This window comes from Nematostella vectensis, chromosome 11, assembly GCF_932526225.1.
Source record: "Nematostella vectensis chromosome 11, jaNemVect1.1, whole genome shotgun sequence".
NCBI classification, from domain to species: domain Eukaryota; kingdom Metazoa; phylum Cnidaria; class Anthozoa; order Actiniaria; family Edwardsiidae; genus Nematostella; species Nematostella vectensis.
In genome coordinates this window covers 7,157,329-7,301,115 of record NC_064044.1, presented here as the reverse complement: position 1 = coordinate 7,301,115, position 143,787 = coordinate 7,157,329, and the positions used below count along the sequence as shown (strand labels likewise).

Sequence of the window (143,787 nt, the reverse complement as noted above, 5' to 3'; positions counted from 1 at the left end):
ACAGCATTTAGTTCAATACTCTTTTCCTTTAACTGTTGCACGCGCACTTCAAGTTGCGCCTCGCGCTCGAGTTTCTTGCGGCGACATTTCGACGCGGCAACTCTATTTTTTTGTTTTTTGCGCTCGCGTTTAACAATCTCTTGAAGTTCTAAGTCTATTGGTGGAAGCGGAAGCCCACCCAACCCCGAATTATGCGGAGGCGCTGCTTGCTCCTCGTATTTAAATGTTACCTCGCTTGTCATATGATCGCTAAACGAACTACTACTGTGTTCAGCCATTTCCTGGTGTAAGTCCTGATGCATCGACACAGTCCCAATACTTCCCGAGTAATGCATGGATTCCAAGTCACACGTGCTCTCCTGGGGAGCGTGCTGATAGCTGTGAATACTATAAGTGTCTTGCGAAGGGGCGCTTTCATGGTTTACTTTAACAGCCACAGACTGCTCACTGGAACTGTTGTTCTGTGTATCGTGTATGTGTTGCAGAGCCTCCGCAAATCCCTGCACGTAAACCTCCCTCTGCCGCGCTACAGTGTTTCCTTCTTTAAGTACGCGAGTTGGCGTAGGGGTCTTGTTTTGTATACTTTGTAGAATCCTGTCAAACTCCGGCGACACTAAACTAAATAACGGAAACTCGGGAGACGGCAGCTGTATAGGGTTCCCTTTCGGCGTCAAGCCAGTATTATTCCCGATAAACTTTTCAAGGTCAGGGGTAACGATTTTGAAAGTCCCTAAGTCGGGAGAATTTGAGAACAAGTTTCTACTAGCGCTGGGTCTGAAGTTCTCCTGACCTGTCATTCCTGGAGGACGGAGGTTCAGTCGCATGGAGTTCTTGTCATATTTGTTGTGGTGACCGACCATGTGGGAATTCTGCTCATAGAATAGCACTTCCATGTTATCGTAATTCCCATACAAATGGTGGTCCCCCATTTTAGTCCTATTGCCCTGTCCTTCCCGAGTTTCTGTTTTTAAATGGAGGAATTTTCCGAGGCACTGAAGCCGCTAGCAACACCTGCAATTTTTCGAAATGAAGTCACCCCGTGCATAAACACATTACATCACCTGGTAAGCCGCTTATTGGCTGATACCCCGGAGTGCTTGGCCAATCCAAGACATTTCCGAGAAAACGACATTCTATGAAAAACCACCTCGTAGAAAAACGCGCGAAAACTTCCAAGTCTTTGGCTTATTTCTCTGTTTTCCCTGTATATTATTTTTCCCAATTTATCCCGGGAATTCAAAATAAGTGTTCCGACAAAGCAAAATAATCAAACCACCATGAGAACACCTGCGTTTTTCGTGTTAGTTGCAAATGTTTTTCACGGGTCGCTGGTTCGTGAAATGCCCTGAATTCCACCTGTTAAGATCAAAGTCAATAACTCTAAGGATCACGAAACTGGATGGAAAAAGACGGCAACAATCTGAGTGTTAGCTACTAGAATTGTTTTGGTTAGATATCGGCAAAGAGAAACAGAAATGAAAAGACTAATTTTTATCTCGGTGTCAACTTTTATAAGCAAAAAACAAACAACTCAGTTATAGTAGTATTTATCTTTTTTTAGCTTTATCTATTAAGCGGCCACCCACGAAGACGGTCGCTTTATAGAGGTTCCAATGGTATCGAAAGGTACCGGTGGCACATGGAACATATCAAGAAAATTTAGCCAAAAGTTGTCGTTTTTCCCAGACGCAGTCACTTCTATATAAGGAAACTAATATATTCCTTATTTGGAAAAACTGCATGAGATTCTTGTCATTTTTAAGGTTGCCGTACCGCAGGTGCTTCGCAAACTTTATGAATTGTATTCAGAAGAGAAAAACAGTGACTTGACCATTTTTAGTGAATGGAGAAAGCATCTGAAAAGAAACTAAAATTCCTCGGTACCAGACCCCTAAAACGACAACGGTTTCTTCTTATGTTGTCTGCCAAAAGAAAAATTTCTTAAACGGCCTCTGTAACGGTTTTGAGTCCGTAAGCCGCTTTCCGTTTTTCGCTACGGGATATCAATTAACATACGCATTTCAATTATTTTGTTTGAAATTATTTTTAATTATTTTGTTTAACTCGTTCGGTCAATTCCTTATTAGGACATTGCATACCATATTTGGAAGCCAGCTTCAATCCTTTTTTTTTTGTAGGCTTAGAACTATGTGTTTTGAAAACTGAGACCCGTAACTATATAGCTGTCCATGGAATCTCAAGAGATGCGCAGTTTTGACTGTGAGGGTAAAACAGGGTTCCGCCTAGGATATAGACTTGGATTTTTATATCTTTATTTTATGCACGAGACAATTTCCTTTAGCCCCTCTCCTCCAATATCTAATGATGATCCCTCGACGGAAAAACCTGGAAAACGTGCAATTCCAGGCCTCCCAAGAAACCGCGAAAAGGTCTTATCTCCCACCCTCCTTCTCCCCGGACTAGAAGCACCAATAGCGCTAAAACGGGGACCAAAAGGGGACTTGCGCTAAAGGCTGGTTCTCACTAGGACGCAAAAGTGCAAACGGAAGCGCAAGCGCAAGAAAATCAAGCGATGAAAATCAAACGATGTTGCGCGCGCTTCCAAAATGCCACAGACAAGTGATAGGATTTCAATGAAAGATTGGACTACTGAAAAGTAGGACCCGACTCCGAGATCGATGGGATTCTGATTTTCAACCTTGAACCTTTGTTCGCAAAGCCTTTAAGCGGGCATACAAAGTCAAACAAATACGAGAAATAAGAGAAAAATAAACACTCAGAAACTTAGTCGATAAGGAATGCGGAAGTTTTTTTCTGAGCATCTGAAAGAAAAGCGTTAATGTTTATAGAAGACCGTTATGAGAGAATAGTGAGCTATATTTTAACCCGTTGTCGAACTTGAGGCAAAATGTTAGTGTAAAAAAATTCGATTAACATGTTTTCCCTAGGAAAAAATAACCAAACGGGTTCCCTGGTTACTGAGAAACGAGCGAATGTCGTAACGCGTCAATATGAATCAGCCAATCACGTGCCGTGCATAAAATGCCCATCAAAAGCAGAAAGCCATCTCGGGATTAGTCAAACAAAGCAAACGAAGCAAAAACGAGATGAAGAACATGTCACTCTTTGTGTCAACTTTGTCTGTAAGCTCTCACATTCCAAGCGAATGTCGTAACGCGCAGAAAGCCATCTCGCAGTCGACCCTTTACTCACACTGACCTCCGGGATTTAGACCGTTTGGGTGCGCCAGTTGGAAACGAAGCAAAGCTTTCTCTACGTTTAATTCTTTCATTTTAAACCATAAAGGTAAGCTCAAGTATTTCCAAATGAACTCTGAAAGCGAGTATTGAGCTTTAGGGACAATTCATGACAAGACGCAAATAGACTGTAAGTTCAAGTTTTCCACCAGGGGCTCCGGAGTAGCGCGTTTGTATGTCAACAAGAGAGAATAAGATACGCACGCCATGTCGATTCCCACCACGTCTGCGCGTGAGGATTTTTACTCACCATACCCCCTCGCTTTAAGGAGGTGTTACACTGGATAACATGCAGGAAAAACCTTTCGCGTAGAAAGTTTTTGACCGTGTAACATATCGCACAATACGATGTTGAGGAAGGAATCCAAGAAAAAGCCGTTTATTTCATAAACTATCCGTGTAGCGAGGGAATGCATTTTTGTGACGATCACAGCCAGCAAGCCGAAGTATATGAGCTTCTATAATAGTGAGAAAATAAAGAGATATTACTGTACTTCTTTGTTTCTGTTTAAAGACGTTTATATAACTAATGTACATATACATGTCTACATGCAAGCTGGAGTCGGGATTTGAATCAAACGCGGTTTCACTGCCATGGATTTATCGCTCGTCGCTATTTTTCTCTCTTTTTGACTTGATTTCGCCGCTCAAACAAACAAAACAGTCAAACTATTCAGGGATTTAGCTTTCTGTGAGTATATTTGCTAATCTTGCTTACTCAAGTTGGATTTGTTTTCTTCGCGATAATTTACAGGACGCGACCCGCGGGGGGGGTAGGATAAATAAATAGACATGTTTATTATCAATATCAATATTCTTTATTAACAGCTTAATAATCAGTTTACAGCAATGCTGCCCGCAAATAGCTAAAGCTCATCGAGGCGGGCAGCGAAAAGGTGACAATACTTATGAATACGAAGAGCTATTTACAAATAATAATAATAATAATATAATGATATATGAAATATAATGGTATGCAAATATAGTCTTATATATACGGGGTGTGAAGGGAGTTATGGAAAAGTCAAATCTTGGAAATTTTAGATAATATGTTTGTCGTATCAATATGAATATCCTTAACTCTCAGTATTTATAATAATAATGATTGTATATATTTATTAAAATTTGGTTTAGAAAGATCACGCATGTCAGGTGGAATAATGTTCAAGAGATTGGCTCCAAATTTGCCGAACGATTTTATTTCTTGACTTAGTCTTGATTGTACTATAAAGTAGTTACCGAAAGTTATTGAAAACCTTTAGCAGTTCATTTACAATAAACCGAATAAGAAGCATCAGTCAGAAACACAAACTACTATTTATAAATTTGGAAGTACAGAAATCGCTTAGTCTGTTTGTGCGAGGCCTTGGGGTAAGAGCATTGGTACTCCCTGACCTGAGAGAATACCCATGATGGTGGATACCGTGCGCGCTAAGGACGGATTTCAAGGGCTCTGACTCGCGCGTGGACGGAGGAAACTTGTGACACGCCTCTCCACACCGTGTGTAGAGGTTCTGCAAGCCGGTTACTTCCAGAGAGTCTTGATAACTCAAGCCAGGGAGTATGATGCGAAGGGTTCTACGTTGTACACCCTCAATGACATGCTCAATGTAGTCCGATAGGGCTGACCACACGGGCGAGGCGGTATTTCTAAAATTGACCTTATTAGCGAGATGTATAAATACGAAGACAATATAAAAGGAGCATATATCCAGGAGCTCCAAAAGGGGGGGGGGGGCAAAGCAAGGGTTCCAAGAAAGGTAGGTGGGAATTCAATGTTCTTCCGTGTATTTCCTTATATTACTTGTTTTTTCAGCAAAAAAAAAACTGAAAATAGGGGGGCCGGGGCCCGCTAGGCTCACCCCTAAACCCGCCTCTGAGTGGTGGGGCGGTGGTTTAGTCCCTCTCTTATCTTATGCTCTCTTGCACCGCGCACCTCGAGCTTTGTTTGCATACGGGAAATCAACTTGCCTTATTATGTGTTTTATTATTACTACACGTTTTCTTTGGGTTACATAAACTACTAAACTGCTCTTGTAGTCTTCAATCGGTGGAGTTCTGTAAAGGCCCCGAAATGATCTCAGGACCCGTAATGAGTGCTGAGAGTCCCAGGAGTGCTCGTAATGAACCTTGTGGAATTACCAGAATGGACAAAGCGAAAGAGAAAGGAAACATGTTTTAAAGTATCAAAATAAACGAACAAAACAAAGGCCATGATACTCAGGCAATATACACTACTCAACCACTCGCCTCGATGACAGAGTGTCAGTCAATGTCAATGACGTTATAGGTCACTTGGTTTAAGAAATTGCTTTGTCTGAAATTGCTCTTAGATTATAATAAAACTTCCTGCAACATTGTCTGAATTGTGTCTTTTCAGATGAACCAGATTGTCATAGCTTGCCTTGTCTTCCTAGCTGGAGGTATGCAAGTTTGTCTATTTTCCCTCATGGCCTTATAACAAGGCTTGGCTTTCCATTGTTGATAAGGGAACTCATTACTGGGGGGGGGGGGGGGGGGGGGGCTCCCATAAATTACAAATAGTCTAGCTCACAACGAGTTTCATTCTCATCCCAAAAAGGTTAAATTTTGCATCTTTTTACCCATTATATTACTAAAGTACCATACTCAAGCATATTCTTGTTATCCTAACTTTGGAAGTCCCCTGGAACTATTTAAATCATATATTTTTTGTCACTAGTTGCTCTGGTACACTCAGAAAATACAACGACTGCAGTGCCCACAGATATTTTGGAGAACAAGACTCTATGTAAGTGAAGGCTTAATCTTTGCCTTTCAATACCATGATTCCTGGTAATCTGGTTAGAAGTGTGAAAAATGCAATAATTAACTATTTTAATGCTGTAAACTTATGAATACTCAATTCAGAAAAACGGGCGGCAGGCAATGCTAGTAAGTATTACAGCTTTGCAGACCCACCGATAGATCAGGCCCGTACGCAGGATTTTTCTTTTGGGAAGGGGGGTGCGGAATCCGAAAAAGTGGACCTGATTTTTCCGGGGTGGGGGGGGGGGGGGGGAGTTTTCTGATAAAAATCTGACCACCCTCGAAAGAACAAAGAGGGATGTTTTATGCCTTTGCAGTATCTCCACGGGACGTTTATTGTCGGGTTTGGCTAAATACCCGAGTGATCTAGCGTATGCTTTATAGTTTGTCTACAATTAGCACGCCTATTGAGAACCGAAAGTGGACCTTCGGCCGTTGTGAGGGGGGGGGGGGGAGTGGGCGTTTGCACCCCATGCACCCCCTCTGGGTACGGGCCTGTAGATGCAGTTTTTCTACACTGAAACATGATAGGACAGTGGAATTTAAAATAACAATACTTAGTGAAACAATTAAAACGTGTATATTTTCCCCAAGAAAAGGTAATTAATAATGCCTCTGTTAATCCTCAGCAATGGCTCCCAGCACTGCTGCACCAGCAACAGGTAAGTTGACATAAGTAAGAAAGTAGAGATCTTACTATTGCTCTGCCCTATACCATACCCCAATAACAGACTGAGAAACAGTAAAACCCCTCAAGTTTAATATGTTTGGAGTAAAGCCTTTAGAATTGTGATCAGCCCAATTACAGGCTGTTTATTCCCTTGAGATTTTCTTTCTGAGTCTTTTTATCCATCTTGATCTGGCTTCTCATAATATATTGCATTTTTAAGTCCCTTACCTGAACCATGGCTTCAGGTAAGGGACTTAAATATCAAATGACAACCAACATCAACAACATCAGGTTATTTGACATAAGTAAGAAAGTAAGCACAATTTATATCAGATCCTACTATGCCTCTATCATAGTTGTCAACTTCGCTGCAGAAAAAATCTTGAGAAAATCCAGTGAATGTATCAGAAGTACCAAGATTGCTAATGCGGGAGAATACAGTATATATTGATTTTTTAGAAAATTTGCCTTGAGAAATCTAAAGGCACTATTATCCTAGAAAGGTGATTAACAATAATTAACTTTTTTTTATAGAGACTTTATTTAATGGTGATTAAAAACACATGAATGTTGTAAACTTATGAATACTCAATTCAGGAAACTAATTCTTTTTTATTATTATTTTTGCAGCTGCAAGCAATATGAGTAAGTATCACAGCTTTGCAGACCCACCGATAGATGCAGTTTTTCTACACTGAAACATAATAGGACAGTTGAATCTGAAATTACAATATTTTGTCAAACAATATTGTTTATTATAATTAATATTTCTCCCCCAAAGAAAGGTGATTAACAATGCCTCTGTTAATCCTCAGCAATGGCTCCCACCACTTATGCACCAGCAACAGGTAAGTTGAAATAAGTAAAAAAAGTAAGCAAAATTTATATCAGATCTTACTATGGCTCGGCCTTTTACCATACCCCAATAGCAGACTGAGAAATACAGTAAAACCCCTCAAGTTCCATAGCCTTTAGAATTGTGATCAGCCCAATTATAGGCTGTTTTACTCCCTTGAGCTTTTTAGAGTTGCTATCCATCTTGATCTGGCTTCTCATAGTCTATTGTATATTTTTATTTTATCAGGTCCTGCTGCAACGACCATGGCTGCAGGTAAGAGGCCTTAACCAAGACAAGGAAATTTTGAGCTTGTTAAAAAATTGAACTGCCACGAAATTGGTCAAAACTGACTACAGATATAGAAAGAATAACTACTAAAGATCAGTTTGAAAAAGGGTGGTTGATGAGATTGACAGCTGAAGGTGTTAATTAAATTAAATAGCATGTTTCCCTTTTTAACTATATTTGCATTTTTTTACACACGCTTTTAATAATATTAAGAATTGTTTTAGCAATATTCGATCACAATGATAAAACAAAGAATCTAGCAGGAGTTTTTTTTTTAAACATTTTTTTGGTGAAAATAGAGCAATTTAAAAAAATTAAAATATCAGAGAGAAAAATCATGCGTTTGTATTATAGAATTTCGGGAAAAAAACTCCCGCTTGTTTCTTTCTTATTAGCTCTACGACACACATGGCAAGTTTTATCGCAAAGCCATTTTTCTTCTTGGAGCAGAATGTGTTTTACCTTTCCTGTATAGAAAATAATATCTGCCAAAAAGAGTTATCATCGCTCCATGAAACAGGGTTTCGAAACTGATCAAATACTTTATTTATCCTGAAGATATACACTGAAAATATAGTTAGAATCCCCATAATTCAATATTTCCTGAATAAGCTTGTTTTTTGCACACAATTCCACTAAAACCCGAGCAAAACTACTTGTAGCATCACCTCCAGTTTATTTTTTTTTAAATGCTGCTGACTTTAGCTCCAAAAGTTGCTTCTAGCCCTCCCCAGAGTGCTTTTTACATATGGTACCTATCCCTGCCCACCCACCCCCCTCCCCTCAGCCAATCCTCAGTTTGCAACTAGACTGTTAGATAATTGACCAGAAGTAAAACTGCTGACAATGCCTCTTAAAATATTTTTTTACAATTTTACACTCCTTTCTTTTTCAACATTGAAAAAATATCTTTTTTATATAGCTTCTGCCACCGCCCCAATGGCCCTCTTTGTTTTGGCTTGTGCTCTCCTTGGGTAAGTATTCAACAATTTATTCCCAAAGCTTTATAGGGGTATATATGTCATGAGAGAGCTGGGGCAGGCACGCATGGCTCTAAGGTAAATGTTCAAAGTTTAGCTTTTCTCTCGGAAATTCTTCTCAGAAATTAAATGTCTCTTATGTTCTCGAACTTTTGCAATGATGATTTGACTGTTTTACCTATAGCCCCACCACCATGCACTTGTTTTAGTCCTGATATAACATATCGAACATGGTTTACTATCTATTGGATACATACTTGTAAATCTGCGGATTTAGGCTCTTATACATTTTGTGTAAAAATTTTGGGGAGGGGGTTAGGGTATGAAATCAAGAATTGGAAGCAGGATGCTCAGGAATAGACATTGTATGTAAATAGTCTAAGATTTGGTTGATTTTCGTCAATAAGAAATGGCCAGTTTTTCATGGTTGAGAACATATCTGCTACATCTTGCCACCGCGTACCGATCGCCTGGCTCGTGGATTTATCTGTATCGTGCCCTCCCCCCCCCCAATAATTCGAGGCCTGCTACGGCTATGAAAGGGAATAGCCATATGTATGATTCCAGGGAGTATGCATCTCTCTGGATACAGAAACATTAGGAAAACAATAGGGGGCAAAGCCACGCCCCTACTGGTTTTTTCTTTATTATATTTGAAAATATTGGGGGGAGCACATGCCCCCAGTGCCCCACCCCCTGCTACGGCCCTGCCTTTACCCCTGTTCTTATAACTAAATGTGTTTCTTTTTTTTTTTTTCTATTGCAGATTGGAGTAACTATTAGTGTAATGTTGAGATGTAATAATCCTGTAAAAACCACCTTACAGGCCTACATAGCTTATATATTATACAGATAGCTTGTTTCTTGCCATTATCATGAGTGTACAAATTTTTAGAACGATGAGTGTACAATTTTTTAGAATGTGGAAGTTTTTAAAAGGTTGGGTTGTACAAAACTACCCCTTGTAACTCTAGTAAGTGACAGTTAAGCAGACTACTGGCGATTCGGACTTCAAAAAATAGCACATCACGGAATCCCAGTGGCCCCAATTACATCAAACATCGAAAGTCGTCTTATGCCTATAACTTGAGCACGAAAGCCCCAGAAAGATCGAAGTTTGTTTGCAGCAGTCTTTTTTCTCTCGTTTTATTTTACGTTGATATTTTACTTTGAAGCTTGATGTTAAACATCAGTCAAACCGGCTAGAAATACGGGACATTACAAAAAGGTAGCAAGACGACTGTAGACAGAAACCGATCCGCGAACGCGCGTTTAAATCCACAGGACCCTCGTTGTCTAAACCGGTCCATGTCCGCGAATGCTGATTATCTTGTGTGCAAGGGAAGTAGGAGCAAATTTGCACAAAAATGGAAAAAATACAACTAGAAGTTGAAGTGCTCGAGCTGAATGATTGGCTTTACAAAAATAATATTACTTGATCTCCTTTTTTAAAAGCAAGGGTAAAATCTCTATACTTATAGATTTGCCTGGGGCAGTTGACACTTGGGGCAGTTGTCTTGGCTGAGCACTAACCCTTTATTTTATGATTTCTCTGTTTGTTTTATAAGTTTCTAGAGGAACAAAAATAAATCTCTTCTATTATCGCTTCTATTATTTTATTACACAAAAGAAATTATTTCATTAAAGCCATTGTCGTCTGTACAAAAGGGAAAAAGTGAACTCTGATGACAGTCAATCTGAAATCACAGGGGCGGATACAGAGGGGGGGGGGGGTGGATTGGGTGGATATCCTTGCCCCACCCCCTTTTTAGTAAAAAAATGAAAATTCACTTTGTTTAAAGAAAATAAATGTTTGAGGGACGGGAGGTACTGTCCATATGCCTTCGCCTGCTTGAATTTGCGGACGAGACAAATCCAGTTTAGCATGAAGTATTTTTAGATCTATGTGACCTACCAAGACCAACTGGATCAGTTATAAGCCGTCTATCCGGTCATTATCCACCCCTATTTTGAAATCCTGGATACCAGATCCGCCCCTGAATCATGCACGCTTTTATGACTTTCAAATGCTCTTATCAACAGCACCTCATGCACGAAGCCAGACAATAAGCATGAAAGGAGATGTGCAGTCATAGATATTGTGGAAAAAAAGTTTATTTAAAAAAAGAGACTGCTTTTTGGTGGTTGAGTGGTGGTTGTAATGGTCGTGCTCACCCCTAGCTGGATGCCTGTACATACCCAGCTATTTTGGCCTAGAAATAGTTATTGAAATAGTTATAGAAATAGTTATTGAAACGGGACTGTGGCTGCCACCACAATGAGTTTTTATTGTTATTTTTATTTAAAAAAAAAAATAAGCATCGGGCATGGAAAACATAGCTAGAGAGGGCAAATGATGGTTAATGAGAGCTGCGTATGTAAGCAAACGTACGTTTGTACTTGAAAGATGCGATATGCACTTCAAGCCTTCTATAGCAATCTGACATGAAGTGCACTTCTAAGTCAGGTCAGAGGAAGCCGGGATTTTTTTTAGGATTTTTAGAGAGAGATGTTTTTAGAAAATTTAAGATTTTTAAGTCTTTCATTGCCATAACGCCCTGAGACGCCTGTAAAATTTATGCCCAACTCCAAAACGTCAGAAATGCAAACTAAACATCACCAGACCCGGATACTCATAGATTCCTCCAAGGCATAGACGACCTTCAAAAGCGCATCCAAGCAATGTAATAGAATTGACTCTTTTGACAAAATATGAACCTTGGTTTCTGACCAATTCATTAACAAATGCTTAAACTCAGAGACATTTCTTACCAAAAAAGACAAAAAATTCCGAACTACAAATAAATAGAGACAAGCAAACACAGATCAAGTCACAAATAGATACCTTTATTGCGCTCCGTCAGGTCCCATTTCACAGCAATCAGTCACAATAATCAATGCTAGAACCTCCATTAGAAGCGAGTCACCATGTTTAGCCTATTCTGCATGCCTGCACTGCATCATGGGAGTCATAACAGTCTCTTTGCCCTAAAGCCAAACAAATCATTTCCAGGTCCAAGGAACCCAGAATAAGCCTGAAAACAATTTTTGAATAAGGTTGGGTAGCAAAGATGGCCCACATTGGAGAGTATAAGGCCATTCACTAGAAAATTCCTTTCTCACTTCGTGAAGCCCAGACAAGGAATTATCTCATTGAATCAACCTCAGCGTGCAAACATCCATAAGCACAGCATTCATTATGCCCAAATAGACTTTATGATAGGATTTCGATGAAAGATTGGACTACTGAAAAGTCGGACCCGAATCCGAGATCGATGGGGTTCTGATTTTCAAACTTGAACCTTTGTTCGCAAAGCCTTTGAGCGGGCTTACAAAGTCAAACAAATACGAGAAATAAGAGAAAAATAAACACTCAGAAACTTAGTCGATAAGGAATGCGGAAGTAATTTTAGTTGGAAATATGTTTTTTTCAGAGCATCTAAAAGAAAAGCGTTAATGTTTATAGAAGACCGTTATGAGAGAATAGTGAGCTATATTTTAACCCGTCGTCGAACTTGAGGCAAAAAGATTCGATTAACATGTTTTCCCTAGGAAAAAAATAACCACAAACGGGTTCCCTGGTTACTGAGAAACGAGCACATTCCAAGCGAATGTCGTAACGCGTCAATATGAATCAGCCAATCACGTGCCGTGCATGAAATGCCCATCAAAAGCAGAAAGCCATCTCGCAGTCGCAGACCCCTAACTCACACCGACCTCCGGGATTAGACAGTTCGGTGCGCCTGTTAAAAACGAAGCAAAGCTTTCACTACGTTTAATTCTTTCATTTTAAACCATAAAGGTAAGCTCAAGTATTTCCAAATGAACTCTGAAAGCGAGTATTGAGCTTTAGGGACAATTCATGACAAGACGCAAATAGACTGTAAGTTCCCGTTTTCCACCAGGGGCTCCGGAGTAGCGCGTTTGTATGTCAACAAGAGAGAATAAGATACGCACGCCATGTCGATTCCCACCACGTCTGCGCGTGAGGATTTTTACTCACCATTCCCCCTCGCTTTAAGGAGGTGTTACACTGGATAACATGCAGGAAAAACCTTTCGCGTAGAAAGTTTTTGACCGTGTAACATATCGCACAACACAACTTTCCGCGCATCATTTCACTCGTCAACATCGTTGCGTGTTTTTGAACCCGCTTCAAAAACATGCAACACAAAATGACGAATATCTGGAAAGTTATGTCGTGTAACTTGTTTGCCAACATGTCACAATGGATACAATACGATGTATCGCGAAAAGTTTTTGTTGCATGTTATCCCGTGTAACACCACCTTTAGCCTCCGTAGCAAGCCAAAAGGGCTGGGAAAGAATAGAAACGGAGACAAGGTGCGCGCTAGGGAGAGCGCAGGACCCTTCATTGTCCCAAGCCCTTTTCGCTAGCTACGCAGGCTACCGCACTTGCATATTGTTGCCGCTGTTTTGTAACTTGCAACAGAAGAGAACACCCTATTTGCACTAATACCATCGAAAATTTCCTTCTAGCATTAAAGACTCGCTAGATTTCGAAAACGTGTGTAAAAAAAATGCGAACAAGAAGATACTTCATTCAAAATCAAGAGCGAAAAACCCCGCTCTACAAACACCGCTTCCGTTTCAACTTGCTGCTTCGTTGTTTTTCAGCATCCATTATCTTCTTAGGGTCAAACGAAATCTGTTAGTTAGATACGATGTTGAGGAAGGAATCCAAGAAAAAGCCGTTTATTTCATAAACTATCCGTGTAGCGAGGGAATGCATTTTTGTGACGATCACAGCCAGCAAGCCGAAGTATATGAGCTTCTATAATAGTGAGAAAATAAAGAGATATTACTGTACTTCTTTGTTTCTGTTTAAAGACGTTTATATAACTAATGTACATATACATGTCTACATGCAAGCTGGAGTCGGGATTTGAATCAAACGCGGTTTCACTGCCATGGATTTATCGCTCGTCGCTATTTTTCTCTCTTTTTGACTTGATTTCGCCGCTCAAACAAACAAAACAGTCAAACTATTCAGGAATTTAGCTTTCTGTGAGTATATTTGCTAATCTTGCTTACTCAAGTTGGATTTGTTTTCTTCGCGATAATTTACATGACGCGACCCGCGGGGGGAGTAGGATAAATAAATAGACATGTTTATTATCAATATCAATATTTTTTATTAACAGCTTAATAATCAGTTTACAGCAATGCTGCCCGCAAATAGCTAAAGCTCATCGAGGCGGGCAGCGAAAAGGTGACAATACTTATGAATACGAAGAGCTATTTACAAATAATAATAATAATAATATAATGATATATGAAATATAATGGTATGCAAATATAGTCTTATATATACGGGGTGTGAAGGGAGTTATGGAAAAGTCAAATCTTGGAAATTTTAGATAATATGTCTGTCGTATAAATATGAATATCCTTAACTCTCAGTATTTATAATAATAATGATTGTATATATTTATTAAAATTTGGTTTAGAAAGATCACGCATGTCAGGTGGAATAATGTTCAAGAGATTGGCTCCAAATTTGCCGAACGATTTTATTTCTTGACTTAGTCTTGATTGTACTATAAAGTAGTTACCGAAAGTTATTGAAAACCTTTAGCAGTTCATTTACAATAAACTGAATAAGAAGCATCAGTCAGAAACACAAACTACTATTTATAAATTTGGAAGTACAGAAATCGCTTAGTCTGTTTGTACGAGGCCTTGGAGTAAGAGCATTGGTACTCCCTGACCTGAGAGAATACCCATGATGGTGGATACCATGCGCGCTAAGGACGGATTTCAAGAGCTCTGACTCGCGCGCGGACAAAAGAAACTTGTGACACGCCTCTCCACACCGTGTGGAAAGGTTCTGCAAGCCAGTTACTTCCAGAGAGTCTTGATAACTCAAGCCAGGGAGTATGATGCGAAGGGTTCTACGTTGTACACCCTCAATGACATGCTCAATGTAGTCCGGTAGGGCTGACCATACGGGCGAGGCGGTATTTCGAAAATTGACCTTATTAGCGAGATGTATAAATACGAAGACAATATAAAAGGAGCATATATCCAGGAGCTCCAAAAGGGGAGGGGGGGGAAGCAAGGGTTCCAAGAAAGGTAGGTGGGAATTCAATGTTCTTCCGTGTATTTCCTTATATTACTTGTTTTTTCAGCAAAAAAAAACTGAAAATAGGGGGGCCGGGGCCCGCTAGGCTCACCCCTAAACCCGCCTCTGAGCATATCAATATTTGGGTGACCTTCAAACCCGCTCGGTCAATCTCTGGGAGGCCTGGGTCTAAGGGCTTTTCAAGATTAGTGAGATACAAATTTGACCAAGCTGTCAGGTTTTTTGACAAATTCTTGCCGCGAGTCTCAAATTGACAGGAATCAGCATTTTTCACCATATTTTCTGTAGATCAGGGAGCGGGAAAACTTTAGCTTTTCTAAATATGGGCATCAATGACCATATAAGGCAATGCAAACGAAGGACACTATCCTTAAGGAATATGTTTGATATGTGGTGGGGCGGTGGTTGAATCCCTCTCATATCTTATGCTCTCTTGCACCGCGCACCTCGAGCTTTGTTTGCATACGGGAAATCAACTTGCCTTATTATGTGTTTTATTATTACTACACGTTTTCTTCGGGTTACATAAACTACTAAACTGCTCTTGTAGTCTTCAATCGATGGAGTTCTGTAAAGGCCCCGAAATGATCTCAGGACCCGTAATGAGTGCTGAGAGTCCCAGGAGTGCTCGTAATGAACCTCGTGGAATTACCAGAATGGACAAAGGGAAAGAGAAAGGAAACATGTTTTAAAGTGTCAAAATAAACGAACAAAACAAAGGCCATGATACTCAGGCAATATACACTACTAAACCACTCGCCTCGATGACAGAGTGTCAGTCAATGTCAATGACGTTATAGGTCACTTGGTTTAAGAAATTGCTTTGTCTGAAATTGCTCTTAGATTACAATAAAACTTCCTGCAACATTGTCTGAATTGTGTCTTTTCAGATGAACCAGATTGTCATAGCTTGCCTTGTCTTCCTAGCTGGAGGTATGCAAGTTTGTCTATTTTCCCTCATGGCCTTATAACAAGGCTTGGCTTTCCATTGTTGATAAGGGAACTCATTACTGGGGGGGGGGGGGCTCCCATAAATTACAAATAGTCTAGCTCACAACGAGTTTCATTCTCATCCCCAAAAGGTTAAATTTTGCATCTTTTTACCCATTATATTACTAAAGTACCATATTCGAGCATATCCTTGTTATTCTGAAGTCCCCTGGAACTATTAAAATCATATATTTTTGTCACTAGTTGCTCTGGTACACCCAGAAAAGCCAACAGCACCTGCGATGACCACACCTGCTTCGGGCAACATGACTACTCAACGTAAGTGAACGCTTAATCTTTGCCTTTGCCTTATTACTAAAGTACCATACTCTAGCATATTCTTGTTATCCTAACTTTGGAAGTCCCCTGAAACTATTTAAATCATATATTTTTTGTCACTAGTTGCTCTGGCACACTCAGAAAATGCAACGACTGCAGTGCCCACAGATCCTTTGGAGAACAAGACTCTACGTAAGTGAACGCTTAATCTTTGCCTTTCAATACCATGATTCCTGGTAATCTGGTTAGAAGTGTGAAAAATGCATAATTAACTATTTTTTATAGAAACTTTATTTAATGGTGATTTAAAACACATAAATGCTGTAAACTCATGAATACTCAATTCAGGAAAACTAATGGAGCAACTGCAGAATACCCGTCCAAAAAGAGTTAACAATGAGACTTCACACCTCTATTTCTATAGAACGAAGCAGTAAATACAAGTAAAATGCAAATAAGTGGACGGGTATTCTGCATTTTAGCCAAACTAATTCTTTTTTTTATTATTTTTGCAGCCGTAGCCAATATGAGTAAGTATCACAGCTTTGCAGACCCACCGATAGATGCAGTTTTTCTACACTGAAACATAATAGGACAGTTGAATCTGAAATTACAATACTTGGTCAAACAATATCGTTTATTATGATTTATATTTTTCCCCCAAAGAAAGGTGATTAACAATGCCTCTGTTAATCCTCAGCAACGGCTGCCGGCACTGTTGCACCAACAACAGGTAAGTTAAAATTTATATCAGAAATTTATATCAGATCCTACTATTCCTCCACCATAGCTGTAAACTTCGCTGAGAAAATACAGTGAACGTATCAGAAGTACCCAGATTGCTAATGCGGGAGAATACAGTAAATGTAAGGATTTTTAAGAAAATTACGCTAGAGAAAACTAAAGGCACTACTACCTACTAAGCCTCCACCCTATACCATAGCCCTATAGCAGACTGAGAAATACAGTAAAACCCCTCAAGATCGATATGTTTGGAGTTAAGCCTTTAGAATTGTGATGAACCCAGTTTAAGGCATACTCGAGGATTCAGCGTACTTTGCGGGCGCTCCCAAAAGTTTTAGGCTGTTTGATTTATTTAAGTTTTTTTTATTTGTGTCAGAGTCACTATCCATCTTGATTTAGCTTCTTATTTTAAATTGCAAAAAAAATATTTTATCAAGAATGCCAACTGCATCGAACGCTAATGGTTTAGGCAGCAGATTCCCTACTGAGAAAGCGAATGCGTTATATCAAGAGAGCATATATCTCTATATATCTCCTCCAGTTGAAATTCCTGCCTCAAAAATATGTTTCCGAAGGCTAGAAATCTGGAAGTAAATCAAAACAACCACCGAAATTTGACAAAATTTTTAGTCTTGGAAGAGCAAAGGACTGGGGAGAGCTTTCAATTCCGACAACGGACCCAGGCCCTTACCCAGGATTTTTCTTAGGGGGGGAGGGTTCGAAATCCGAAAAAATGGACCTAGTCATTCCCCTCGGGGAGGGGAGACACAAAAAGCTATTTTATATACCTTTGCAGTATCTCCACAGAAAGTTTATTGTCGGATTTGGCTGCGAGAGTGATCAAGCTTAATATGCTTTATAGTTTTGTCTACAAATAGCACGTCTATTGATAACCGAAAGCGGACCGTTGTGGTGGGCTGGGGCGTTCACACCCCTTGCACCCCCCTGGGTACGGGCCAGGTAGCTGTTCCTTCTCAAGCCTTGAGGCTATGTCCATCATGAATCACTACCCATCTTGATTTAGCTTCTCATTGTATATCGTATAACATGCATAATTTTATTCTATCAGGAAAGTCAGCCGCAACGACCACTACTTGTGAAGGCAAGGGACTCGTATAACTTGAATTGGACCTTAATATGCTTTTTTATATGCTTTTTTTTTAACGTTCGAATTATTATTTGTTTAAAGCTTCTGCCACCCCAATGGCCCTCTTTGTTCTGGCTTGTGCTCTCCTTGGGTAAGTATTCAACAATTTATTCCCAAAGCTTTATAGGGGTATATATGTCATGAGAGAGCTGGGGCAGGCACGCATGGCTCTAAGGTAAATGTTCAAAGTTTAGCTTTTCTCTCGGAAATTCTTCTCAGAAATTAAATGTCTCTTATCTGCTTATGTTCTCGAACTTTTGCAATGATGATTTGACTGTTTTACCTATAGCCCCACCACCATGCACTTGCCTTAGTCCTGATATAACATATCGAACATGGTTTACTATCTATTGGATACATTCTTGTAAATCTGCGGATTAGGCTCTTATACATTTTGTGTAAAAATTTTGGGGAGGGGGGGGGTTAGGGTATGAAATCGAGAATTGGAAGCAGGATGCTCAGGAATAGACATTGTATGTAAATAGTCTAAGGTTTGGTTGATTTTTGTCAATAAGAAATGGCCAGTTTTTCATGGTTGAGAACATATCTGCTACATCTTGCCACCGCGTACCGATCGCCTGGCTCGTGGATTTATCTGTATCGTGCCCTCCTAACCCCCCCCCCCCCCCCCCCCCAATAATTCGAGGCCTGCTATGGCTATGAAAGGGAATAGCCATATGTATGATTCCAGGGAGTATGCATCTCTCTGGATACAGAAACATTAGGAAAACAATAGGGGGCAAAGCCACGCCCCTACTGGTTTTTTCTTTATTATATTTGAAAATATTGGGGGGGCACGTGCCCCCAGTGCCCCACCCCCTGCTACGGCCCTGCCTTTACCCCTGTTCTTATAACTAAATGTGTTTCTTCTTTTTTTCTATTGCAGATTGGAGTAACTATTAGTGTAATGTTGAGATGTAATAATCCTGTATAAACCAACTTACAGGCCTACATAGCTTATATATTATACAGATAGCTTGTTTCTTGCCATTATCGTGAGTGTACAAATTTTTAGAACGATGAGTGTACAATTTTTTAGAATGTGGAAGTTTTTAGAAGGTTGGGTTGTACAAAACCACCCCTTGTAACTCTAGTAAGTGACAGTTAAGCAGACTACTGGCGATTCGGACTTCAACAAATAGCACATCACGAAATCCCAGTGGCCCCAATTCTATCAAACATCGAAAGTCGTCTTATGCCTATAACTTGAGCACGAAAGCGAAGACCCAGAAAGATCGGAGTTTGTTTGCAGCAGTCTTTTTTCTCTCGTTTTATTTTACGTTGATATTTTACGTTGAAGCTTGAAGTTAAATATCCGTCAAACCGGCTAGAAATACGTACAAAAAGGTAGCAAGACGACTGTAGACAAAAACCGATCCGCGAACGCGCGTTTAAAATCCACAGGACCCCCGTTTTTTAAACCGGTCCATGTCCGCGAAGGCTGATTATCTTGTGTGCAAGGGAAGTAGGAGCAAATTTGCACAAAAATGGAAAAAAAAATACAACTAGAAGTTGAAGTGCTCGAGCTGAATGATTGGCTTTCCAAAAATAATATTACTTGGTCTACTTTTTTAAAAGCAAGGGTAAAATCTCTATACTTATAGATTTGCCTGGGGCAGTTGACACTCGGGGCAGATGTCTTGGCTGAACACTAACCCTTTATTTTATGATTTCTCTGTTTGTTTTATAAGTTTCTAAAGGAACAAAAATAAATCTCTTCTATTATCGCTTCTATTATTTTATTACACAAAAGAAATTATTTCATTGAAGCCATTGTCGTCTGTAACAAAAGGGAAAAGGTGAACTCTGATGACAGTCAATCTGAAATCACAGGGGCGGATACAGAGGAAGGGGGGGGTGGATTGGGTGGATATCCTTGCCCCACCCCCTTTCTAGAAAAATAAATGAAAAGTCACTTTGTTTAAAGAAAATAAATGTTTGAGGGACGGGAGGTACTGTCCATATGCCTTCGCCTGCTTGAATTTGCGGACGAGACAAATCCAATTTAGCATGAAGTATTTTTAGATCTATGTGACCTACCAAGACCAACTGGATCAGTTATAAGCCGTCTATCCGGTCATTATCCACCCCTATTTTGATACCACATCCGTCCCTGAATCATGCACGCTTTCATGACTTTCAAATGCTCTTATCAACAGCACCTCATGCATGAAGCCAGACAATAAGCATAAGATGTGCAGCATAAGATGTGCAGTCATAGATATTGTGGAAAAAAAGTTTATTTAAAAAAGAGACTGCTTTTTGGTGGTTGAGTGGTGGTTGTAATGGTCGTGCTCACCTCTAGCTGGATGCCTGTACATACCCAGCTATTTTGGCCTAAGTGGTGACCATAGAAATAGTTATTGAAACGGGACTGTGGCTGCCACCACAATGAGTTTTTATTGTTATTTTTATTTCTAAAAAAATAAGAATCGAGCATGGGAAACATAGCTAAAGAGGGCAAATGATGGTTAATGAGAGCTGCGTGTAAGCAAACGTACGTGTGTACTTGAAAGATGCGATATGCACTTCAAGCCTTCTATTGCAATCTGACATGAAGTGCACTTCTAAGTCATGTCAGAGGAAGCCGGGATTTTTTAGGATTTTTAGAGAAAAGTGTTTTTAGAAAATTTAAGATTTTTAAGTCTTTCATTGCCATAACGCCCTGAGACGCCTGTAAAATTTATGCCCAACTCCAAAACGTCAGAAAAGCAAACTTAACATCACCAGACCCGGATACTCATAGATTCCTCCAAGGCATAGACGACCTTCAAAAGCGCATCCAAGCAATGTAATAGAATTGACTCTTTTGACAAAATATCAATTGTTCATTTCTGACCAATTCATTAACAAATGCTTAAGGGGGTATGATACCCAAGACAACAAAAATTTTAAGCAAAAGACTTAGAAAGACTTAGCAGTTTTATTATTTCACATATCATTAACCTAATTGAGACTAATCATTCGATACCAATTTTGGCAGTTACTGTTGCTATGGTAACCAAGCCACCCCCAAAATACATGATTTTAATGCTCTTACGGTAACAGCTCTAGCTCTGAAACTATAATTGGAACACAAACCAAACTAAGGATATTCATTGCTAATACCTCAAACTATGAAATGAACCTAAAATTGCTATATAGTTGACATAAATGGAAAATTACCAAAAAAGTGTTTTTTTCAGAAAGGGTTTAATTTTATTTAAAGATTTCAATTTTTCATCGTTCTCTGGTGCGACGAGCACTGCCATTTCTGTGATTGTGTTGGATTAAATTTGCCACCCAGAAAGGTCACGTGATCTCTTAGCGCAAGTCCCCTATCAGCCTATGACGGAATGTTCAACATTTTTTCACTTTGCAAATCGTAATCGTACCCGTACCCTGAACTCGTACCCTGAACTCTTACTCTGAACCCAACCTTAACTTTATCTCCGGCACTTTGCAGAACAACAACGTATCAAACGTATCGTATCAAACCATGGAATCTTATGTAACTTAACTCAGTTCAATAAGGTCTCTGGCCTAGCCACATTGAAATATTTCCTGAAGAAACACGATCGAGCCTTACCTGTCAACTCGCCCTGCACATGGAGCATCCAGGGACTGTCTGCCACCACAATTAGTTTTCATTGCGATTTCTCAAATTTGTATCGATCTCAAAATTATCTCGCTGAGAGGCGATATTTTCATTCATAAGGTTTTTGATACTGCTAACTAACTAACTAACTGACTGACTGACTGACTGACTGACTGACTGACTGACTGACTGACTGACTGACTGACTGACTGACTGACTGACTGACTGACTGACTGACTGACTGACTGACTGACTGACTGACTCGGACTGACTGATGGCTGACTGACTGACTAACAATAGTGTAAGAAATAACATACCAAGGTTTATGTTTTGTTTTTGTTAAATATTTTTATTAAACGAGCTCTTCAAAGCTGGAACTGTGTTTGTATCACTAAGGTGCAGGATGTCATTATCAATTGGATTGTCATGGTAGTTGATCCCCACCCCCCCCCCCAAAAAAGGAATCTCAAATCTCAAATTATCACTATCATGATTCTCATTAATAAGAGAAGCAGGTAGATTGAAAAATCTAAATATCACTATCAATAAATAGAAATTAGCAGGATAAAGTGATATTCCAAAATAGCAAGTTATCATGGTATCAATATCATATCATTTTATTATTATTATCAATGTTTAACAAAATAACATAAACAGTAAGCGAATGATATATCATGATAATATTATTTTTTGTTTTACTTGACCAACAGCACACTAAGATTGATAGTATGATATATCATGATAATATCATTTTTTTGTTTTACTTGACCAACGACACACTAGGATTGATAGTATGATATATCATGATAATATCATGTTTTGTTTTACTTGAACAACGACACACTAAGATTGATATTATGATATATCATGATAATATCATTTTTTCTTTTACTTGATCGACGACACACTAAGATTGATAGTATGATATATCATGATAATATCATTTTTTGTTTTACTTGACCAACGGCACACTAAGATTGATAGTATCATGATAATATCATTTTTTGTGTTTACGTGACAAACGGCAGACTAAAAGTGATAAATTGGAAAACGCATCCTTTTTATAACGGCGATTTTTGTAGGATTGTGCAGTGGTCAGGAACCGTGACCAGTCACGTGTAAGGGATTACATAACCGGGAGCCGGAGTGCTATGTATATATGCGATAAGAGTAGGATAATAAAGCGTATGATCTACGAATATTGCCGTCGTTTAAAGCATTCGACCCAGAACATTACAATTTTCGTGTGCATTGGATAATAATAAAAAGCTTCATCCTGGTAGTGTTTTTTTAACTTTACGGTTCACATCATTTTTCTCCTTTTTAGCTCTTTCTCAAGATCTCTGTTGAAGCTGTTGTTGACAAACCAAAATAAAATGTTACGCTTGTATTGGGTCATTTTTCTAGTGACCTCGAAGTAATTGTTCAGACGACGAAAGCCCTGTTCGCACGACTCAGTGTTGACACCTCGAATCTTGGAAAATTTTTGTCCGTACCATGGCAGTTATGATACTTTAGTTCAATAAGAACACTTATTTCAACAGTTTATCCTAAAAATAAATAGCTTTTCTTATACATACATAGCTTCGTTCTACTCATCACCAGTCAGAATTGTATAATAGTAATATTTATTTTAGAATGTTTTCATTTATATATATTATTAGCTTCGTTCTACTTATGTTTTTTTAATACTTGACACTCAAATAAGAAATAAATGTTACTATCATTAAATATTCTGATAATATCATGTAATATCACTATATCATGGGCCTTAGAAGAAATTGTGCCTCATTAAATATTCTGATAATATCATGATATACCACTATATCATGGGACTTGGAAGAAAATGCACCTCATTAAATATTCTGATAATATCATGATATATTACTATATCATGGGCCTTGGAAGAAATTGTGCCTCATTAAATATTCTGATAATATCATGATATATAACTATATCATGGCCTTAGAAGAAATTGTGCCTCATTAAATATTTTGATAATATCATGGTATATCACTATATCATGGGCCTTGGAAGAAATTGTGCCTCATTAAATATTCTGATAATATCATGATATATCACTATATCATGGGCCTTGGAAGAAATTGTGCCTCATTAAATATTCTGATAATATCATGATATATCACTATATCATGGGCCTTGGAAGAAATTGTGCCTCATTAAATATTCTGATAATATCATGATATCACTATATCATGGGCCTTGGAAGAAATTGTGCCTCATTAAATATTCTGATAATATCATGATATATCACTATATCATGGCCTTAGAGAAAAATGTACCTCATTAAATATTCTGATATATCATGATATATCACTATATCATTGGCCTTGGAAGAAATTGTGCCACATTAAATATTCTGATAATATCATGATATATCACTATATCATGGGCCTTGGAAGAAATTGTGCCTCATTAAATATTCTGATAATATCATGATATATCACTATATCATGGCCTTAGAGAAAAATGTACCTCATTAAATATTCTGATAATATCATGACATATCACTATATCATGGGCCTTGGAAGAAATTGTGCCTTATTAAATATTCTGATAATATCATGATACACAAATGCTTATATGATAAAAACCCTTTGGAGAATATCAAAATATCAACCCCCATCAGGCTCTTGATAAATCATGATATTTAGGGCCTTAAATACAAGAAACATATAAGAACAATCATGATATATCACATTTAATGATTAGTCTTGATAGTAGTGATATACACAGTCCTGCGCCTCTCTCGTTTGTATCAACACCCATGACGTGTCCTGGACTCAAAGTCCGGATCTGGTAAGAAATTGTAAGAACCATGTAAAAGTATTCTAACATAAAAGGCAACCTCAATATGGATATTTGTGTCTTCTTTGTAATTCTATTCTATTTAATTAAAAAATATATACTTGTTATTTATGATCTGTTATGAATACTTTGTTCAAATTTGACTTTCCAAAAAAAATAGAGGATAGAGAGCATGTGTATTATAGTGACTATCCACTGTCGTTTCTAATGTGACCTCTTGGCTGAGCAGAAGCTATAATACGTTTTATAATCATTACAAAAAAGGCAAGAAAGGTATAAAAGCATGCATATAATGTAAGACTTGGCACTATTATAGTAATGCACTTTAAGTCCTTGTTAAAACTTTCAGAATAGCTCTTGTGGGGAAGATTATGCTGCCACTCAAACAGTCTGATATTTACCTGTAATAATAACAGTCAAAAAGCTTTTTTTTTTTACTTTTGTTTACTGTAAAATAAGTTAGTTTACACAACTATATTATATTTATCATTTTTTTCATAATTATTATTGAAGTTGTTCATATTAGCTGCAAACATGCTACTCTTACTATTAAATATTAACTGCAGGTATTGGCCTGCCAAAATATAGTTTATTAGAAAGCACCTCTGAATGGTGTCAACCTTTTTCTTTTAAAGTCTGTATTCGTCTCTAACTGTCGACACAGTTCACAAGATCCAGCAGGATAGAAGTTGTCAAGTGGTTTTCTTTCTGGGCTTATTTGGCCCATTTTGCGTACATTCATTTTGGCATGGTGTTAACAACTTCTAAGAATCTGACATTTTTTTGGTGCAAGGCCAGATTTTTCTCTTCACGGACTGCAGGGCACCAACAAATCAAAGCTTGTAAATCCTGGTTATCAAAGTCATATAGTATGAAATATGTCCAAGCTTTTGACTTATTTGCCTTGATTCTCAACATCTTATCAAACCAGGAAATAATAGCCACAAACTGGGTATTTTGAAGCTAATTCAAGGGAGTTGGTTGCTACATAAGATGAATAAGTTAACCTAATGTTGTTATGGGAGGGCTTTTCAGAGCTCTTGGTCAAATGTTATTTGACCCATTCAAACCAAAATGGAATGTTAGAGCAGCTATTACTTTCTAGGCATGTGCACTAAAAAAATTGTACAATTTATATTGTAACTTTATTAGCCCCATCCACATTGATCATGACATTTCTACATACTTCCTCTGAATATTTTTTTTTGTAAATCCTTTAGGTTGATTAGTGTACCAGGCTTGGCCATATGAGATGCTTTCACCACTTCCAAATCTTAGGACACTAAAAATGGACTCCAGAGTCCTGCCACTGACACGAAATGAATGGACTGATGAAATTATCACCATAATCATCACACAATTGGCACAATGATAAAGAACCATTAACAGCAAACTAAAGGAAACCAAGGATCACAACCCATAGAAGACCCAATGTCTATATACAAAAAAAAAAGCTTATGTCAGTCTGAGAAATTTGAAAAGGGGTCCAGCACCAGGTGGTCAATGGACAAGGAGTCCATTTCCCCAAGTGATCCACAATATTTCAAGAGCCTGAAACTGTTTGAGTGACAGAATCATCTTTCCATCAATAATTTTTTTTGAAAGTTTTACAAGGGCCATTACTATAATGATGGCAAGTCTTATTAAAAGCCAGGATGACAGATATGCATGCTTTTATACACTCCTGGCCTTTTTTGCAATGATTTTAAATCTTATCATGATTTTTAAATAAAAATAACAAGAAAAAACTAACGTGTGGGGCCCCTGTGTTCCGGGCCCCTTAACTTTTCACGGTCCACTCCATATCTCGTCTTTTTGATGAGCGGAATTGCACTTCATAACTGTCGACTTCATATAACAATGCTTGTTCAAAGCCTAAACTTGGCTAAGCACGGCCCTGCCAAATGACGCATTGTGTACCGGCTTGTAATAAAACTTACGAAACATAGTATCGGTGGACCAGTCAGCCATTTTTATAATGTCGGTAACAGACAGGCCTGCTCTGGCTGCCGTAGATGAAGCAGCGCCTCTTGTAGAGTGAGCCTTAAATGTGTTTGAGTCGATACCAGCATCGGAAAGGATGCCTTTCAACCAGTGGGCTAGGGTTGCAGAGGTCACCGGTTTGTGAGGTCTAATGTTGGCTAAAAACAGCTTGTTGGGGTAGAGCGGGGTCAACTGGTCTGAGCTCAGTTGTTCGATGCTCATAGTCTCTTAGACATTCACAGGGGCAAAAGAGCTTATCCTGTGAGAAACTGCAGTGAAGAGACCTTTAAACTGTTACCCTCACGAACTGACTTAGTAAGTTCGGGGAGGTTAAAGGAGACTCGTTCCGGATGATGTTTCCTGAATCGGAGATCATGTGCTACTAATTCTGATCCACGCTCTGCAGAGGTGAGAGCTAGCAGTAATACTAGCTTAACAGACAGTTGTTTAAGGGACAATGATGCATTGTGTCCTAACGATTTTACATACATGTGTGCCTGATAGACGTCCCAGGATGCGGTATATCTCGGAAGGGGTGGTTTCCTTTGAAATATACCTTTCATCACTTGGCACACTAAGGGGTGTTGGCCAACACATAGGCCATCCACCTTAGGAAGGATCCCTGAAATAGCTGATATATAAACGTTAATGGTGCGATACTCTCTTCCATTGTCATATTGTGCAGCTAAAAAATTCACAATGTCTTGGATAGAGGCAGAAAGGGGATTAATTTGTTGTTTAACACACCAGCTATCCCATTTGCGCCAGGCGAAGGATTTTAAGGTTTGGCTGCGCCAGGCGGACAAGAGCAACTGTTGAGCCTAGCCTGAAACCCCGCTCGAAGCATATCGTTCCCTGAGACAAGCCAGCCTGCTAGTTGAAGGCGAGGAAGGGGATGTGGGTTCCCCTCCCTGTACAGCAGTTGTGGGTTGACTGGGAGCAGGCGAGGGAAGTCTATGCTGAGTTCTAATAGCATGGGATACCACGGCTGGGTTTCCCATACTGGTGTCAGCAAGCACAGACACTGGACTCTCTGTTCCAATACTTGTGCCAGGCACCGACCTACTAGATTGAATAGTGGGAATGCATAACTCCTCATCTGGGACCAGTCCAGAGTGAAGGCATCCGTTGCTTCCGCCTCTGGGTCTGGTCTCCAGCTCACAAACCTTGGGAGTTGGTTCATGAGACGGGTTGCAAAGAGGTCGACCTGAAGCGGTCCCCATAACAAGTTTAGGAGTGAAAAGATTTCTGGGTCTAGTTTCCAATCGGAAGAGTCCCTGTCTACCCTGGACTCTGTGTCTGCGGCCACATTGTGAGCGCCTGGAATGTGTTGAGCACTTATACTGATTTGTCTTTCGAGACACCACTGCCATATGGCGTAAACTAGACTGGCCAGGACAGGGGAGTGTCCCCCCATCTTGTTTATGTATGCAATGGCTGTGGTATTGTCCATTAGCAGTTTTATTCGGACAGATGTCTTGTCCTTGCAGAAGGATTTTATTGCAAACCCTCCTGCTATCAATTCTAAGCAGTTGATGTGGTGGAAACGTTCTTGGTTTGACCACAGACCCCCTGTTCGGACGCCATTGCAGGAGGCCCCCCATCCCAAGGTTGACGCTATGACAAGATCGTTTTGACGTTTTAACAGGGACTTTCCGTTCCAGGCTGCCAAATGGTCCCTCCACCATGTCAGCTCCTCTTGAGCTGCATGGTCTAGGGTCAACATGGTCTCGTAATCCAAACTTTTCTTTAGAGCTATTAAGTGTTTCGCTTTCTGCAAGAACTGGTAGTGCAGGGGGGCTGGGAAAACTGCCTGAATGGATGCCGACAATTTTCCCAGAAACAAACAAGACAAATCCCGAACTGACACCCTTGGATTTTCTAGCATATTTTGGCATTCCCGTTTTATGCCTCTGATCTTGTCGGTCAAAAGATCGCATCTTTCGCAGGGGATCTTTTAACATTGTCACCCCTTCCATCTTGAAATGTTGGTATTCTAGGAAATGATTGAGACCCTTGAGGTTTATCACAGGTCTGAAACCCCCTCCTTTTTTGGGTACAGTGAATAAGGGGCTTACGAACTGGTTTTCGAAAGGGTAACTGTGGCTGAGAACCCTGATAATTGCCCCTTTTTTGTCTAGGGCAATAACCTCTGAATCTATTATCTCTATTTTCTGGGGTGTGAGATGCATGACTGGTACCGTAAGCTGGTATGGCTCCTGTACAAACTCTAATTTATGGCCCGAGATAGACTCTAGGACCCATGGGTCGTTTGTTACTTCTAGCCAATTTGAATAAAAGTGAGCTGTTCGCCCCCCTATGACTTGGTTTCCTGGGGAGGTGTGATAAACATTCCTTGACTGTTTATTGTTGGGGTGTTGACTGGGTTGAGCTGGGCATAAATCCTCTGCCCCTTCCCCTGATTGGTCTGATTGATCTGAACTGACCCCGACCTCTGGTGCTGTACTGGCCGTATGCTGTGCCTCCCCCGCTGCCATGTTTCTGACGAGGAGGCACCTTTCCGAAAAAAGGGCTTTTCTCTAGGGACAAATGAAGCTGAGGAAATGGCCTTTGCTGTTTCTGCACGCTGCTTAAGGCGTTGCTCAAACTCTTGGGCAAATAGCTCTTTGCCATTATTTTTCCGTTTTATTGGATAGAGAAGTATACTTTGGCCCAATCTTGGACAACACCTGTGTCCTACGCTTGGCAGACAAGTGGTTGTTGACATTACCCAGTAACTGCAGGGACTTTGTGAGGAGGCTTAGTACTTCAGACAAATTAGCTTCCTGAGCCATTGTCCTTTGCTTGGCAGATATGTTCATAGGCTGCTGAGATTGGCCCTGACACATCCAGCAGTAAATCTTGAGTTTTACGCAGGGTCTTATCCTCCTGCTTGTATTTCGGCACGAGATCTGGGAGGAATCTGTCGGGCTGTGGTGTGTACACACAGTCGACATCTGGTCGTGGACAACTCCGTGTCAATTGACGCTTGTCAAAGCCTGAAAGTTGCTTAGCAAAGCAGACATTCAGAAGTGAAGCAAGTTCCTCAGAAGCTTGCCAACGCTGAGCTGATGGTTCGCAGAGATCATCCTCCCAGTCAAGCTCATGTTGGCTTTGAGCATCGTTTATCTCGCCCTCGTCTCCGATGTGAGACTGCGGGACTGTTAATGTTTTCGGTCAGCCGAGGCCTTTTGGCTGGCGTTGGACCACCTTGCATGCCTTTTGTGGCCCAGTGGCTTGTCTGGGTAAAATATCGCCATTTGGTGACCCAGTGGCTGTACTGGGTAAGATAGTTTCGCCTTTTTTTTAACTGGGGGCTTGACCGGTGGCAGAGTTTTGCCGATTGGCATCGTCAATGAGACTCCTTTTAACCGTGTCTACCAGTGACGGGAGAAGCGAATCTTTCAGCAATTCTACAAAATCTGCTTGTAAAATTGAAGAGGAAAGTGTCGACGCGGCTTCCGATTGAATATTACCTGTTTGAGTGGAGGATTTTCGTCTTTTCCGTCCAAATTTAGAGCCTTCTTGTTCGACACACAAGGTGCGAAGCAAAAAGACGGGATATGGAGTGGAACGTGAAGAGTTAAGGGGCCCGGAACACAGGGGCCCCACACGTTAGTTTTTTTTTTTGTTATTTGATTTAAAAAGCTGTATTTGAGCGAAGAAAATAAAGACAAAGCATTGTTATATGAAGTCGACAGTTATGAAGTGCAATACAGATGATTGCCCCTACTTATGAGCCCCTGGTGTGACGTCACAACTCTTACCATACACAGGAAACCCAACCACAGGAAACCCAATAAGCAAGAGCCCCTGCGACTGGGGTGTATGTCGATGTATGATAGGATTTCGGAATAGTATTCCGCGACCAATGGGATTCTGTTATTCAATGAACCTTTGTTCGCAAAGCCTTTCAGCGAGCTTACAAAACACAAACAAATACGGGCTATTTAAGGGATACGATGGATAAACACTTCATAGAATCGAATAACATAGGATTCGAGCCAAGTCTAACGTCCAAGGTCAAGTTTTCTTTGTTATTTTCACGTGTGCGTCTCAAAGATCAACGCAAAGTTCGAGAGATGTTTTTGCCATATTTGTCGATAAGGATTGCGGAAGAAATTTCAGTAATTTCTGTTCTTGTACGTGGGATACACTCTTTTTTTTATAAGAACCTTTCTCATAAGAACGTCCAGCCTGAGGTTTCACCAATTTTTTTCTTTTTCGTCCTGATTTGTTCTAAAATGCAGAATCAAATTGTGCTCATAGTAACAACCTTATTTTTGCCATTGATCATTGGTGTTATTCTCTTCCTAATAATTCATTGGGTATTATATTCTTATATACACTAAAATTTAAGACATCGTTAAGAAACATTTTTTCTTGCTAGCAGAGGCCTCTATATCTCAGCGAAATACAGAGAAAAGAGGTCTCTGCTAGTAGGGAGGAAACATTTTTAACATCGTTTAGAACATATTCAGCCTTAAAATGTACATAGGCTTCTCGTCTTGCGAGTTACCGTGACGCTCCTCCTGGAGAAGGACTTCCTACCCTCGGACCCTATCCTTTTTTGCGCTCGCTCCATTTTTCGCGCTCTCTCGTTTAAACCCCCGAGGTTCGTAGCGGGAGTATAGGAGAAATTTGCATTCCCCCCATGGAGCTCGAACTATTTTTCGTAACACTTGGCTATATTTTAACCCGTTGAAGAACTTTAAGCCAAAATTAGACACATTGATCGATTTTGAATTTGAGAGAGTTCTATAGATAAGACGCTTTGGTCAGGATTTATATTACAAATATGAGCAGCAATTTTTTTTATCCATCCCGATATTTCGTACTTACGCTTACTACCTTCCTAAAGATTTTTTTGTTTTTCAATTGCAGTCTGTGTTAGAGTGGTTATACCACGCACTCAAAATTATCTATAGGTGTGTTTTATTCCTGTGCCCTTCTGCTCCGCATTTTCGTCATTTTCCCGCCATTTGCCGCCAATGTGACTTCCGCTCTCTGTGTAGACACCACCCCTCCCCTGCAGCTACAGGTCGTATATAACGGCTTTGTGGTCGTCCGCGTGACTATTACTATTAACTCAATAAGAATACGAAGTGGACGCGCCAAGACAGATTTTATTTAAACAACTATGTCATTTGGTTTGACTTCTGTTTTCCCTGCTAGCAGAGGCCTCTTTTGTCTGTATTTCGCTGGGCACGCCAGCACAGCGAAATACAGAGAAAAGAGGCCTCTACTATCAGGGAAACTTCTGTCTAGCTGTTAATGTAAATTTCAAAGAGTAAACTTTTTAGAGGAAAAATAACCACAAATGGGTTCCCTGGATTATTTATGTTTAACGCGCACTTTTTTAATAAAAATATTTTTTTGTGCACGTGCTGAGACGCATCTTAAGGCTACATACAGAATACGGAAATACCATACAATCGCTAGATATATAGAATAATCATAAAACATTATAGAATTGTGGATAGGGCACTGACCGTGGCTACCGAGCATGGGTCTAACGGAAGCTATCCAGCAAAAACGTTGAACGTCGAACGTTGTGTTAATGAACAGCGAAATAAAGAAATGACTAAGACTAAGGGATCGCACTCAAATCAAAGTTTATTCAATGACTGATTTCCCCTTCCTCTCTCCTACAGCTTCATCAAAATGATATTAGTTCTATACGCTTTTGCTCACAACATGGCCATGGGGAAGGAGGCATGAGGAGAGAGATGATAAGATTTCGCTTCTCACCCTAATCGAGTGTCATTCATATCGAAATTGCGTTGGAAACCGAGACTTGGTTATGATAACTGATAACAAGAGAGGCATCAAGGAGTTAATATTTTCCCTCTATGAAAAACAAAACCGCAATTATTGCTATTTGAATTCTTCATATAAACAACTGAACTGATAAGAAAAATTTAATTCATTGATCTAGGGACTTTTTTGGCATTATAAGCGGGATTGGCACGGAAAATTGCTAACTCTCTTGACTGAACGGAAATTCCGGTTTGGCGCGCATTTTTATCGGCCCGGCCCGGTCAGCATGCTTATCTCAGTCATAGGGGTTGAACATCTAGCCTTTTTTTACTCCACCCGCAATATAAAAAGATAAGCTATAATATTTCGTGTCTTCTGTTCGACAAGGCCTATATGTTAAAGTGTGAATGGTTCGACATTTTGACATAAGCCCAACATAACTACATGAACATAAAGAAATAAGAGAAAAAAAATGTTTTTTTTTTCTTTTATGTCATTATGTCCACGTCGTTATATCGGGCTTAAAAGAGTGCGCGCTTATGTTGTAATGTCGTTAATGTCGCTAGTGTGCACTAGGCATTATAATGCTAACCGTTGCGGAAGGAAAGTCATGGGGTCAGACGTGAGCTAGCCTGTATACATGATGGTTTCGTGTGGTATTCTCGGCAATTATTCACTCGGAAACTGCGTCATGTTACAAGAGCGTGCCGCGTAGCCATTGAAGATGAAGACCCGTACGAAACTAAGATTTTACATTTAAGACCCTCCCGCGCTAATCGCATCAACGTTCGTGATAGTGACAATTGAGCCATGGTTCACCACCCCCTCCAACATCAGTAAAATTTCTTGAGACTGAAACCTTCAAACTGCGCCTATCCCTTGCTAGATCTATGGTTCCACCCAACCTAATTCCCAAGCTGTAGATCGTGCACAGTGCTTCAGGTTATCCAGATAATCTGAACTTGAATTTCCTCTTTTGGGCACGACACTATGACCGGAAGTAGAGTGTGTGACAATTCCGTAATCCTACACCCCCCTGGTTGCTGGGAAACGAGATGAAAAACATGTCACTCTGTGTCAACTTTGTCTGTCAGCTCTCACATTCCAAGCGAATGTCGTAACGCGTCGATATAGATCAACCAATCACGTGCCGTGCATGAGATGCCCATCAAAAGCAGAAAGCCATCTCGCAGTCGACCCTTTACTCACACTGACCTCCGGGATTTAGACCGTTTGGGTGCGCCAGTTGAAAACGAAGCAAAGCTTTCTCTACGTTTATTTCTTCATTTTAAACCGTAAAGGTAAGCTCAAGTTCTTCCAAATGAATTCTGAAAGCGAGTATTGAGCTTTAGGGACAATCATAGATAAAAATCAGTGCGAATTTCTGCACAAGATTCTCGCTTGAATCTCCTTGCCTTAGACACACCTAGAAATCGTCTGACCGCGTGCTCTCTGCAAATTTGCATTTCCTTCTCGTTTTAGCAGTTTGCCATGCTGTTTTCTTTACTAGATGCTTACAACGCCAATTCAAATGCATTATTTATAGAGGAAATCAAACAAATATAGGATTATGCTCCCGGGATTTGAACCACAGCCCACACTTTCCTCATGCCAACTTTCCAGAGCCAATTGCATTCGTTTCGCGCGCTCACAATTTAACGAAACAATTCTTTCGTGTATTGGAAGTCTGTTCTTCCTAAAGAGGATCGCCCGTGCCAAATGCTCAAGCTTTCTAATTTATTATTGATAGGTTGGTTTGCGATCAAAATGCTCATTCTAAATGTATACGTTTCGCGCAGGAAGGGCCCTTCCAAAGTCCAAATGCTTTTGCTTCGTTGTCCCATGTAGTGTTGTGCTACCGCAGAAATGGACTAAATACTTTTTCTAATGTTACAAAGCGGTGTTGTAGGATTAAAGCTGAGAAATATCTTAATTAGAAGCTCGAGTAATGAGTTTTGTGCCACGACTTTGCTAAACGAAATACCAAGTGGAGTATTTACCTAAGAAGTCACCGAAACTACAACGATTTTTTTACTTTGTGTCTTAATTATTTTCGTTTAAATTGATTTACGAATCATTCGAAAGCACTGGGTTGGGTTCTTTACAAGTAACGGTCAAGGACACACAAGATATGGCGGGGTATTTCGTAATTTATAATGCTAATGTTCTTGTTTGCTCAGGTTTAGGCGCCATTATTTTAAAACTCTCAACCTATTTCTTGTTTCAACTCGACCGGACTTTGCGTTATTTACGCCACATTATAAAATTACGAGTTAAACGCCCTAAGCTCGAATTCTGAATTGAACAGATCAAGTCATTCTTGATCACCGAACACCCAGGCGTTTGCTTTAGTTTTTAGAAAGTATGATGTCAGTTTTACGAAACATAAAATTACATACAAAAGTTCAGAAATACGTTGTTATGTATATACGGTCTTGGTTCGTTTCGATTTCTCTAAACCTTTGCTTTCAGCTTTCCGCCTAGAAATTGCATAAATTAGCGCTAACCAGATAAAAAAACTGCATAAAGCAAAATGTAATTGCCTATTTACCATCTATTTTTACCATATTTTAGGGTCAGCGATGTAAGAATATTCACGAGAATCTTGAAATCTGGGCGTTGTTTATTGAGTGTGTGATTGAATCGAAGCCATATACAAGCACGCGCAGCATTGCGGTTCAAATTTCCTTGTGTTGCTCTCTGTTCTTTGGGTTTGTGGTCATTATAGTTTTTAGTTGCGTAGTTTTCTTCTAGCCAAAGCGCCGTCTCTTGTCTTTTTTGTAGATTGCTGTGACTGATTTTCTCGAAATTACTAGCTAAAATACCTTCGGTATTACCCAGCACCTTTCCGTGTCTTTATAAATCGGAATTTTTATACCGTAATCATATCGTACAGTATCTCCAACTCGAAATCAATGAACGCCCTATAATTTTTAAGAGAGTTATTTTAGAGGAAGAAATTAAGACTTTTTATTTATTTTTAAGGTTGAACTAGATTCAGCGCGGCATTTTTAACCGTTTACGCGAAGTATGAATTGCCTTTATGTAACTTGTGGGAACTTGTTCTGTAACTTGATCTTTTGTGTTCAAACAGACGTGCATCATCTCAACTCTCGATCTCTTCCGCTTTTGCATTGTTAGCTTAGTATTTGAGACATTCATGTTCCAAATTTACCTTCAACTACTCATCTATTTCCATTAAGATTGTACTACTAAAAATAACGTTTATATTACTTGATACTCGCAACTTTTTGTTTCAATTAATGCGTGTCGCACATTTTTTAATTACAATCAATGACATTCCAAAAATATTGCACTCTAGCACCACAAAAATTAACTGAAAATGGGAAACTATTTATTGCTCTTATCAGATTTTCGATAATATCAAAAATCGATTTGTCTGAAAATTGCTCTTGCATTTTCTCAATTGCTCAAGCTTTTTGTAACATTCTCTAAAATTTGTCTTTTCAGATGAACAAGATTATCATAGCTTGCCTTGTATTCCTAGCCGGAGGTATGCAAGTTTGTCTATTTTGCCTCATTGTCTTTTAACAAGGCTTGGCTTTCCATTGTTGATAAGGGAACTTATTACAGGGAGGGGTGGGGGGTGGCTGCCATATAGTACAAATATTCTTCTTGCTCACAAGGAGTTAAATTCTCCTCCCTAAAAGGTACAATTTGCAAAGCATCTTTTTACCCATTTTACCCATTATATTACTAAGTACCATACTCGAGCATATTCTTGTTATCCTAACTTTGGAAGTCCCCTGGAACTATTTAAATCATATATTTTTTGTCACTAGTTGCTCTGGTACACTCAGAGAATGTAACGGCTCCAGCCCCCACAGATCCTTTGGAGAACAAGACTGCAAGTAAGTGAAGGCTTAATCTTTGCCTTTCAATACCATGATTCCTGGTAATCTGGTTAGAAGTGTGAAAAATGCATAATTAACTATTTTTATAGAAACTTTATTTAATGGTGATTTAAAACACATAAATGCTGTAAACTTATGAATACTCAATTCAGGAAAACTAATGGAACAACTGAAGAATACCCGTCCACAAAGAGTTAACAATGAGACTTCACACCTCGATTTCTATAAAACGAAGCAGTAACTACAAGTAAAATGCAAATAAGTGGACGGGTATTCTGCAGTTTAGCCAAACTAATTCTGTTTTTTATTATTTTTGCAGCTACACCCAATATGAGTAAGTATCACAGCTTTGCAGACCCACCAATAGATGCAGTTTTTCTACACTGAAACATAATAGGACAGTTGAATCTGAAATTACAATATTTTGTCAAACAATATCGTTTATTATGATTAATATTTTTCCCCCAAAGAAAGGTGATTAACAATGCCTCTGTTAATCCTCAGCAATGGCTGCCAGCACTGCTACAACAGCAGCAGGTAAGTTGAAATAAGTAAGAAAGTAAGCAAAATTTATATCAGATCTTGCTATGGCTCGGCCTTTTACCATACCCCAATAGCAGACTGAGAAATACAGTAAAAACCCCTCAAGTTCCATAGCCTTTAGAATTGTGATCAGCCCAATTATAGGCTGTTTTACTCCCTTAAGCTTTTTAGAGTTGCTATCCATCTTGATCTGGCTTCTCATAGTATATTGTATATTTTTATTTCATCAGTTACTGTTGCAACGACCATGGCTGCAGGTAAGAGGCCTTAACCAAGACAAGGAAATTTTGAACTTGTTAAAAAATTGAACTGCCATGAAATTGGTCAAAACTGACTACAGATATAGAAAGAATAACTACTAACGATCAGTTTGAAAAAGGGTGGTTGATGAGATTGACAGCTGAAGGTGTTAATTGAATTAAATAGCATGTTTCCCTTTTTCACTATATTTGCATTTTTTACACACGCTTTTAATAATATTAAGAATTGTTTTAGCAATATTCGATCACAATGATAAAACAAAGAATCTAGCAGGAGTTTTTTTTTAAACATTTTTTTGGTGAAAATAGAGCAATTTAAAAAAATTAAAATATCAGAGAGAAAAATCATGCGTTTGTATTATAGAATTTCGGAAAAAAACTCCCGCTTGTTTCTTTCTTATTAGCTCTACGACACACATGGCAAGTTTTATCGCAAAGCCATTTTTTCTTCTTGAAGCAGAATGTGTTTTACCTTTCCTGTATAGAAAATATCTGCCAAAAAGAATTATCATCGCTCCATGAAACAGGGTTTCGAAACTCTCTACTTGTTTACCTCAATGCCCCTAGCAGTAACTGCAAATTTTTTATGAAATACTTTATTTATCCTGAAGATATACACCGAAAAATATAGTTCGAATCCCCATAATTCAATATTTGCTGAATAAGCATGTATTTTGCACACAATTCCACTAAAACCCAAGCAAAACTACTTGTACCACACCTCCATTTTATTTTCTTTAAAATACAGCTGACTTTTGCTCCAAAAGTTGCTCCTAGCCCCCTCCCCAAGGTGGTTTTTACATATGGTACCTATCCCTGCCCACCCACCCCCCCCCTCCCCTCAGCCAATCCTTAGTTTGCAACTAGACTGTTAACATAATTGACCAGAAGTAAAACTGCTGACAATGCCTCTTAAAATAATTTTTTTTTAATTTTACACTCCTTTCTTTTTCAACATTGAAAATATTTTTTTTTTTTTTTTATAGCTTCTGCCACCGCCCCAATGGCCCTCTTTGTTTTGGCTTGTGCTCTCCTTGGGTAAGTGTTCAACAATTTATTCCAAAAGTTTTATAGTTTATATATGTCATGAGATAGCTGGGGCAGGCACATTGCTTTAAAGTAAATGGTTCAAATGTCAGCTTTTCTCTCAGAATTTCGTCTCAGGAATTAAATGCCTCTAAGGTTTTTCAAATTTTGCAGTGATGATTTTGTTGTTTCACCCAAGAGCCCCACCTCCATTTTGGGGAGGGGGTTAAGATATGAAATCAAGAATAGCTGAAGTGGGAGTACAGTATGCTTCCCTCTAGAATCACACATGGCTATTCCCTATACACCTTTTTCTAATTACTAAAATGTGTCTCTGTTTTTCTATTGCAGATTGAGGAACTAAATAGTTTGCTGAGTTTGTGCAATAGCCCTGTTAAAACCACCTTACAGGCCTAGATAGCTTGTTTCTTGCCATTATCGTGAGTGTACAAATTTTTAGAATGTGGTAGTTTTTAGTGCAAGATCTGTCCATGGTGTATTTGTGAATAATGCTATTCATTCGGTGTAGACTGTGTTTGTATGGCTTCTTACATCAATGGAGAATAATAAATGATCTACCAATATTTGTAAAAAAAAAAATGTTTTTTTATAAATTATCACTACATACAAGCTCTCTCGCAAATCTATATCTCTTAGAAGAGCATTAGGTCCATTACAGTCCACCTGACAAAGTTATATGACCTCAGCCACCAACTTTGGAGAATCCTGCAATAAACTCGTACGAGAGTTGGTTACCTTTTCTCTGAGTTATTACAGCTTACGTTGACTTTCGAGGACCGTTTACCTTAGTTACAGAAAAGCAGGCTGCTGGCGATTCGGACTTCTTTCTGACAAAAAGCTTACAAAATTCCCGTGGCCCCTATTCTATCGAAAGTCGTCGTCTTTACCTACCGATTACCAAGGTGCCTTTAACTTGAGCACGAAAGCGAGGCCCAGGAAGATCGGAGTTTGTTTGCAGCAGTCTTGAACTTAGTCAGGGAGCATGTGTATTCCCGTGGGATTTTTGTGAAGAGAACAAGCCACCTATCTAGAAGTGTTGAGGGGACCCTAAGGAACACAAAAAATGTTGTCGGCAATTTTTTAACTTGTTGAGTAAGCTACTAGGGGGGTTAAAGAAGGGCCTCAAATTGCTCAGCATGGAAACGAGGCTGAGACTTAAGCTGCAGTGAACTTTACATATTTGCAACCAAATGTCACCAAACTTGCTCAGATTTATTAGGGGATTATACATGACACGTTATGACCATAAGTACATGTTGGGAGGTCACGTGACCCTTCTACATGAAAGCGAGGCTCTAATATTATATTGACTCATAACTACCGCTTATTTGAGCCTATTTTCAGCCAAATTTGCTCAGATTTCTTATATTATGTGATATGATGTGGTAGAACCCACAAACCGATTTAAGAAGTTCACGTGGCTATTTTGACGTGGAAGCGAGGCTCTAAACATAAGATTGTCAATTACTATCGCTTATCGGTAATACGAATTATGAGAATTATCACTACACTTGCTCATGTTTTTATCTCAATAAATGCAACAATTATCCCCGGGGAACGTATTTTGCCATGAAAGCAAGGCTCTCAGTCGTGATCTCCATCGCCTACCTCCTCTTCGTCACTGGACTCTCTTCCTCCTCACTGACATTTTGACAGGGCTCGCCTTCCTCATCGTCAGCACAACCACAGAGATCAGTGCATGGAAGTCCCGCCTTGCGTCACTGGCAACTGTTTGTCGAACACCTCTCCGTTAAACATCCGCACTTTACTAGATGGAGCACAGCATCTGGTGCTGGCTTTAATGATGTCATCACTGGAACCCATTCATCTGTCAACCAAAGCACACGTCAAATGGTTTGTAAATTATTCCGCGGGCCAATGAATGGTAAAAAAGCAATTAATGTATGTAACGAGCAATATTTACCTGCTTCCAATTTCCATCCGTAATCTGAGGGCGATGGCAGTTCCGGATTTGCCAGAATGTCTGAGTTCCACACCATACATTGGTAATGTGCGCGTTTTGTGGCTCCCCTCAGTGCTGCTAGGGTGGGCGGCAGTCTTTCTGATTCAGCTTGTTTCTTACGAAACAGGAGCCATCTCAGGTCTTTGACTTTGGTAATGCGCGTGTTGGGCTGGTAAAGCTTACACACAAGCTTTTCAATACCAGCACAATGAGGATGTTGCGAGTTTGAAACAAAATACATATAACTATCTGGACATCGGTTGTTTACCTGCAAAGCTCCCTGTGACATCTGCTCCACTCCATGCATGGAATCCAGGAAGTGCTGCAGTTTTGGCAGGTCCAAGGACGCGTTAGGGCCAAGCTTGATCTTCCGATGGCGATCACCTCTGCCGGTGACAAATGACGTGTCCTCGCATAACAGGGAATATCTTCGAAGGGACAACACAAAGACGTCAGTGTCGGGCGAGACTACCTCGATACTGGTGGCTCCGAAGGACGTAGCGTCGACAGCGTGTAGCAGCAATTTGGTGTCTGCTTCCTCGTGGTTGCTCTCGAGATGTGCCATATCTCTGTGAGTGGCATGGCATCGAGTTCCCCATGCCACTACAATGTTCATCCCGGCCCCCTTTCCTTTCTCTATTAACTTCACAGCTAGATACTCCGTCAGCTCTGATTTGGTCTTTACATGAGATAGGAGTCTCTTCATCGGAATCTTCGCAATATGTGTTGCATCTGATAGCCGTCTTCAAGGATAGTGGTACATCGTACCTAAAATTTACATGACATCGTACATTAATTCGTCATTTTTTTTATCTTCTATCTACATGGAACTGTAATGACAATGATTTTACTTACCGGTCAAATACCAGTTGCAACTCGTCACTTCTATGGTACTTGGACAGGACGCGCTCTAGGAAGTGATCCGCCAATTGCGAACAGTTCTTAATCCAAGACGGTTTGTCTAGCGCTTGCACTTCTGCCATCCCGTCAACAATAGATACCTTCATCCGAGTGCCTTCTTGGATCGGCGGATGGATTTCAAGCTCTTCTGTTTTAGAGCCTGCGTTAGCTACCTTCTCTAGGATAGCCATCAAGGCACCCTTACAGGAACAGTGGAGCATAGAGCCATCTTGAGCAAACATCGACTTGGGTACCACGTTAAACTCGAATTCGCCAACAGCCTCCTTCATGTCAATTTCCGGGCGAGATTTCGCTACCAGGGACATGCGAGCGAACAAGGAGCGATCTTCCTTTAACTCGATAACCTTGTCATTGGCTTTCACTCTGATTATCTTTGTGGCGCTCTTCCATGTGTTGAGTTTCCTCTTCTTCATAGGATGCCAGATGCTTTGTGTGGCTGTCGTAACTCTTTCTTCTACGAAGCGGCTAAGCAACTGAGTTCCCACAGTGCTTTGTTGACACAGGTCTTCTTTCACCTTGTCGGGCATTACAATCGTTGTTGCGATGTTGAAGAGGTCACTGCTGTCACTGAGGAAAGGATTTGTAAAGTTCCTGATGCTTGTAGCCAGCTGTTCGATGTTCGTTTCTTGGCGTGCTCGTACAGCATTGCTAAGGTCGTGGTGGTGCATTTCCGTCTTGCCCTTTGACGCACCAGACATCTCTTTTGCCTTCTCTGCCAGTCGTGCCAACTCGGGTGCGATGAGGAAGTACTTTGAGCGTGCATTTGGATTTAGCGTGATGCCAATTAGCCCTCCTGAGACCTTCATGGATCGATTAACATGCTCAAGTGCATTATCTGCGCCGAGAGAACAATATGGCACATGTGGGTTTTTGTTAACGACCCAGTTTACCATGCAGCATCTTCCATCCTTGTCTGCATCGGAAGCTCTTTCACGGAAAGACTAGACTTGGAATTTGCGGGGCCTTTGGGCTTCAATTGCGGTGCTGGGCATTCCAAAAGGTTAGTGAAGGATTCGGGCAAATCTTCTATTGAGCGATGTTGTAGACTTGCGTCAACATGAACTTCGATCTTCTGATCTTGAGCCTCGGCGCGCTGGTAAATTGCCATTGCAGTTCCATGAAACGTACGTTTTCCGTCAGGCGTGTCCTCAGCGATGTCCACGTTATCTATGGCAAAAAACACATGCCGCCCTTTGACAATGTCCGGAGGGAGATAGATGCCATCGTTTTCTTCCATTCGCTGTAAGACATTCGATTCTATCTGGGATTCTACCCTAAGCACTCGGTTATAGCCGACTGCAAGTCCAAATCCGTGAAGTAAATTGATAAGCTCTTTGCTGCGTACAGCCTGGTGTATAGCAAGCCCTATTGCTAGCTGCTGTGGCATTTCACTTCTCATTCTCGTTGTTTCAGCTTTCTTGTGCCTCACCTGGCGATCGGATAGAAACATAGCGACTGTGCTTTCAGTCAGACTCATGGCGCGCTTGTTTACCTCATTTGATTTTGACTCGTGTTGCAAAGAAAGATCAAATGGGCCTTTGATGACCCACCTAAAGAAGCTGACGAGTTCCCTGGGAACACTTTTTATCTGTGATATCCTCGAAAGAGCCAGTAAACTCCCACTTATTACACTTCTTGATAGACTTTCTGATAAGCGCGGCAGCATCAAAAAGTGTCTTCATCTCGTCTTCGTCTATTTCATTCTGCTCTTCTGCAATTTGAATTGCTTGGTCTCTTCCAATCTTAACACTGACCCTTTCAGGCTCATTTACCCGTTTGGGCCTGTGGAAGTCAACATCAGGGATTTCATCTTTCAGTAGCTGCTTTAACGACTTGCGATGGACATTCGAATCAGGGACGTTGTTTGCGTGAAGTATTTCTTTATACGCCGCTTGTAACTGAGATATAGGGATAATATTACCGCCACTTAAACTAATGTCAGTTACAGTTAAGTACTCAACCTTTGCAGCTATCTGTCCGGCCATTCTAACTGGGACCTCGGCTTCGGAATCAGGCTTACGCAATACATTGCTTACGTTCGTCAACCAACAGTTGTGGTGGTATTTTATGTCAATTGAATGGGCATCATTTGATGCAATGGCAGTATTGAGCTTCACGGCGAGCTTCTCATTGCCTCATTTTGTGACAGCTTTGCGGAGCGATTCCCCTGCAGGCAGAGATCTACAGTTGTAAAACATCGATTTATAGGTTTCCGGGCCATCGCAAAAAAAGCAAACTTCTTTGTTAAAAGGTGTGGTTTTAGATCGAGTAAGCTTAGGAGTTGTAGGGCTATTCGCTGGTTGTGAATTTCGCCTTGATTTATTGGGTCCAGCTATCTCTCTCTCATACCTTGTCTTTGCCCTCTTCAGCATCCCTGTATGGGCGACATCCTTGTAGAAAGAGCGGTGCCATGAGCTCTTTCCCTGGAGAGCCTCGACTGAAATGCCATCTAGCCTAATCCAGGCCTCTGAGTACTCCTTATTCCCATAACTGGCCCATTCTTTGAGAAAATCCAAAACTTTTCTATACGAATCTAGCGAAGGTTTGCCAACAAGACCTTCATTCTCTTTTACCTCCTGGCAAATAACACACAATTCTAGATTTGTCTCTTTAGAGTTTAGACAAAGTGAAACATTCAAATTCGCCATGAAGGGGCATGATAGTTATGTAACTGTTCTAGATTGACTGGCAATTCAAAATGGTGGATCAATAAAATGATTGAAATTACCGCTGACCAAAAGTATTCATTTAGAGACTGCTGACCAGCAAAACAATTATGGAAATATCGATTCTTTTATTCAATTGAAATCAAGTTTCAACAGAACTGCAATTATGAAATATGGCGGAAATATAGAAATCAAAGTTTGAAAAAATATATACTAATAATGCGATATTTAATCATTTTATGCAAGAGCCTCGCTTTCTTGACAAAAAGGTCAGGTGACAACAAATATTACTTTAATGTTTTTAAACATGTAAGATAATATTATTTTACAAAACTGGGCAAGCTTGTTTGAAAATAGCCTCAGATAAGAGATAGTTATGGGCAATATAATATTAGAGCCTCGCTTTTGTGTAGAAGGGTGATCTCCTTACATATACTTATAGTCATAACATGTATAATACTATCCCCTAATAAATCTGAGCAAGTTTGGTGACATTTGGTTACAAATATGTAAAGTTATCTGCAATTTAAGTCTCAGCCTCGTTTCCATGCTGGGCAATTTGAGGCCCTTTTTTAACCCCCCTAGTAGCTTACCCAACAAGTTAAAAAATTGCCGACAACATTTTTTGTGTTCCTTAGGGTCCCCTCAACACTTCTAGATAGGTGGCTTGTTCTCTTCACAAAAATCCCACGGGACTTTAAATCGCGACATATGCTCCCTGAAACTGTTCTTTCGCTTTCTTCTACGTTGAAGCTTGAAGTTTAACACTCTACTGTCAAAACGGCTAGAGATGTATCCTGGGTTCCAGAGGCTGAATATCCGCTCGAAAAACTCTGGTTGCCAGGGTACTATAAATGGGACATTTATTACAGAAAAGGCAGGCTGCTGTAGACAGAAACCTATCTGCGAAAGCGCGTTTAAAGTAATTCCCTTGAAATAGTTCTACAACCCAGAATTTTTTTAAACTTGGCATAAACAATATTGAAGTCAACAATATTGACAAATCAGTCAATGAGGGAATGATTGCCTTCAAGGGAAGACTTGGTTTTCGCCAATATATGCCTGCAAAGCCGATGAAATACGGCATAAAAGTGTGGATGGCGGCCGACGCGAACAACGGCTACGTGTGCAACTACAAAGTTTACCTTGGGCAAGAAAACAGACAGCGTGTCCATGGAATCGGCTATGATGTGGTTATTATATGTTCTATTTATATTTTGTGTCTAAGATAAACAATAATCTTGTAAATGATGCAAAATTTGAGATCATTGGTAGAGAAGATGGCACGAAATTTGAATTTTTGTATGAAATTGTAAATTCAAATCATTATAGCTCTAACCAATAGTAGCAAAAACGCCAATATTTCGGTTCATTAAAAACTTCATTATCTGCACTACTTGTTTCTGTGCTTTATTCTTTACAATCTGCCTCCAAAACCTACTGAGCATGCATGTTTCGTTTTGGTGTGTAAATTAGTGGGGAATGCTAATTAGGCTCCAGGAACAGCAGGATGTGACACACATTGGGCTTCAGTAGTGAAAGGGTTAAAGTAAATGGTTCAAATGTCAGCTTTTCTCTCAGAATTTCGTCTCAGGAATTAAATGCCTCTAAGGTTTTTCAAATTTTGCAGTGATGATTTTGTTGTTTTACCCAAGAGCCCCACCTCCATTTTGGGGAGGGGGTTAAGATATGAAATCAAGAATAGCTGAAGTGGGAGTACAGTATGCTTCCCTCTAGAATCACACATGGCTATTCCCTATACACCTTTTTCTAATTACTAAAATGTGTCTCTGTTTTTCTATTGCAGATTGAGGAACTAAATAGTTTGCTGAGTTTGTGCAATAACCCTGTATAAACCAGCTTACAGGCCTAGTTAGCTTATATATTATACAGATAGCTTGTTTCTTGCCGTTATCATGAGTGTACAAATTTTTAGAATGTGGTAGTTTTTAGTGCATTCTTATAGTGAGTTCATTTTTTATAGTAAAGATCTGTCCATGGTGTATTTGTGAATAATGCTATTCATTCGGTGTAGACTGTGTTTGTATGGCTTCTTACATCAATGGAGAATAATAAATGATCTACCAATATTTGTAAAAAAAATGTTTTTTTATAAATTATCACTACATACAAGCTCTCTCGCAAATCTATATCTCTTAGAAGAGCATTAGGTCCATTACAGTCCACCTGACAAAGTAATATGACCTCAGCCACCAACTTTGGAGAATCCTGCAATAAACTCGTACGAGAGTTGGTTACCTTTTCTCTGAGTTATTACAGCTTACGTTGACTTTCGAGGACCGTTTACCTTAGTTACAGAAAAGCAGGCTGCTGGCGATTCGGACTTCTTTCTGACAAAAAGCTTACAAAATTCCCGTGGCCCCTATTCTATCGAAAGTCCTCGTCTTTACCTCCCGATTACCAAGGTGCCTTCAACTTGAGCACGAAAGCGAGGCCCAGGAAGATCGGAGTTTGTTTGCAGCAGTCTTGAGCTGTTCTTTCGCTTTCTTCTACGTTGAAGCTTGAAGTTTAACACTACTGTCAAAACGGCTAGAGATGTATCCTGGGTTCCAGAGGCTGAATATCCGCTCGAAAAACTCTGGTTGCCAGGGTACTATAAATGGGACATTACAGAAAATGTAGACAGAAACCTATCTGCGAAAGCGCGTTTAAGGTAATTCCCTTGAAATAGTTCTACAACCCAGAATTTTTTTAAACTTGGCATAAACAATATTGAAGTTAAGGGCTTTCAAAAAATGTAATAAAAAAAATGGGGGTACCGAGCTCGTTTTCACAACAGAGAGGCGTAGAGTTGACGCGTTTTTACTGATCGCGCAAGGAAAAATCCCAACTCTTAGTTTTCAAAAAGAGTGCCTATAGTCTTTAGAAAATTAAGTTCTGTTTGTCGAGCTGCCAAAATCCGATCTCCTAAACAATAACCCGTAGTAACTAATGTTCAAAACAAATCACATTTTAAGAGATCGCACTAAAAGACATTTTTTTCGCCACTATTCATACGGTAAAAAACGCCATTTTGAAGTATTTTTTACGGCTTTTAAGAGCAATAACAAAACTTCTACAACCCAACTTTTTTTCTTCTTCCAGTATATCATTTTTGTGTATATATTTAACTATTTGAGCAAATAAAAAATGAGGGTAACCGACTTCGTTTTTCTGTCAAAGCGATTTTAAGTAAAAAACGCGCGCCTTTTGCTGTGTTTTCTTGTACAACTGTGGCGCGCGCTTACTTTAATACCGGAAAATTCGAACAAACAGCGCGCGCAACTATGCGCAAAAGGGGTGCGAAGGACATAGTGCAAAATGCAAGACTAGTTCCAGTAGCGCGCGGTTAAACCAGCCTTTTTGTTTTGAAATGGCGGCGTTTTACCGGCGAACTGTCACATTTTGGCGAATGTTAAGAAAACTAGACCAAACCTAAGGCTTTAATTTTCTTTATGATTCCCTCATTATCACACAAATCTGTCATCTTTTGTACAGTATGGTTTTAATGCTGTACAGTAAGTTAAACAGCGACCGAAGTCAGCCTTTCGTACCTTTACTCGAACGATACAACAATGAGATTTTGTTTGTTTTCGCCAGAACACGCGCATGCGCATAAATTATTCAGCACTGTCGGTGCGAAGTGCAATTTATAGATCCGACATGTCAATCACGCGCGCACGAATAGCCAATCAGGAATGAGATGATGCAATAACAGCCATGTGGTCCCACAAATGTTCCACAAAAAGTCGGCAATCGACGGCAAAAAGATTGGTTTGAGATATTTTTCTGCGAATCTGGACAAGCAAAATAAGCATCTTCCGGTCAGCGTAGAAAGTGATAGTCCTGTTTTCTTTGACCGGCCACTTTTAGTGTAGAGTTGGGACTCAAATTGCAGAAAAAACGTAAAATTTCTGCGAAGAAACGAAAAACAAAAAGCAAACAAACCACATATACAAGAACAGTGTAAGTCCTACCATTAAACTTGTGTTTGATATAATCCTAGGTTACTTCAATTACATATAAGAAAGGAGACGGTCGTTTGCATTATTGTTGTAAATCTTAATTTTTGCCGTAAACAGCGAAATTCGGCGTAAACAGCGAATTTGGCATTCTCTTCTACTTTTCCCCGCACTTAAATCTCTGCAAGTTGACAAAAATAGCTCATTTCCAAGTTTTCGTATTTCGAGCTGGATTCGGGTCGTTTCCATTCAACAACCAGACTTGTAGTTATCTATTTCTATGTTTCTTTACAAGATTTTCACCAAGCTTGGACAACAAATCAATTTCTATCATGTTAGGTGACCGTCTTTTATATCCCAAGTAGCAGGAAAACACCTATAAACGTCTATATTTTAGGTAAACCCGAGCAGGATTCGCAGACCTCATCCGACATGTTGTACAATTTGTGGGACATTTGGGTTGCACTTCGCTGGCTTCTAATTGCGGCTTTCTGATTGGTTATTCGTGCGCTCGTCGGATCTATGAATTCAAGGGAATTACTTTAAAGTCCACAGGATGCTTGTTTTTTGAAAACCGGCCCATGTCCGCGAAAGGCTGATATCTTGGGCGCAATAGAAGTAGAATAAAAGTTGCCAAAAAATAGAAAGAAAACACGCCGGGCACAAAGTGTCCTAAAATCGGCAATGTTCGCCTGTACTTTTGATCAGCGGATGCACGCGTGAGTCTGGCGGGGTTTTCAAAATGGCGGCTCGCTACAGTCGTGAAGAAGTGCTCGCTCTTGTCCTCGATGACAGTGATCCTGAATATAACGAGGATTATGACAACCCTACGACAACGAAGACTGGCAAAAACTCTCGGCGGTTTTGCTTGTCCATTTTTTTTATTTCCAAGGACAAGAAGAAAGAAGTTCTGCACTTTTTTTCGATCCGTTTATTTTTAAATAAACACCTTAAAAGGTGTTTTGCGTTACTTTGTCCGGCTTCACATCAGAAGAGGTGATTGGAATTTTTCAAACGCCAGCTTAAAGGAATGAAGACCGGGCATATGGTGTCCCTTTTTGTCTCCGAAAACAAGGAGCTGAGACTAGCGTACAATACACGCCGATCGCAGGTTGTTCTTTCTTTTTATTATGGAGAATGGAACACTTGTGGAATTCCACAACACAAAAACTGACATTCTCGTTTTTACTGTTTTCTAACCTCTTTCCAATGAACACTTCTATTCAAGGAACACCTCTATTCAAATGACACCTCTATTCAAGGGACACCTCTATTAAAAGGACACCTCTATTCAAGGGACACCTCTATACAAGGGACACCTCTATTCAAGAGACACCTCTATACAAGGAACACCTCTATTCAAATGACACCTCTATTCAAGGGACACCTCTATTCAAGGGAAACCTCTATTCAAAGGAAACCTCTATTCAAGGGACACCTCTATTCAAGGGACACCTCTATTCAAGGGACACCTCTATTCAAAGGAAACCTCTATTCAAGGGACACCTCTATTCAAGGAACACCTCTATACAAGGAACACCTCTATTCAAGGGACACCTCTATTCAAGAGACACCTCTATTCAAAGTAAACCTCTATGCAATTGACACCTCTATTCAAAGAATACATCTATTCAATGGCATATCTCTCCTTAACTCAAGGAATACTTTTGTTTTATGGACAACTTTATTCAATGAACATCTCTATTCAAGTTACACCTCTATTCGAAGGGCACCTCTATCCAGGCAGACAATGCATTATTTTTAGTAAGATGAGATTCCTGACGAAAAATAGATATTAAATTCAGTGCTTTTCTGCAGTCTCTGTTGTCGTATGGTTGTCATGATCCTCATTATATTCAGGATCACTGTCTATACAAGGTACCCTCTATTCAAGGGACACCTTTATGAAATTGACACCTCTATTCGAAGAATACCTCTATTCAACAGCATTATCTCTCCTTAACTCAAGATAGAACCTCTATGATATTCAAAGAACACTTTTGTTTTATGGACAACTTTATTCAATGGACATCTCTATTCAAGGGACACTTCTATTCAAAGGGCACCTCTATTTTATGAACATTCTATTTAGTGACACCTCTACCAACAAGAGACACCTCTATTCAAGGGACAATTTTAGTGAGGGACTCCTACTTTAAGTATATCTATATTAATAGAAAATATCTGGCAGGAGTATGAAATTGCAAGATTTATTTCAGAAATAGAGGTTACAAAATATGTAACAATTCAATAAATATTGTAAATATATATATTTATAAATTGATATGATAATCTTATATTATTTATTATCTTATGAATAAAGTATTTATTAAATGGTCTCTATTACCATAAAAGGCACGAGCACTTCTAAAATTGAAGTAAGATTATATAAATATTTTTCAAATAAATTTTTACTTTTTTGCTAAATCCTTAATTGCTTTAAGCAATGAATGTCAAAAAAACTGTTGTGTGACAGAATAAATATTGGCAAGAATTAATAGTTATGGATATATCAAAATATATATAAATATATCAGCATTACAGTATTATGCCTCAGAATTCAAATATTACATAACTATTATTTTCAGATAGTATAGATCACTTTGTACAGTATATACAAAAAAATATGTGTGAACATTTGCAACATTTTGTTGCATAGGATTTTGAAAACCTCAATAAAGAATAATTTACCAATATATCAAAGTATTTTAATTTTAGTACCATAGACGAATGTTGTTTATTTCTTCCCTGATTCTAGTATATACATTACATATTTACTAAGGGATATACAATTCCAGTTTCCTTACATTTCTTATGAACATGCATTAGGTAGCCACTTTATTTTTATGCTGAAAGCAGATCAATCACACTTTTTATGTAAGAACACAATACAGTAAATGCTCTGCCAACATGCACTCTTGTGAGTGAACAGCTTTACTTCCAAACAACTTTTCTAAACTCAGGTTTTGCATCATTGAAATACTGTGTTCAAGTTTATCATAGACCTCACTGCATCACAATAACAATGTTCTTATTCATAAAAAAAGAGTTGCTGATGATTTGAAATAATATATTGATCAAATGTATTCCAAAATTAACATACAAATATGTTTTTTTTTTATTTGCTGTAATTTGTAATTGTATAACATAAGAGATCTGCATTTAGCATTTGTAAAGATAATGGGATAAGTAGAAAGTATACCAACTCTGTCTTAGGCTGCCATAAGATAATTTACAAAAAAAGTTCAATAAAGATAATAGAAAATCAAACATTTTATTTTTAAAAAAATATTTCATCACCTATCAAAGTCTATCATTCATAAAAAAAGCATTTAACCATTGGATGCTTACAAATAGATTCTTTTTTTTCTATCAAATTAGCCTCTTACATCTTTTTACTCACCTTTTTAAGGAGACAATCCACCTCAGAGTACATCAAACATGCTATTTTTTACAGGATTACATACCTTTATTATTTGACTCTTAGAGCCATGGCAATCAGCCACCAAGAAATGTTTGGATGCAACATTTATATCTTGTACACAAAGTGTGTGTACATCAAACAAGTTCTGGATGTATGTCAAGGCAAGATAAAAAACAACAGAGAAATAATGGAAACATGTAAACGTTAGTAGTGTAACCCTAAGTGACAGCACTTTGGGTGTAGTCAACAGTAATTCTTGCCCCTAAGATATTTTAAAGCTTGCACATCACTATAGCATCACTATAGCAGGTAGCATGACCCCTCCCTCAGTGAAGCATGTCGGATTCTTCCTCCTCATAGACACTGCATTTCCATTTAAAAACCCCTTCTGACTGCCTCCTTCCTGACTGTTACCTTCCATACGACTGTCTGAATCTACCTACCAATTTTTAACTGCTATGCAGAGTAAGGTTATTGATTACATTTAAATATAGCCTGATAATATAATAACCTAATTACTGCTATCTATTTTCTATTGAGGATATCACTAATCTGAAGAGAAAATCCATGTAGCCATCAAATATGAAACAAACAAACAAAGATAATAATTAGACCAACATGAAACTACAAGTCATCTGTTTGGAAGAACTCAGAATTTAGAATCCAATTAAGTACTAAGTCTTACTTAACTATTTTGATTTGACTAAGTTTTCAGATGTAAATTAAATGATTATCATATTTGGTTTCACTTGAGTTTCGTTAAGAACAAGTTTATCCAAGAATACAATAAACTGAAGCGCTGTTGAAACTGAAAATACTTTCACAACAAAGAATAATTATTGTTTATAAGCTACCATAGCAACGCGCGCGCCGGGTTTTTTTAGTTCTATTCCATGTGTTATTTCTTTGACGGAACGATCTTTCGATCTAAAAGAACCAACAATTTGACTATAATTAATAACTCAATAAATCACCCCTCTCAAATAACACGATAGCGTAAAATAATGCGCAAGTCTGGCTAAAACAAATATGTCCTTTCCTTTCGATTCCTTTTCTATAAGCACTGCATTTCTACAAAATAAGTATTATATGTAAACACATTCTATTTGGTTCTTTATAAATACCTTTCTGCTAAGCCTTCTCAGCTTTTCTCGCTTCGCTTTCAAGTTTCTTCTCAGCGATGCTTTGCTAAAGGGAAGAAAACTCATCCTCCAGGTCCTGCAGTTCTCACGAAGAGTCTGTCACTTTAATTTAGCCTCTCGCATTTACTCTCCGAGACTAAACCTCTTTGGCATATTTACAATTAAACTTGAAAATTAGAGTGAGGTTTCAAAAATAATCGCGCGAGAACAGAGGAGAAATCTACAAAACAAAAATCATAGCGAAGACATTCAGGGATTCAAGAATCGGACTACCCTGCTGATTTTCAATAAATTCTTTCGATGTAAAAATAAAATCGGGACTCAAAATAACTGCATTCAAGACATTTTGGGAAAAGTCGCGGAAAGACCGTATCCCTTTGAAGAATAGGCGGAGGAACCACGCGAAATTCTGGCCGTGTTTGATACCAAATCAAACCTTGTTCTTCCGTCTGTGCCTTACCGCCATCCGATCTTATTTTCCGAAGCTAGCGAAAATCCTACGAGCTTTAGAACATAGGGCCCGAGCAGATTCGTAAATTCGGCACCAGTCCTCTGAAAACGTGCCCCGTCCAAGATGGCGATTTGACACGGAAAACCCTGCCGCTTTTGGAGTGTTTTGTGCCCGGCGTGAAACAACAATAAATGAGCTTGCAATGGGCCCTAGATAAAATAAAGAAGGGAATAGACCTTGGTAAAAAGAATAAAGAATAAAAAAGTACACAAGGCCCTTACTAGTTCTGGAACTTTCATGAGATTTAATGAGCATAAACAGGACTCTAAGAAAGTTAGTTTTAGTTTCCTTTAGAAAACAGACAAAGAAGAATTCTTAATATTTTCGTTTAAAGTTTCTGATTATAACATATTTCACATTATATCCCAGTGATGAATTTTCACGCGCGCTCATTGGTCAATACGGGTCACGTGCATATTTTCACAGGACAAATAACGTCCAGCCAAAGTGATATCTGTCCTGTGAAGATATTTGTGCAGTCAAAACTCACTTTTTGTCTGCCCAATAACTCCTCAAACAAGGATTTCAAAACGCTATGAAGGCATAGAAATAATTTTTCATTTCTTTTATAGAATAATCATCAATATATTTTTTTAGAATTCATCCTGAAACGCGAAAGAAAAAGCAATGACAAAAAAACTTCACATCAGCGCAGCGCGCGCTCGTGGCGTCATTCCCGTGCACGTCAGCGCGCGCGCAGAAGACATTTCAAAATTGAAAACTTTTACTTCAATTTCTATTCCAGCTCTCAGCAGAACAATAAAAAAACAGTCTAGGTGTAAATCCATCAGTTGAAATGCAAGTTTTGAGCTTGTTGTTTTTGTTCTAATAAAAAAAATTGTTGCATGGATTTTTACTAAAAAAACCCTAATTGACTCTTATAAATCAAGCCACCAACCGCTTTTTGCGTGTTTTATCGACTTTAAAAAAGCATACTACAGTGTCTGGAGAGAGGGTTTGCTTTACAAACTACTAAAAATAGGGTGCAGCGGAAGATTTATCACCCTTTTACAAAGTATGTATTCAGATGTTAGATCATCAGTTAAGCTAGACCAGGGTATAACGCCTTCCTTTTCTTCTCACGTTGGGGTGAAACAGGGATGCAACCTAAGCCCAACCCTTTTCAACATCTTCATCAATGATATTCCAGAAATATTCTCTTCATCGTGCGACCCAGTAAAACTCGATAATACGTCAAAACTTACTGTCTTCTCTATGCTGATGATTTGGTTGTACAACCCGACTCAGCCACCGGTCTAGAGAATTGCCACCATAAACTAAAAGTTTGTGGTCCGCAACAATACCGGCGGCAATTTACAACAGGTAAATGGGACTACGGTGAAGAGCCATTAGAATGCTTCGCTTCTCGGCCAACTGTTTATTTTTCGTACCATTTCTCATCCTTGGACATTTTCATTCGATATCCCAGCCGCTAGAAGGGGTTTATTTACATGTGTACAAGTGTACATGCCCCTCTCGTCATTTCATGGAACGCCTGACGGCTATTGTATCTTGTTGCACTTTTATTCATGTCGAAGGCTAGAGGTAAGGAAAAATAAGTATAAAATTACGAGAATTAGCGGATTTTGTTCATGAAAAGGCTGCCTCACTAGCCTATAAGTACTGTAAAACTTTTTAACAGCTAGCTGGTTTTGAAGTTTTGATTGTCAGCATTACAGCTATTCTTTATTAGAAATGTTTCTGTTTTAAATTTATTTCTTATTAACTTTAACTTACTTAAGCTTATAAGTAAGTATATTTTTTTATGGATCTGTACTTAATTAGCATTAACAACCGGGACCCTAACTGATATCTGCAATGCTGGAGAGGCTATAATGGAGAAAAATTGGTTAAAAAATAAATGGATAAATGTTATTCTTTTCACTTCGTTTTTGTGTATGCGATCTTTGATAACGATGCAAACAGTTTTTTTTAGAATGGTACAGGGTGTTTTAGCTGTATTAATTATGTTTTATTCAGTGGTTTCTCGGATGCTATTTGGGGGGAGAAGAACTGCCAGTATCTTTACCACTGCTCAGGTAAGAAGGTGGTTGACAACACGCAAAACAGAATTTTATAGTGTCAATAAAACCGATACTCTATCAGAGTCTAAACCAACCAAAAGTGATTGATAACAATCTAATGATCAATGTTGATAGTCAGTGACTAACCAAAAAGCAATTTAAATCTGTTTTCTTTAATTGCCTGATGATCAAATTTCCCTATCGACATCGATTCCCCAATCCATACCAATCAATGTACATGTGAATAGATGCCAATGGATTTCATGCCCTGACTCAGTTTTGTTTTCTCATTGATCAGCAAATACCAAAAAATGTTAATCAAGCAATCTCGATGGATTGATTTAATGATTTGTGATGATCGATTGTCGTTGATTATACATGCTGCCGTTGATTATACATGCTGCCGTTGATTATACATGCTGTCGCTGATTATACATGCTGTCGCTGATTATACATGCTGCCGTTGATTATACATGCTGTCGCTGATTATACATGCTGTCGCTGATTATACATGCTGTCGCTGATTATAAATGCTGTCGCTGATCATACATACCCAGGATTGGCTGAGGGGGTATGCACAGTCATAGGTGTCACATGGAAAAAGCATAGTATTTGAAGATCCCTTTTAATAAGAAATGACCCACTTTTTGGCTGCTAAGGGGTGGGGTGCGCGCACCCTGCACAGCCCCCTGTGTACGCGGCTGACTTAAAAGGATGTCGGGTCAATACTATAAAATATTGAACTTTTTGGTTACAGAGAAACAACAATAGCGTACATGCTGGATTTTAAAATATGCATAAATCTAAATGTCCCATTATATCACAGAGAGACTGTATGAGGGAAGCTGTCTAATGCAACTGCTAAGCCCATTCTGAACATGTGTCTGTTTCTATAGAGAATGTCTGTGGAAGGAAGTATCAAAGAAAAGCTTTCCAGAGAATTTAAGGTACTGTTAAAATATGAATGGCTTTTTGTGGACTTTTTTTTAGATAGACACTATGATCTGTTTTTTTCAGCCGGTCCACCTTGAAGTCCTTAATGAAAGCTACATGCACAATGTGCCAAAAGGTACTAAAGAAATAGGGATTTTAGCCAGGATACTGCATGCACTATGTGCTGAAACATGACAAAGATATGCTAAGTGTATAAATATCAGAAGGTTTAAGATTTGACAATTTTTCAATAATAACAAAAAAGAATGTTGCTTTTCGGCGGTCAAGGAGGGTGAGACTATAGACTTTTGCATCAACACCCAGCTATGCACCTAGGAATGGCTTAATTGATGCAAATGATAATAACATGATGTCAAGATACAGTCTAGCCTCTATTAAGCGGCCCTGTGTTTAGCGGTTACCCTCTATTCAAAGGTCATTTAACCAAGTCTAACATTTTCCTCCTCATGTTTACTGTAAATGTGACCTCTATTAGGGGGTCACTAAGGTAAGTCCAGATAGTGACTGCTTAATAGAGGCTCGACTGTAATATTACAGTTGAACCTCAATTTAATGACATAGCGAGGGATGTTAAAATTATATTGTTATTGTAGACATGACGGAAAAACCCTGAACATGCACATTTCGAAGAGATGGAGATAGCAAAATACAATTTCTTACAATTGCCATCAGTTCCTTGTATTCCGGACTGATTTTTCCTTTTCAAAACACAAAATAAAGTGAGACCGAAATGCACATCTCTCATTTTGGCTTTTTGAGGAAGTTTTTTTCCTTATCGTCCTTGCGCTATGTATGAGTTCACGGACAAAAAGCTAAAATTTCAATGACACTTTACAAAAAGTCACATTAATTTAAAAAAAAGTCGCATTTGATATTTTGTTTGATATTACTCACTAAGTACTTAGGAGAATTTTCCGCCTTATTTGATGTGAAACGTGCTTGTTGGAAACGTCAAGTCATGTTTTTCCGTCATGTCGTTATTGTATAAACTCTCAATTTTGGGGATTTTTTTTTCTCCGTTATTTTTTTTATTTTGGGAAATTCACAAAAAAATAACAAAATGGCACCACATTTTTTTGGCTTTGAAACCCAATACTGTAAATGTATGTTTTGTTCAATTTGTATTATTTTTCTTGAATTCTACTGTTTTAAGAAGTAAAAATATTTTTAATCTCTAGGATCTGAGACACACTTCAAAGTAGTTGTCATTTCAGATGAATTTAAAGATAAAAAGCTTATTCAGGTGAGCATTATGAAGAACATAAAACATTTTTTTTGTCACAAGGAATTGTCATTGTCTGTTTCTGTGGGGCTTTGTGTAAAGACTTTATGGATTTTGCCATGTTCTGATGTGCCTCAGTGGTTGGCAAGTGAAGTTCACGTCACACTGTAACATGTTTATATTCCATTTCAGAGGCATAGAATGGTTAACAGTGTTTTAAAGCAAGAACTAGATGAAGGTGTACATGCTCTCTCTATCCAGGCTCAGACCCCAGATCAGTGGGAAGCCTGTGGTTCAAATGTGACAAAGTCTCCCCCTTGTATGGGAGGGGCAGGGAAGTGATAAAAAGGCTTAAACCCTAGATCAGTGGGAAGCCTGTGGTTTTAATGTCACAAAGTCGCTTTCCCGTAAGTGAGGAGCTAAGACGTTCAGGACCTAGCCTTGTTGTATGGTAAATGGTAGTCACAGATATCATGCATTTTTCTCTTGTAATATTTTGAATAATATGTTATTGTATACAACACAAATGTTTTTATTTTAAATAATAGATGTTTTAATAACAATATAGATTTGAATGTTCATATCCTTATTTTGCTAAAATTTCCAGTGCTGTAGCAGGACTCAAGATATTGGGGTGGGGGTCACAATACAGAAACATAAAGAAAATATTTGGGGGCACAGCCACGCACCTTCTGGTCATTTTCTTATAGTTTTTGAAAATATTGGGGGGGCACGTGCCCCCAGTGTCCAACCCTCTGCTACGGCCCTGAATTCAATGTGAGTGTAACCATGTACTGTATTATGAAATTAAATGAACGGACAATATTACTGATTTTGAGTCATTGATAGGTAGTAGTTATTATTTCCTATCTTTGACTTCATTCTGTTTAGAATTCTTTACCAATTGAGCATTGAAACATGCTCGAAGAAAACGTGTATCTGTGCTCGTTTAAATGCGGCATTTTACTTCACGATCACTTTTGTTTGTTTGTTGTTGGTTTAATTTTCTCATTTATTGTAGAGCTACAAGCCTTTGAATTTTTGAAATAGGAATTTTTCCTCTACACTCTCTCTCCCCATAATATATGAGCTGACCATCCCCATAGAAAAAACACAAAAAAATGACGTTCAAGGCAAAATTCCTACGTAATTGTTGTTACTGTGTTTGTGGTGTCATGCTGAGTTTCCATTATAAAGTTTCTTGAGCTAGGTCGATTTTCCATAAACTTTCTTGTGTTGTGTCGAGTTCTCGTTGACGAGCTTCTTTTGTTATATCGAGTTTTCACGGATAGGGGTTTCTTGTGTTACGTTGAGTTTCCATCGATAAGTTTCTTGTGTCATGTCGAGTTTTCACGGATGAGGGTTTCTTGTGTTACGTTGAGTTTCCATTGACGAGTTTCTTGTGTCATGTCGAGTTTTCACGGATGGGGGTTTCTTGTGTCACGTTGAGTGTCAATTGAAAGTTTCCTGTGTCATGTCGAGTTTTCACGGATGGGGGTTTCTTGTGTCACGTTGAGTGTCAATTGAAAGTTTCTTGTGTTATGTCGAGTTTTCACGGATGGGGTTTCTTGTGTTGCGTTGAGTTTCCATTGACGAGTTTCTTGTGTCATGTCTAGTTTTCACGGATGGGTTTCTTGTGTTACGTTGAGTTTCAACATTTCCGTTCCCACTGGAGATCCTTGTGTTTAGTTTTCAGTACAGCTTCTTAAAGCCACCAGATACACGAACACCAGAAGAAGCAACAGACAAAAAGATGACATGACAACTCGCCTCTCTGTGCTTTTAACACGTGTTCCTCCTCGCAGTGGTCTTCCTCCTCGCATTTGGCGATTTCCAACTCTCGTAAACTCCTGTCAAGACTCGACCAGAGTTGGCTCTGAGCCTCGAGTAAAAAATGATGCATTGCTTTGCGAAAAATTGTTTCCTTTTCTTAAAATTCTCGGCGTGTTCGCAATCGACTTCTAGCTCATTTCATCTCAAGACGATCATTGTTTTCTGCTTTTGTTTTTGCCACTTGAGTTATGTAATTTCCGACAAGTCGTACTGCCTTCTTACCCCTTAACTAAATACCAGTTGTTTGTGAATTTCGCTTTGAATAGGTATTTATCTGTTTGCCACACGAAAGGTTAATACACCCAAAGCCAGCGCTTGCTTCAAATGGGCTCAGCGATCGCAATTGCTTTAAAAATACGATATCTAAAACCTAAATACCCAATACCTTAAATTTCGTCCACTGCCACCAGCAACGTGAAATTCTACACTTGTTAAAAATCCATGCTCGACTTAGTAACAATCCTATTTCTAGAAGTAAAAATCTTATGGTGCCAACTGAATGGGAATTTGCATTTTATCAAATTGAAAAAAGTCCATGAAATCTGCCAAGTCATACTTTGTTGGCATTAAAGAATGTCGATCACCCCCTCCTTTGTTATTGTTTATCATTTCAAATACAGCGGTTTATTTGCAAGTAAACTTCAAAATAACAATCTACGCATGTAGGCCGATATGTTATTGGCGATATCTGATTATAAATATATCTATGAATATATCTTGGTTACTCGCTTGAATTAGCTGATGGAAATTGATTCTTTAAGTGACTCGCCATTGAGCGGGAGCATAAAATGGCGGCGTGATTCGTCTTCTTTAAATTCGATGCGTATGCCATGACTATTTGAGTGCATTATCAACCTACAAACAGGTAGACGTATTGAATTTGGCCAACTTTGACAAGTTACACTTTTCACGTATTTACTTTAGATCTTCCCTTGATTGATACTAATTCAGAGGGCTTTGAATCTCATTAAAAATGTATTGTAGGTTCCCCAATTTTCCCGTGTGGGAGGGGAAAAGGGCCATCGTAATTATTATTTTACAGTAGATAATTAGACCAAATAGTATGGCCTCCGGTAAAATGAGAAACTGAGTATCGAATCGTTCCGATTTGCGCAGATTTCGGCAACAATTGTACCATTTCCATTAAGGTGGATGGTGGCGATTAAGCCACTATCCGCCGAAATAAAAAATGGAGCTTTAGAGCAATTTTCTTTTCGGAAACACTTGCAAATCGGCTGTTACACACGCCATCTTGCTTGATTTGGGAGCGTAGGAAAATATCCACCTTCTAGGAGGTGTATTTTACATTTTATCCCGAGTATCTCAAACAATCAAATCGCTTGTTCTTGCGAGGTTCACGAGTTTTATATACTAAATACCTATATATAACACGTTATACCGGAGCGCGGAGGGCAGTTAAAAATAACCAACAAAGATTGAAGTCTGATCCTTTATTAAATTTATTTAACAACATTGAATTGGAAGTACATTCAACTACCTGCTTAAATATGCCGATGGAATGGTAATTTGTGTCACTCGATGGTAATTTATATCACTCCATGGTAATTTATATCACTCGATGGTAATTTGTGTCACTCGAGGGTAATTTATATCACTCGATGGTAATTTGTGTCACTCGATGGTAATTTGTGTCACTCGATGGTAATTTATATAACTCGATGGTAATTTGTGTCACTCGATGGTAATGTATATCACTCGATGGTAATTTGTGTCACTCGATGGTAATTTATATCACTCGATGGTAATTTGTGTCACTCGATGGTAATTTGTGTCACTCGATGGTAATTTATATCACTCGATGGTAATTTGTGTCACTCGATGGTAATTTGTGTCACTCGATGGTAATTTGTGTCACTCGATGGTAATTTGTGTCACTCGATGGTAATTTGTGTCATTCGATATTGTTTGTTAGTTGCAGATCCTCACTAAGACGCAAACACAAGTGAGAACCATCTTGTGGTATTAAGTGCGAATCTAGAATTGTGTCACTCCGCTCTTCTTAGTGACATTCAGCCATAAAGTAAGGGGGGGGAGTCGTCACAAAACATTTCTTGAAATGAGGGTTGAGGTGTCCTGAGTCCTCCCCCCTCCTTTCAGGGTATTTAATGGACACTCCCTAAGACATTCCTGATCTCTATAGCAAGCTAACACCATTAGCAAATGGATGTGAGGATATATAATGGGTTTTTAATGCATTCTTCTGATAAAAGGACTTTCCACAAACTTGGCACTCAAATGGCTTCTTCATGGCATGTGTACGCTTGTGTGTGTTTAGTGTAGACGCTAGCGTGAATCCCTTGCCACAAATTTCGCATTTGAAGGGACGTTCCCCCGTATGCCCATATATGTGGGCTTGTAGGTTTCCCTTTTGGTTGAAGCCCTTGCCACAGATGGTGCACTTGTAGAGCCTCGTTTCAGCGTGCGTGCGCATGTGGTAAGTTAGGTGTGTCAGCTGCTTAAAGCCGCGCCCGCACTTCTGGCATTTATGCGGCTTTTCGCCTGTGTGGGTATAGCGGTGAATCTTCATGTCGATTTTCTGATGGAAGCCTAAAAAAACATAGAAGCTTAGTTTTGCAGGGGCTGTTTCGAGAATTCTCAAAGGGGGGAGTACCATTCCGGACAAAAGGGGAAAACAGTATATTAATTATTTATCCATATATACAGGGGAAAGAAAATACCCTAAAAAATCACAATCCCTTGTTTGGGAGTGGAGAGAGTCAGTGAAGTAAGAAATATTAAAGATAGAAAAGGTTGTTGATGATTAGGACAAGTAAAGAACGAACAGTGGTGGTGACGGTACCACTGATGGTGATGGTGAAGATTTTTATGATGATGATTTAAGGATTATGATATTGTAATGGGGGTGATGATTACAGTGCTTGTAATGATGAAGATCATAATTATAAGGATGATTATAATGATGGGGACGTTGATTATATCATGGTGATGGTAATGATGATGAGGAGGAGAAGGATTATAAAGATGATTATGAGATTAGAAAGACAAAAAAATAGATAGATTATCACCACAAAAAGTAAAAGTAAAAAGGAACACAGTAAAAGTAAAAAAGGAACACAAAAATAAATAAGCTAGGAAATTGAAATAGCGGTGGAATCAACTTATGTCAGACTAGCAATATTTGTTAGAGCATGTATAGCGGAGTACTGAGCATTTCTCTGTAGTGACTCATCACTGGGTTTGATTCCCTTTAAGCCGAACGTTTTTCCCCAGGTTATCCGGTTCTCCTCCCTCTTTTTTCTCTTCTTCAGCATTGCAGCAACATAAATGCTGATCTAGCTTCGTAAATTGAGATTTGGTAAAGAAATCAACGCACCTTTTTTACAAAAGTCACACACGAACGGCTTGTAATTTGTATGCGTGCGCATATGAGTGTGGAGGTTGGACGCTCGGTTGAAAGCCTTGTTGCACTGTGGGCACACATACGGTTTAACGGTAGTGTGTGTCAGCTTATGACGCGTCAGGTTACCAGGCTGACGAAACGCTCTCCCACATTGATCACAATTGAACGGCTTGTCCCCTACACAAACAAAGCATGCGCATCAGTGTTACTTGTCCCACATTGAGCACAGCGGTCTACTTCACAGAGAGCAAGCGCGGTCTGAGTAAGACAAGTAATTACTTGTTCTGGTTTTATTTTCTTATATTTGAATGTCATCGAATCATTTCGGGAAAAATACATTAACATGTTCATTATTCAAAAAAAAGCAATTCTTATGTTATTTTAAAAAGAATGGAGCCGTTTTCATTTAAGGATGGGTTTAATCTCACAGTGATTAAAGTGGATATACTTGCTACTGAAATGTTTATCTGAGCTAGAGTCACTAATGAGCTTTCCAGGCTTTACTTACCTGTATGAATCCGTTTGTGCGTGATCAGCGTGTTCGAGCGACTGAAAGACTTCAAGCATACGTCGCATGTGTAGCGATACTTCCGGCTTGCGCTTGATGTTGGTTTCTTTGCTACGTCACTTCCGTTTGCGTCGGTCGTCATGGTAGCCTTCGAAACCTCCTGTCCTGCGGACGTTTTGGTTTCATCTGACTTTGTATCACTCATTTCCGGTTTGATTCGACCATTTTTTTCATTATCATTTTCCATTCCCGGTTCTTTCTTGACTATCTCCGGTATAACTTCCTGCATGCTCAATGCTGCGTCCAGCGGTGGTATTATAGCAGTTTCACGCATGTGCTGTGGCGAAAACCGCGGATCATTCGCCGAATAGAACATCTCCAGATTCTGAGCCCGCTCTGCCAGCATTCGACTTGCGGGGAACATGCGCATTACATCAGGATAAGCGACGTATTCTCTGTATGGCGAGTTTCTGTATCCCATTGACGAGTACGGGTCTGTGTAAAAGAATTCTCGTAAATCACGGCACATCGGGTGGAACAAACTCCGAGTATATCCAATCCAATCTTCCTTTAGATCATCAGAATGACCAGAACATTCCCTGAAAGAGTACTCCACGCTATCAGATTTTGTGTCAGCATCTTTCGGAACATGAATGCGCCCAACTCTGACGGGAACCCCCGGAAAGGCGCTTGCATATTGAGGAGCGGAGCTTTTCAGGGGGGTGGTGGCGCGAGGAAATTTCAGCAGGGGTGGAGGTAATCTAGTTGGCTGGTCCGCCTGCTCCATACCTAGGATGAAAGATATTCATCAGATCGCTATATAGATTGTTTTTTAATAACATTGGTAAAAGCGCATGTTATTAAGGATGTTGTCAAAGCAACTATCTTGATGAAAGAATTATAAAAGGAAACAAAGGAGCTCTTATACCGAGAATGATAAATAACGTCTGATATTGAAGTGGGCAGGAATAAGGCGTTTGGTAACCTCGATATTACTATGAAGACTAGTCAAAAAGACCCCATGCCAACTTTGAATTCAATCTAGCTGTCAGCCCCACGCCATTTCTCTTATCAATCGCATGCTTATGAAAAAAAATTGCGTTATTAAAAGACTAATATTGTTCTCCACCGCGAATACGTCTAAAACTTCTTGTTACTACGCGACGGCTTTGATTTCAGTCTGGAACTATACAAACGCTTTGTTAAGCGCTTTCTGCGGCGTGGATAATTCTAAGCTTCTTTCAATTGATCTTGACCAGGTTTTCAACAAAAAAAGCATAATGTTTCCAACCAGGAATAATGGTTGGTTTCTTTTCTTGCTATTTTTACTATCTTTTGTTTCTGTCTTTTTCCAGTGAATACCAATCCAGTCTAAGGGGCCGATTACATGAAAAATTTCAGCCCGGGCTGAGTTTTCAGCCCGTTTAGGGAGTCTGAAAGTCCAGCCCGCTATCCCCCACAAATACTTGTAAAATTGCTCTTTCGGTTACATGAGCGAGTTTTCGGCCCGGGATCAATTTCAGCCCGGGGGGAGTTTTCCAGCCCGGGTTGACAAACCGGGTTAGGATTTTCATCCCGGGCTAGCGGGTTTAAATCGCCATGGAATCGCGTAAATATCTCAAAATTGGAGTCCAGCCCGGGCTGGATTTAAGGCATATAATCGGTAAGCAGCTGCCCGGGCTGAAATCCATCATGTAATCGGCCCCTAAGCCCTGCTCTTTTTTCTTTGCTCTTTCTTGCACTTATAATCACCTAATAAAGGGTGCGCTCTGAGATTTCATGAAATAGAAAATCATTTCCATCAGCTGATTTAGTAGAGTTATTGCGCTGTTTTAGAAAGAAGTTACTAAATGGGCATTGTTTTTTAATTTGTTATTTTCTAGATTTATTCTTATAATTTGTCCAATTTCGAATGAAAGAAATGTGTGGCAGGGCTTATTAAAAATAGAGCAAACGAACATAGTGTTGACATTTTCTCAATCATTTTGATGCAACAATTTAGCGATTGGATGTTTACAAAATATGTGATTTTAAGTTTAAAGCTACGGTTAGGCAATTTCGAATTTAACGTCAGTTGAATCTTTTTCTTTTTGTTGTTTCTTCCCCTATTGTATTATATCTTATCACCAAAATCAATCAACAGGAAACTTGTTTAAAATGATAAAGATCCCAGGGTGAGTCAAACAAAATTTTATTAAGTAAAAGATATATTCTTACAAAAAAGGAAAATATTTGCAAAGTGCACAACAACGCTGAACTTTCAAAATGGTTCTATATTACCAACGCTATTTCATCAAATACACCTATTTCAAAAAAGTTTGACGATAAGAGAATGGAAAATGGAACAAAGTTTGGCCAATGATAATATTTCCTTGTATTTAAATTTCGTTCATACGTTACAAGGACCTCCATTCCCAGAAATAAGAGACAACATGGCCGCCACGCATGCGTAATAGTGCACATACAATGTCAAAATGGCTGCCATTTATCATAAGGAAATGTGGGGAGACATCACAATTTATCAAATTTTCTCGTTTCCGAGATTTTGGGCTCACGATGCAGGACTCGAAAAAAAAACCTTGCCATTCGAGTGATACACTTTCCGTTCAAACGATGCCAGAGAAAGCCCTATAATTGTTCCTTGGACATTGCACTTTTGTTCGCTTGAGAGTATACAATCCTCCATACATTCTCTGTAATTTCATTGAAATCGGGCATAAAAGTAGTCGTTTAAAAGGTAGAACTGTTCGCTGCATCACAGGTGCAGGACTCGAAATTGGTAAATCGACTATCCTTCCATCAAATTGGCCAATAAAATAGGCAGTAGCGCCTCCCAATCTTGTTCCCGAAGAAATAACATTTGATGTAGTTATGCCTAGTTCAGGAACCATTATTGTTGTCTTTAAGATACAGACTGAAGCAAGGAAAACGGTGCGCTCCGCAAGAACAAATTCTCTCCGTCCGTTCGTCCGTTCCCCATTTTGTTTTTAAACGGCCCCACGGCTTTCTGGGATAGACACAGGGGAACCATAAAGCCTTTCTAAAATATAATTTTTTTTATTTGCGCATATATAATGTTTTCCAACCTCAGCAAGACTGCCGCACTTCCATTATTATTGGACGTAACAAATCAGAGATGCCCCTTGCACGTTTAAATACCGCTTATACTACTTTTATTAGGAATTTTAGTCAACCTGATTAAAAACTTCTAGTGTAACAACAAAAGGGAAGCCCCTGTGCTGGCCGGAATTTTGTTTTTATTTGTGATACCGCTGTTATTCCTCGCGGGCCTAGTGAGCCCAGAGAAACCGCTGGCTAATGTCCCTTATTTCTGGGAATGTCGCTACAAACTCAATTTAGCCTTACTGGATGTCATAAACAGATACAAGACTTGTTGACTTGTTTTCCCTAACCAGTGGTATTTGGCATTCATCATTTTCCATTTTCGTATAGTCAACCTTAATTGAAATAGGTGTATAAGCGGTGAGGTCGGTGACCTCCAGCAGAACTCCGCGGAGCCCCAAACTAAAAGCTTTCCGCAACATTTCAAGGCGCAGTTCCAGATCCAGATCTATTAATTTACGCCTGTTTACAGGTCAAAATGTTTAGAGCTAGTACGTTGACTGTATAAGCTGCATGATGTCTTAATTCTGCCAATTGAGGCGACATTGTTCAGTCCTTTTCAAATATTTTATTTATTTTATTTTACTTTTACGGTGATGAAGGTCAAGGGAAGAAAAAGAATAGGACTCGAGGTCCCTTAAAAGATTAGCCGTTGGTCAACAGCATAGTAAACGTTACATACATATAGAAAAAACACTTGCATACAGGTCAGAATTTTACTCCGCGCTTGGTATTCGAAGAAAAAGGGTAAAACCCGTCAAACCGGTATCGTGAAAAAGGGGAAACAAGCAAAATGACTTTACCTACCGTTAACCGCTTTCCTATCTTTTTCAAAAGGAAAAGGTCCTCTTTATTCCCGAGGTTGAAAAAACTAATAAAAGGATCATATGTACCCCATTCAAGTAATTGATTACAGCGACTTTTATTATTTTGCCACCTCTTGTCAATAACTTCCAACCGCTTTCTGGCTTCCGTCATTCAAACAACTTACGGGATTTCATTTTGTGCTTTTTAATTGGTCAGGGCCTCGCGGAAAGGTGGCGTAATTTGAAACCATTTCAGTGCTGGCCTATGAAAACTCTTCAAGTATTTTGAATGACGGGAAGCCAAAAGGCTATTTAGCTATTTGAAATAATTGGCGAGAATTCGCAAAATATTAAAAACCGCAGTAAATAACATGTTTTGATTAATTCTAACTGGGTGTTGTATATCATATAGGTTGTGATTAAGTGAATGCCTGCTAGCCGGTGAAGAAAAAAAATAGGTTTTCATGGAAACGGGCTATCCTGTAGGAGTATTTTCTAAGGTCAGACTGATTATAATTATACGTCTATGTATCAAAACAATATCATCAATCAGCCTTATATTGGTACTGCAATCAGATAAAAGATAGTTCCCAAAATAGGGATGAATTTTTTTTAAATAAATTATTCAGTTTGTGATCTCTATTTCTCTGTTTGTTGTATTATGTTCTGTTTTCTCTGCTTTAGCTTAGAATGTTTTCCAAATGATCCAGGATTTTATAATTAAAAATTACAGCACAATTCATAATAGTATATACCAAAGAACTCAAATGTAAGCCTCGACAAGGGACCACACATTTTGGTTAAAAACACCCCTGGATCCGTTATTGTTCTCTCCCTTTTCTCCCTTGTAATATCCTTGTACAGTTGTACAATTGTTATATGGAATCTATTCTTTCTATTGTTTCGCGTGTAATTTCTGTCCGTTCAATGGACAATTCTCTTTTTGTTCAACTTATCTATCTTTTGTAACTTTTGCCAGTGAGTACCTATCCATTCTCCACCCCGTTTTTTTTTCGTTTATTCCCCAGAAATCATTCTTGCATGACTTAATTTACACTATAATATACCTAATAAAAAAGCTGCGCCCTGAGATTCCATATGTCGTAGGCGTAACGCGTAAATTTAATTTCGCGTATTCGTTTAAAAACACGAATTCGGGTAACGAAAACAGCTGAATTTGTCCTTAATTTTGTCAACTATATAAGCGTGAGTCTCCATAAGAAACATTTTGCTTTTGGGAAAATTTGCAAGATAATATTGTACATATGACTTTTGCCATTTTTGTACAAAGTCCGAGATGCTACGCGGTTGGATGTAGGTTTTCGTTTTGCAGCTTCATTTGAGGTGCATATAAAGCATTAGGCTTTGGTGATAATTCACGTTTTATTGTAAATTGTTTAAAGAAAATTACCCATAATAACACTATTTATCCTGGATAGTAGGGAAAAGCGTCGAGTCTACTCTGTATAAAAATTGCCAAATCTCACCCTTTTTGGGGGATCATCTCCGTCACGAGTGCAATTCATCCATCTCTCTGCAAATCCTTGATACAATCGCATAAGGATAAGTTTGTTGAAGTTTTTCTTAGTTTCTTACCTCGTGAATTGATTAAGGCTTCCTCGATTTCTTGACTTTTTTGCTGCTTGACTAGAAACGACCGCGGCATCCTGTCAGATCTTATAATAAACTACAAGAGAAAAGGTAGATTGGAAAGGAAGACCAAGACATCTATTTCAAAGTTATTGAAGGATAGAATAGTAGGTAAAATTAGACTCGGTGCTTTGTCAACAGACCCGGAAAGCGGTTGCCTTTTGCAATTAAAAGGCGATCAGCCCAATTGTAAACGTGCATATTTGTGCTTATATAACTGTTCCTCGGGTCATAGTGAAAATGAAACCCTTCCTTGTTCTACTTTGATTAGAAAACAAAACCATTTCTTGCGAGTTTCCATTCAACTTTCGCCTCCTAGTATCCGTTGCATACGGAAGAAAGACCCCTAATTAGTAAGTGTGAGATTCAAAAGCTATTGGTTGTCCTATGTTTTATAAAAGAGCAAATTAATTTGGCATAAATAGTTATTGCGTCCCTGCTAATTGCTGCTCAATATTATAGAGCTATTCTTTAATAACTAACGGCAGAATTTTAGTGTTTGATTGACAAGTTGGTGATCAAAGCTGGTAACAACAAGGTGAATGTTAGCGCGATTTTGCTCGTATATAAAATATAAGAAAATCAACTTTTGTTAGCTGAAAATAACGCATTTTATTCACAATTTTTAAGAATTTGCTGCGCGCACGACATTCAAATTATCCCTTCTTACAGGGCGAGATTTCATAAGACTTTTACAAGTGTATGTTATTATTAATCCCTTTATATTTGCCGCAAAGATATGTGTTTCTTTTAATATAACGCAAACCTAAACTTCGGCTAATGTTTCAGAGAAATTCTAACCTGATTGATTAAAGAAGCCGAAATTGTCGATAGATGTCGGTAATTTCTGAAAGTAACAAAAGAAACGGTTCCATGCTCACTTTCACATTCGCCGAAACCTAAAAATTACAAAAACAGAGAAAAAAAGGTTTCTTGTTTCTATGCTGTGCCGAGTAAAGACTTCCTTCGGTTAATTGATTTTATATATGAGTTTGGGCTATTCTAATCGTAAACAGTTCATTTGTTTTTTGTCAAAATATCTAATAAAACGTGTCAATACAACTAACAAAACAATAACCACCTTCCTACTTGTGGTCGAATGAAAAAATTATTGCTGGATCCCAATAAGCCTTTTGAGAAAAAAATTGATAAGAGTTCAAAGAAATTGTCTTGTTTTTTGAGCGCGGCAAGGCAACTTGCGCTGACGACACAAGATCATCTCTGATTGGTTTAAAATTTCAACCGGATGTTTTTGATTGGCTCATCAGACAAGTGTTCGTTTCGCTTGGTACTTTGACCGACACGTAAAATAGGGCTGTTGATTCAACTGTAAATCTTTTAATCAGTTCTTTTCTTTTCAGCTTGGTACACTTTTTTTGTGAATTTCCTCTTGTCTTGTTTGAATGAATTTGACTCGGATTAAGAACATTGAAAGTTTACTCTCGAAAAAGTGTAAACTTGATTCTTAGAAATTTGCCCGAACACAGCAATACTTGTAACCTTTTTTGAAATATCTCTTTCGTTTCGAAACCTTAAAATTACGTAAAATGATAAGTAAAATTTAAAAGCCCTGAATGATTGTTGAATTTATTTATTTTACTGAGACAGGCGAAAATTTTGATTCTCCTTTTTTATTTTGATTTTCCTCTCCTAGTGAAAGAGAAACAGAAGCTCGCTATCCCTAGACAATCAACTTCTAACCCTTTAAATATGGATCGTTGCGCGCAGTTCTTTTTATTTTTAGACGTTTATGAATAGAGTGCGGATAAATGCATTCCAAAGGTACCAACAGATGTTATTTTTGTGTTTAGATTAAGGGAAGGTATTCCCCCTCTTACTGACGGGGTTTGAATGTTTTAGATACAATGATATTTCCAACCTCGAATACTTAAGCTTTTTTTTAGGCCCCCGGTGTTTGTACACGCCCCCTTTGAATGATCGCGATTGTTTAATGTTAACCGTGGCTGGTGGTCAGAATCAGGAATTAGCGTGAATGCGGATTCACGCGGAGCTTAGCACATACGATTTAAAATAAGAACAATACTTCTTTACACATATTTTGAGGATGTAACAAAATATTCACAACAATAAAGCATTAGCGCGTAAAGTACAGCAACAGAAATCTAAGAGTGCGGTTAATTATGGCTTCTGAAAGTTTTTATACCTTTTCCTCATATTTTTTTCTTTGTGCACTTTTTTATTCCATTTTCGTTAAAATAATTATGTCTACATTTAAATTTCTGTGTGTGTGTTTAATTGATAAAATGGGCCATGTTTGGGCGATAACAATTATTCCCCTTTTTTTATCTGATAAAAAATAGTGATCAAAACAACTAATGGTTTCAATGATTTTTGCTTTATCATTTCCAATTTTGAAATTAATTCCGTTACGTGAGAAATTGAATTTGATACTTGTACTTTGAAAATCAAGATAAAATTGAGAACCAAAGCATACTTTTAGCTATCAATTTTCAAATGTGCTTAAATTTTCTCTAATTAATCCAGAAATACAGAAAATACTGGTCAGGTATAGACCGAACGTTCCAATTTTTTTAGAGACTTACCGAAATTGCGGACGTTGTTTCGTGAATTAGCCTCCTACGGGTAGTACCCTCTCTAGATGTATGCGGATCCTTAAACAGCAACCTCTAGATATCACGTCCTGGTTCAAAACAACATCATCAAGTCCCGCCCTTCAAAAGACGACACACTGAGCACCAAACAAATAATTAACTTTTACTCTAAAGCAGGGCTTCTGGATCACGAAACAAGAAACAGTTGAAATCTGCGGGGTTTTTTCTTGAGAATATGAGAAAAAATGCTGATGTTTTCAAAATGCGACGGGCTTTCCTTTGTTTTTGTAAGCTCTAATTCACTAAATCGAAACGTGAGCAAGTTTCAGGGCTAATTATCATATAAATTACATAATGGGAGGTCTAAACGTTTTACAAGTAAACAGACATTTTTTCCCTTAGAGTCTAAATAGGGAAGCTCACTTTTCGCACTGCTTTTTTCCTCAAATTTTTCTTTTGATGAAATTTAAGAAAAAATCTGATTCATTATAAGCATTTTTATGTTTTTTTTCTGAACAGTTTAAGAAAATCGCATTTTGCAGCTGTCCTTTCGTGCAGGTGCTTAATCCGACCCGAGCGAAGAGAGCAAACTTCATCAATACCCCTGGTCACGTTTCTCTCACTCGAGAGATGTGTAACTTTATATGACTTTAAAACAGCTGTAAACCTGAGCAAAAAAGTATCAAGAAAATATCGTATCTTGTGACTTGAACTCTCTGAACTTCTGTGTCATTTAAACTACACTTTTTTATATGAAATCTTTTTCGTAAGGATTTATCCTGAAATTTAAGAACAAGCTAAGATCGTGTCCCAACTTTAGTAAATTCATTTTCTTTTACTGCTCGAGAAGGATGGTTGCGGTATAGAGATCTTCATACAATTATACAGTGGTCTTATTTTATTTTCCTGAAAATTTTAACATAAAAATCTCAGAGCTCAAGAACATCTCCCATCTAAAGTTGTTTTTGGTCAATGACAAACAACGTTCTCCCTTCGTCCTGTGCGTTTTTCATCCGTCTTTCTCTCCCTTTGCTCCTTTTACGCGGTTTATATATATATATTTTTTTCTATTCACTCCTTCAATCTACTTAATTAACTCTTTTACCCTACCCCATCAGTATTTGGCAAAACAATAAGAAGAAAACTATCTAGGCATTTGTGGAAATTAAATGATTTGAATGATCTCTCAGGGCACTTAAATGGTGTGAAAATCTCTATATCCTAGTGCCAAAGTCCGAAAACCTATAGTAATTAGCTAAAAATCAAAGTATAATCAACTGGAGTAAATGTCAACGCTCGTGTTAGATCAAAGTTAAACAGGTTCTTTGATTATATTTGAAGATAATTCACTGTCTTATTGACTGAGATAAAGACATTTTGCAAGGTGTTGGTTTGAATGACGTGCAGGCTAAGAAAAGCAGACACTTCTTTTATTAAAACCAAATACAGATAACCGTCTTCATTATCACTTGAAAACGTTTATCTGGTATTTACTCAAGTTAACCAGTTTTTTCTTTCTATTTCCTTTAATTGCCGAAGAAAATTGTATTTCTTCTTTGAACAGATGTAATATTTTTTCTCCATGCTTTGAAAACCTTTAGTATGATAGTGGATTAATTATTTAAGTGGCCAAACTTGGAAGTTCATTCTCTCTAACTATTTTGTTGTTTTCTATATGATTTACTCGTGCAAAGAAAATTGTAGGGAAATTTCTTATCAGATTTTTTTTTAATTTGTGATTCAGATATTTTTTATATAATTAATCAATGGTAAACTTTTCTAAAATATACACTTTTATTCTATGACAAAGGGGAAAATGTAATTTATGACCAGGAGCTAAAGATTGAGCGTTTTAGAATATAATTTACAATACGATCATTTCTCTTTTGAGGGTGAGTAATATTTTAGACATTTAAACTGCTCGAATGATTCTTCAGCTAGAAAAAGAAGTCATACATCAAAGGGTCACAACTCAACCACCATCTGATTCCTCTAGAACAAACAAAATGCCTAATAACTCAATTATAAAAAAGCAGAGCCCTCCATTCTTAAGAACCTAACGTCATATAAATGAAAACGTTTTAATTAGAATCGCTTCGTGAGGAAAAGTGATTCTGCATTAATGGTGATATAGCTTTTGTCGAAGAAGAGAGATTTCTAACGAGTTCCATCCGAGATAGAAGTTTTAAAGGGTTGTACAATACACTGAAAAATTTATGCATGGCATTGTCTGAAACAATCGAGGCCAATGGAGCGATTAGCAAACTTTACGGCACATGCGCCCTGTATATCAATAAAACATGCGCAGACTTTCTCATGTTTTGGGGGTTTTAGTTAGCTGATAATCTTCTTCAAACACGACCAAAGGCCAAATGCGACGTTTTTTATATTAGGGTGTGCTTCACGATGTGAAAGGGGACTTCTTTTAGAAATAAAATAAACATGAAGGCCATATCTTTATGATATTGAAACAAGTTTCAAGTGACGTGTACCACTACAGAGACACATCTGGTGCAGGACACGCGAAAGGACAAAAGATGACGACCCTTCTTGACTACACTCTTCTGTCTTAGGCATCTGTTTGCTATGGGACGGCCCAGTGGAAAAGAGATGATGTAAGGGTTGATTTTTTTTCAAAAGCCTCACGTTTTCACTGGTCCGTCCTAAAGGGATTGCAAATAGTCCCCGAAATTTGGATGCACTTGCCATCGAGAAAAAAGTATTCAGTTTATTAATGTCCGTTCTCACTAGGACGCAAGTGAGAATTTGTCAAACACAAGCGCAACACAAGTGAGAATCGAACAAACGCAAGCCGCCGGCGCAAGATAATCAAGCAGTTGCGTTCTGTTTTTTTTTCCAAGGATTACCACCTTCGGGCAAGCACCACCATGGTGTCGAACTTAAAGCCGCATTGTCACCAGTTTACTTCCGGTCGATTACGTTACAACCTCCGATGATTTTTAACGGAAAACGCGAAAAATATTTCAAAATATTGAAAGCAGTGTGTATATTGCAAGTTTCTTCGAGGATGTGATTGATAATTTAGAGCGGATGGCATGTTAAAAATCTCGGATTCTAATAGATTCTTTTGTCGTTTAACGGTTGAGGTTTGCGTCGGACCTCCGGAAGTGAACTGGTGACAATGAAAACTGCGCTACCCTCTTTTATCCGAAATAACCATGTAAATATAGCGACTTCCCTCCCTGTGTAAAACCTAACTCTCTTCCTACTAGAAAAAAAATCAGTGCATGTTTGTTCAACCTTAAGCTTCAGTTCTGGCCTTTAACTACTCCTTTTTCCCAAGAACTATCAGAACATGGAACCTACTACCATCTCAAGTTGTAACGCAGCCAAGCTTGTAGTCTTATGAAGACGCAGCCTTGCCGCTATTACCAACATGCGGGCCCCTGGCCATATACGCAGGTGTTAGACCTTTCTGTGAAGCTGCTTAGACATTAGCGAAAGCTAAATTAGGCGAAATCTTTTTATTTAAGTATTGTTGCGCTTGCTCTTGTGTTCCAGTGAGAATCGAGCGTTACCTTTGCGAGAAAAAGCAGCCTTAATAAATCAGGGTGATCGATCGCATCTATATTCTTGCGTGTTCAAATACTTGCCTATCGATCTGTCATCAAAAAAAAGGCAAACTTCTCGGATCTCGCATACAAAGTTTCTGGCAAATATTCAATAGGGTTTTACAACCCCAATCCGTTGCACCCCCAAGAAAGGGAAATAAAAAAAATAGTACAAGTTATCGGGAGATCACAGTTGGTGATTTGTGGAACTTTGTCCAAGAAGCCTAGGACTCTCATTTGCTTTATCTCTACATAATAATAATATAGATTTATAGAGCGCCTTTCTCCTATAGATCCAAAGCGCTTTTCAGGTTTAATATTATGTTAAATAATTTTTAAAATGCATTACTAAATACATCAAATAGATAATAAAAAGATAAAATAAAGTAAAAAATTTAATTATGATACATAACTAAGATAAAAAAATCCTTAAGAATCAATTGTCGAAGACACGTTTAAAAAGGAAGGTCTTGACCTTGGTTTGAAACACACTCAATTTTTTACAATTCCGGAGTTCTAGTGGGAAGGAGTTCCATATAGGTGGTGTACAACTAGAGGGCTAACGGAGACTAAAAGAGACTTATTTGTAGCGAAGACTGCGCTTTGGTTTATAGGGAGTTAAAAGATCTTTTATATAGGCTGGAGCAGTTTCATTTAGGGTTAAAAGAAAGAATTTAAAATCTATTCTTTCTTTGAAGGGCAGCCAGTGTTGGGTACGTAGAACAGGAGTGACGTGATCGTACATGCACGTGTTTTAGCGTGTTTCGTAACATAGCTGTCACTTTGAATAAGCGCTTGTTTGCCTTATCATCATCAAACGTCCATATTCAAGCTGCGACATGCTGATGTAACTAAACGTTTATGTACCTTGGTATCGGCCTGCGAAATATGACAGCAAATTCTCAAGTGTTTTCTTTGAGCCCATAAAATTACAACTGGGGCGGAGGGATAGAAAAAGAGGCTCTTGTGTAAATGGTTATAGCTAGTTAGCGCCACAAGGAAACATGCTCGCCCTGAGGAATTGGGCAGCCTTCTATTGCAAAACCTGTTATTGTTATATTATTCATTACTCTGGTTAACACGACTATTTGGAAATATTCCACGAGCCTTACTAGACTGGTAGAGTAGCTTACATCCGGGTTTTCGGGTTCTTACCGCCTTTTCTCTTTCTTTCTGGCCGTTTTGTTACGGATACGGTACGACCAAAAACGGAACAACCCGAAAACGCTCTCCAGAGTGGAACAATTTAAAAACGATACTCGCAATTCGCTTTGCGCGTGCTATGTAAAACAAGCAGTAGAGCTTCTTATCGTTTTATCCTCGTTCCCAGACCCTACGTAACTTTCACTAATTTAACGAGATCGCTATCGTTTCTTCGTTTTCGTACGGACGGGCTGTTTCAAAATGACGCTTCTTGTGAGGTGGGACTTTTTAACAACGGAACGAAAACGGATGCGTTTTATGTATGCTACATAAGCATAAGCGCAATTTAGCATTAGTTAAAATCAAGGATGACCGCGCGCTCCTGGGTCTAGCCCCTGCTGCGGCTTGGGCGCCCCCGGTTATTCAGGGCTTGGCACGTTAGTATCCTCTCTCAGAGTTCTGCAAATCTCGCTCGACTCAACACTGAATTCGCGGGTTTTTCGCCCCTCCCACCACACCCTTAGGGTAGCATGCAATTAACTAGGTAAGTATATTCCACGGAAAGGTGTGACGGGTACCCCCCTGGGGGGCGGGGAGCTGTTGCCCTGAGGCCTGGCTCCTCGGGTGCGCTTGGTTAGGCGGTTACCAAGCTATCCGATACCTGACCCCAAACTTATCAGACGATGAGTTTAATGAAACGAAAACGGATGCGTCGGGGACAGGGTGTTTAAGAACGCGTGCTTTGTTTTTCTGGTTCTTTGCGGGGTGCTCTTTGCTTGTAGGTATCAAAGGCAGCGACAGTGTCTACAAAAACCATAGATGGTGAACGTTAACCTAGTTTATTTACAACTGAACTTAGTTTATTACAAGTTATGACACATTCAATGAACACTGTGAAAGAGAGTGTGAAAGAAGGTAACTAAATTACCATGCCGTATATACATGAACAAGCTTTACCAGCATAAACTAACACCAATAAAATACGAACGCCGTCGAACGTGTCGCACGAGTGAGATTTTAAATTACTGAAAAGTTGCACTTTACCTGGGTTCCACCCCAATGCATCCGAGTAGTAGTATATCGCCCCTTTCCAATGCGCAAACTTAGCGCCTACATTTCCAAGTAGTATATGTGCTAATATCGCAGGATCCTATCGCATATCTGGTAATACTTGCGCTAAGAGATCACCTGACCCTTTGGGTGGCAAATTCAAACCAAAATAAACACAGAATTGACTGCGCTCGTCTCGCCAAAGAACGACAAAAAATGCTTTAGTGAATATAAAGCCTTTCTGAAAAAATCTTTCTGGCTTTTTTCGTTAGTGCGAAATTATTTGCTTTTTGTTGTTGCTATTTTGGCACTAAAAGCCTGAGCGCGCGCAAGTTTGCAACCCATAAAGTCACGTGAACTCTTAGCGCAAGTCCCCTATAACGTGATCTCTTGTATTTAAGCCCGGTGTGGCCTTTACGGTCACCCAACCCCTCCCCCTACGCGTAGAAATTGTGGTCAGTGCGATTGCCCCCGCCCCTTCCCTATTCGGCTACACTTTGTTCACATTGCAGAGTGGCATAACAGGCAGAAGTTGAGTGACGCGATCTCCGCGCCCCTTCCCTATTCGGCTACACTTTGTTCACATTGCAGAGTGGCATAACAGGCAGAAGTTGAGTGACGCGATCTCCGCGCCCCTTCCCTATTCGGCTACACTTTGTTCATATTGCAGAGTGACATAGCGGGCAGAAGTTGAGTGATGCGATCTCCGCGCCCCTTCCCTATTCGGCTACACTTTGTTCATATTGCAGAGTGACATAGCAGGCAGAAGTTGAGTGACGCGATCTCCGCGCCCCTTCCCTATTCGGCTACACTTTGTTCATATTGCAGAGTGACATAGCGGGCAGAAGTTGAGTGACGCGATCTCCGCGCCCCTTCCCTATTCGGCTACACTTTGTTCATATTGCAGAGTGACATAGCGGGCAGAAGTTGAGTGACGCGATCTCCGCGCCCCTTCCCTATTCGGCTACACTTTGTTCATATTGCAGAGTGGCATAGCGGGCAGAAGTTGAGTGACGCGATCTCCGCGCCCCTTCCCTATTCGGCTACACTTTGTTCATATTGCAGAGTGGCATAGCGGGCAGAAGTTGAGTGACGCGATCTCCGCGCCCCTTCCCTATTCGGCTACACTTTGTTCATATTGCAGAGTGGCATAGCGGGCAGAAGTTGAGTGACGCGATCTCCGCGCCCCTTCCCTATTCGGATACACTTTGTTCATATTGCAGAGTGGCATAGCGGGCAGAAGTTGAGTGACGCGATCTCCGCGCCCCTTCCCTATTCGGATACACTTTGTTCATATTGCAGAGTGACATAGCGGGCAGAAGTTGAGTGACGCGATCTCCGCGCCCCTTCCCTATTCGGATACACTTTGTTCATATTGCAGAGTGGCATAGCGGGCAGAAGTTGAGTGACGCGATCTCCGCGCCCCTTCCCTATTCGGATACACTTTGTTCATATTGCAGAGTGACATAGCGGGCAGAAGTTGAGTGACGCGATCTCCGCGCCCCTTCCCTATTCGGCTACACTTTGTTCATATTGCAGAGTGACATAGCGGGCAGAAGTTGAGTGACGCGATCTCCGCGCCCCTTCCCTATTCGGCTACACTTTGTTCATATTGCAGAGTGACATAGCGGGCAGAAGTTGAGTGACGCGATCTCCGCGCCCCTTCCCTATTCGGCTACACTTTGTTCATATTGCAGAGTGACATAGCGGGCAGAAGTTGAGTGACGCGATCTCCGCGCCCCTTCCCTATTCGGCTACACTTTGTTCATATTGCAGAGTGACATAGCGGGCAGAAGTTGAGTGACGCGATCTCCGCGCCCCTTCCCTATTCGGCTACACTTTGTTCATATTGCAGAGTGACATAGCGGGCAGAAGTTGAGTGACGCGATCTCCTGTTCGTATGCGCGGTGCTTGCAGGTCATGCACATCCAGAACTGGTAGTCGAGCAGTGGTCGTCCGGTCACGATGCATGTGGGAAACTTGGTGTCGCAATTCGGACACGTCTGGCTCCTGCAAGTGAGCGAGAGATTTAAGACTATGCAATTGACTTGCGTGACACTGAAGCCGACTTGCGTGACACTGAAGCCGACTTGCGTGACACTGAAGCCGACTTGCGTGACACTGAAGCCGACTTGCGTGACACTGTTGTTTTGTTTTATTTGAAAAAGTGAATGTACATTTTTATTTGGCTCCGCAGTTTTAAATATTCGCGAAATCTCGAAGAAGATTTCCAACTACTAAATCGCCTTCTGTCTTCAAATTTTTTGAAGCGTTTTTATTGGCCAGCACTTAAATGGTTTCCAGTAACGCCACCTCTCCGTAAGGCGCTGACCAATCAAAAGCACCAGATTAAATTACGTAAGTTTGAATGATGGAAGCCAGAAAGCGGTTTGGCAAATGGAAACTGTTGACGAGAGTTCGCATAATATTGAAATTGGCAGTAAAGGACACTAAAAGATTCGAAGTTCTTCACACATCTCCGGAGTCTTGTAGGATTGATCGCCAAGTTGTTATATATAGAAACTTTTAATTTACGTCAGGCAGGAAGTAGATCGAGTAAGGACCATGAAAATGTGTCACAAACGCACTCACCAGTCTGGGATCATGGTCTCGCAGTTTGTGCATTCCGTCTTGTTCACGCGTGAGTCCTTAGGAGAGTGCCTGAAACAGAGAAAGCACTTAATGCTACCCAGAGTTCGAAAACCCGAAAGCGTGACGAACGAGTAGCGACACAGGATTTTCGCACAGCCGAAAACCCGAAAGCGCGACAAACGAGTAGCGACACAGGATTTTCGCATAGCCGAACCCGAAAGCGCGACGAACGAGTAGCGACACAGGATTTTCTCATAGCCGAAACTGCGAAAGCATGACGAACGAGTAGCGAAACAGGATTTTCGCATAGCCGAAAACCCGAAAGCGTTACGAACGAATACCGACAGGATTTTCGCACATTCAAAAACCCGAAAGCGCGACAAACGAGTAGCGACAGAATTTTCGCATAGCCGAAAACGCGAAAGCGTTACGAACTAGTACCGACAGAATTTTCGCATAGCCAAAAACCAGAAAGCACGACGAAAGAGTAGCGACACAGGGTTTTCGCATAGCCAAAAACGCGAAAGCGTTACGAACGAGTACCGAAAGGTTTTTTTGCACATTCAAAAATTCGTCACGCGAAAGCGTTACGAACTAGTACCGACAGAATTTTCGCATAGCCGAAAACCCGAAAGCGTTACGAACGAACACCGACAAGATTTTCGCACATTCAAAAACTCGAAAGCGCGACAAACGAGTAGCGACAGAATTTTCGCATAGCCGAAAACGCGAAAGCGTTACGAACTAGCACCGACAGAATTTTCGCATAGCCAAAAACCCGAAAGCACGACGAACGAGTAGCGACACAGGATTTTCGCATAGCCGAAAACGCGAAAGCGTAACGAACGAGTACCGACGGAATTTTCGCACATTCAAAATTTTGGCGAATTCTAAAAAAACTAAGCGTCCCGTCTTGGCCCGACTGGTGCCAATGTGTGTATGCTAGTGTGCTTCTAAAGTCCGCAAAACTAAGGCTAGAATTCTCTTCATTTCTCCCTCATTATCAAGCAAATCCGTCATCTTTTGTACAGTATGGTTTCAATGCTGTACACTTAATTAAAACAGCAATTGAAGTCAGCCTTTTTGTACTTTTACTCGAACGATTCAACACTACGATTGTGATTGTTTTCGCCAGAGCACGCGCATGCGCATACGTTATTCTGCACTGTGCACTGGATCCAAGACCACTATCGCATTATCTCGTATTCCTGATTCTAGTATAATGACTTACTTTGTGAATATTTCCAACGCGAGTTCCTCGTAACCCTTTCTCTGTTCCTCCGTGACATTATCTAGAAGTTCTAGCTTGATAAAAGCCTGTCAGATCACAAAGAAGGTACTTAGAACACGTAGGGGACAAAACAGCCTGATCACAAAGGGTTACATTAGCAACAGATATGGGTTAAAAGAAGCTAAGGGGTGATCATTTACTTTTGAGGAGAGGGGGGGGGGTCTGGTGAGCTGGATTTTTTTATGATAACTCGCAAACAAAAATATAATACTCAATTAAAGCCCCTCCTGCCCCCCCTCTCCTCCCTCCTAAAAACAATAATGGTGAACCTCAAATCCTCAGTCTTCAGTACACAATAGGAATGTAAAGTGAAGGTGTCTAATACCTTTGAACAGGAACCAAAGCACTTGTTTGCGCAGCTGACGAGCGCTAGTAGCGAGTAGATACACGACGCGTCCATGACGTCCTCGTACTCGCGTAGATGAAGTGCCTGACAATTAGTACAGTAAAGATCGATTTAATAAGGCCCGAGCCTCAAATAAGCCCCGAGACTCAAAGAAGCCCCGAGACTCAAATAAGCACCAATACTCAAATAAGCCCTAAGACTCAAATCATCCCAAGTCTCAAATAAGCCCCAAGACTCAAATAAGCACCAATACTCAAATAAGCCCTAAGACTCAAATCATCCCAAGTCTCAAATAAGCCCCAAGACTTAAATAAGCATCAAGACTCAAATAAGCATCAAGACTCAAATAAGCCCAAAGACTCAAATAAGCCCCGAGCCTCAAATAAGCCCCAAGACTCAAATAAGCATCAAGGCTCAAATAAGCCCCAAACTCAAATAAGCCCTAAGACTCAAATAAGCCCCAAGTCTCAAATAAGCCCCAAGACTCAAATCACCCCAAGACTCAAATATGTCACGAAAGTTGCGTGATCTCTGACAACAAGTTGCTATGATGTTGCGAGTAATTTTGAGTCATGTCACGCAAGGTGTGTGATCTCTGACAGCAAGTTGCTTGTGGTGTTGCAAGTAATCTCGAGTCATGTCACGCAAGTTGCGTGATCTCAGACAACAAGTTGCTATGGTGTTGCGAGTAATTTCGAGTCATGTAACGCAAGGTGTGTGATCTCTGACAACAAGTTGCCTGTGGTGTTGCGGGCAATCGCGAGTCATGTCACGAAAGTTGCGTGATCTCTGACAACAAGTTGCTATGGTGTTGCGAGTAATTTCGAGTCATGTCACGCAAGGTGTATGATCTCTGACAGCAAGTTGCTTGTGGTGTTGCGAGTAATCTCGAGTCATGTCACGCAAGTTGCGTGATCTCAGACAACAAGTTGCTTGTGGGGTTTGCGAGTACCGTTTTCATGCTGGCGTCGATAGCTCCCTCGTAAAGTTGTCTCTGGGCCAAAAGGAAGAAGTGATACGCCTGAAACATACAAAAAAGCAGGTTGGAACAGCAATACCATTGATTCTCCCCATAGAATAAAATACTAAAATCAAAAACAACATATAATCACCCCAAAAAATATTTTTAAAGGCCCAAAGAATCGTTTCCTAATACGACACGCTTGCTCGCCCTGAGTCTGACAGACATGTACACGTTACACAACATATGGTTTACTGCTTGTACAGAAACAAGAAAAGAGCAATTTCCAATCCACGTGTTATCAACTAGTTTGCTTACCTCAGCCCCTCTCCACGCGTTATCCACCACTTTACTTTCCTCCGTTGCCATGGAATCCTCTTCTAGTAGCCCCGCCAGCGCCGAGATGGCCTGATAACGAGAATATACACGTGATCAATGGAATATGATACGAAATCACATTTAAAGGTTAAGACTGACTTTCTGTCCTATGTAATCTGTCTTGAAATTCCTGTGGTAGTAAAGCTCGTAATCGTTAGGTTAAGCTGATCGTGACGTTCGTGATCGTTACGTTAAGCTAATCGTGACGTCCGTGATCAGTACGTTAAAGTGATCGTGACGTTCTTGATCGTTGCGTCAAACTGATCGACGTTCGTGATCATTACGTTAAGCTGATCGTGACGTTCGTGATCGTTACGTTAGGCTGATCGTGATTTTCGTGATGCTCGTGATCGTTACACTAAGCTGATCGTGATCTTTGCGTTAAGCTATACATAGCTACTCTATAAACTTTACCAACCACAGCTCCCTGATTTACCTCCTGGTATATGCACTGTTCTGCCTGCAAAACACGACAGCGCGGTAAACACAAAAGTCAGGCAACATCGAATTCTTCTCTCCTCACAGAGCTTTCAGTGTCGATCGGTGGAAAGCTCTGCGAGGAGCGACAATCTGTCTGCACGCAAACAAGCAAATAAAACGACAAAAATAAAAAGAGAAATACCTCTCTCTTGTTGCGCTTGTCCTTGCCGCCAGCGGTCTTCATGCTGCTTTGCTTTACATGCTCGTGATACTCCTCTACCTGAACACACGAGTAACGAAATAAGACTAAGTAACGTTACGAGATACAAGCAACGCAATGAGATGAGATGAAGTTACGCAACGAGACCAAGTAACACATTAAGATAAAAGTAACGCAATGACACACAAGTAACGCAATGACACACAAGTAACGCAATGAGACCAAGTAACGTAACGAGATACAAGCAACGCAATGAGATGAGATGAAGTTACGCAATGAGACCAAGTAACACATTAAGATAAAAGTAACGCAATGACACACAAGTAACGCAATGAGGCCAAGTAACGCTATAAGATGCAAGTAACGCAATGAGATACAAGTAACGCAATGGCATCAAGTAACGCAATGAGATCAAGTACAGAAAAGATCAAAGGAGGTTCCTGTGGCGTGAGAAACCGATGGCATGTGGTGACCTGGGACCGATAGAAACTATATCTAATTTGGTTTAGAATTTTGAAATTTGAATTTAGCGTTAAGATCAATTGTCCTGTCATGTTGACTCATTGACGGCTGATTGATAACTGATTGTTCTTGAGCACGGTGGTGGGAGGAGCTTTCCCTTTAATAGCGAGACCTCGTGTTTAAACACGAAGGCGCGGTATAAAAGGGTGCTTCCATTGGAAGCATCGGCTCATTTGTCAATCAACCGCCGTGGAGTGATGATTAAATTCAAGATGGCGGCCCGAGTCAAGTACAAAACACAGAGGGGAGAGGTTTCAAAGCGCTTCCTGATGTATAAAAATGCCAACTCTACCTTCTAGTCCGATAGAATGTGTAAAAAAGGAATCTCAGTAGAAATAAAGCTAAGAAACCAACGTGATTTATGCAAAAAAGGAGCAAACGCATGATCGGAAAACAACGATTTCAAACCTCGACAAAAGGTGAGCTTTTTATGCCAAAAATTTACTTTTCATAGCTTTAGAACTCAGAAAACAGGATTTAAATTAGTCATCATAAGCTTATAGGTACTTAAAGTGGCGGGGAAACTCTGTTTTGCTAGAAAATGCATCTTGACTTTATCAACATTACTGCCGATAGAAGTAATGCAGGCCTTCTATAGAAAAGATGTTGTTTGTAGATCAAATCTTGCTTTCCTCTTGTTTGTTTTTATTTTTACATCGCCTCGAGCTAGGACAAGATTGTTTTGTGGTGTGTGAAGTTTTAATTCTATTTACAAGCTACTATAAGTTGGAATTCAAGTATAAATATGTAATAAATGGTAGTGTTTTTTTTAATGGTTGGGATCAGTCCATTATTTGTATTCTAGTAATAGTTAATAGTTCTAGTTAACTAAACAGTTTGTCTGAATAAATTGGGGGCCAAACTTGCATGTTGAATCTATTATATAATTTCTAATCAATTATATGATTTCATCCTAGCTTTACCCAAGAAGCAAGTCATGGTGACATCCGAATAATCATGTATTACATTTTCCATGTGATTTTAAATCATAAACATTCCTTTGTAAAGGAAACATGTTTTGTTGCTATAAGATTGATTGATGTGCTAGTGAAGAGTATAAAGCAACCAGTCATATTTTATAAACTGCATTATAGATTATACTTTTGAATAAACTAAAAAGCTTTCTCTTTTATCCATTCAGTTCAAGACTTCTCATTCTTACAGTAAAAGCAAGTGTAGATACAGGGAGGATATCCATTGAATGAAAACAGTAAAAGTCATGTCTCTATTTTGTATAATTAACTTAATAATTAACTAAGTATAAAACATATGTTTGGGTAAACCCTTTATAAAACTAAGGATCCAGTCAAGTTTTGGGCAAATAGAAACAAAAGCTAATTCAATTGTTATTATTTCTACATTATTTGTAGTCATCATAGATTGCAAGATAAAAACAAAATACTATACAGGTGCATTCTGATCCAAAAAATAGAAAGATAGACTCAATTATGGCTCAATCTCACTTAGATGGATATTCGGCATTTCTTTAGTAGCCCTTCAGTGGTTTGGTGTACATATATGTGTGAGTATATAAGCTGATACATTGTACAAAGGGTTATCTGCTGTTTCTGTGAGCCAGTTATGCACTCACTATAAAAAAATATTGAAACAAATGTTTTCTTTATATTGTATACCACTCCCTTGTTTTGTACAGTTTCTGTGAGCCAGTTATGCACTATAAAAACAAATATTGAAACAAATGTTTTCTTTTATTTTATACCACTTCCCTTGTTCTGTACAGACAAATAGTAAGTTTTGCGTTTTATTGGGATGGTACTAAGCCCTACTTTTAACCCTACATCTGATAAATTAGCACGAGGGCACAATGGTCTAATGACCAAGTGCTTTCCTAGAAATCAAAATGACTGCACTATGCTCCCTATTCAAACAGGTGTACCTAGTACTCTGTTTAGTATACTTATAAATAACAGGTTGAGGGTAAGTTGACAAATTTCCTTAGCCTTTCTTTATGTTCTGGATCAAGAAGTCTGGTACTAACAGCAGGATGGCACCAGAGAAAGGTAATGACCACCCTAGATAATGTAATATCAGAGTTTCACTTGCACACTCCCTGGATACCACTGAAATATCTTATGAAACTGGGGTCATTTGCCGAAGCCTGATCATGGTAACATGTATTGATCAACTATTAAATTTGGTAAATGTCAAAACACTTTATAAATTTTTGGTTAATTCTTGAACAGATGTACAACAGCAGATAGGCACACTTTGCATTTTTGTTTTACACCTGTTGCAGCAACAAGAAAGTAGAAATAATGGTTTCACTAGAATAAGTTTTACTGAAGTGTCCTCTTACACTACAGCTGTAAAGTGGCTTATGAATAATAAAATATATATATGATGTATCTTGACTTTATACCTGATGTTTGCTGCTTATGTTTAGTTCTAATGTCCTGCTTTGTTGTGTGCTATTTTTCAGTACAGAACTTACAAAAACACATTATTTTCTGCAATGTCTTTTTTCTTCCTGTCTTCCTTTCCTCTTCTCCCCATTTTAGGTGCTTCTTTCCAGAGTACAATGCTCTTCATATTTTCCCGAATGTCTGATTGAAATACGAATCATGCTACCGGCCAAGAAAAGTGCGAAGAAATGAGGCAAAATCGCTCCACGAAACATGTTTTCTAAACACGCTAAGAATGGCAAAATTTAGCTGTTTGCACCCCATTGCACGCATAATCCCTTAGGATAGACTGCTAAGCAATGACTGTGGTCATTGCGGGCCCAAGCTCACTAAATCCTTTCCCAGGAGAGTCGGGAAGGTATACATACCAAAAATGGCGTCGAAGGGAAAGGCGGGAGATTTGAAATCGCGCCGTAAATTTACGAATTCTAAGACAAATATGCATTTCTCGCTGCCAAGAAAGGCTTGAAGTACAAATCAAACAAATCTTTTCTTTCATTTGGGAAATAATTTATTCGTTTGATATCAAATCATTAGATTTGGGGGCATTCTTTCTTGACTGGGCTCGTAACGGTAATGGCCGCCATGTTGGACTTTCTCTCCATTTGGAAAATAGGGTCGGGGCTTCGGCCCTTTTATACCGCGCCTTCGTGTTTAAGTTCCCCTACTTACCAGCAATGCGGCCAACACGTAGAGTTTCTTGCCGCGCATCGGGTTCGTACGAGGGTCACACGTCTCTTTAGCCAGCTGAAAGGAGGAGAACGTTAGTCCATAAATCCTCAAGACCAGGCTAAACTAGAGACATGTAGCGTGCGATGTTTTTTTTTTTTGTTGTGCGCGGGTCAAATCAAAAGTGGCGACACAAAAATGTTTCTCGGAAAGGTATAAAATGCAGACTTTGAGTGGCCAATATTTCCGACTTTGGGAAGTGATCGCTTAAAATAAAGGTACCAACGTACATACAATCTTTGAAAAATCTAACTCGCTTTATTATGATACCTCGCTAACAGGAAAAGTTTTCTACTCTACACGACTGATTTGCTGAAGCGTTTTAAATGAGACCTTGGTCTTAGCCAGACAAAGTATCCAACTTTATTTCGCTAACGGTGCAGCCGCATTGATAAACCTAACTGCGGCAATTTTCTCAAATCTGCGTTCACACTCAAAGCATAGAAAAATCAAAATGATAAGAATTTCCAAAAAGATCCACAGGGTGATTTATTCTTACCTTGAAAAGAAGCTTAGCGGCGTCAATGAAGTGGTTAGCCTTGCGGTATCTTAATACACGGTTAAGTTTAGCACCATTATTATCGTTATGTTTATTTTCGCCGATTTTCGATGTATTGCGACGCCGCATTTTTACTGTGGAATTCGTTGTTTTGCGACGCCGCATTTTCAAAACATCGTTTTGTTTTTGTCTTTTGGGATTTTCTGTTTCGCCAGTCAAATTATTCTAAGCCTATCAGATTCTTGCCATCTCTCGCCTAGTGCAGTTGCCTGGCTTTCTGTCGCGACACTGTCTGGTGTTCGTCCAGAGGATAGCCAGGGAAGTGCACAAAGCGAGATTCTGATTGGCTCAGAATGGTTTACTGACGGAACAGGAAACAAAAACAAATCGTGTTTTGAAAACGCGGTACAACGGATTCGACAGTAAAACATCGATTTGTTTTTGGCTTTTGGGATTTTCTGTTCTGTCAGTACAACCATCCTGAGCCAATCAGAGTCTCGTTTTGTGCACTTCCCTGGCTTCCCTCTGGACGAAAACCAAACAGTGTCGCGACAGAAAGCCGGGCAACTGCACTAGGCGAGAGATGGCAAGAATCTGATTGGCTTATAATAATTTCACTGGCGGGACAGAAAATCCCTCAAGCCAAAATCCAATGTTTTGAAAATGCGGCGTCGCGATACATCGAAATCGGCTATATAAGTACAACCTCTTGCTTTAGACGGACAACAATCTGCTCAGAGGTTGAGAATTAATAGATTGCATGACGCATGCATGGTTTCGCAGTCTACGAAAACCTGTTCAAATGAGATGTTCATCTTACTAGTGAATTAAATCCGCTTGAATCACGGTGAAGTTCTATACATCCTGCAACTAGCCAGGGCCGTAGCAGGGGGTGGGGCACTGGGGGCATGTGCCCCTCCCCCAATACTTAAAAAAATTATAAGGAAATGACCAGTAGGGGCGTGGCCGTGCCCCTAAATTTTTTCTTTATGTTTCTGTATTGTGCCCCCCCAAATATTTTGAGGTCTGCTACGGCACTGCTAACACAAGTCAATTCTATTTATAGAAGTCATATTATATGGGAAAAATTGTATTTTAAAATTTATAGAGTTTTGAATATTTAAAAAAAAAAATTGACACGCAAGTCGGATCTACGGACTTTAAATATTGTCGATCACTCATTCCTTTGTAATCATTGGAAATACAGCGGTTTATTCGCAAGGAAACTTCAAAATAGCAATCTATGAATGAAGTCTGATATGTTATAAACGATATTTGATTGAAAATATTTTGGTTACTTGCTTGAATTAGCCGATGGAAATGGATGCTTCAGGTAACTCGCCATTGAGCAGGAGCATAGAATGGCGGCGTGATTGGCCTTCTTTAAGAGGATACAGTTCAATAGCGTTGAGTGTCTTGTTCTTCTCTAACAGATGGGATGCGTACTTGGCGAGCAGTTTGTCGATCTCCTTCACATCGTGGGCCTTGGCGAGCTGGATGGCCAGGTCCCACTCGTTCAGCTGTACGCAGCAGTCGATCGCCTCCTTGATCTTGTTAGTCTGCACGGACACAATCAGGATTAATCAATAGATAATCAATAATAATAGGTTGTACAGGGACGTGTCCAGAGAAAAATGCAGGGTGGGGTCCAAGAGTAATTCACTGAACTAGAATTAGCCTAAATATGGTTATTCATTCTATGCCATTTAAAGCAAATAGGAATAACTAGATAGACTACAGACAAGCTGTAGAAAAACTAGATAGTCTGCGTAGGCGTGGTGTAGACAAGGTATAAATCAACACATGGTTGAAAAGATGTGTTGAACGCCTCTTGAAACAAAGCAGTTGCGCTATGTTGAACGCCTCGGTGAACCAAGTGAGTTGCGTTAAACTACTCTGTTGATTTTTACCTTGAAAAGCAAATAGTTCACTCTACCTAATCCAAACTTCTATCTAAATACACACAAATTATAACTTTATCAATGTTTTAACTATTCGACTAGTCAATTCAATATTTTTAATGGTTCACACGTAATTTGTCATCTTGGCACGTGAACATGACAACGCGAACTCTGATGACGATGACATAAGTAAAATGTTGTCATTGATACATATTGTTTCTCGATAACAACTGCCAGGTTTACCTTGGAGTACGACGCCACAGCTTGCTCACACATCCCTACCGTCTTGAACATCTCAGCAATCTCCTGAAAAAAAAGCGAAACATGACGAGAAAATTGGTGCATAGCAGACTCACGTCTAGGGAATGTTTTTCTAACAAACGGTATCTGACTCAGTATCTGACCTATGGAATGTTTTACTAATCGACTGACTCTCCCACTGACTGTCTGACCTACTGACTGTCCCACTGATCGATAAACCACCCCGAGTAAACTGCCTAACTGAAATACCGTTACCAAACGACTACCAGACAGACTACTGACAAAATGTACGTCTACGCGACTGATTGATAGACCATCTGGCTAACTGACCCATCACATGAAGAAGGTGGTTCTGTCAGATTGTTGAGCTGCTTGCCCAAATAGCTGACTGACTGCTGTCACGTTTGACTGTCACACTTACTGACTAAATGACTGATTGACTCACTAACTGGCCGAATAACTGACTGACTTGCTTCCTAGCTGACTGAATTAATGAGAGACTGCTAGACAGTAACTGGCCGAATGATTGACTAGCTCACTGACTAGCCTAATGAAAGACAGACTCACTAACTGGCCGAATGACTGACTAGCTCACTGACTAGCCTAATGACAGACTGACTCACTAACTGGCCGAATGACTGACTAGCTCACTGACTAGCCTAATGACAGACTGACTCACTAACTGGTCAAATGACTGACTAGCTCACTGACTAGCCTAATGACAGACTGGCTCACTATCTGGTCAAATGACTGACTAGCTCACTGACTAGCCTAATGACAGACTGACTCACTAACTGGCCGAATGACTGACTAGCTCACTGACTAGCCTAATTAAAGACTGACTCACTAACTGGCCGAATGATTGACTAGCTCACTGACTAGCCTAATGACAGACTGACTCACTAACTGGCCGAATGACTGACTAGCTCACTGACTAGCCTAATGACAGACTGACTCACTGACTGGCAAAATGACTGAATGACTCACTAACTGGCGGAATGACCAAATCACTGACTTACTGGTCAAATGACCGAATGACTGATCAACTCCTTGACTCACCGCATGAAGAGGGTGGTTCTCAGGCAGGTTGCTGGACATGGTCTCAAGTCCCGCGTAATCCTCGAGCATGTAGTAGCACTCTGCGAGCCTCTCCTGGTTACGTCCTTGCACGTAATACGTCACCGCATTTTGCCACTTTTGGCGATCCGCGTAGTAGTCACCGATAGCGTTCCACGCTTGCTCTAGCATCTGGTCATCACCTGGACACATACGTAAGAGACTTCAACACAATCCTTGCTACTCTGCCCATTACTAACGCAAAACCTGATATCTCCTTATTTTTATTAGAGACCTTTTAAAGCCGCATTGTCACCAGTATTTCCAGAGGTCCGACGGCAACCTCAACCGTTAAAAGACAAAAGAATCTATTAGAATCCGAGATATTCAATAGGCCATCCGCTCTAAATTAACAACCACATCCTCAAAGAAACTTCCAATAGACACACTGCTTTCAATATTTCGAAATATTTTTCGCGTTTTCCGTTAAAAATTATCGGATATTGTTAGGTAATCGACCGGAAGTAAACTGGTGACAATGCGGCTTTAAGGACCTTAAAAGAAACTAGGACGGCAACCCGGACGACGACAGAAAACAATAAAATTGTATTGCGAATTAAAAAAAAGCACGTGAAAATGTGTTTTGTTTTTCAGCGTGCGAAGTGCGAACACAGTTTTTTCGATATCGTAGTCCTAGCGGTCGTCGACGTACATCTTAATGTCCCTATCATCTCTGTGATCAACCCTGGCCGTCACGCACTGTTCAACTGTCTCGTAACTGTTCCGGACTGATGACAATACATCATAACAGTCACGCAAGATCGTGAAAAGTCAGCGGTATATGATCGTTGAGATTAGTGACACAAGCACTGCTATTTCTCAGTATTGTTGTGATTGTCACATAAGGCTGGGCGTGACAATGTCACACTCTACTGATAAGTGACTCCAGCACCGCGAGTTTTATTGTCACGCAATACTAAGCGTGACATTGTCAAACTCTACACAGCCCCGCTAGTCCTCAGTAACGCTATGATCTTCAAGCATTGCTTGGCGTGACAACGTCACACTGTTTAGCACAGCCATTCTTTAGTAACGATATGAACGTCACGCAATACTGAGCGTGGCAAGGACTCTAAGATAAATTTCGCACCTCCTGCACCGCCAGTCTTTAGTAGTTGAACCACTCGGAACCAGTCTCCTAGTTTCAGTCTGAGGTCCACGGCCAGATCTCTATAATACAAGATAAGAGCATGAGTACTTTAGAGACACAAACTTGAATTTCAAACGTTACTGTCTTAAAAAAGATACAGCGAATTGCTTCGTCTGCAAGGAAGTATCCGATCCTAACTTCTACTCATGTTGCCCCCCTCTTACTACATTCCCCATATCGCCATGTACCTACTAACAGCGACGATACACTACCTTCTGTCCATCTCGAGGTATAGCCGCTCCGCTTCTTCGAATCGCTTGAAGTACGCAGCTACTTCTGCTTTCTTCTTATTCTCATTCTTTTGGAATTTAGAATTTTGTTAGTCTTTAAAGTTTTATTCACACAGCCTTAATCACACATTCAGTCATTCACACGGGGGCGTCAAAGCTGAGAAGGGAGGCCGAGGAAAAAAGACATAGAAGAAAGGCGTCCGGAAAAGCACCAAAGACCGTCGGTCTTCGTTCATCGTGTCTCCGGTCAGGTATGTGTCTCGCAAATCAGGTTTCTTAGCCACGAAAAAAGATGACGTCATAGGCACTTGCCCAAACCTACGTACTACTAGGCTACTACTACAACAACGACAACTACGCCGACAACAACGACGAAGACTACGACAACTACTATGACTACTACATATTCACACTAGCGGTTAGATAATCTCTACTCACGTCCAGCTTGATGAGTCTCTTGACAAATCGTATGCCTTGGTAATCCTGACACCGCACGAAAGCCTTGTCCGCCACCTCTAGGTCCAGTCTCTCTAGGGAGCTCTCGGCTAACAGACGCCTGGGAAACAATAATGAACGACTAAAAAATATGGTATTTATCTCACAGGTAAATGCTTGGTTCAATACAATTTCGACCAAGCAACAATAAAAATGCTTGGGTGTAGAATACGTAAAAATGCTGTTACTTAAAGTCACCTTGTCACCAGTTTACTTACGGTCGATTACGTAACAATCTCCGATGATATTTAACGGAAAACGCAAAAAAAATATTTCAAAATTGGGAAAGCTTCTTTTGGAAGTTTCTTTGAGGATGTGACTGGGAATTTAGAGCGGATGGCCTATTAAATAGCGCGGATTCTAAGAGATTCTTATGCCTCTTGTCGGTTTAGGTTTCCTTCGGACCTCCGGAAGTAAACTGGTGATGAAGCCGCTTTAAATAGAAATGATGAGATGGGGATAAAAGTTACCCCCCGTCCCCAGAAGAATGGATGTCAATCTTGTGACGAGCCCCCCGTCATACTTGTATTGAAGTAGCCCCCTCCGCCATGGGAAGATGGATCTTGTTACGCCCCCCCCCCCCCCCCCCCCCCCCGTCATGCTAATATCCGAAGTACCTCCCAGTAAGGAGATATATCTCTCGTTACTCACCAAAGACGTGGATGTGGATTATCCTCGATAAACTGGTATGCATCCGGGATACCGACTTTTTCCAGCAGGTCACGCGCATCACGCAACGACTACATATAAACGAACAGATGTCACACCACGACTGAACACAATAGGAAAAAAGAGTCGATTCCGTTTCAAAAATCACAGGCATTAAATACATCTCCATACAAACCTCTTTTTTTCGCGCATTAGCGGGTGTATAAATCCCTACAAATAGTACCACTTTGCGCAAGTAGTGACCAAAGACCAAAACTATGTATATGTGGCAGGAAACCAAAGGTCGTTAAAGCGCTGGCATTCTGAGGACTACTGCAATAAGATTGGCCACAATGAATGAAAGAAGCCCTCACCTTCACTTCCAAGTCAATGAGGTTTTCTTTGGTCGGATGCTCTGGTTCCTAGTAAAACAAGAAGCAGGACAACGTCGAAAATGGACTGGGTAACACTATTTGTATTATAAAATGGCTAAAGAAAGTCTAGGAAAATAAGCCAATGAATGTGTGCGCACAGCAAAGAGGAACGAACCTTCATGATTTCGTCAAGTAAAACCGCCTTCACCTCCAGGTCATTGAACTGGCAAATGTAGCCTGAGCTGAGAATAGGCTCCTGGATCGAGCAAAAACCACATTTTGTTAAACAAATCTATCAGTGAATCTGAAAAAAAAAAGCAGGCGAGCGTGTGTGCGGGATAACCCCGCGCGGGACAGCGAGAAACCTCAAATCGAAGATGGCGGCCGGTTAGCCAATGGATCGACTTTTCCGCCATTAAAGGCAAACAGCATTCAAGTAGGCAACAAATACTGCGTAACCCTGCGTAACCCTGCGTAACAGGGTCAATTAATGCTTTATTAATCTCATCAGTAAGCCGTACTTAACAAAGGCGTGGTTAACAAAAACTATCAACATATCTTGTAACATTGTCTGAAAGCAAATTGATGTTGTGTTTTTTATGACAGAACGAAAAAAAAACCATGTTACTCAACAAATAACGGTGTTTTTTTCGCGGTTGCAAGTTGCTCTATCTGTAACAATTGCAAGCACACCCCGTTGGAGTGTTAATAATGCGACAAACAATTTCATTTGCAATGATGCAACGAGCAACAAAATCATGTAGGACGAAATAATCTCTGAAACAATATTTATCAATTTGCAAATAATTTCTCGCCAGACATGTTATGCAGAGTGATAACAAGTAAAAGATTTATCTTAAACGCCCAAGCCGAGCAGCAAACATATGAAAGAAGGCAACTATATGGATCCCCCCTCTCCTAGAACTTGGATTTCAAACTGTGATGCATAGCATACCTCTGGGTCCAGATTCCTAAAGATGTACATTCGCGTCTTCTCCATCATAGCAAACAGCTCGGAGTTATCCTAAGAACAGGTAATCCACAGTCAATGGTGAACAGTGTAACACTATGCTTAACTCATGGGAACCGCTTCGCTTGCCAAAACAGACAGCTGACCCAGCAATATTGTTTGAACACCGTGTCATTTAAAGGTGCAGGGAAGTATGTCGCCAGTTTTTCATCCCGCCGAGCGTAGTTGAACCAATGTTGGCTTAATATTGGCGCTGCCTGTGTGCACGAGGCAAAATGCAGCCGCCATTTTGTAACCCCAAGTACCAAGTGTGAAAAAGCATCCATTTCCATCGGCTGATTTTGGGAAGCCAATGCGATATTTTCGATTAAATTTGGTTAATAAAGTATTAAATATTGTTTTAGATGGTTATTTCGAGACTTTAACACATTATGTGCCTTTTAATATTAAATAAAAACAATAAAATTAACACAGGTGTGGCAAACGCAACCGAATTAAACGCGAATAACTGAAACCAACCACTGGCGATTGTTAGAATTTGAAGTCTACCATAAGAGCATAACTTACATCTGCCCATTTCATATCCCAAACGTCTTTGCGCTCGAACTTCAGGTGCTCACCGACCACGGTCTCGTTTCTTTCAGGGTCAGTTCGGCGCACTTCCTAATAAGGAATAATCACGTGCGTTTACGCATAAGTAATGATATCGTTTAGCAGGGTCAGTTCGGCGCACTTCCTAAAAAGGAATTATCACAAGCGTTAACGCATAAAACACGATCTCGTTTAGCAGGGTCAGTTCGGCGCACTTCCTAATAAGGAATTATCAAGTGCGTTAATGCATAAAACACGATCTAATTTAGCAGGGTCAGTTCGGCGCACTTCCTAAAAGGAATTATCACGTGCGTTAACGCATAAAACACGATCTCGTTTAGCAGGGTCAGTTCGGCGAACTTCCTAAAAAGGAATTATCACGTGCGTTAATGCATGAAACGCGATCTCATTTAGCAGGGTCAGTTCGGCGCACTTCCTAAAAAGGAATTATCACGTGCGTTAACGCATAAAACACGATCTAATTTAGCAGGGTCAGTTCGACGCACTTCCTAAAAAGGAATTATCACGTGCGTTAACGCATAAAACACGATCTAATTTAGCAGGGTCAGTTCGGCGCACTTCCTAAAAAGGAATTATCACGTGCGTTAACGCATAAAACACGATCTAATTTAGCAGGGTCAGTTCGGCGCACTTCCTGAAAAGGAATTATCACGTGCGTTAACGCATAAAACACGATCTCGTTTAGCAGGGTCAGTTCGGCGAATTTCCTAAAAATGAATTATCACGTGCGTTAACGCATAAAACACGATGTTAACGCATAAATAATGATAAATAATAATAAGGAATAATCAAGTGCGTTAATGCATAAAACGCGATCTTATTTATCAAGGTCAGTTTGGCGCACTTCCTAAAAAGAAATTATCACGTGTGTTAACGCATAAAACACGATCTCGTTTAGCAGGGTCAGTTCGGCGCACTTCCTAAAAATGAATTATCACGTGCGTTTACGCATAAAACACGATCTAATTTAGCAGGGTCAGTTCGGCGCACTTCCTAAAAAGGAATTATCACGTGCGTTAATGAATAAAACACGATCTAATTTAGCAGGGTCAGTTCGGCGCACTTCCTAATAAGGAATTATCACGTGCGTTAACGCATAAATAATGATAAATAATAAGGAATAATCAAGTGCGTTAATGCATAAAACACGATCTGATTTAGCAGGGTCAGCCCGGCGCACTACCTAATAAGTAATTATGAAATTGTGAAAACGGTACAATAGCGTAATGTCAGCAAGACTACTTACCAGATCGAAAAATGTAAGAACTCCAGAGATATCGATGATTGCCAGCCGCCTGCGAAGAGGAGAAGAGAAAGTGACCACTCAGATGATACTAGCCTGCTTGCAGGCGTTTACCCGGTGTTTTTTTGTGCTATGATTTCTCGGTGTTTTTGCTATGCGCCGAGTCGTGGCCGCCATCTTGTTTTGTTCTGGCCGCGCGAAAGCTGGAACGAGCGCAAAGCGCTACTGTAGCAGAATGACTCGAATGCCATTCTGAACATTCTCTACCAACCATTCCCATTCCAGAATGATAGGGCAAAAACGAGCCCTTATATAATTCGTATAATTTTACCAAGATTATTTCAACGTTAAAGCCGCATTGTCACCAGTTTACTTCCGTTCGATTACGTAACAATCTCCGATTATTTTTAACAGAAAACGCGAAAATATATCAACATTGTAAAAGCAGTGTGTCTATTGGAAGTTTCTTTGAGGATGTGACTAATAATTTAGGGCGGATGGCCTGTTAAATAGCGCGGATTCTAATGGATTTTGTCTCTTGTCAGTTGAGGTGTTCGTCAGCACTCCGGGACTAAACTGGTGGGATTTCCGCTTTGAAATGTATCAATGCACAAAACACCATTTCCAATAACACATTTGAAAGATGGCTGATTTACTTACGAGGAGCTGCAGTTGAGAGATAGTTGGTGAGGCCTACAATTCAGCACATGCTTCATATCCAGCGCGAGTTTGGGCAACGAGTAGCGATGAACGGTACCGGATTCACGGCCCTATGTAAGAAGATTTGTTAAAGGGTCTCTGACAGTTTTCATTTGTAATTCTAGCAAAATACCAAGTGAGAGAAAGCATGTAATTCCATCGGCTGATTTGGAAGAGATTTCGTGTAATTTTCCATTGAATATGGTATATGAGGTATAAAATGAATATAACATATGAATGCTTTGACAATGAATTTCCATTGAATTTCGAGATTTATTAACATCATCTATATTCCAGTATTGGATAAAATAATAAAAGATAAAGCTGACAAGGGTTCTTTAAGATTAGAGAGCTTAAATAGCTTTGGAACATGTGGCGGCCGTGTGTCATGCTGACAAAATAATACCTGAAGTGTGAGGCAGCCTGAACCAATTAACATATTACTTACCACAATCAGCATTTTCTCGGATGCGCAGGCGCAGCAGATGGGATCTTGGGTAGGCTGAAAAGAAAAAGATTAAATGGAAGCGGCCACACCATTGCATTCTTTCTAATCCCTATCCCTATCCAGTCTTATCCCTATCCCTATCCAATCTAATCCCTATCCCTACCCAATCTAATCCCTATCCAATCTAATCTCCATCACCTATCCAATTTGATAAGAAGCTGATATGTTCTGCTAAAGAGAACAAGTAGCCTTTAAAACTCTTATAATCCTAACAAAGTATAACAATATTATTTACTATCCAATCAGGCCGATATTTTCCTCAAAAACATAACCTGAAGTCATTTCAAATTCTCATCACTAGCATTTAAATTCTCATTATCCTACTATTTAAATTCTCATTACCCTACCATTTAAATTCTCATTACCCTAGCATTAAAAATTTTCATTACCCTAACCTAGCATTTAAATTCTCATTACCCTACCATTTAAATTCTCATTACCCTACCAATTAAATTCTCATTACCCTCCCATTTAAATTCTCATCACCCTCCCATCTAAATTCTCATTATCCTACTATTTTTAAATATTTTTAATTTAAGAATTCTCATTACCCTAGCAAAGTAAAACCCGATGTATCAGCAATGAGGATTCAAGGCTGATCATAATTAGGTATAACTTACAGCCAGGGCCTTTCTCACATCTTTGATGCCTTCCCCTGCTCCAGATGGAACATCATCAATGTGGAACATCCTGAACAAAGGAAATAATGTCCCAATTGGCACCTCATGTGTAAAAAGTCCCAAAAAAGGCTTTTGTATTATTCGTACAAATGCGGGTTTTTCTTTTTGGGATTTTTAAAACAATCACTGTTTACTTTCTGTTTTGGTTAAGGTCGCTCGCGCATTAACCAATCCTCGTCTTCGCGCCCCCCTGACTGATGTGTGCATTTCCAACACGCTCTTGATTTGCATACCGCTTTGTGGCGTGAAATTGACAACCCCCAGGGAAAAAAAACACGAGATAGTCCCTCACTTTAAAAAATTCCCCTGCAACAACAAAGCGCTTCTATGTAGTCTAGTCGATCATACAAGTTGTCTAAAGGACCGAATTTTATCATTGACAAATATCTCTAAAATTCCACGGTTGATTGTTGAAATATTGCGGAAAATGTGTTTTTATCAGTTTTGCGGAAAGATGTTCTAAAATGGTAGTGTTATTCAAAATGTTACAACTTTCTTTCTATTGAACATAGCCAAACCTAATTTGGTATAAGTTATCGTACACAATTGGCGGTTGTATTTGCAAAAACTTGAACATGAACGCTTTTCGAACGAACTGAACTTCGCCGTCACTTTTTCGGGTCGAAATTTTAAATATATATCTAACTTTTTTCCTCTTCCACAGATTTTTGTCTAACTTTCACAAACGCTGTATCACCACATATTGAACTGATTCTGGTAGTGTCGTCAAAAAGCTAACGCTCAATTTTGCGACAGTCTCAAATAAGTGCAAAACATGTTGTTTACTTTTTATGTGATACTACATTATTGTGTGTTAATACAAATAATTGTTTTAAATGTGTGCACTCTCCATTCATTGGGTCGTCTTTGGTAAAAAATCTAGAGCAATCGCACAAACATTGACGGTCAGTGCGAAGTTGTTGAATTTGTTGATTAACGCGCCAGCGACCTTAAAGTAACAAAACAACGTTTACAAACCTTTTTTTAAAGGTTTGTTAAAATGAATGCAATGTTTACACAAGCAAATGGGGACAAAATTTTGCATTTAAACTATGTTTATACAGCAAGGACGTTACGAGTTTTTATATTCTCTGTTTGAAATCCTTTCCAGTATTTAAGTGAAAAAAAAAAACACATTTATTTTATTTAGCTTCTTCAAAAGGGCTGGGACGCACTAGTAACAAGATCACATAGCTACATGCACGCCATGTGTGCCTATTTAAACATTAGTCAAATGTCAGCCACATGGATGCAACGAAGCCACATGAATGCAACGAGCCTGTTTATATCCTATTATGTTTTACAACATTTGTATTTTCTTACCTAAGACTGGAATATGCAGGCATATTGGACGAAGACGGTTCCTCGGTGCCACTTTATGGTTAAAACAATCATTTTAAATACATTTATTTTTTGCGAAGACAATAGGAGTACTGTGGATTCAACTGGAAACTTTTTTTTAGAATGGTCTTACGACCACCCGAAACATTTCACATACTACTTTGTAGTAGTACTTATTTTAGTTCTTGTTTTAGTTTTTGGTTTAGTTCTTGTTATTCTTTTACACACCGCTGCTTTGTATACATCTATTAAATTTTCATTTGAGACTTAGACACGACCACAATTTTTGGGGTTTTACTGATAGCGTCATTAATACAATTATCCTTTTATCTCCCCTTTTTAGTATCATATCTCACTTACATTCATATATTCATTTACTTTGTTTACATGTGTCACATACAAGTAGAAATCCGCAGAAATTCCTCTATAAAAGCTCCCCTCGCACCTTATTGTGTGACAAAGTCACGGTACCGAAAGTGCTTACTTTAGCGGCCTGGGCGCTTATTCAGTTTTGAACAAGAACAACTCAAATGATCAGTCAGCAAAAGTCTCACAAACTTGATTCGGTCATCCTTGCTCTTTGGGGAGAGGGGGCTGGTTACTTGAAGGGGGCGCTTATTCAATTTTGGAGGGGTGGGGGATTGGCCAATCAAACAGAGGCCGTCATTAGAGGCTGGGCGCTAAAATGAGAATTTACAGCACACATCTATTACACCCACCTCTCTCTGACGTCCTTTCGCCGAGAAGGCACCTGCATCTCCAGAGCCGTCAGTTTCTTTGGGCTGCGGTATTGCCACGTGTAAAACGCCTCCTTCGACGCTGCTATCACGTGACTGCGCGTCATAGCGACAAACAAAGGCTCTGAGAGGGAAAAATGAATTCAACTGGAGCCGGGAGGAGTACACACGATTAGGGTTAAAGCCGCATTGTCACCAGTTTACATCCGGAGGTCCGACGGAAACCTCAACCGTTATAAGACAAAAGAATCTATTAAAATCCGAGATATTAAACAGGCCATCCGCTCTAAATTATCAATCACATCCTCAAAGAAACTTCCAATAAACGAACTGCTTTCAATATTTTTCGCGTTTTCCGTTAAAAATCATCGGAGATTGTTACGTAATCGACCGGAAGTAAACTGGTGACAATGCGGCTTTAATCTTGTATACAAGCCTGAGTGGAAAACAAATAATTTGTAGCATTACGACAGTAAGGTAATAAAATCTTTTAAGTATTCAAAAGTATGGCATCACTTATAAGCACCAAAAGCCAGACGCAACAAATTGACGGCGACTTTCATTGTAAGTTGTGTAACACATTTTCAGTTCCATTGCCTCCCCTGAATTACGTGATTATAGGAAAATTCTGGAAACGCTCGAAAACAATCAAAATCACGCGGAGTAACCAAAATAGCCATCCAGATAAATCAGATGATCTTTGAATATTCTATTAAACATAATATTACGGTCTGAACGTCCCAACTAGTGCGGATACAAATGGGTTGGACATAGAACTTCAACAGAATAAACCAACTATAGATCCTTCGCATACATATAATCCATTTTACCGAAATCGATTCCTCTCTATTTACCACACTTTTATATAGTAAATAATATTTTATCTTGTTTTGTTACATATTATACTAGCTGCTATGCATAGCAGAGCAAGAGACGTACCAAGCTCTATGTACTTGGAGTCCAGTGGTGTACCAATAGCATTACACAGCACCAGCACATACTGAAACACAGTAAATTTCATAAAAAAAAAACATTAAAAGGGAAGAGACAAAAAGGTTTATGAATTCTAGGAATTTCTTTAAGAAAAATCCCATTAAGCCTCTTAGAAGACCAGTATAGTTTGATCTTCACACAAAGTTTGATTATTTTTTTTTCCCTTTGACCAGTAACTCAACTCTTTTCTCATAACTCCTCAAAATTAGAAATGTTGATTAACTTAATATCATCCCCTTCCCGTCTTTTTTTTTGTCTCCCTACAGAGCTCAAGTAATATAGCAGACCATTTTACTTGAAAGGGGGAAGGGCTTATCAGTTGAGCAGGGGGTTCTCTTTGTAGTAACTGAAGACAAGATTTCTAATTTCTTGTCATGCAATGAGGCTCTTTTTTTTGGATCCAACAGTGCAGGAAATTGTTTTTAGACTTGAAAAAGAGATACATGAATTTATCCCCCCCCCTTTCCCCCTTTAAAATGACATTGCGTGGTTGTACTATGGTACAATGATGTAGTATTATAAGGGTCAGGCTTCATTAGGAATTGTCGGAATTGAAGAAATTACCCACTTTTTGGTGGCCAAGGGCAGGGGTGAAACCACACCCTGTGCCCCCCTTGTGTATGCACCTGTAAATGTCTAATTTTACCTGTCCGGTGGCATCGTCTGCTTTAGTGGCCAGTATACAGTGCTCCCCACATGCTGTGATGGACAGCAGGTTGCGAACATACTTCACAAATTTCTATATAAAAATATATAAGACATTTATAGGGATATAAGTTCAGAGAGAGAATCTACTGGACACTTTGAAGCATATAACCTTTTTTAAATCAAAATAACAATAAGGTTATTAGAGCAAGCTTAGTAAAGGTATTTTGTTCTTCAAATGTAAAGTATATCTTTGTGTCTTCCAAAAGTAGTGTACAATTGGAAATCTATAGATCAGGTCCTTGTTGGATTGTTATTGATTTTTAGATAGTTCATGTCCAGGGATAAAGGGATGCCTTGAAAGGATCCACCAAGTGCAATGGTCAACTCCAGGATGTAGAGTGCGGGTCATTGTCATAGTGTGCGGTTCATTGTCTTGGCCAAGGCTAAAGGATGATGATAAGATGGTCATTACTCCTTTACCTCGCCATTCTTGGTGTCCCAAAACACTACGCAATGCTCCACTCTGTCAGGCTTGTTAAACGCATAAACTACGGTATTAGAGAAGTATCCCCACTGAAAAATAAACACAATTACCATTAGTATAGCATTGCCACTCTACATGGTGTCTTCAACTTTCAATTACCCCCCTCCCCACTGAAAAATACTCCTGCAGCCTCGCCCATTATAACAAGATACATGTATGTATATACATTAGCTACTGGTGTGCATAGCTGGGGATGGTCAGAGGCACATACAGTAGCTGGGGGTGGGCACAGGGATGCATAGCTAGTGATGGTCGGGGCGCATATAGATGGGGGTGGTCAAAGGGGTGCTTAGCTAAGGGTGGTCACAGGGACTCATAGTATATGTGGTCACAGTATAGTAATGGCATATCCACTTATTGATGGATTTTCCTAACCTTGTAGTTTGGTCGAATGTTGGCAAAGTAGATGAATGAATCAACGGCAAGTGCGATTCTCAGGCTTCCTCCTTCCCAACATGCTGCAGTGATCTGTTTTCCAGGTACCTTCAGAGTCCTCAAATGCTGTAAGACAGTTTATTATTTAAAGAATGTCAATCAACCATTCCTCATTGTTATTTTTACAACAAAAAATTAAGCAGTTAATTTGCAGGAGAACTTCTTATTTATATCATCCACAAATTAGTTCTGGTACTTTATTGAAGATGATGTTCTTTTTACAATGTAAAATGACATTTGATTGGAAATTTCTTAGTCATTTGCATCACATTAGGATCCTTACCTCTCCAAAGGGAGTATAGAACTGAACAACATTGATATCTTTATCCTGCAATAAACAGATATATACTCTATTAGAATAAATCCACTCTTATACTATAAAAAAATCCTGCAATATAATTGTCTCCCATACTCACTATCTTTTGAGCCATAGATAGTGAGTAGCGAAAAAGCGGACAAAAGTAGTTATTTATTACTGAGAAAAATCGTCATTTATTTAAAGGTAGTATGTTCTCTTTTTCTACAAGCAAAATAGACAACTCGGCCCTATGTACCTTGCACTCTATTGACTCATAGAAAACTCGAACTTGTAGTCTAATTGTTAAATATACTGTATAACCATCAAATAATTCAAAGGCTGTAGAAAAAATGTAATTCACTGACTGAATATTTTAGTCAAACCTGCAGCATTAGGACATTACAGTAATTAACTAATAATTAGGTATAATTATTATACCTGGGTTGTAGTAAAATTTAATCACAGAAATCGCCTTGTGCTATTGTGAGTAAAACTTCAATAATACACTGTAGTTTGTCACAAGCAACATCTGTGTCAACCCCCTTCTCTCGGACACATAAACACAATTTGTTTTTAGGGGGACTCCATGATTTGTGATTAGACCCAAATTTGTTACGTGATTTCTTCTTCATTTTGAGTTTTATTTTCTGGTATGTGGGATGAGAGACCTGGACATCTAAAAAATATAAGTACTGAATACCTGGGCGAGTGCCCTCTGGGTCCCAGCTACTGCCAGCACAGATCCATTACTGTTCCATTGAATTCTGACCACCATCATCGAGGTATCAATCAAAACAGGACCTGTATAAAGGATTGAAACTCTATTATTATATACAGGGCTTCTGGAATTACGCGCTTGTGCCATGTAATCCCGCGTAATTTGGCTAAATTTTAAAAGACAAAACATTTAATTGCACAGCTGATGGGTTCTTATCTCGATTTCTCGTAAAAAATATATAGAGATATTCTTCGTAAGAGTGCAATGTTTCAAACTGAATTTCAAAAACAAATAAAATGACTAGGCGTTCTTTGCTAAACCGCGAAGGCCTAGGACAAATAATAAAATACCTTTTTTATAGGCTGGTAGCTAGTAGCCAATTAAAACTTGCCTAAGATATTTTCACACAAAAAAATCACCTTTTCATGTTATTTCGTGCTTTCCTTCGGTACAAAATGTAGTTTGAGCGTTAACAGTCGATATTCCGTGTAATTTAGTGTGTAATTCGGTAAAGACTCCCGCAAAATTTTGATTTTTAAAGTAAAATGTATTGCAAGACCCCGCGTAATTTAGCGCATAATGATTGATTTTCCGCGTAATTTAGCAAAGAATCCCGCGTAATTTTGAGATTTTTTTCCACGTAATTCCAGAAGCCCTGTATATACAGTAAAGCTTGCCTAAGCCACAGGCGTGTTAATTGCCAAAATGCCATAGCCCTCACTTCCCAGAAAGTCCCAGTTTGATGTAAAATTTTTTAATGAAATTTCCTTTTTAACCTGCCATTCCTAAGTCACCAAAGTACATAGGCCGCTGCATTGCGGTATTGATTATGGAGTGGTTATCATGGCGCCTAAACGAAAACTGAAATCTCTTTCTTATAAAGAAAGTACTGTATGACATTATTAAGTTTTCTGAGTCAAATCCTGGAATAAAATGAATCAATATTGCTGCAACGCTACCTCTTCTTTCAGTCATTAGTCGCCAAATTGACAACATGGACATCCAAGTTGTCATTTTTCACACAAGTCACCGAAATGACAACTAACACATAGGTTGTCAAATCTCTCAGCCGTCATGAAAGTCTGACTTCCAAAAGTTTACTGTATATGTCATATGCAGTAAGGGAAAGGTAAACCTGGTAAATATTTGATATCATTCAGTTGTATAAAAGGATTAAATCACAACTATATTTTCTATAAAATGCAGTCACTGTAGGGAGAGGTAAAAACTAATGCATCACAAAAGCTAAAACATGTCAATTGATCTGTTTCTGTTGTTCTGTACTTAAACTAAAAATTGATTCAGAGGCATAAATACTTATGCTGCCAAATGAAAATGTGTTTCCAGTGCTATTTCTTTTAGGATTAGAAATTGCTTTGACCATACTCAATGTGCTATCTTTTAGGGGTAAGAATTGCTGTTGACCACTCCCAAAGTGCTATCCCTTAGGGTTAAAATTTATTTTCCTGACCATCACCCCCGTCTGTTTCTATGGGGTCCCATCCCCCCTGGGTAATAAGGTCTGGCAGGCAGGAGTGAAAGGTATACTGTAGGTAAAGCCTTACTCTCGTCAAGTTCATGGCGCATGATCTGCATCCTTCCGTTATCAAAGCAGATGGCCAGACATGGAATATCAGCATCGCTGTATCCATCGGCACCACTGTACCTAAACAACAAATAAATACACTATAAATTGGCAAAGTGTACTGCAAGTATTCATATACAGTAGTAATGAAGTGTACCTTTGTTTGCACTTGCTACAGTAGTTCCCCCCCCTTTTTTAGATGACGAACACCAGTGTCCCACAGGATATGACTTCTAGTGGGTTCCTTAGTGTGTGCTAACTGTGTGCTAACCCTCTTTCCCTTTGGGAAGATGACCCATCCTGTTCGCCCTTAGTGTAGGATAAGGTAAAACGATACATCACATACCAGTTGATTCCGGTTATCCTAACAGCACCAGTCACGTTTGTCAGGCAAAACAAGGTCAGCTTAGTCTAGAGTGGAAATTCAGATTATTATTATAAGAACAAAACCCTGTTATTTGTAATGTCACATCTAAATGTCACATCTATCTGTCTGAGTGTTTGTCTGTCTGGGTGCCCGCCTGCCTGCCTGCCTGCCTGCCTGCCTGTCTGTCTGTTCAAAGTACTCACACAAAAGTTTCCCTGGTTATCAAATATTTGCACTTCTCCATTAGCCATGCCAAAGATGATGTTTTTGCCATCTGGGGACCATTCCACATTACTAAGCTGCACCCCTTTTAACTCCTTCCCCCAGATTCTATTGCCGTCAACAGATCCTACAATAACAGCACCTGCGACACAAAAACACAACAAGAATCACACTGCACCTAACAATCACTAACACAACAAGAATCACACTGCACCTAACAATCACTAACACAACAAGAAACAATCACACAACAAGAATCACACTGCACCTAACAATCGCTAACACAACAAGAAACACTGTGCCTGCAACACAACAACAGTCGCTGCAGCACAACAACAATCACTGCAACTCAATAACAATCTATGGAACACAACAACAATCACTGCAACACAATAACAATCGTTTCAACACAACAAAAATCACTGCAACACAACAACATCATTGCAACACAACAGCAATCACAGCAACTCAATAAGAATAACTGCAACACAACAATTATAAATGCAACAATCGCTAACACAAAAACAACCACTGCAACACAAGAACAATTACTGCAACAAAACAACAACAATCACTACCCCTGTAACACAACAACTATCACTGACCCCTGCAACATGACAATAATCACTGTAACACAAGAATCAATGCAAGACAACAACTCCCCTACAACACAACAACGCAACAACAAAACAAAAACCACTGCCCCTGCAAAACAACATCATAAACAGAAACGATAAATGGGAATAAAGTATTAACAGGCTATGACGAAAAAAAAGCACATTGCACATCAATAGGCGGAGCATTTTACACTTCAAGGATAGAGTAAACTCCTGTGAACAATTTGAATGTGTTATACAGTTTTAAAGCTGAATAAATGAAGAATACAACCATGTATATAAACAATAACTGATTGCTCAAAAGTGTATATAAAGTGTGCAAAAATTGACCAAACTAGAGGTGTTTTGTTCAGTACTGTACTATGTACATATGACAAATAAAGAATGGTGTTGTGCAAGTTTTTACCATCTTCATAGACAATACAGATCTTCTGGCCATCTGCATTCCACTTCATGTCTCGTACAACACTCCTGTTTCGATTGTTAATCATCTCCTCATACCAGGAGCCTGAAAAATTAAAGTAATGATATAACTTATCACACAACTGGTAATTAAAGTATTATAAATTGTTGTCACTGGGTATATTATGTATTATTGTTATAGTTACTACTGTACTCTTTAAAGAAGGCCAATCATTTTTACCAGTTAATACAATCCTACCACAAGGCATCTCACAAAACATCCATGGTATGTAACAGTAACAAAAGATGGGGTGGACTGACATTCTTTAAATTTCTCACTACCTTTATAGAGAATCCAGACAATGATCAGCCCATACTGGTCACTTGTGGTCAATTTCTGAAACTGTTCATTCCAAGTTACTACCTGAACTGCACCTGCACAGATCAAACATTGCATTTATGATTGGGTCTGTGATTGTATGCGGCTTAAAGAACCCACGCCCCCATACACTAGAATGTTGTTTAAAGGACCAAAAGTCATACTGACTGTTTGTTTTAATAGCTAAAAAAATATGCAAAAAAAGCACATTGTTTCTAAGACATCTCTAAAAGTAAATATATTTGATAGGTTATTTGCTGTTTTCAAGCCTTAGTTTTAATAACGAAAGCCATGCTCAATCACATAATTGCAGAAATGTTTAATCTCAGAAACCAAAGGTATATTCTTGACAAACTTGTATTACTGATTTCTCACTCAATTTGCTATCTTCATTTCCTCGTAAATAAATTGCATTGCATCCAATTTCTCTGTCTTTTTGGGAAATTTAATTGGATTCTTCTGGTTATCATGAAACTGTTTTGAGAGGATGTGAGATTGGCCTGTTTAACTTGACAATCAACTAATTTGTTCCGTGTACCTGTATGTCCCTCTAGCGTCTGGTTCATGGATAAGTTGCTAGGAGCAGCCAGTCCCTTTAGTTTGCTGTCTTTGCCTGAAGACGAATGAATTCATTCATTGAAAATGAAAATACCCTTTATTTTCTTTTTATGCTTTTCTTGTGTATTTCTACCTCATCAAATTGTTCTCCATACCAAAGGCCCCCCTTTCAGTATTCTTATCCTCTTCAACTGCCTTTAGTTTCTAGCCTGAATTTTGATCTCCCCCCACAATAAACAAATACTCCAAACATCAGAGAGTCTGGATAGCCAAACCATGAATTCTTGGAATTATTTAATAAACAAATAGCGACAACTAAAAAAATTTATTTCAATGTCGTAAAACACATTAGCGAGAGATCGAAGAAGAAGTGTAGTACATGTGAAGTGTATTCTGGTTTACCTTGTTGTGTTTCAAGTTTCAAGACTTTCAGCAAACCCTCTTCGCCGCCACAAGCAATATAACCCTGTTCCCTGTTCCATGCTAGACATTTCAGCCTTGTGTTATTAGGAATAGCGATCTAAAAATCAGAAAACCCCAAAGTTTTGAAATTAAAAACACCCTAGACAGAAATTTCGGTTGACAAAAAAAGAAATATGGCGCCTTGACAACGAAGCGAATGTAAACATTCAAATTTTGCAGCATAAATATCAAGAAAATTTCTCACCTTTTTACTCAGATAAATAAACATCGTTTTCCTTGTGTTCCACTTTGATATCGAGGGGTGTGCGTGAGATGATAATGAAAAAAATCCTGTTTTTTTTAGGCAGCTAGAGTTGTCTAGTCCGCCATATTGGACGAGCCTCGATTTCGTGTACTACTTCGTTTCCAGGGCCTCTCTTTTACTTAAAAATTCTGGTTCACGAAAACGCCGTGACTCTTTGACAATTGACAAACAATCAATCAAACAATTCTAGGTACAAGAGGCTCCAAGCCTCACTTCGTAGCCGGTTGTTTGGTACATAAGCTTTGATCCTCTGTTACCCAGGGTATTTAGCACTAAGAAATCGGGATCCCTTTCTAAACCAAACCTCCTGAAAATAGGAAAATATTTCCAAAACCACTTTCACGTTTGAAATTCACAGTAGATTTTTTCGAGGGATATTTCGAGCCCCCCGCTTTCTCGGTCTGTTTCTCGTCAAGCAGCTCAAGGGAAACGAAACCCTTTCTGAGTGAGCAAAGAGTTTGAGTTATCCGAGTTCGAGTGAGCAGGGAGTTCGATAAATCCGATTTCAGATGATATAACGGGAAGTTAGAGTTATCCAAGTTCGAGTATTAAGTGGGGAGTTAATATTGTCCGAGTTCGAGTTAGCAAAGAGTTAGGGCTATCCGAGTTTGAGTTAGCGTGGAGTTGGAGTTATCCGAGTTCGAGTAAGTGGGGAGTTCGACTTATCTGAGTTCAGATAGCGGGAAGTAAGAGTTATCCGATTTCGATTTAGCGGGGAGTTCGAGTGATCCCAAGTTCAAGTTAGCGGGGAGCTCGAGTTATTCGAGTTCGGGTTACTGCGGGGAGTTAGAGTATCCAGGTATCCGAGTTCGTGTTCGCGGGGAGTTAGAGTTATCCGAGTTCGTGTAACCGTCGGAACTTGACATTTACCGTGCGGTAATGTTGAAAGTAAATTCCTAAACGTGTACATATCGAATTAGAATCACGTTTGAGAAACAATCCGTAAAATACGTAAAACAATTATAATCGCAATCCAAAATCGCTTACTTAAAATCTTTGCAAAATCTAAAACAACCCAAAATACCACCCGGTCACATTCGTGTTCGCGGGGAGTTAGAGTTATACGAGTTCAAGTTAGCGGGGAGCTTGAGTTATTCGAGTTCGAGTTAGCGGGGAGTTAGATTTTTTCGAGTTCGTGTTCGCGGGGAGTTAGAGTTATCCGAGTTCGTGTTCGCGGGGAGTTAGAGTTATCCGAGTTCGAGTTAGCGGTGAGTTAGAGTTATCCGAGTTCGAGTTAGCGGGGAGCTCGAGTTATCCGAGTTCGAGTTAGCGGGGAGCTCGAGTTATCGGAGTTCGAGTTAACGGGGAGCTCGAGTTATCCGAGTTCGAGTTAGCGGGGAGTTAGAGTTATCCGAGTTTGAGTTAGTGGGAAGCTAGAGTCAACCGAGTTCGTGTTAGCGGGGAGTTAGAGTTATCCGAGTTCGAGTTAGCGAGGAGCTTGAGTTATCCGAGTTCGGGTTAGCGGGGAGCTTGAGTCATCCGAGTTCGAGTTAGCGGGGAGCTTTAGTTATCCGAGTTTGAGTTAGCGGGGAGCTAGAGTCATCCGAGTTCGTGTTAGCGGGGAGCTCGAGTTATCTGAGTTCGAGTTAGCGGGGAGCTAGAGTCATCCGAGTTCGTGTTAGCGGGGAGTTAGAGTTATCCGAGTTCGTGTTCGCGGGGAGCTCGAGTTATCCGAGTTCGTGTAGCGGGGAGTTCGAGTTATCCGAGTTCGGTTTACTGGGGAGTTCATGTTACCGAGTTCGAATTAGCGGTGAGTTCGTGTTATCCGAGTTCAAGTTAGCGGAAAGTTCAAGTTATCCGAGTTCGAGTTAGCGAGGAGTTCGGGTTACCCGACTTTGATTTACTGGGGAGTTTATGTTACCGACTTTGAAATAGCGGTGTTTTTGAGTTATCCGAGCTCGAGTAAGCGAGGAGTTCGAGTTATCCGAGTTCGAGTTAGCGAGGAGATCGAGTTATCCGAGTTCGATTTAGCGAGGAGTTCGAGTTATCCGAGTAAAACGAAGGTCTCCTGGGGAACTTGATGCAGTTCGAGTTATTGGGGTTTACTGACATTCAATCGCACGATGACCGCAAGGATCGCTGGGTATCCGGACATGGGATAAATACACCACATCAGTAATTAACAGGCAACGAGATCTCTACGGGGGAGTGGAATGGCAAGGACTAGGTGTAGAATGTACTCTTTGATCTTTGAGGGGGTCTTTCAACGCCGCATCATCGCTTAGCTCTGTGATTACAAGGAACGCAAATCGATCTCGCCAGAGACGGGTATCCGTACTGTTGATTCTATAAACTCGGTTTTATGTTTATCACTGTTTGGTCTTGCTGAGCTCTGAAAACCGACAATGACTGTGATAATAGTCTACACTGTTATTCAATACTAATTGTATTATTCTTATTTCGCTCTGGGAGACACGAATACCACTTCATTAAAGCATTACGCCAAACAATCACCGTACAATTTCATTGGTTCTGGCGAGAAAAGTAAGCCCTGGAGGCAAATTAAGACAAAGAGAATGATTGACAGTTCAATTGTTCGGCAAAGTTGACTTGTATTCATCAATACCCATGCGAAGAACTTAGAGAGATTATAAACAGACAACTAAGCCCGTACGAACCCTTGGTGAACCATGCGGAGAATACGAGACCTGTTACTGGTGTGCTTTCTGATTCTAAAAGCCTCTCAAAGTGAACAGAATTCGTCTCTGGCTTCTCGCAATGACGATACGCCGCCTACATTAAAGCAAGAGTTACTGAATCTTATGGGTCTTCCCCGAAAGCCCAAGCTAAGTTTGGTAACTCGAATGTATGGAAAACGCTTTTCTGGGCCTCGATATATGATCGCTTTGTACAACAGCCTTTCACAGAACCAAACCACCGACACAACAGGCTTCTGTTGTAATGGAACGCTAGCCGATTCTCGAGCTGTCGGAGCTGATACGATAATGAGTTATCTAAACCACGGTAAGCAAGCCATTTCTCCCCCTCCCTTCCCTCTCTCTCTCGCAGAGAAACTAGGATAACGTCACCGACTTTATCTTGTCACAGAGTTTTAAAATGTTTGCCCTATGGATGAAATACTTTGTAGAAAATTATCTCCGGAAGTCGCACCGTTATTTTGACGAATTCTTGTGATGTGATTACACGTTGTCGTACATCCCGTGAGATGCGTTAACGGGACCCTCCAAAACAAGAATTTTCATTTACAAGAACATCATCTTTAGATTTCCCATTGGATGTATAACATTTTAAACTCCGTTGAATTTTTCGGCTCGAGCCCTGGAGATATATTGATCAAAGATAAAATCTTACCCATACGCAGTGTCCGATTGCATTTTAGTGTCAATAGTATAAAGTAAGATTATCTTTTTGCTCCACGCTGTTATGATCACATGCGCAAGAACCGAGCTGTTTCTAAATCGAGCGATAACCTTTATGCGGATTCCTTCAATACATCACATAGCTACCGTGCATCTAGAACTCATTATTTCCTGTGTTACACATATGGTGAAAATCATTTTTCACGATTCCCTCGACTAGCTCACGGAAGGAACATAGCGCGCGTGCTCTAGATAGAGGCAGAAATTACGCGCACTATCGTAAATTTGATTGACATCTGATACTATGATTGACAGGTAGCAGATACGCGTGAGTACGACACGATTTTCTTTGTTCTCACTGATGTTTTGTCTGGTAGGTCCCAAATAAAAGCTGAAATAAGTACAACGAATAATTTTTTAAATGGTTATTGAAATTTTGTTATCTATGTTGTTAAACGATGAATTATGTAGTTTCGTGTTGAATTCCTTCCCATTCCTTTCATTTTTGGAAAAATGATTTTTTTTAATCACATATTCAAACCTTGTCTTTATATCCGGTCCGAGACCGCATCGTTTTGGTGAGGGGTGGATTCAATCCTTGTATTTGAAGGAGGATGTCCCATAAGACCTCGCTCTACAGTGGAGCCACAATAGTGATAATCGATACGACGCTACTCTCGATACAACATCCATTTTATGTTGGGGTTATACTGTACATTTTTTTTTTTATAAAAACGTCTCATTTTCATTTAAGGATGGACCGTTCTAATTTGGAGCACTTTAAGGCTACTATCTCCGGCATTTTCTTAGCATGATCTTAGAATTTGGTGAAATCTCAGGCTGGGCGTTCTTATAAAAATGGTTCTTATAAGACATAGTGTACCTGTTCAAGAAAAGAACACAATGCGTTGTTGATACCCTGTTGCATCAAATTTTCGCGACCTGTTCACATCTCGGTCGACTATATAGTCTATAAATCTCAGGTGGACGTTTTTTTAAAAAATGGTTCTTATAAGACATAGTGTACCTGTTCTAGAAAAGAACACAGTGCGTTGCTGATACCTTTGTTGAATAAAATTTCCGCGACCTGTTCACACCTAGATCGACTATATAGTAATAAAACACTCTTACTCTATTTCCTAATTAGGACATCAAGTTTTCAAATTGACATCTGATTCCTGTGTATGAATCACTGTAATTTTGCGATGTCAAGAAAGTGCAAGGGCGGTAGGAACAGGAATTGTTAGGCTGAAATGCGCCTTGTTTGCGTCGCGCTTTCCGTGTTTGATGAGAAAACCCGAGCTACTACCTCGTGGCGCGCGAACTGTCCCCAAAACGCTAGCCGAAACGTGTCCGATTAATAACAAAATATTTTTTATAATCTCGGATTACGCAACGTAATATGACCGGGTTTTCTTATCAAACACGGAGAGCGCCTCGCAAACAAGGTACATTTCAGCTAAACGAGAGGGAAATTTGTGGTTAATTATCAGAATTTAGCCTAACAAACACTGTTCCACCGCCCTTGAAAGTGCGCGAATTTTTCATGTAATAAGTGCATAGCATCCGCTCAACTTTGCATTCTTTACTCTGGTTCCAGAGCCTCGTGCGTCTCTCTATTTAGTAACCAGCGAGGTTGAGCGTCTCAACCTCGCTGGCCACTGAATAGAGAGACGCTCGAGGCTCTGGAAACAGGGTATGCATTCTTTGGCTTAACACGATATTCTTTTTCTAGAGGGAGGTAGACGCCCAAAGATCTCCCACATGCATGCGACTTACAAATTCAAGCTTCTCACACCAGAAGGTGAGAGGGTTACCGCCACAGAATTTCGCCTGTACAAGGAAGACACTCGCGGTGATCCGTCCAATTGGCGTAACGCAACCTACGTAGTTCGTCTCTACCAAGTCATTTATCCCGCCCAAGTCTTAGACTTGATCGATCAGCGGGTTTTGCGGAGCTGGGAGAAGGGTTGGCAAGAGTTTGACATAAGCGCTGCTGGTAGAGTATGGTCGGAGTCACCGGAAAAGAACTACGGACTCGAGTTATCAGTGGTGAATTTCAACAACCAGGAGCTGTCACCGCACTTGGCTGGTTTTGTTGGCTTTCACGGCCTGAAAGAAAAACGGCCTTTCATTGTGTCGTTCTTCAAGCAAGACGGAGAAAAGAAGTATACTCATGAAATACACGCGCACGACATAAGACAGCATCGCGCCACGCGGGTCTCCAGGTCGCTACCGAACGCACAGGTGGGCGGGGTCGACCCACGAGCCAGCAATAAAAAGGTGTGTCAGCGGCAAGCTTTGCACGTGAGTTTCCGAAAGTTGCGATGGCAGGATTGGGTAATAGCTCCAGAGGGCTACTCGGCGTTCTATTGTTCGGGGGAATGTTCATTTCCGTTAAATGCGAACATGAACGCGACAAATCACGCTATTGTACAAACTCTAGTCCATCTGATGAACCCCAAGACAGTGCCGAAACCCTGCTGCGCTCCGACAGAGCTTTCGCCTATTTCTGTGCTGTATTTTGATCAAGATAACAACGTGGTGCTGAAGAAATACAATAAGATGGTAGTCAAAGCTTGTGGATGTCACTAGGAGCGGACCTTTATCAGCATTCTATATATTATTCTAGTGCAGGAAGACTGGAGGTCTTCTTGTGCAAGGGAGAGACTGCAGAAAAAAGGCGGGAAAATTGGATGCGCACGCGTCAAGATGGTCGTCAAAGCGTGTTACTAAGAACAGACCTTTTAGGACGGCGCTGAAAAACGTATACGCATGCGCATGTTCTACAAAAGCCAACACAATCGGGCTGGATCCTTCGAGTAAAAACTGCAAAAAGTCTAGGCATCTTTCAAGCCAGTGTGTTAAAAAAAATGACAGGCTTCTTTACTTATAATGCCAGGTGAACACTAGTCACTTAACGACATAAGCGTGAAGTAAGTTCGTATGTTAAGCTCGACTTAACCATAATGACATAAGAATTTTTCTCTTTTGTCGTCACGTCTATGTCGCTGTCGGGCATATCTCTTAATGTCGAACCATTCACACTTAAACATACGAACATAAGAGTGCGCTCGCCTATGTCGTTATGACACTAGTGTGCAGCGGAATAAGAGATTTAACTATGGTCTATAGTCCGCTCCAGTTTTCTTATTGTCCAAAAGTATGATAAAATGTTTTGAAACTAAAAAGTTTGATTTTATCGCGCTTTACTGGAAGAAGTCTCTTGAGTTTTCCAGAACTGTCACCTTGTAGAAGCCTCTTCAACATTGTATTCTGACACATGAAGATTCGGTTCCATCAAAGCGAGGCTTCATACCGTAGTTTTCAGCCTCGTTAACATAACATGTTGCTATGCCATTCGAAATATTAATATTGTAATGGCACTTCTCTTATAATGTCCTACACGAAGTCAAGATAGGAACTTTGACCAAAATGATATTAGTATTATTTTAGTCGAAAATGCTCGACAGTTGTCTATTGTGAGAAACACTTGTTTATCTCAACGTTTGTTTTATGAATCATTGGCGTGAAGGGGGGGGCTTGGGGACGTGTTGGTGCTTGTTGCGGCAAAACGAACATGGTAGCCTCGTTTTGACGCAATCAAATATTTTGCGCGTGAGCAATTCGAACAATTTTGTGTATGTTATTTTCAACAGTTATAAAATACGAGTTTGAGCGGAGAAAGCCCTTTTTTCGACGGCGGAGACCAGCAAGGAGTGAAGACCTTTTAGGAACATTAAAATAAACTTTCAATGAAAATAAAATGTTGTGGAGGGAAGTAATGCCATTTTTTAAGATACTTATGGTCTCGGTAGAGGTAGACGACAAGTCCGCGGAAAAAAAATATTGTCGCGCCGCAATTTTCTCTGTACTCAATGTACAAACTATACATCAAATAAAAAATAAAATATTGAATTATCTCCTGCAAGTTTTATTTTTGCAATAGCTAATTCCGTTTTTAAGTTTTGAGGCCTCAAACTCAAAAGGTGCGTAATGCACCTTCGCGTTATTGCGCATGCACTTGCACGTAATTGCATCTCAATGACACATAGATGATCTCCCAAAGTAGAACGAATCAAAGTTGGAACTCTCATGTCTGGCAAAATTTGGACACGAAAAGTGCTATAAAAGCGATCTTCAGTCGAAAATTCCTCACACGCTTTATGACATGGCATAATTATCTATCAGATCCCGAAAATTTGAAGGCGATATCTTAAAACCCGTCGCGAGGTTACGCCCGGCAAGCTCGACTTCTCGCCCCAAAATAATACGCTAAAGTCAAAGATTTGGCGTGAATTCACGGTCAACAGGTCACGGGAAATAGCAAAGGCCCATTTTAGCCGTCTTAGAATGCGATTTATGGAACAAATCTTTTTGAAAAAATAAAGTTTAAGAACTACCACAAAAACAAACAGTTGTATCAAATTTACTTTAACCAAGACCTTAAAAGTAAGGCCGTGATCCCCCCCCCGTGGCCAGGGGGGGGGGGGTCACGGTGCATAACGGTCAGGATGCGGTTTGAGAGGTCGGAATTTGTTTTTTTCCATCTCCGCTTCAGGAGTCCTATGGACTCCCGCGTAACAGCAAACAACGGCTGGGTACGAGTCTAAATCAGAGGCGGTGAAGCCCAGATCCCCTTTCCTTTTGAATATCCTTTTCGGTGCAAGAGCAGGCCCCCACCCCCTCCAAACAAAAGCAAGAATAAAAGAAAAATGAACTTCCAGTTCCGGAAGTGACGTCAGGAAACTCCTTTAAGACTCCGCCCGTGGGCTTGGTGTGAGGGAAAACTTTTTGGTCAAATTTACAAATAGATCTTATTTGTGACGTCTTCTTTGCGTCTATAGGCAGACACCACCTGAAATGAGAACCATATTATTTATTATTTTACCTTATAATCCAGTTGCTGGGAGTGCGCGCTCATGCTGACGCTAAGCGTGTGTCCTCTAAGGGACGGTCCATTTTGTATTTGACGGGGGGAGGCCCTTAAAAAGTCGAACAGCAAAACTGCCCAGGAAAAAAATTTGCCTCCCTCCTCCCCCGTGTCCTCGAATCAAATGGTTTGTCCCTTTAATCAAAACCCGATCTCAGGGCCGTAGCAGGGGGTTGGACACTGGGGGCACGTGCCCCCTAATATATATATTTTTTATGTTTTTGTACTCTGTCCCCCCCCCCCCCCCCCCCCCCTTCCAATATTTCGAGGCCTGCTATGGCCCTGGATTCACATATTCTCTCGCTCGATATTTTCGGGGTTAGTTGCCGGTTGCGCATTTTTTTTTTTTTTTTTCTAAGCAACATGCCTTCTAGCTAAGAATTGCTTGTTCGAATTTGTAGTTTTTCGGTTATCAAGTAGTCCTGTCACACCACAGGAAACCCACTAATGCCAAAAACAGTCAGCGGTGACTCACCACAAAGTCACATGTTCAAACATGCGGGAGAAATTCTGCAACTTGTTGCTAAACATTTCTCTAAAACTTAGCTCAAGTCATCCTGCTAGCTGTGATACAACTACCGAAGGCTTCTGTACTCATAATGTACAAGCGACAATGAATTAGGGCCATTTAGAAAACTAGAAATCGGGCGAAAGAGGTGAAGTTGATATGGCTGGAGTCATCTCTTCTTCCTCTTCGATGAGTCAAACAATCGCAGCTATTCTAGACACGCTGAGAAATAGAAAGGATCTAGAAAGGTTTGGGAGATATTTTGATTTGATATTGTTGCTGTGTTTTATAGCACATTTATTGCTGGACCGGGTTACCTGTATTGGAAAAGTTTATTTTATTTTTGTTTTTTCTTGTTTCCCCCCCTTTTTTTAGTCTCAATACCCAGGAGCATGCATTTTCGGCCAAGGAGATAAGGAAACTTCTGCGCACATTTATAGAGGGAACCCTTACTGACCTTGATGCAGGTTAGAGTCTTTTTATCTCAATTTTTCTGCCAAATGAATATGTGTTGAGAGTGTTTAAGGATGGGCCAAGGCCATGGGAAACTTAGCTATAATCATAATAATGGGAGAAGGGTCCAACAAAGACACTGTCACTGTCATTTGATTGTAGATTGTGTATTTTCAGGATCTTTTGTCACTATTTCCCATGTATTTAAATCACAATTGACTATACGCCCTGCCTTACTGCACCCTCCAGTTGGCAGGAGCAAAAAATGGCAAATTTAAAATTGTAAGGTTGTGTTCGCTTATTTTTAGCTGATATTTTGCCTAGAGGTTCCTTGCATAATATAAACAAAATATGCAATAGTATTTTTTGGTAGATGATCCATTCTTGAGATATGATTGAGCAAAGTTGCCATAAATCATAAAACATTAGCAATTTCGCCCAAATTGGGCAATTTCAAACAAATCAAGAGTCTTGCAATTTGCAATATCTCTAGAACGGATTATCTACCCCAAAATACTCAAGCTTATTTTGGTTAATATAACACAAGGAACATCTATGCAAAAAATCAAGCGAATATAAGTTAACAAGAGCTTACAATTTAAACTTTGCCATTTTTTGCTCCTGTCCCTCCAGTTAGATCAACGAGTGATACCAGATGATTAAAGGCACAAGCCTACAACATGGCCAGGATTTTAAGCAGGAAGGTGGGAGGGTGGTATCTCCCCTATTTCACATTGTTTCTCCATTTTCCTCCATTTGATAGACAATCCCAGTCATGTTGTGTGGTTCTTCTACCACTCCCTCCCCTCCTTTACAAGTCTGCACAAACTCTGTTTACAAAAGGTTGTTGCAGATACTGATATTGTTGCTAAACAACATGAGACATGACTAGACATTATGGTTAACAATCATGTGTTACTGAGCATCACATAATCTTAATGGTTGTTGAGCAACCTTAGGAAATATTGTTGAAGACACATATGTTTATTTTGGAATTTTACAATGGCAATATGGAAGAAAAAGATTACAATTGTTTTCTTACTTAGTTGCAGCCCAGTTCTCCAAAAAATCCACAGGGACCCCACACTCAGAGCTGATTTGGACATTTTTCCAGCATTGCATTGAAAGTTTCCCAGAGTGCTTTGTAGGAGTAGTTCACAGGCAACCCACAGAAAGCTTTGTAATTGCTAATGAGGCACCAAGGCTCCCTGTGGTGAGGTCATGTGACCACGCTGCAAAAGGTACAGTAGGGTTGATATTTCTAATGTTGCTTATAGCACATACCTGTCAACTCTCCCGCATTAGGCCGGAGTCTCAAGATATTGGACCCCTTCTCCCACTCAAATCTCCCACTATTTAGCGATTTATATTGCTTCCGAAAAATTATTCTATGGAAAATCGTTGTTTTGCCTATTTTTTATTAAAAATATTAAAACAATAATTCCCTTGTATAGGGCAATTTATCACACCCTTGTGAGATCTATAAGTGGATTTGTTAACGAATGCTTTCTATAGACAAACATGTGCGAGGTTATACCCAGCCCTCCCTCCCCAAAAATGAATATACCCAGCCCCTCCCTATGTGTTGGGTTACATTGCTCAATCTTGTGTGTTGGGTTATAAGTACTGTATGGGCAAGTTGGCAATGGGGGTATATAGGTGAGGAGATTTCTTTATTTCTCCTGTTTTTGCTAGGATTCCACAATTTGGCTGTCTCTGCCTTCAACTTAAGCAGAATGGAATGCTGGAATGCTGAATCCCTTGTTATTCAGCATTCCAGCTGTAATATTGATTACAGTAACTCCCCAAATTTAATTTACTACTACACCAGCTACTATTTTTCGAGTGCCAACTACTTTTTTAATAGATTAAAGTTTCATTTGAACTACTAGTAATCTCCACTGCCTACTCTGAAACTTAATGAAACCCCTGATTCTAATAATTTTTTATGTGTTGTTAAGCTTTCATACTTTGGGTGTTGACGCGGTTGATGCGAGTGTTAGCAGAGCCAGGATGCTTGCCACTACACCCCAAGTCCATTTCAGCCATTCATTCAATATTCCAGGTGCCTCGTGTTGTTCTAGCATGTCAAAGATGACCTTAATGCCAGTATTTTATGCTCCTAAACAAAGCTGAGTTGCAAAAAGAACAATTTCTATCAGCTAATGAAAGCAAGTAATGTAAAGCAGCCTACGAAGCAAGCATTTCTGTGAAATTTCAGCAGACGAAGACTAAAGATTGAGAAGTTTGATTTTTTCCAAAAAAGAAAAAGTTTTATTTTTAGATCTCAACAATGACAGAGCAGTGGTTGATTGACATTTTCTAATAATTACATGCCAAATATTTTTGTGTCACTTCACAAGAGACCCTATCTTCAGGACTTTAAAGTCAATACAGTTAAATTCAATTACATACAAACAAACAAATGTCAATTTTTTTCAGCTTGTGAAGACAAAAGACTTGGTATTCTACAATAGCATTCTCACAGAGTTGGTCTCTCTATACAGAGGTGTGCAAAACATTTACAAATAAGACTCTTACACTGTGCTGGTGTGGATAGAGGGGGGGGTATCCAACCCCTTTTTTGAGTAAAAAAAATGAAAAGTCACTTTGTTTGAAGAAAATAGCTTGACTTTGCTGCCTTGACAAATCCAATTCAGCGTGAAGTATTGTAAGATCTGTAGTGACCTACCAAGAACCACTTGATTAGTTATAAGCCGTCTATCCGGCCATTATCCAACCCCCATTTTAAAATCCTGGTTCCGCCCCTGCTGTACTAAGCCGTCTATCCGGCCATTATCCTACCCCCATTTTAAAATCCTGGATCCGCCCCTGCTGTACTAATCCGTCTATCAGGCCATTATCCATCCCCCATTTTGAAATCCTGGATCCGCCCCTGCTGTACTAAGCCGTCTATCCGGCCATTATCTACCCCCCATTTTAAAATCCTGGATCCGCCCCTGCTGTACTAAGCCGTCTATCCGGCCATTATCCTACTCCCATTTTAAAATCCTGGATCTGCCCCTGCTGTACTAATCCGTCTATCAGGCCATTATCCACCCTCCATTTTAAAATCCTGGATCCGCCCCTGCTGCACTAAGCCATCTATCTGGCCATTATCCACCCCCCATTTTAAAATCCTGGATCCGCCCCTGCTGTACTAAGCCGTCTATCCGGCCTTTATCCACCCCTCATTTTAAAACCCTGGATCCGCCCCTGCTGTACTAAGCCATCTATCCGGCCATTATCCACCCCCCATTTTAAAATCCTGGATCCGCCCCTGCTGTACTAAGCCATCCATCTTGCCATTATCCAACCCCCCCATTTTAAAATCCTGGATCCGCCCCTGCTGTACTAAGCCGTCTATCCGGCCATTATCCACCCCCCATTTTAAAATCCTGGATCCGCCCCTGCTGTACTAAGCCGTCTATCCGGCCATTATCCACCCCCCATTTTAAAATCCTGGATCCGCCCCTGCTGTACTAAGCCGTCTATCCGGCCATTATCTACCCCCCATTTTAAAATCCTGGATCCGCCCCTGCTGTACTAAGCCGTCTATCCGGCCATTATCCAACCCCCATTTTAAAATCCTGGATCCGCCCCTGCTGTACTAAGCCATCCATCTTGCCATTATCCAACCCCCCCATTTTAAAATCCTGGATCCGCCCCTGCTGTACTAAGCCGTCTATCCGGCCATTATCCACCCCCCATTTTAAATCCTGGATCCGCCCCTGCTGTACTAAGCCGTCTATCCGGCCATTATCCACCCCCCATTTTAAAATCCTGGATCCGCCCCTGCTGTACTAAGCCGTCTATCCGGCCATTATCTACCCCCCATTTTAAAATCCTGGATCCGCCCCTGCTGTACTAAGCCGTCTATCCGGCCATTATCCAACCCCCATTTTAAAATCCTGGATCCGCCCCTGCTGCACTAAGCCAACTATCTGGCCGTTATCCACCCCCCATTTTTAAATCCTGGATCCGCCCCTGCTCTACTAAGCCGTCTATCCGGCCATTATCCACCTCCCATTTTAAAATCCTGGATCCGCCCCTGCTGTACTAAGCCGTCTATGCAGCCATTATCCATCCCCCATTTTAAAATCCTGGATACGCCCCTGCTGCACTAAGCCAACTATCTGGCCATTATCCACCCCCCATTTTTAAATCCTGGATCCGCCCCTGCTCTACTAAGCCGTCTATCCGGCCATTATCCACCTCCCATTTTAAAATCCTGGATCCGCCCCTGCTGTACTAAGCCGTCTATCCGGCCATTATCCACCCCCCATTTTAAAATCCTTGATCCGCCCCTGCTGTACTAAGGGATACACGGGTACTGGACATCTCTGAAAACAGTACCAGTATCGCTGGAATAAATATCTTTCACCAAAATGTACTGGGAAGCAAAATGCCATTTGCTTTTATAAACCCACAGTTGCTCCACCGTCCACAATGTTTGCTGATGCCACTAATTCGTTTCATACATTTCCTTTGTAACAGCCGTATACTGAATGAAAAAAGTTGGATGTAACAGCAAAATTAACAAAGAAGCTCAACCTTGACAATTTTTGCTCTTTGTTTTTTCAGTTTTGGTAATAATTGATGACTCATCTGTGTTTGACGATAAATCAACCTCATCTGTCACCCTTCCCATTGAGCTTCAGCACTTCCAGTTCTTTGAGATTGATGATGTTTCCGATAAGGTACTGCAGCCTGTAGTAGTAACGATTATGGTTAAAAAAGTTGAGCTCTCAGTTGAGAGCTCAAGAGAAGCATGCTGTAAGATTCTCAATCAGATTTTATTGAATACTGTAACAGGAAATGTTGATCATTTTTAACAATTTTTCTTTTCATTCAGGTAGCTGGAGGGGAGAATGTCTCAAAAATCCAGATTAGTATTAGATGTCTGATTGATCACATTGTCCTGCAAGATGCAATCAGGTAACAGAGAAAGAACAAGGATTATGGTGAAGACTTAGACATGATAATTGATGATTAATTGGGGTATTTTGGGTTCCTCAAAATATTTAATTGCCCTCTATGGTTTAGTTGTAATTTATTTTAATCAGTTAGAATAGTGAGGTATTAATTAGTTACATGAGAATAGGCATCATATTTCGTGATCATTGCTCAATTCGTGTTCACACGCAAAGACTCTATACGTAATTATAATTCCTATCTAGTTTGATATTCATCCCGAGGTGGGCAGAGATATATTTCTTTTTAAGTTTTTGGCTTGAAAATAAGTCTCTATTCGGCCAAACAAACCTGTGTCTGTGATTTATGTACAGCATTCATGTAAGTTACTGTTGGGATCTTTTCTAGTGCCATTAGTACTTTATAGAGGTCCATTTTATGATTGATTCCAGGCCTGTACCCAGGATTTTTTATGGGGGGTACAAGACCTGAAAAAGTGGATTAGCTTCCTTGGGGTGTGTGCATGGCCTCTCCCCCTTTCTGGTCCTGGATTCCACCTGTAATTTTAAAATCTCATGACAGCTTCACTAGTAGTTGAAGGACATTAGTGACGCTGATACATGTTAGTGTAGATTGGTGTAACTTAAGTATATGGTAATTACTGAATTGTAATCGTGTGACTAATATGACATAATCAGTAAGGCATCAGATAACAACAGAAGTGATTAATGGATGCTTGTCCATTAAATGGAGGTGTCGGAGGCTCCACTTTAATCTTTTTGTAATGGATTGTATTGTACTGTATGATGTAACACGCTTGCAGCCGGATCATTGTACAAGTCATTATGGATATCAGTGCTTTTGCACAGTCTTCTCTTCCTATGCTGTGGCAAACATGTTGTCAGCAGCTTGCTATTGGAGTGGCTGTGCCGAAACAGGTATTGTGTGTGTGTGTGGGGGGGGGGGGGGGGGGAAGGGGGTGGGGGCAGGGAGGGGGTCATCCTCTGGCAAATAAAAAAAACACAGTCATGACTTCCATCACTGCTTCCTTAGTATTATTGCTGAAGACAATATAGTGCACAAAATATGAAATTGCTACAAATGAGAACCACTAAAAATGTTTCACCGCTGAGCCCAGAAATTCACTTCTCCCATTAAAAATATACAGAATCAGTTACCCCTATGAGATCTTGAATATTTAGTCTTGTGCTGTTTGCCCAGGGATTTCTGGATAGTCATGCTAGCTTATTGGGACATGCATCATCCCTCAAAGCCAGAGGGCCCAAGGTTTTATTTATCCAGGGCCAGATAAGCTTGGCTCCCATTGAGGAGTGTGAACCCATTGTCTTATCTGATGAGATATGTTGAGGGAAACACACACTCTTATGTTAGGGTTGCTGGCTGTGATGCCACCATCTGTGTCAGTGCTTACAAATAACTCACACTCATAAATGTAAAGTCTTAACAGTCAGGGTATTAAAGTTACTTGCATGTAAAATGCTTTTAATCACATCTATTACATTATAAGTGCGCTCTGGAAGCTATGACGGAGCTGCTCCTGCTGCGTGGTCTTCCTCCTGTACCCCACCTGGACAAGTTTATCAGAAGTCTCTGTGCTGTTATGATAGTCTTGAGCTCACCGCAGTGCAGTAAACTACCAAAGTATGGTTATACCTTTTATGATCAAGTGGATTTGTGCCTTCTTTTAAAATCTTTTTTGGATTTGTCAAGGTTTAATTTTAGCACTTAAAATACCCTCTATAACTTTTTGAAAGCCCTCAGCCACATCGTTGTTATTTAATTCCTTTTTTCAATATTGTAAAACAGACAAATTATACTGGGTAAGTTCCAAGACAAGATATAGTGAATGGGTCGGTGGATGGGTTGGTGAATGGTTGAATGGATGCTCCCTTATGTACACTTCTTGATATTTTCCTTGGATGACAAAATATAGTGGCCGACAGTGACTCTAAAGAATGTACAACTGTAGTTAGATAATATTGCATTTTGTTAAAAAAAACCTGTGCCAGGTCTTTAAGAGGTTCTTTGCTTAGAAGTAAACTTAAACGGTTAGCAACATTGAATAAAGTGTCCACCTTGGTGAATTAATACCAAATATTAATCTCTTGATTTTTAGACAAAGTGTATGTTCTCTTGAGAAGCGTTTTGCCGCATGCCTTAAAAGACTCTTCAGTGAGGTATCAGGCTCCCCTCTTACCCCAGGCATGGTGCCACGCCTTGTTCTCCCTCCCTGGCACATTAACCACATGGCCGCTAGCCTGGTGCAGTTTCTGGTATCTGGCGGGCTTTTCAATCTACAGACGGTGGAAATGAAGGTGAGGCAAGTTACTATGCAACCTGCTGTCAGGTGTACAAATTATTGTATTTTTTTAAATTTTATATTTTATCACATTCATTATCATCACAAAGTGGCCATTATGTGGTCATGTATTGTTGTATGTCACTATCCCACCCAAAAATAAAAAAAAAGAACAAAATCATTGAGATATGCTTCTCACAGTTTAGAGAAGTCAATATGTCCTGAACTTATAGCTTGCATACTGTAGGATACAGTATGTGAAGCCTCTTCATCTAATTGGCCACATGGGACTTATTTTGAAAGACAAAACTGGTCATTAATATAAAAAAAAACAGAGCAAAGACTGAGTATCATTTCACAATTCACAATGATACAGTACCCGAGTCCAAGTATGGATAAAGAAAAGTTGCCTGTGTTTACTATTTGATAGTAGTGTAAAAGTTCCACTTTTATTTTTTGCATGCAAGAGCTCATCCTGTGGCGGATTAAGACGTCCAAAAGGGGGTCTGGCTTTAAATAGGAGGTGACAAGGGCAACAGATGGATTCAAACAATTTAATGGTTAAGGTGGCAGAGGATACAAGGGGAGCGGGGAGTTGTGACAAATCATCCCTTCCTGCAAATGGCCAAGATCAGCCATGTAGTGCTCTAATTGATGATTAGTTGCTGTATTCTGTGTATTTTCAGGCAGCTATTTGTGGTGCGTTGAGGTACATATATACCCATGCTCCAAGTGTTCTTAGCCCTGCCATCAGTACAAATATACCCATGAGAGAAAGTGTTAATAAAGCATTGGTAGAGTTTATTGGGCAGAGTCCAGAACAACAGGTATGTTGATATGTTGTTGTCACCATTATCCTTAGCAGTAGTGGAATAATTTATAGTGATTTTTAGGTGGCGCAGTTGGCAGAGCGTCGCTCTGTAGTGCCTGTGCCTCTCACCACTGGGTTCCGGGTTCGATTCCCGGTTCCGACATGAATGGAGTTAGTTGGTCCACCTATGCTCCGAGGGTTTTTCTCTGGGTACTCCAGTTTTCTCCCTCAACAAAACCAACAATTTCCACCTTAGCTGTGATCCATGGTCAGACAAGGGTTGTATGGTGGCTCCCTGAGATGCATTCTCATGCCTACAACTCGACCACTTTTGAATGTGCACTCTTATTATCAAACATGTAGCTGCAAAGACACCATAAAAATATTATCTATAATTGTCATCAATGTCATTATCAATGTCATGAATGTGACATCAACTATTGTTATAATCATCATCATCATTACTGTCATAATCATACAATTTATAATTATATGGCTGTAATAAACTTAAGATAATTTTAATCTCATTAAATAATTAATTCTAAAGATGAAGAGAGCAGAATCCTGGACACCTAGATCCCCCTAAAACTATCTCAGTCAACACAAAAAGGTTTTCAGTGCTGGCTCTGCTTTAAGGGAGTGCCTTAATTTATTACATAGCATTCACACCATAAACATGGCTGTCATCAAGATTATCAAAATCACAAAGATCAACCTAGTACTGTACATATAATGCCTGTGGTTTATTATACTTAATTATACTAAATTATACTTAATTATACTACTATTATACTTTATTGTTTCAGTACATGACTGGCTGTCTGTGCCAGGCTATACAAGATGAGTGGAAAAGAAGTGAACTATCAAAAATAACTGATGTGAGTTTCAGTGTCATTTTATATGTTTGATAAATTTAAGAAAAAATACTTTGAACAATATCATTTGAACTAGCACTGACCTCTGTGTCTCCCTTCTTGTTTCAACAGACCAACACCTCACCTGTTGTGGGAGACATCGAATTCCCCGTGCAATCCACACAAGCCGTGCCCCCAAAGAAGAAGAGACTAAGTCTTGCAAGAAACGCAAAATCTGAGACAGCCTTTGAATCTTTACCCTCCCCACCCTCCCCTCCCTTGCTGCAAATGGCATTGTTTAAGAGAATCAATGAGTTGATCAATGCAGTAATGGATGCTGAGGCAAATGATGTTGTGAATTTAGTGAGTATTTATTGGGCATCTTAGGTAAGCTTTTTGTTAATTTGGCATGCAGGATTAGTCTTTTCAGCGTCAATCACCATCTTCTATCAGTGGCTGGAGAATAAAATGATTTTTAGTGAAATTACACAATAGTACAGTCTATTTCCTACTTAGTAGGAAATAATTTATAGTCTATCAGGGGCCAAAAGTGCTGGGTTTGAAAGCCCAAAAGCTGCAAATGACGGCAAACGAGACAATGTTATTGGCCAAAAGATTTGCCCTAAGTGCTATTTGACAGTTATTCCTTTTTCCCTTCTGGAATTCTGATCGTCAATTCTTTTTAGATGATTGAAATATGTTTATTAATTAATTGATTACTTGTAGGAGACACTATGTTGTCAACTAGAAGGTGTCCGGGTTGCAGTAGAAGTCCTGTTACGTTTAGCAAGCGCTGATGAAATAAAACTTCCAGGTAATAATTCTTGACTCCTTATAATAACGACGGCTGTCAGTTCAATGTGTGGTGATACAGCAATGTGCGAGCGACCTTAAATTACACTGAATGCATTCTTTTTCTTGTCTTAGTCTCCTTCTCGGATGAGCACTTGAACCATCTGTTTGAGCTGATGAAAGCAGCCCTGCAAACCCTCGTCCAGGCAGCTGAAAACTCCCTCTCCTCGACCAGGCTCGGAGCCATGACAAGCACTGTTGACAAGCTGGTCCAGGTAGTGATGACTGTTTACTGCCTGGCAGACCTGGTATCACTGCCATCAGACTTGCAGCAGTTCCTGGTCTTTTTGGTATCTGTGCCCTGGCTTTCTAAGGTGAGAAGTACAGAGAAACCATGTGGTGAGAATATTTTTTTATATTGATTATTTTTAATGATACTGGCCAAATACAGTAGAACCTGCACTTCTCTAACCTGAATTAAAGACAAAAGTTTGAGTTTTTATCATTTTTGGTCATGTTTTACTTGCTGGCATAGTTGGTTGAACTCTCTCAATAAACACCATACAGTAGCACCATTTTCAGTACAAAGCGACTGCTTGAACTTTTCCCTGCTACAGTGATTCTCCAAACACAAGTGAAGTACAGTACTACTCTGTGTTCATAGAGTCATCACACTTATCACTTTTACTCCAACCTTGGTTTGATTTGTTTTCCTAACTGATTGCTTATCCTGTGTTTACTGCAGTCAGTCCCACCATGGTCCGATCTACCCCAAGGATTTGGTCTGTCTGTGGATGACATGGCACGAGTGGGTGTCCTCCTAAAGAATTCCGTCAGTCATCAGTGCATTACTGACTGTCTCCAGCAGCTGGCCGTCTTCCCCGCTCAGATAGCACCCAGCTGGAGACTGCAAATCTTCATGCTGTCACTGGTATGGTGGGGATGATTTTTGTGAAGATGAATAGGGAATGCATGATGATGATGATGATGATGATGATGATGATGATGATGATGATGATGATGATGATGATGGTGATGGCAATGGTGATGATGATGATGGTGATGGCAATGGTGATGGTGAAGGCAATGTTGGTGGTGATTGTAGTGGCGGAGATGATGGTGATGGTGATGATGGTGATGGTGATGGTGATAATGATGATAATGATGATGATGATGGTGATGGTGATGGTGATGGTGATGGTGATGGTGATGGTGATGGCAATGCTGGTGGTGATTGTAGTGGCGATGATGATGGTGATTGTGATCGGAGATTGTGATAGTGATGGTGAAGGATGGGGATAGCAAAGGGGTACTTAGATTACAAATAATGGCTGCTTCCGTCCAGGCTTCCCCAATTTTTTTCTATCCAAAACCTAATACAGTGAGACTGAACTGCACACCTGCAAGATTTGATCTTTAGTCTATTTTTTCTATAGTCTATTTTTTTATTTTTAGTCTATTTTTCTTTATCACCTGCTATTTATGTACACAGAAAGCTAGTAAAAATTAAAATCAAATCAAAATTTTAAAATAAAAGTGATGGTAATAGAAGTAATGATACCAATGTTTTGTAGTATTATTGCTGGTTGTTATTACACAATGATTATGTTCTATGATTATGTCTCTATTGATACCACTGAACCAACACTCGATACACAGTGTGTTGTAACTTCCCCCTTATAACTACGTACTGTGCAACCAGTTCTTTTTTCATAACAGCGTGACCCAAGTGAACAGCTGACTGCCTCCAGTGTGCGATGGATACCCACCCTTCTCTGCTCTCTTGGCTCCTTCTCGTATACTCTCATCCCCGACAACCTTCAGTCTCTTCTATCATGCTCTGCTCTTATCCAGGAGGAACTAGGCAAGGCAGTAGGTCCGCTGACCTGCGTCCTGACAGACCAATCACGTGTCATCAAGAAGGCACGCCCTGACATGGGGGTACCGCTGGCAAGGAGTTATGGCGTACACTGTACAGTTTGTGATGATAGCAAAAAAGGTGCTGGTCTATTCCACTATGCACATGTGGCAATTGATGCATAACACATTAATCAGTATTTGCTACTCGAACAGCTAGTGTAACATATCTGAACTCAAGAGTCTTATTGTAGAACTAGTTTGCTTAGGTGTTGAAGGCATTGTAGTAATCACGGATGGCCCATTGTGCTAGCGTGTCAGCTATTGACTAATTTGAGTTGTTGAACGTATGTGAGCTATCTAGAAGCTTGTGTTCCCCAGTTCCAAGATGAATCACTCTTAATACTTAATACCAGCTTAATACTTTAATACTTAATACCAATACTTAAAACCTACTTAATACCAGCTTAGAACCTGGTATAAGAGCTATATGTAAATGCTATATATTTCAACTCTGGGTTGAAGTTGTGTGTGCTCAACGACAACAGAGTACCTGTGCATTTAATTCAAGCAGTAGCCCTTCATTATTTTGCTCAGAAAATGCTGGAAACCTCACCGCAGCAGCTATCTCTTTTCATAGAATTTCCTCACAGAAATTGTGATAGGATGCAAGTGCTTTTTTACTGATGCACTTCATCCCCACTTTGTTCCTACCAGATGAAAAGAAGCAGCTAGCTGTGGTAGACCCCTCCATCATCACGCCCTTCCTTCACCTCCTCTCACCCACGGTCACGCCCCACGTCAAGCTGGCATTCATCAGCAGTATACCACGCATGTGCAGTCACCTCGCCGTCACACCAGACACATCAGCACACAGTTGTGTCGTGAGTGCTACCTGTTGTGACCTTATTGATGACCCGGATTTCAGGGTTCGACTTGCATTCAGGTATGTACATAGGTTCACACAAAAAATGTACCTTAATGATTCAAATTATTTTCAGTTCTTTTTTTTTTTTGGTGGGAGGGGGCATATTGCAGAGGCTTATTTCAGTGCGGTGGAAAATACCAGCTTCTGAATTGACTAAGAACTAAAAAAATTTTTTTGCGATTAACTGAAACGACAGTAAAAAGGTTGCTAGACTTGATACAGTAGAGTACATTAATGCAGGGAATTTCATTGTTTTTAAATCAATGATAATATTGTTGTAATGTAAGAATGTCAATGCAAGCTAAAGAAAATGAACATTTACACCATTAAGGGAGATCTTGTTGGGATATATTTTAGGGGGAGGGGGCGCTTATCCCCTACTTCCAGGGTGAGTGGGGGCGCTTATTGGGGAGGGGGCTCTTATTTAAAAAAGGGCGCTAATTGGGAAGTGTTATATCGCTAAAGAATCAAATAATCAGCCCTGAACTCCACCCCTCCCTTGACAACAATAATTTGCATACCATTTGGTCTTGAAGAAAAAGTGGAACCAATTTGTTTCCCCTCAGTTTGACCACAGCAATTGACACGTTTTGGCTTTCCCGCAGCAAAGTGATCTCCCACGTGCTTCGGCCAGCATCCTCAGTCACCACAGGCAGCCCACCATTAAGTGTAATCTCCAAGCTGAAGAAAGCGTTTGTCGATGCATCTTCTGGCGGAAACACTCGACAGCAAAACGGAGCTAATACCAGACTTCAGGTCATTTCAATTCTTGTTTATGTACCCCTATGCTATAGTCCAGACCTGGGACTCTCTTAGTGCTCGACATTCTGGCTCGCGTGAAAGAGGTCCAGTATTTATTGCATGCGCATGCGCGAACATGTACCAATCAGCGATCTTCATGGCAAAAGTTGAAATACGAGCGCGTGCAATAACGGACGTGCCTTAGGAGGGTCGATTCCCGCTAGACCTTTTTGAGTGCAGAGCTCCGAAAATCGATCATCGCTAAAAATGTTTTGTACATGTGAAGGAATATTAGCGAACTGCTTGGGATTTGTTTTCTATAAAAACGTTCGTTTGAAATGACGCTATTGCCTAAAGCGCACGCGTGAAAATAACGAAAACGGAAAAGCTCTTTGATTGATATATTTTCCAGACTCTAATTATCATCTGTCCTGTACTCAGAAAAGATTGACAATCAAGTATTTACCCACGACCAAAATCAGCGTATTATTTCTAAAATAAATCCTCGCTCGTCCCTTTCGCAGCCATCTTGAACTAAGCACCCAGGCCACACCGCATATATGCGGTGTATTTTCGCGCATGCGCATGCAATAAATACTGGACCCTCTTTTACGCGAGCCAGAATGCCGAGCGCAAAGAGAGTCCCAGGTCTGAATTACCCTATGCTACTGAGCCCTGATCAAATAATCACCAGGTAGGCTTGAAATATTAGATAAGCGCCCTAGTCAAATATATGCGCCCGCCCCCCCCCCCCCCCCCTCACCCAAATATGCAGGAATGACCTAAAGTAAGGTTAATTTGGCCCTTTTTTAAAATTATTTCCAAACAAATAGTTGTCCATATATATCAAAGTTGGATGATTTCATAAGGAATGAAAAAAAGGCCTGGCACTCGGACTAGCATATGATAGCTGATCTGAGTTTTGAATAAGTATACCTTAAAGCGGCATTTTCACCAGTTTACATCTGGAGAGCCGACGGAAACCCCAACCCACAAGAGACAAAAGAATCTATTAGAATCTGCGCTATGTCACAGAGGCCATCTGTCCAAATTATCAGTCACATCCTCAAAGAAACTTCTAACAGACACACTGCTTTTACAATTTTGAAATAATTTTGTACTTTCCATCAAAATTCATCAGAGATTGCTACGTAATCTGTAAACTGGTGACATTGCTGCTTTAAAAAAGCACCCCCAAGTATTTATGTTTCTGAATATTTGCAAAGGGGCGAAATATGGAGCATGAATTTCACTGAAATGAATGATTCAGGTTACAGTATATTCTCGCTAGTTGAGCTTTCAAACGTTAGAAGGCTATTTGCACTAAGAAGTCATGTGACAGAAATCACTGTGGCCTTTACGCCAGAGAACTTACGTTAAAATTTAGCTTTTCAATATAAACAAGCTCTTTCTGACATACTGTGAAAATTTCGTAAGCATTCAATAAGTTGATTTTTGTTGTTGAAATTTTGAAACGTAACGATCTCTTAGTCCAAGTCGCCTATTGGTAGAAAATAAATAGCACTAAAGGATGGTTCTCACTTGGACGTAAGCGCAACCGTAACGCACGTTGCTTTTCGATTCTCACTAGAACAGCACAAGAGAACGCAACTGCGTGATTTTCTTACGCTTGCGCTTATGCTTGACCGATTCACACTTGTCTTGCGCTTCCGTCCTAGTGAGAACCAACCTTAAAACTTTCCACTCATTTGACGTTACAGGAGACAGTCGTGTTGACTATTGGGCAGCTAGGGCGTACGGCACAGGGGGAGCTCTTGCTTATAGTGATGATCAGTCTCCTAGAAAGTCTATGTGCTCCCTCCCTTTATGTCCGGGCCAAGGCATTTGAACAGGTAAGTTTAAAGGCATAGCCTTATATCCCTTCCATGATCCTTTTCTAGGAGATTCTCTCGCTCACTCTTTATTTTCGGGCCAAGGCATTTGAACAGGTGAGGTTGGCAATTGTGTTTATTTCACATCCCCTGCGATCCACTGAAGGACTGAATCATAGATAGGCCAGTCCTTCAATAGTACAAAATTGAATGAGAACTTATATAATTTAGTATATTAAGAAGAAATGAAGTTCTTATATCTTTACGTATGGTCCTATGTATATGTTTCCAGTACCCTTCTACCTTTCACAAGCTCATATGTACAAAGGGATATACTAAGTGATGTCTATCATAACTCGTTCACAAGGAAAATCCCCGTGTTACTGAGTCTGTGCTGAGACTTGACAGCTGTATGGGAGGCTTATTCACGCTTGATTTAGATAAAACAGGAAGTTCCCGTCAATTTTTGGAGGGTTTAAAACCCATGCAAAAAAGACAATCTTTTCAGTAGCAAATTCAATCTGCTTGAATCTCAATAAAATGTTAATATTAAGATAAAACGACATGGTTTTATCAACGAACTGCAATCCCACATTGTTTCTTCCACCTTAGATCCAGGAGATTGCCAAGTCACGTGGGAAGCAGATGTCGGAGCTCTTTTCACAGTTCAAGCATGACATCTGTCAATTCGTTGCCAAGGCAATACACGACATGATTGACAGCAGCTCAGGCGCCAAGGACTCCCTCGCGATCATGACAGAGGTGGCAAGCGTATTTGAATTCACAGATGTGCGCACCTTCATGCTGGTACGTGCGAGGGTAGGGGGTCCAGAGTGTAGAGGGGCGCGGGGTGGGGAGGGACATGAATTGAGGATACTAAAATTCAGGGGGGGGGGTGCAGGATTAGGATTCCATCGGAGGGGGGTGGTTTTGAGTTAAGGTTACATTTCTATTTGTATATCTATAGTCGTTTATCTGATTGTCCTCATTCCTTTTTCGATAGTCTGTTGTGGAGTCTAGATTCTTTTTTATATAATTTGTTAATTTTGACCTGTCAAAATGGTAATTATTAACGTAGATCAATTAGTACACCAATCAGAATGGCATGTTGGTAATGCCAGGTTATACGATATTTAATCTCAAGCATGTGATGTGATTGCTCAGTTCACCGTCCTATTCAACTGAGAGCACGCTTAGCTTTTTACCACACCCACCCTCCCAAGAGGGGGTTTATTCATTTTATCGTATTTTATTATTATTAATAATTCACTTGTAATTTAGATCAGTGGCAGATTTTAATAAATTAGTTGAACCCCAGCCGCGTTTACTCTTTTCACAGTATGTTAGTAATTTTACATAATAATATAATATAAGATAATATATTTTATATAATTTTGTATTTTCATATTTGTTGTCACTTGCCGATTCTTTTTAGTCTGGTTTTTCTCGTATCTTGTCCGTCTGTCTCGTCCGTCCGTCTTGTCCGTCTGTATTGTTTTTTTTTTTGTCTTTTGTCCATTGTCTTCAGTCTGTGTTCTTTTAGTCTCTTTTCCATTTTCTTTAGTCTTTGTTCTGTTAGTCTCTTGTCCGTTGTCTTAAATCTGGGATCATTGCATCTCTTGTCCGTTGTCTTAAATCTGGGATCATTGCATCTCTTGTCCGTTGTCTTAAATCTGGGATCATTGCATCTCTTGTCCGTTGTCTTAAATCTGGGATCATTGCATCTCTTGTCCGTTGTCTGTAGGTGTGTTTCCTCCTATACAATAGCTCTGAAATCTGTGTCTGAGCACAAGCCCATCGTGTGACAAAGGTCAGGAGTACGGCGTAGTAGTCTATTGCTGTGTAGTCCTTGTTTGTTCTTGTTCTTTTGTCTGTTTTCCGTAGCTTGCGTTCTCTCTAGCTTGTCTGTGACTTCTGTATTCTCTTGGCCGCGTGTGGTAAAGTCAGTACCTAGATTAATATACAGTCCTGTTTTCACAGTCCACCCTACAGTTCGTAATTCCGCATCTCGTGAAAAACGCTTCGCCAGCATCCTCCACTGTTGTTCGAATGCTCGCCAAAGAGCTAAAAGTGAACCGCAGGGCGATACTAATTGAGAACTTCAAGTACATCTTCTCATTTCTTGTGCGGACTTGTTCGCCAGCTGAACTGGAAAAGGCTCTTAGCTATGTACAGGTAAAGACGGCGGCGATCGTGGTGATGATGTTGGTCGTGATGGTAATGATGATGATGATGATGATGATGATGATGATGTAATGGTGATGGTGATGGTGGTGATGATGGTGATGGCGATGGTGGTGATGGTGATGATTGTGGTGGTGGTGATGATGATGGTGGTGGTGGTGATGATTGTGGTAGTGGTAGTGGGAATGGCTATGATGACTATGACGATTATCACGGTGCCGTTGGCGTAGTTGTGGCGTTGATGGTGATGGTGATGATAATCGGATGCTGGTTATAGTGGGGATGATGATGAAGAGAGTGGCGCTTATCGTGTTGATGATAGAGGCAATGATCGTGATGTTGGTTGTAGTGGTGGTGTAATGATTTGGTGTAATGATTGTGATGATGATAGTGGTAGTGATGGTGGTAGCGTTGATGATAAAGGCAATAGTAATGATGACGATGCTGCCAAAAATATTGCAGATTAGCCAAGGCTTTTAACCTGCTAACATTAAGGCTGCTGACGGCCTACTCTTACCGCACCATCCTTGCCTCTTTATCTGCAGAAAGAGACCGACGTTGAGCGAGGTAGCTTACTGCTGCTAACGCCCCACCTTAACCCTATCATCCTTGCCTCTTTATCTGCAGAAAGAGACCGACGTTGAGCTAGGCAGCTTACTGCGTAGCGAGGCACAAAGCGTCTACAACCAGCTACTGCTGTACTTGAGCGTGAGCTACAACAAGGTGCTAAGCGGCCTTTCCATGCTGGCCAGCAAGGATGACTCTTATACGGGACCGCGGGACCTCAAGACCGCTGACCATATGGTAAGCACTGCATCATGGGGCCCAGGGGTCTGGGTCAGCCTGAGAGGCCCTGGGCCGAGGATACACCGGGCTGCGCCAATCAGAATGCTTCGGGCAAATCCATGAGGCCCAAGTGTCTGTGTAAAGCACAGCCTGAGAGGCCCTGGGTCCGGATACATCAGTCTGTGCCAATCAGGAAGTAATTGCAATCACCCAGAATTACATTTATTGAGGGCAAGTGTTTTTTCAGTGTTTGCCCTTTATTTCCCTTAGTCGTCACCCCCACCCCACCCCACCCCACCCCACCCATAACCACTGCCACTGTATTATTTCAAACTAGACATACACCAATGAGAATTCGTAGTCTAAGAAGATTTCTTGTCATATCCGTACATTTGATTTTGTTATTGCAATTTCGCTTCAGGCGGACTTCTTGCAATCTAGGCTACTTGGCATCCTGGCCTTCTACAACACTGTGCTTGTCACGAAGAGCGATTTAGAAGAGAAGAGACTGGCGCTAGAGAGCTTGATCCAGCTCGTAGGAATAATGGGACCCAAGCACATTACGGGCGTTCGCGTCAAGGTAACTGTCAATCATCAACCTTCGCGTCAAGGTAACTGTCAATCATCAACGTTCGCGTCAAGGTAACTGTCAATCATAAACGTTCGCGTCAAGGTAACTGTCAATCATCAACGTTCACGTCAAAGTAACTGTCAATCATCAACGTTCACGTCAAAGTAACTGTCAATCATAAACGTTCACGTCAAGGTAACTGTCATCAGCCTTTGCATCGCGGTAACTGCAGATGGTCGGAAGATGCACAATAGTTCCACTATGACCGCTGGACTTACAGACTAAGGACGCCAAAATACAGTGTGAACCTCGACTTAAGGCAAATTTAATGCGCATACCAGCGAGAATCCTCTGGAACTTGGAATAAAACAATGTACAAACCTGTGAATACTTCATGATCTCGCTGGTATTTGCAATCGATTCAATTGAAATCGAGGCTTGCACTGTATTTATGCGTCCTCTGTGCCTATGACCAGCGGGCACAGTGGAACTCGAAACTGGACTATTTACAACTGTTCAAAATCGTCATGGCCAAGTAGATCGATAGATCCAAGCCAATCAAATTCAATCAATCAACCCATTTCGACCAATTAGAAATGATCTCCCAACAGGTGATGGGTATCCTGCGCCTTGGGCTGCGCTTCAAGGATGAGGGATTCCCTGAGCTCTCCCTAGACGCCTGGGAGTGCTTTGTGCGCAACATCGAGCTCGCCAATGTGGGACCGATGCTAAGCGAGCTGGTGGTGACCCTTCTGCCGTATATCAGCGTGCTTCCAGGGCGTGTAGCGCAGATCTATCACTTCTTGATCGTGGAGAACAAGTCGCGACTGCACGAGCACTTCCACGAGGTGTACTTCCTTCCCGATGTGCCAGAACTGAGAAAGGTGTGTTTCACCCCCAGTAGTTTGATATGATTTTGAGGTGTTCTTAAGCACGCAGTGGTTAGGTCCTGAAATAATGGAGAAAGGCTTTTTTTATATGATGTACCGGAGCTGAAAAAGGTGTGTTTCACCCAGTAGTTTGATGTGATTTTGTGAGGTAATCATGCAGTTTTGAGTTCAATTAAGTTGCACGAGTGAGTATTATAATTGCACGAGTCCGCAGGTGTCGGTTAGGGCCTGAAATAAAGCAAAAATGATCAAATGACCTGACCTGATAAACCGTCAACACGAAAAATGTGTGCAAAATGTTTTCTGTCTTCTGACAAATCACAACCGATAATTGATTTTAATGTTATCAAACTCGCATGTGATTGGTCAAAACAAACATTCCATGTTACATATTTCCACTTCTTATTTTTGTATAAAAATAACAATGAATGGTAAATCTGATAAATCAATTGCAAGTGGTAAAACTGCTGATGTAGATAAATTAATTTCAAGTGGTAAAGCTGCCGATGTAGATAAATTAATTGCAAGTGGTAAAGCTGCTGATGGAGATAAATTAATTGCAAGTGGTAAAGCTGCCGATGTAGATAAATTAATTGCATGCTTGGACTGTTTAACCAGGTAAACGCGGTGCTTCGTGCAGCGAGTGGAATGGCGTCCAAGAGGCAGGACCTCAAGACCAAGCTCAAGTTGTCACTCAAGGGCGTGGCTCACGAAAACCTCGACGTGAGAAGACTTGCGCTGTCCAAGCTGAAGCAACTACTTCACGATAATCAGGTGATTGAAATGGTGATGCTGATGATAATGTCGTGATGATGATAGTGATGATGATAATGATAATGATGGTGATGATAATCAGAATGACGATAATGTCCTTATGATGATAATGGTTGATAACAATATTGGTGATAATGATGATGGTAATGATGATGATTGTAGTGATAATGATGATGGTAATGATGATGATGGTGGTGATAATGATGATGGTAATGATGATGATGGTGGTGATAATGATGATGGTAATGATGATGATGGTGGTGATAATGATGATGGTAATGATGATGATTGTGGTGATAATGATGATGGTAATGATGATGATTGTGGTGATAATGATGATAGTAATGATGATGATGGTGGCGATAATGATGTTGAGGATGATGGTGATAATGATGATTGTAATGATTACAATGATGGTAGTGATGATGATTATTATTATTATTATGATGGTGATGATGATAATGATTGAGATGGTAATTATGACGACGGTGGTTGTTTGTGGTAAGAATTTGTGGCAAGATGTTGATGAAATATTGTGGTGGTGGTTTTGATGATTTGTGATGATAATGGTAATTACAATGACGGTTGTATTTATAACGATGACAGTGGCTGTTTGTAACGTTTATGATGATAATAATGATAAATATGGTAATTATTATGGCGATGATGGGGTGGTGAATGTGTTGACGGTGATTTGAGAGGGCGCGGAGCACAACGACGACGACCATAATGGTGATGATAATGATGATGATGACGATGATGATGATTATGGTGTTGGAAAGCATCAATAAAGATAATGACCATGCGCTTATGCCATTCCCAGGCCTCTCTCCATGACTACGTGCTGGGTAACGAGACCGTGGACCCGGTCATCCCTGACATCGCCAGCACGGTGAGAACTCACACCGCCGTTTTACTCACAAAACCAAGTCACACAAAGCATCCATTTCCATCGGCTTATTCAAGCGAGTAACAGAGATTCGTTCAATTTGATATCGTTGATAAAGTATCACACTTCAATAGGCCATTCCAGCAATAAGCATGCGCTCGCACTCGACATGTAACCCTACCTCACCTACGGGCATAGAGCGCGCGCTTCGTTTGGTGCAAGCTTAAAATAGCGCGCGCTGCATTCTGGTAGTTGAGGTAGGTTTCTATAGTAATGCGCGCGCAAGCTTATAGCTGGAATGGCCTATTCTGGGTGGTTATTTTGTTAAGGATGCACTCAAACGGCTGAACATTGGAATGACGCCAAAATCACTCCTCAGCTTGGCGAGTTTCACACAGGGCCTCTATTAGCCGCCATTTTGTCATCCTAGCAAAATGCCAAGGGCGAGAAAGCACCCATTTCCATCGGCTGATTTGGGGTAGCCAATGCGATATTTTTTAAATGAATTGGTAAAAAACCTATAAAACTGGGTTTTAAGATGGATATTTTGAAATTTCTTGAAATAGTTTGTCTTCCAATTTTGGAAGAACAAAAGTATGGTGACAGTGTTCTTTTACCGAATTACCTTCTCTACTCTCTTCAGTTAATTTCGAGTTGCCGCGAAGCAGACCCTCAAACTCGTGTCCTTGTTGCTGAATGCCTGGGCGAGCTAGGCGCGGTGGACCCCGGAAGGTAGATGAAAAATGATTGTCGTCCCCCTTCAGACATTTCGAAACAAATTATATTCGTTCTGAACAGAGCTACTTTGAAGGCGACGAAGTTGTTTTGTGTGGGTTCATGGCAGTCCCCAGATTTGTTCCCGAGTTTTTTACTTTTGCGACTGATTTTACCTAATTTCGCACTATTTATACGAACGCCTGGGCTAGGGCTAGACTTCACTGGAACTTAACAAAAATTCATATCGAGGGTATTCATATCAGGGTCAATAAATTACCACTGGCTCTTGGTTATTTATCGATCCAATACGGGTTAAAGCGGCAATGTCCCTACTTTACTTCAGGTCGATTACGTAACAATCTCCAATGATTTCAAACGTAAAACGCGAAAAATATTTCAAGTTTTTTTAGAGGATGTGACTGATAATTTAGATAGCCTGTAAATTTGCGTGGATTCTAATATATTCTTTTGTCTCCTGTCGGTTATGGTTTTCTTCTGCGCTCCGGAAGTGAACTGTTGACGATTCCGCTTTAACGTTTAATCAAGACGTTGCTTAAAAAAGAACTCTTACGATTGTAACACTCTGGGAAATGACCTCAAAAGTCAATGAAAAGTGAGACAAAACTTCACCATCAAATCATACAAAACCACCAGTTGGTTATCCTATCGCCCGTGGTCACGTTCTCTCACTATCTTTCTCTCTGTTTGACCTTGTTTCAGGTTAGATAAGCTGAATCAAGTTCAAGTCGACGAGCAGCCAGTATATGGGGTATGGAAAGCAGAATATGTTGATTAATGGTAACAACAAAATAGATAACAAAAGAACGACAGCGCACAACAACTACAAAAACAGTTTAAACGATAACAACAGAACTACATCGGTGATTTACTTTTTGTGATGTAATCTCTGCCCATTTAGCATTAACGCCATTGGTTGATATTTCAGAGCGGCTGCGACGATGTTGGTTTTGCTGAGGATCTTATCATTGAACTTGTCAGAGCATTTCTCGCGGCAGTTGACACGCGCGCACAGGTAATCTTGGTCGGTCACTCCCGAATAATAACAAGCCATTAACAATTAGTGTCGATCCCTCTTGGATGATAACCGATAATTACCGATAAGTGTCGATCCCTCGCGAATGGTAACAATTATTACCAATAAGTGTCGATCCCTCTCGGATAATAACAAGTCATTACCGATAAGTGTCGACCCCTCGCGAATAGTAACAAGTCATTCTTATTTGTTACTAGTAATTTCTGAAAGTTCCTGTTACGTGTCATTCCTGAATAGCAATTAACCACTCCCGAATAGTTACGAGTCACTCACGAAACGTTACGAGTCATACCTGAATATATACAAGTCATTCTCGAGTGATTACGAGTCGTTTCCGAGAAGTTACGAGTCATTCCCGAGTAGCAACAGGGTCTTTACGAATTCTAATTGTTGGCTGCTTTTGTCAGGACTGTTGTGCGTATGCTATCCAGGAAGTCCTTCAAGTCTTTGAGTGCACAGAAACGCGCAGAGATGGGTAAATGCAGGAAAATTTCCACGTTATTGTCAAAAGATTGGAAAAAAGGCAAATAATCATTCTTGTTATTGAATTTTTTTCTTTTAAAGTCCCGGATATCGTTTATGGAAGAAGTTCCCAGATCACGTGCAGGAAGTGCTGAGACCGCACCTGTACTCAAAGTAAGTTTTGCAGTCTTGGCTGCTGCTGTTGGCGATGATGATTGGGATAATGATTGCTGTAAGGATGATTAGGATGATGGTGATGACGACGATGACGATGATGATGATGGCGGTGGCGATGGTGATGGATGATGATGATGGGTGATGATGATGGCGATGGCGATGGATGATGATGATGATGATGGCGATGGATGATGATGATGGCGATGGCGATGGATGATGATGATTGTGATGATGATGACGATGATAATGATGATGACGAATCCACGATGACGACGAATCCATGATGATGATGATGATGGATGATGATGATGATGGCGATGGATGATGATGATGATGGCGATGGATGATGATGATTGTGATGATGATGACGATGATAATGATGATGACGAATCCACGATGACGACGAATCCATGATGATGATGATGATGGATGATGATGATAATGACGATGATGGTGATGATGATTGTGATGATGATTACGATGATGATGATGATGACGGATCTATGATGACGACGATGATGGTGATGATGATGACGGTGATGATGGATGATGATGACGATGATGGCGATGATGATGATGACGATGATGGTGATAATGACGATGACGGTGGATGACGATGATGATGTTGGCGATGACGATGATGGTGATGATGATGATGACGACAACGACGACGATGATGATGATGATGATGGTGATGACTATGATGGATAATGATGACTTCAGTGATGCTTGTTTCCCTTCTTTCCTTATTGGGCGAGGGTGTCCGTTATATAAAGTTTCCGCTTTAGATAGCATTGTTTTTTTCATCTTTAGATACCTGAGCTCAGCAGGAGCTAATTGGTCCCGCCTCCAGAAACCCATCTATCGTAGCGCCAAGGGAAAGTCCTTCAATGACTGGGCGAGTACGTGGACGTCATACATGATCACCAAGGTAACCTGTCACGCAATATATGTCACGTAACCCATCGTAGCGCTAAGGGAAAACCTTCAATGACGCAGTACTTGTTATGGAGAACAGGGTGCGCTATCCCTGTGCCCAACCCCTTTTTTTCAAAAAGGATAAAACATTTTGTCACTTGAGTAATGAGGTTTTTATAAAGGTACTGGGTTTGCTGCCTAACATTATGGACCTTAAAGCCGCATTGTCACCAATTTACTTCCGGAGGTCCGACGGAAACCTCAACCGTTAAAAGACAAAAGAATCTATTCAAATCCGAGGTATTTAACAGGCCATCCGCTCTAAATTATCAATGAAATCCTCAAAGAAACTTCCAATAGACACGCTGCTTTCAATATTTTGAAATATTTTTCGCGTTTTCCGTGAAAAATCATCGGATATTGTTACGTAATCGACCGGAAGTAAACTGGTGACAATGCGGCTTTAAGCACGCGAAAACGTAGAACGCCGCCGACCTCGCCTCATGGTGCAATACGTTGCGTGACATCTGTGCGTTTGTGACAGGTCCAGCAACCAAAAGCCTCCAGAATCTTTGGCGCTTGTAGTAAGATATTTAAGGTAAGACTTGTGGTATACTGTCAACAAGTTCTTAATAATCTACCTTTTTCTTTATTCTCATCTTTTCGTTCATTTTTCATTTTATTATGTTCTTTTCACCAACCCTTTCTTCATTTTTTGTCCTTTTTTGCTATACTTTCCCTATGTGGGAAATAGTCATCATATTTACTCGAGGTTCACAGTCAACCTATAAAATCTGCAAATCACGTCTCAAGTCTTCTTGTAAAAGAAATAATGTGAATAGAGTAGGACAAAGCACATTAAACAGTGGTTTTCGTGGATGCTTGCAGGTTGCACGGTCTTAGATTAGTATATGATATTGGAAACAAGGAAAACAATTAAATAAGTTTATTTAAACCAACGTCTAATCCAAAGTTTCGTTACCTCATAAAGTCATGTTTGTGTGATTGTTAAACTTTTCTGACTGTAGTATTAAATGAATAAGCGCCCTCCTTTAAATAAGTCCCCCCCCCTCCATCGACCTCGAATTTTGGAATAGGCGCCCCCTCACCAATAAGCGCCTCCCTCTCCTCCCACTAAAGAAGATCCCAACAAAAGCACCTCTTGAACGGTCTCATTTACATCCTCACACTACAACACGGGTCTACTGCTTATTATCACTTCAACTTCAACTTCTTTATACATTTTTTTTCTCAATCCATTCAAAAGCTGATATTTTCCGCCGAAATAAAATAAGCGCCCCCTTCCCAATAAGCGCCCCCCAAAGACCCGAAAAATTCAAAAAAGCGCTTACCGAATCATTACGGTATGTGATATCTGCTTGATAAAGACAAGGCGCTTTTTCCCACTCTGACTATTCTGTTTTTGTTATATCAGCATGATATACACATGGCTCTATTCCTACTTCCGCATGTCGTTCTTTATGTGCTTTTGGATGGAAAAGATGATGACGTCACAGAGGTAAGAGCCATTTAGTGCCTTTATCACGTGACTATTAAATTAACCAATCGTATCTTGTAACTTAAGTAAAGAAATAATTGATATTTTTATGTCAGGGTAAAATGATTTTTGTGTATATAAATTCCAAGTTCGCTAACGTGTCTAATGCGAGCCAATCAAAGACACGCTCTCTCTCATGTTTCCAAGGTTATAGCCAATCAAAGACTTTTTCTCTCTCACGTCTTCAAGTTCATAGCATAATCAGTGACTTGCTCTCTGTCACTTTTCCAAAGCTATATTCGATCAATGTATTGCTCCCTATCACGTTCCCAAGGTTACAGCCAATCAATGAATTGCTCTCTGTCACGTTCCCAATGTTATAGCCAATCAATGACTTGCTCTCTGTCACGTTCCC

At 40.0% G+C, this 143,787-nt stretch overlaps 7 protein-coding genes and 2 long non-coding RNA genes across 13 annotated transcripts in view; 5 read left to right on the top strand and 4 right to left on the bottom strand.

The window, feature by feature from the left end:
- LOC5505701 (transcription factor Jun) overlaps nt 1-1,017 on the bottom strand; it is a 1,530-nt gene extending 513 nt beyond the window's left edge. The window contains exon 1 of the mRNA XM_032374029.2: nt 1-1,017. This exon is cut by the window's left edge and continues 513 nt beyond it. Coding sequence (XP_032229920.2) covers nt 1-929 — 929 coding nt within the window. The 5' untranslated portion in view covers nt 930-1,017.
- Nucleotides 1,018-12,442: 11,425 nt separating this feature from the next.
- On the top strand, nt 12,443-19,774 carry LOC116613506. The gene is made up of 9 exons (XM_048734619.1): nt 12,443-12,583; nt 15,778-15,820; nt 16,082-16,156; nt 16,280-16,348; nt 16,672-16,686; nt 16,857-16,889; nt 17,970-18,002; nt 18,090-18,138; nt 18,934-19,774. Exons 2-9 carry the CDS (start codon nt 15,778-15,780, stop codon nt 18,941-18,943), a joined length of 327 nt encoding a protein of 108 aa, XP_048590576.1. The 5' UTR covers nt 12,443-12,583; the 3' UTR covers nt 18,944-19,774.
- Nucleotides 19,775-49,627: 29,853 nt separating this feature from the next.
- On the bottom strand, nt 49,628-52,623 carry LOC116605284. The gene is made up of 2 exons (XR_004291441.2): nt 51,982-52,623; nt 49,628-51,409 (listed from the first exon to the last, which is right to left on the bottom strand). It is a non-coding gene; the product is annotated as an uncharacterized LOC116605284 (long non-coding RNA).
- A 1,295-nt stretch (nt 52,624-53,918) lies between these two features.
- Nucleotides 53,919-57,535, top strand: LOC116602048 (DNA-binding transcriptional regulator BolA). Its single transcript, XM_032363108.2, has 6 exons — nt 53,919-54,055; nt 54,491-54,549; nt 55,431-55,481; nt 55,552-55,603; nt 56,667-56,731; nt 56,903-57,535. Exons 1-6 carry the CDS (start codon nt 54,040-54,042, stop codon nt 57,050-57,052), a joined length of 393 nt encoding a protein of 130 aa, XP_032218999.1. The 5' UTR covers nt 53,919-54,039; the 3' UTR covers nt 57,053-57,535.
- Nucleotides 57,536-59,979: 2,444 nt separating this feature from the next.
- LOC5518406 (zinc finger protein 771) lies at nt 59,980-70,852 on the bottom strand. Of its 2 annotated transcripts, none has more exons than XM_048734570.1 (5): nt 70,577-70,852; nt 67,959-68,049; nt 62,434-63,222; nt 61,899-62,102; nt 59,980-61,111 (listed from the first exon to the last, which is right to left on the bottom strand). In XM_048734570.1, the coding sequence occupies exons 2-5, from the start codon at nt 68,026-68,028 to the stop codon at nt 60,699-60,701; spliced, it is 1,476 nt and encodes a 491-aa protein (XP_048590527.1). In that variant the 5' UTR covers nt 68,029-68,049; nt 70,577-70,852; the 3' UTR covers nt 59,980-60,698. The 2 variants fall into 2 exon arrangements, with proteins under 2 accessions (XP_048590527.1, XP_048590528.1); XM_048734571.1 differs by lacking the exon at nt 70,577-70,852 and adding an exon at nt 68,156-68,464.
- A 5,271-nt stretch (nt 70,853-76,123) lies between these two features.
- On the bottom strand, nt 76,124-108,290 carry LOC5518407 (WD repeat-containing protein 35-like). 4 transcript variants are annotated; one of them, XM_048734350.1, is made up of 41 exons: nt 108,130-108,290; nt 107,865-107,982; nt 107,443-107,517; nt 106,868-106,960; nt 106,530-106,631; nt 105,488-105,648; nt 105,264-105,328; nt 104,898-104,998; nt 103,315-103,415; nt 102,600-102,644; nt 102,257-102,382; nt 101,818-101,910; nt 101,336-101,428; nt 100,636-100,696; nt 99,679-99,820; nt 98,942-98,992; nt 97,559-97,628; nt 96,879-96,932; nt 96,392-96,501; nt 95,735-95,783; nt 94,444-94,539; nt 93,862-93,930; nt 93,082-93,162; nt 92,907-92,954; nt 92,536-92,624; nt 91,828-91,945; nt 91,372-91,457; nt 91,100-91,179; nt 89,953-90,152; nt 88,876-88,938; nt 88,127-88,290; nt 86,732-86,780; nt 86,176-86,250; nt 82,541-82,618; nt 82,355-82,378; nt 81,859-81,948; nt 81,532-81,600; nt 80,559-80,663; nt 80,174-80,259; nt 78,943-79,011; nt 76,124-78,360 (listed from the first exon to the last, which is right to left on the bottom strand). In XM_048734350.1, exons 1-41 carry the CDS (start codon nt 108,151-108,153, stop codon nt 78,195-78,197), a joined length of 3,639 nt encoding a protein of 1,212 aa, XP_048590307.1. In that variant the 5' UTR covers nt 108,154-108,290; the 3' UTR covers nt 76,124-78,194. The 4 variants fall into 4 exon arrangements, with proteins under 4 accessions (XP_048590307.1, XP_048590308.1, XP_048590309.1 ...); XM_048734351.1 differs by lacking the exon at nt 82,355-82,378; XM_048734352.1 differs by lacking the exon at nt 98,942-98,992.
- On the top strand, nt 82,809-85,342 carry LOC125573670. Its single transcript, XR_007314159.1, has 2 exons — nt 82,809-83,499; nt 83,998-85,342. It is a non-coding gene; the product is annotated as an uncharacterized LOC125573670 (long non-coding RNA).
- A 2,424-nt stretch (nt 108,291-110,714) lies between the features above and the next one.
- LOC5518408 (bone morphogenetic protein 7) lies at nt 110,715-115,430 on the top strand. Its single transcript, XM_032363163.2, has 2 exons — nt 110,715-111,153; nt 113,245-115,430. Exons 1-2 carry the CDS (start codon nt 110,820-110,822, stop codon nt 114,102-114,104), a joined length of 1,194 nt encoding a protein of 397 aa, XP_032219054.1. The 5' UTR covers nt 110,715-110,819; the 3' UTR covers nt 114,105-115,430.
- Nucleotides 115,431-116,919: 1,489 nt separating this feature from the next.
- The window catches only part of LOC5518488 (serine/threonine-protein kinase atr), a 58,999-nt gene continuing 32,131 nt past the window's right edge, over nt 116,920-143,787 (top strand). Inside the window, exons 1-35 of the mRNA XM_048733996.1 lie at nt 116,920-117,198; nt 117,326-117,417; nt 118,450-118,644; nt 119,365-119,468; nt 119,846-119,912; nt 121,988-122,103; nt 122,259-122,341; nt 123,141-123,255; nt 123,846-123,979; nt 124,455-124,653; nt 125,324-125,464; nt 126,255-126,326; nt 126,435-126,665; nt 127,029-127,116; nt 127,230-127,468; nt 127,840-128,025; nt 128,814-129,093; nt 129,669-129,897; nt 130,485-130,635; nt 132,342-132,473; nt 133,065-133,259; nt 134,433-134,627; nt 135,264-135,440; nt 135,844-136,002; nt 136,605-136,877; nt 137,502-137,657; nt 138,481-138,549; nt 139,190-139,278; nt 139,984-140,032; nt 140,210-140,296; nt 140,725-140,792; nt 140,882-140,953; nt 141,770-141,887; nt 142,419-142,472; nt 143,310-143,393. Of these exons, the coding sequence (XP_048589953.1) occupies nt 117,110-117,198; nt 117,326-117,417; nt 118,450-118,644; nt 119,365-119,468; nt 119,846-119,912; nt 121,988-122,103; nt 122,259-122,341; nt 123,141-123,255; nt 123,846-123,979; nt 124,455-124,653; nt 125,324-125,464; nt 126,255-126,326; nt 126,435-126,665; nt 127,029-127,116; nt 127,230-127,468; nt 127,840-128,025; nt 128,814-129,093; nt 129,669-129,897; nt 130,485-130,635; nt 132,342-132,473; nt 133,065-133,259; nt 134,433-134,627; nt 135,264-135,440; nt 135,844-136,002; nt 136,605-136,877; nt 137,502-137,657; nt 138,481-138,549; nt 139,190-139,278; nt 139,984-140,032; nt 140,210-140,296; nt 140,725-140,792; nt 140,882-140,953; nt 141,770-141,887; nt 142,419-142,472; nt 143,310-143,393 (4,788 nt within the window). The 5' untranslated portion in view covers nt 116,920-117,109. The remainder of the gene's footprint in view (nt 117,199-117,325; nt 117,418-118,449; nt 118,645-119,364; nt 119,469-119,845; nt 119,913-121,987; nt 122,104-122,258; nt 122,342-123,140; nt 123,256-123,845; nt 123,980-124,454; nt 124,654-125,323; nt 125,465-126,254; nt 126,327-126,434; nt 126,666-127,028; nt 127,117-127,229; nt 127,469-127,839; nt 128,026-128,813; nt 129,094-129,668; nt 129,898-130,484; nt 130,636-132,341; nt 132,474-133,064; nt 133,260-134,432; nt 134,628-135,263; nt 135,441-135,843; nt 136,003-136,604; nt 136,878-137,501; nt 137,658-138,480; nt 138,550-139,189; nt 139,279-139,983; nt 140,033-140,209; nt 140,297-140,724; nt 140,793-140,881; nt 140,954-141,769; nt 141,888-142,418; nt 142,473-143,309; nt 143,394-143,787) is intronic.

Excerpts from the sequence above, each read along its gene's own strand:
- LOC116613506 (XM_048734619.1), top strand. The coding sequence starts at position 15,778 with ATGAACCAGATTGTCATAGCTTGCCTTGTCTTCCTAGCTGGAG. Across the intron at positions 15,821-16,081 it reads CCTTGTCTTCCTAGCTGGAG|TTGCTCTGGTACACCCAGAA; the intron begins GTATGCAAGTTT and ends TTTTGTCACTAG. Across the intron at positions 18,003-18,089 it reads AACGACCACTACTTGTGAAG|CTTCTGCCACCCCAATGGCC; the intron begins GCAAGGGACTCG and ends ATTTGTTTAAAG.
- LOC116602048 (XM_032363108.2), top strand. Across the intron at positions 54,550-55,430 it reads GTATCTTTACCACTGCTCAG|AGAATGTCTGTGGAAGGAAG; the intron begins GTAAGAAGGTGG and ends CTGTTTCTATAG. Across the intron at positions 56,732-56,902 it reads AAGATAAAAAGCTTATTCAG|AGGCATAGAATGGTTAACAG; the intron begins GTGAGCATTATG and ends ATTCCATTTCAG.
- LOC5518406 (XM_048734570.1), bottom strand. The coding sequence starts at position 68,028 with ATGCCGCGGTCGTTTCTAGTCAAGCAGCAAAAAAGTCAAGAAATCGAG. Across the intron at positions 62,103-62,433 it reads GCACAAACGGATTCATACAG|GGGACAAGCCGTTCAATTGT; the intron begins GTAAGTAAAGCC and ends TTGTTTGTGTAG. Across the intron at positions 61,112-61,898 it reads GTGTGACTTTTGTAAAAAAG|GCTTCCATCAGAAAATCGAC; the intron begins GTGCGTTGATTT and ends ATGTTTTTTTAG.
- LOC5518407 (XM_048734350.1), bottom strand. The coding sequence starts at position 108,153 with ATGTTTATTTATCTGAGTAAAAAG. Across the intron at positions 91,180-91,371 it reads TACCTCGAGATGGACAGAAG|AGATCTGGCCGTGGACCTCA; the intron begins GTAGTGTATCGT and ends CTTGTATTATAG. Across the intron at positions 79,012-80,173 it reads GCGTTGGAAATATTCACAAA|GCACTCTCCTAAGGACTCAC; the intron begins GTAAGTCATTAT and ends TCTCTGTTTCAG.
- LOC5518408 (XM_032363163.2), top strand. The coding sequence starts at position 110,820 with ATGCGGAGAATACGAGACCTGTTACTGGTGTGCTTTCTGATTCTAAAA. Across the intron at positions 111,154-113,244 it reads AATGAGTTATCTAAACCACG|AGGGAGGTAGACGCCCAAAG; the intron begins GTAAGCAAGCCA and ends TTCTTTTTCTAG.